The 120,374-nt window shown below is 45.1% G+C and overlaps 2 protein-coding genes and 1 long non-coding RNA gene across 4 annotated transcripts; 2 read left to right on the forward strand and 1 right to left on the reverse strand.

The window, feature by feature from the left end:
• Positions 1-1,703: 1,703 nt before the first annotated feature.
• LOC115469253 (interleukin-1 beta-like) lies at positions 1,704-10,877 on the forward strand. The gene is given in 9 exon segments (XM_030201708.1): positions 1,704-1,796; positions 2,133-2,184; positions 3,692-3,740; positions 4,515-4,728; positions 6,834-6,980; positions 6,983-7,012; positions 8,049-8,188; positions 8,902-9,534; positions 10,514-10,877. Coding segments are annotated over 7 exon segments (855 nt in total). The 5' UTR covers positions 1,704-1,796; positions 2,133-2,140; the 3' UTR covers positions 9,133-9,534; positions 10,514-10,877.
• A 9,112-nt stretch (positions 10,878-19,989) lies between these two features.
• On the forward strand, positions 19,990-115,712 carry CKAP2L (cytoskeleton associated protein 2 like). 2 transcript variants are annotated; one of them, XM_030201706.1, is made up of 9 exons: positions 19,990-20,077; positions 35,142-35,217; positions 43,966-44,032; positions 45,214-46,409; positions 61,931-62,129; positions 77,689-77,844; positions 78,882-78,944; positions 100,291-100,484; positions 114,307-115,712. In XM_030201706.1, the coding sequence occupies exons 1-9, from the start codon at positions 20,041-20,043 to the stop codon at positions 114,527-114,529; spliced, it is 2,211 nt and encodes a 736-aa protein (XP_030057566.1). In that variant the 5' UTR covers positions 19,990-20,040; the 3' UTR covers positions 114,530-115,712. The 2 variants fall into 2 exon arrangements, with proteins under 2 accessions (XP_030057566.1, XP_030057565.1); XM_030201705.1 differs by lacking the exon at positions 114,307-115,712 and having other exon boundaries at positions 100,283-100,438.
• LOC115469254 lies at positions 82,529-99,284 on the reverse strand. Its single transcript, XR_003941977.1, has 3 exons — positions 99,203-99,284; positions 86,011-86,012; positions 82,529-82,541 (listed from the first exon to the last, which is right to left on the reverse strand). It is a non-coding gene; the product is annotated as an uncharacterized LOC115469254 (long non-coding RNA).
• Positions 115,713-120,374: the final 4,662 nt, after the last annotated feature.

Here is a 120,374-nt window from a genome sequence, read left to right on the forward strand (position 1 = left end):
CTTTCGTGCGGCACTTTGTCAAACGCCTTCTGAAAATCCAGATATACAATATCAACCGGCTCCCCATTGTCCACATGTTTGCTTACCCCCTCAAAAAAATGCATTAGATTGGTGAGGCAAGACTTCCCTTCACTAAATCCGTGCTGACTTTGTCTCATCAGTCCATGTTTTTGTATATGCTCTGCAATTTTATTCTTAATAATAGCCTCCACCATCTTGCCCGGCACCGACGTCAGACTCACCGGTCTATAATTTCCCGGATCTCCTCTGGAACCCTTCTTAAAAATCGGAGTAACATTGGCTACCCTCCAGTCTTCCGGTATTACACTCGATTTTAGGGACAGATTGCATATTTCTAACAGTAGCTCCGCAAGTTCATTTTTTAGTTCTATTAATACTCTGGGATGAATACCATCAGGTCCCGGTGATTTACTACTCTTCAGCTTGCTGAACTGACCCATTACATCCTCCAAGGTTACAGAGAATTTGTTTAGTTTCTCCGATTCCCCCGCTTCAAATATTCTTTCCGGCACCGGTGTCCCCCCCAAATCCTCCTCGGTGAAGACCGAAGCAAAGAATTCGTTTAATTTCTCCGCTACGGCTTTGTCCTCCTTGATCGCCCCTTTAACACCATTTTCGTCCAGCGGCCCAACCGACTCTTTGGCCGGTTTCCTGCTTTTAATGTATCTAAAAAAGTTTTTACTATGTATTTTTGCTTCCAACGCTAATTTCTTCTCAAAGTCCTTTTTTGCCCTCCTTATCTCCGCTTTGCATTTGGCTTGGCATTCCTTATGATCTATCCTGTTACTTTCAGTTGGTTCTCTTCTCCACTTTCTGAAGGATTGTTTTTTGGCTCTAATGATTTCCTTTATCTTACTGTTTAGCCACGCCGGCTGACGTTTAGTCTTTTTTCCCTTTTTTCTAATACGTGGAATATATTTGTCCTGAACCTCCAGGATGGCGTTTTTAAACAGCATCCACGCCTGATGCAAGTTTTTTACTCTGCGAGCTGCTCCTTTCAGTCTTTTTTTTCACCATTTTTCTCATTTTGTCGTAATCACCTTTTCTATAGTTAAACGCTAGCGTACTTGATTTCCTAGTTTCACTTCCTTCAATGCCAATATCAAAACCGATCATATTATGATCACTGTTATCAAGCGGCCCTCGTATCGTTACCCCCTGCACTAGATCATGAGCACCACTAAGGACTAAGTCTAGTATTTTTCCTTCTCTTGTCGGCTCCTGAACTAGCTGTTCCATGAAGCAACTTGTAGCAAACTTGTAGCAAAATCAGTGCTAGGCAGATTTCTACGGTCTGTGCCCTGATCGTGACTGAATAGATATAGATTGGCTGGAGTGTAAATTTTAAGGGACTTTGACGTTAACTTCAGAAATTTTAGTATAAGAACAGTGCTGAGCAGACTTCTATGGTCTGTGCCCTGAAAATGGAAAGGACAAATGAAACTCAGGTATACATATAAAGTATCACTCACATACCATGTATAATGAGTTTATCTTGTTGGGCAGTCTGGATGGACCATCTTTATCTACCATCACAGACTACGCTACTATGTCAAATTCTAAAGGGGAAGTGTGACTTTTGTAATTTGAGAGGGTTAGGCAAGCACTTCCGCCCTTACCATAAAGCCCTGGGAAATCCCCCATAACGACATAAGAATATACAGTTATAAAAGTTGGAGAGGATTCAGTGAGTTACAGTTATAAAAGTCGGAGAGGATTCAGTGAGCCTAAAGGAATAAACACTGTAGCAGGGACATAAGAGAAACAAAGAACAGGTTTGTGAACGAGAAGGGTTTTATCTCTCTACAGATAGGAGATTTTAGGATGCTGTGATCTGCCTTTGATTCCTTTTCATGGCTTTACTTTCTGCCTCGGTGGCTTCTCAAAAATGGACATGAGCAGGGGAAGGGAAAGGGCTGCTTCAGATTTTCAAAACTGATGATGTAGAGTTTTCATTTTATTTTGCGCTCCATTAATTAGAATTTTTAAAAGTGGGTTATAAATTGCTTTGCTGGTCTACAAGTTGACCAGCAGTGACAAAACATTGAGAAGTTTCACAAAACTGATGGGGATTATTCACATTAATGTCTTTCTTTCATCATTTGTAACAGGTCCAGCCATGGCATTGGTTCCCAAAATGAACGAGATACCTAACTGCCACAGGTAATTATTTGAAAAGGCTAAAGCAATTTCCTTAGAAATAGGTTATTTGCAGTTATTTTCCAGACTAATTTTATATGCTTACTTTATGCATGCAAATACTTTGATGCAAATTGAACACATGCAGGAGGAATGAGATTCTATCAAATCAATCACTAATAAAGAAATAAGAATGTTCCAAATACATTTTCAAAGTTGTTAAAAGAAACCTGTGCTTTCAGGTGGAGGAGTGGCCTAGTGGTTAGGGTGGTGGACTTTGGTCCTGAGGAACTGAGTTCAATTCCCACTTCAGGCACAGGCAGCTCCTTGTGACTCCGGGCAAGTCACTTAATCCTCCATTGCCACATTGAGCCTGCCATGAGTGGGAAAGCGCAGGGTACAAATGTAACAAAAAAAAAATTAGGTACTTTAAATCTTCCTTTAAAAAGCAGGATAAAGCTTTAAAACAGAAATAGAAACAAATGTGGCTAATTTATTATGATTTATTCATTTAAGATTCACTACTCTTTTTCAAACAAAACAATTTCCATAGCAGCTCCCCTACCCCACATCCTATTCCCCAATCTACTAACAATCTTTTCTAGGGCTAGATTTATACATATTTTCTCTTCTTCGTGGCGCAAAACTTCATGCTTAGAGCGTAAAGTTTAGCATACATTATAGAATAGTGTCAGTTATAACTTAATTCAATAATTATTTGCTAATTGGCATTAATGACATATTGGTTACATTTGGTCTTAATTTGTGCTAATTGGCAGTAATTAACAGTTGTATGCATAACTGCCATTAATCTGTAATCTATAAATTGTGCATTCCAAATTCAAAGCATTCAACTGCAAGGGGGCTTGGACCTGGGCAGGTCAGGGGTATGCCTAGCACTTATGTGCACACAGCAAATCAGAGGAAGCCCATTCAATTCCTATGGGCTTCCTCTCATTTTCTGCAGGGGAATCGCTAGCGTGGCTTTGTAAAAGAAGCCCTTTAGATATGAAATTTAAAAGCATAAATGTTGCTTACACTAGTATTCTATAGTGACAATTGCATGCACACTTGCTTAACACACATCATCCCGGCACCTAACTTTAAGCATTTATTAAGAATTACCCCCCACCCCCCTTTGTGATTCCTAAGCTGTAACATTTAAGATATGCCCGGGATTAAGTAGTAAGTAAATTTTAGGTTTAATAAATGAAAAAATATGTAACAACCAACAATTGTTAATAATATAAATAACTATGATTATTGTGCATTAAATGCATTTAATTTTTTCTTGTGAAACACGAGGCCCATTATAACATAAGGCCCTTTGCTGAAGCTTACCTAGCTTCTACATAAATCCGGCCCTGATTTTTCCATCCTCTTTATCTGTATTAGATAAATTACCTGGTTATAAATGTCCTTATATACACCAGGCTTCAGGGTATCTGTTACAAACTTTAAATGTCTCATGTGGGCTAAGATACATTGTTTTCCGTGGCATGGATTAACTGATTTATTTTATTGTTGCTAGTGATGTGGATGAACTTCTGTATGAAGCAGACTGTCCCTATGACCTTAAGGTAAGACATTTCACTAAACACTTTTAACCAAATTCAACCTATTGCACAATAACACTGTAGCAGACCACACAAAGAGATATAGAATGCCAAAAAATCCTTAGACTTTCTAAGAGGCGGGGAATTAACATGGGCTACTGTTAAGACCGGTTATTTCACTGGTAACCCCAGTTATTAATAATTAGGTCTCACTGCATAAAATGAGACCTGTACTAAAATAGAACAAGTTAGTGATAAAATAATCCATCTTAACAGTAGCCCACATTGATAACTACACCTCTAAATAAATTTTAAGCGTTATCTGCTACAGTGCTGTTTCATCTTTCCTAGCAACACAGTGGCTTTATAGTCGAATATGAAAATTGTAACATCTGAGTGCTGACATTAAGACCCTCAACGCTTTTGACCATCCAGAGGAAAAAAGCAAAAGTTGGTTTACAAACAATTTAATGGAGACAGTCAGTGATTCAAAAAAGATAACAGGCGATTCAAACAGGAAGGGCACTGATACAGCAACTGTGACTACATGTCATGAGCGAACTGACCGTACAGCTCTAGCAGGAGAGGTGGATGCAACACAATCAAGCCTCGGATAAGAGGTCATTTTCAATTCAGGCTGGAAAAACATAAATTCATGTTCTCCGAAAACAAGGAGGAGAGGAGTGTGGTGTTCAGTACGTTCACCTAGTAAAGACTAGGCATTACATCTAGTGTGCCAGTCAGAAACATGTGTTTTGACAGTATATATGTATTTTGACAGTATATTTCTCCGTGCAGAACTCTCTCCATGACCTGGGTTGTTTCACAAATTGCTCTTTGTGCGAGTCGGGCATTCAGCTGAAGATCACTGACCAGAAAATGCCCTCAATGACTTTCAAGAAAGCTGTGGTAATCGTGGTGGCTGTGGAGAAAATGAAAAACATGTTAAGACCTGCAAGATTGTTCAAGGATGAAGACCTGAACGATATCCTGAACAGTATTTTTGTGGAAGGTAGGGGATCTCGCAATAACTATATTTATACTGTCTGTAAATTAAAGGGCATAACCCAGGCACTGTGTCTGAGCAGTTTCACATTACCTCTCATGCTGCAATGCCTTGACTTGCTGCTGGTTCTGCCTCTAGGAGCAGACATGCCACAGATATCAGCATGAGTCTGGGCACAATTTAAATGAGTCATACTTTCATTTCACCTTCTAGATAACTAAGGGGTCCCTCTTACTAAGCTGCGGCAAATGGGTGTTTTTGACGCACGCTGAGGCCGCCTTTTACTGCAGTGGGTAAAAGGCTGTTTAAAAAAAAGAAAGAAAAGAAATGGCCACACAACAAGTGAAGCACTTGCTGCATGGCCATTTCGGGGGGGGGGGGGGGGGGGGGGGGGGAGGAGCACTTACTGCCACCCATTGAGGTGGCAGTAAGGGCTCCTGCACTAACCCAGCAGCATGTGGCACTGCCCAATTACCGCCAGGTAAACACCAGTGCTACAAAAATTAAAATATTTTTGTAGCACTGAAAATGGTCCTCGCTGGGGATGGGAACTACCGCTGGGCTGCTGCAGTAACCCAGCTTACTGCCGCTTAGCAAAAGACCCCCTAAGGTAATCATTTCACATGTAACTTTAATAACCAGAAAATGGATTCCTAAAAAATAATTTTCTTGCCACAAAACTTCTGAACTCACTGGACTACGACAGAGCACAGGCCTTTTCCAAAGCAGATGACTAGATTCAGTAAATGGTATTCAATTCTATTTTAATAGTTCTGAGTGTCGATTTTGTTGCCCATATTTAAGTGCCAGACGTCTAATTCCCAGTGCCCAATTTGGGCACACATCCCCAGTATTCACTGCACACAAATGTTAGGAATGCCCTGACACGCCCATGCACCTCCCATGGCTACACCCCCTTTGGGTTGCACATTAAGAGATTTGGGCACACAGATTTATAGAATAGCACGTATTGAAATGTGCACCCAATTCCAAATTAGAACTCAATTATTAGCACTAATTGGCTTCGTAGCCAATTTAATAAGGTGCACATCTTGGATCAACGCCCAATTTTGAGTGCCATATATAGAATTTGGGGGATAGTACCTGTATGTTCTCTCCATTTATTCCCACATCTCACAGTCACATGGTGTTAATGTGGTCTAAGATTATTTTGAATTCAACTTCTTAACCATGTATCAAGTATTCCCTTGTTTACACATTTCCTTAAAACCCTGGAGTGTAGAGAGACTGTAAAGTGCAGATCACTATGTGGAGGTAATTCTATAATGGGACACCTGACAGGAGCCTATTCTGTAAAGGCCTAATAGCCTAAATACATGCCTAAAAAAGTCAGAGCAGGTGTAACTGAGTGCACCTAAGTTCCAGTGACACGAATGTAAAAGTATTATGTAAGTGAGAGTCCCATCTATGCGCCGCCCAAACTCCACCTATGTGTACAATCATCTGTAAAATATGCACCAAGATGGGTGCATATTTACAAATTAGTGCTTAGGCAGAATTATGGTATTTACTTTATGTGTGCATACATATGTCATTATTCTAATGAGATACATGCGTAATTGGCGCATAACTCTTAGCATGTACTGTTCAGGGACTGGGTGAGAAGCAAGGCTTTTTTTGAGGGTACTGAGTACTGGCACCTTTTCCATTGTTTGATAAAATTGATCCATGGGACCCAAGTTTTAATGAAAGAGTTCAGGCTCTACACACAAATTCTGCCTTGTCGGATTCTGTGACTGGTTGCAGAGAGTCTGGCTACTGTGTGTGTGGGGGGGGGGGGGGGCTGGTTATTGTGGGGTGGGTCCCTCAGTGATCACCCCACCCCTGAAGGGTGGCCTGGCATTTGAGTACCGGCACCTTTTTCGCTAGAAAAAACAACCTGGTGAGAAGACATGGTAAAGTGTGTCTTGTTAGGGTGACAGGGCTGTATGAGGATTGTGCGTGTGTATGTGTGCACGCTTGTGACTATTTGTATGGATTAAAAAGACAGAGGAACAGATGGAGCCTCCACAATAGATGCTATCGCTTGGGCAAAATACACCTAAAAATGACACCATAATCACCATTTTTGTAACTTTGCTATTTTTCAGAAGCCATCCCCTTTGAAGATTTTGACATAACCTATGTGGCTGATTCTGCATACCGATACTTTTCATCCAGTTCATACAAGATTTCTGACACTTCAAACAAGTGTTTTGCCTTACGAGAGTTCCCTGGATCAGCCCAGCTGGTGGCTTTATTTTGCAAGGACTCAATTCCAGACAAGAAGGTAATAAGCCCTTGTAATCTATCAGTTAGCAGTTACCTACCAGAAAAGGGTGAGGTATTAGCTGCATCCTGTACCAAACCTACCAAGTCTAAAGGGAGAACTGGAAAGTCACACATTCCCACATGTTGTGGTAGATAGGCTGGATGTCGAATTTGGAGAAATCTAAGCTTTCCACATAGCAGAAGATTGAGGAGTGATCTAATGGTTAGAATAGTGGTCTGAGATCCAAGAAAGCCAGGGTGCAGATCCCACTAACACTCTCTGTAATCTTGGACAAATCACATTGGGGTATTATACTAAGGTGCACTAGCATGTTTAGCTCACAGTAAACACTGAGACACCCATAGGAATATAATGGACATCTCATTGTTTAGTGCACGCTCCATCTGTACCTGAGGCAATCCTCCATTGCCTCAGGTACAGATTAGATTCTAAGTTCTCTGGGGTCAGGGAAATACCTCCTGTACCTGAATGTAACTCACCTTGAGGTACTACTGGAAAAGATGTCAGCTAAATCCAAACCTGCAAAATCGTTTTGGCTGCTATAGTTTGGATTTTATTTTCCTTTTTAAACAGAAAAGTTGATCACTCTGATTTGGATTACATAATTTTGGTAGGGTAGCACTGCCGCTCTGACTGTACAGTTTGCCAGTATTTATACAGAGCGCAGAGGAAGAAAGCAGCAGACATCCCATAATCGATTATGAAACTCAATACTGACAATAAACAGTACCATCCAAAATGTGAATTCCACACAGTAAGAACACTTCTCACAGATCAACTTGTTACTTTATCCTGAGCCATACTTTTTCTGGATCCTAAAATGATAAAATTCTGTCGTGGTGAGGTGTATTACACCTGCCAAGTCAGTTTTGGTTGATAAGAGATAAATAAAAGTTCATGTCATGTTCCAGTTCACCACTGCATATAACTCCACAGCATCCTTTCATTGAATGTTATAGGAAATCAGAGGCTAGGAGAGATTGCAGTTCATGGTTATTGATTGCCTGCTCCTCTTGTGTTTTTGTTCCTACAGTGAAATTAAACATGGCTTTATACACCTCTCAGCCTTTTAACTCCAGCAACCGCAAAAATCCAGTTGCATTAGGCATCATGGGAAGGAATCTCTATTTGTCATGTGTCATGGTTGGAGGTCATGCAGAGCTGCGGCTGGAAGTAAGTGGGCAATAACTAGTGTTTTAGAATCTGTATTAAAAATGTGACCATTTCTACAGCACAATATGTTATACTGAATATTCATTCTGTGATTTTTCAAATGATCTGTTTTTGAACAGATAGAAGTGGCAGATGCATTTACTTCAGTGGTTCTCAACCCAGTCAGTTGGGTTTTTGGGATATCCTCAAAGAATTATGCATGAAATAGATCTTCATGCACTGCCTCCTTTGTATGCAGATCTATCTCATGCATATTCATTGTGGATAGACAGAAATCCTGACTGGCTAGGTATGCCACAAGGATGTGGTTGAGAACCAGAGATTTACTTATGTGCCGCCTTAAAGTTTTTTTAAATTATTATTCTGAAAGTTGAGAAGATTACAGCAATCAGAAAGATGGTATATTAAGTCTAAGGGGGTCTTTTACAAAGCTGTGCTAGTGTTTTTAGCTCACTCTAAAAATCAGTGTGCTAAACAGTGAGACAACCATAAGAATATAATGGACATCTCAGCATGTAGCACACACTGATTTTTAGGGTGAGCTAAAAATGCTAGCGCTGCTTTGTAAAAGACCCCTAAGACCCTCGATCCTTACAAATATTCACCTGTAGGCATTTTTGCAGCCATAATGCAAAGTGATGCAATTAAAACCCAATTATTTGTAAAATCTTCCTTTCTAACCAAAGCTTTTTCCCCCCCCCCCCCTTATTTAGGAGGTTAATGGCATCATTAGAAACATCAGAGATGATGATTCATTACTGCGCTTCATATTCTTCAAGTCTGACCATGGTTCCTCAGCTGTAACAACCTCCACCTTTGAATCAGCCACCTGTCCCAACTGGTACATTTGCACCTCCCAAAGAGAGAATGAGCCTGTCAGTATGGCACAGTATCAAGAGCAGTCAGCTATCATCGACTTTAAACTTTTTTCAGATAAGCAGTAATTAACTTATGTACATTATTTATACTCGATTTGAGACAACAACCAAGTACTGTAGTGTGTCAAACAGTTTCCTTTTCTTTGTTCCCTGTGTACTATAGTCTTCAGCTTATCTAATACAATTTGACAAGTAGAAAACTATCCCAGTGGGTATAAATGTAAAAAAGTCAATTTTTGAAAAGCACTAGCTCAAGGTAAAAGTATTGGGGCTAAAAAAAATACAGCTATTATATCAGGTTCATTTTGTTAAATTTCTTTTTGAAGCCATGGTTTTGTAACTGACATGATATAATGTGCATGGTTAACTTCATATGCATCCCAAAACATTATGCAGGACTTTCCTCTCACTAAGCCCATTTCTAACACAGCCTTAATTAAGGCATTTTTTTTTATTTTATTTATTCAGGTTTATTTATTTGTTACATTTGCATCCCACATTTTCCCACCTATTTGGAGGCTCAATGCGGCTTACATTGTACCGTAGAGGCGTTCGCCATCTCCGGTAGAGAAACAAATACAAGGAGTTGATGTGGTCGGATAACGTTCATGTGTTATAGACACATTGGGGAATTATAGAGAGAAAGAGTTATGTAGAGTCTGTTACAAGCTTCGGTTTCGTTGTGTTGTGGAGTTTAGGCACTTAAGTTGGGTCGATGGGGTATGCCTTTTTGAACAGGTTGGTTTTTAGTGATTTCCGGAAGTTTAGGTGGTCGTACGTTGTTTTCACGGCTTTTGGTAGTGTGTTCCACAGTTGTGTGCTTATGCAGGAGAAATTGGATCCACAAGTTGATTTGTATTTGAGACCTTTGCAGCTTGGATAGTGGAGATTTAGGTAAGTTCGTGTTGATCCGTTTGCGTTTCTTGTTGGTAGGTCTATGAGGTCTGTCATATGTCCCGGGGCTTCGCCATAGATAATTTTATGGACCAGGGTGCAGATTTTGAAAGCAATAGTCTTTAATTGGTAGCCAGTGTCGTTTTTCTCGGAGGGGCTTGGTGCTTTCAAATCGCGTTTTTCCAAATATAAGCCTGGCTGCTGTGTTTTGGGTGGTCTGAAGTTTCTTTATGAGTTGTTCTTTGCATCCCGGCCAAATTCCATTACAGTAGTCTGCATGGCTTAGTACCATTGATCGTATCAAGCTGCAAAATGTTTCCCTCGGGAAGAATGATTTCACTTAGTTGAGTTTCCACATTGAGTGGAACATTTTCTTAGCTGTAAAGTTAACTTGCCTCTCAAGTGTAAGGTTACGGTCGATAATAACGCCAAGGATTTTCAGGCTGTCTGAGATAGGGAGGATGTAGTCTGGGGTTGTGCGAAAATGTTCATATTTGCGTACATTACCTGAAAAAGTTAAAGCAAGAGCACTTACCACTTTCTCTTTATTCAGTTAGCGCACGATAATGCGAACACCTTAACTGAATAACGCTTCCATGCTTATTCCCCGCCCATGTCATGCCCCCTCCAAAAAATATTTTAAAAAATGTACAGAATGTGTGCTCAAAACACACTAACAGGCAAATTACCACAAAACTCTTTAATGGTTTACGGTAAGCCTTTCAATCACAAAAAAAAATGTCCAAAATATGTTTAAATCTAAGTAAGTCTGCATCAGACAAATGTCCAAAATATGCTTTATTCCAAGTACGTCTGCATCAGACATTTAACACTTTTATTGAGGTTTTAAACCCAGAAAAGACAAATCAAAGTTTATATTATATATTGTTGTGATTTATAATTATTGATCTTTTTGTTTCTGCACAAAACATTATTTAATTATTTATGTTGTCTATTTATAAATAAATATGTATGTGAATGTACACTGCGCTTCTAATTATGTTTAATGATTTATTATTAAATTGATATATTTATAAACTAAACACAAGCTTGTTAAATTTAAGATGATTTGTTTATACTCTTGGTTGGACACCAAGCAGCAGTAAAAGGGGCCCTGTGCACTGGCGTGCATTCTTGCCGCACGCTGATGCCACCTTGTACCACCATTCGGTAAAAGGGAATTTCCGGTCGACGAAGGAAACGGCTGTGTGGTAAGTGAAATACTTGCTGCACGACCATTTCCTGGGGGAGCCCAGCGTTAACCGGCAGCATGTGTTGCTGCCTAATTACCGTCAGGTAAGACCCTGGCACTAAAAAACAATCTGATGCGCTAGAAATGGCGTGCAGTGAGGGTAGGCACTACTGCCAGGCTCCTGCGGTAGCCCGGCAGAAGTGCAGAACTGGCACGTGGCAAGCCCGTGATGTGCTTGCTAAACCTTTGTAAAGGGCTTCTAAATAAGGAAAGTATGTATAATGTGGAACAGCACATCCAGGTCATTTTATAGCTGATGGTGCTAGTATTTCGGAACAGGCTCTGCCAATATACTTGTTCTAAAATACATGAGAAATGGATATTCAAGTGCTGTTGACATCTAGTATGAACATCTATTTACAAAGTCATTATGACAGCATAAGAACATTAGACATCCAAGAAGCATGGAGGAGTAGCCTAATGGTTAGAGCAGTGGGCTAAAAACCAAGGGGATCCTGGTGCAGTACAATTTGAACTCGGGCCTGTATCCAGCTTTATAAATTCAGGATTTAGACATCCATGCGATCCAAATCCTGAATAGAGCTACCAAAATAAGGGCCTACGCAAGCCAAATTGCCATTACTGCCCAGCTTCTGATGCCCTGGGCTGTAATTCTGAATTTGGTTACACCAAAAATGCGCAGTAGAAAATATTTTCTATTTTCTACTGTGTGGCACTTACCTGGTGGTAAACAACAGTGGACGTGAACTGCATGCCTACCGCCCAGGTAGCGTTTGAGACCTTACCGCTAAATCAATGGGTGGGGTAAGGTCTCAGGCCAAAAATTCTGACACAGTCCTTGTCTCCATGACCTCCACCGGGAGGGCATTCCACACATCCACCACCCTTTCCATGAAAGAGTATTTTCTTAGATTCCTCCTAAGACTATTTCTTTTTAACTTCACCATATGCCCCCTCATTCCAGAGTTTTCCTTCATTTGAAAAGGCTCACCTCCTGTATATTGATGCCACTGAGGTATTTAAACATCTCTATCATATCCCCTCTCGCCTGCCTCTCTTCCAGATTATACATATTGAGGTTCATGACCCTGTCCCTATATGTTCTATGACTGAGACAGCTTAACAATTTTGTAGCTGCCTTCTGGACCTACTCCATCCTGTTTATATCTTTCTGTAGGTACGGTCTCCAAAATTGCACACAGCATAGGCGCCGACTCCGTGGGTGCTCGAGCACCCCCAATATTTCACCCGCCGGAACCGGAAATTCCCTTCGCCAGCCTGACCTGTCCAGTGCCCGCCCTCTTCTCCTTCAACAGTCCTCCGCCGGTCTGCCCTCGCCTTCTTGCATGCTGCCCAGAATTTTAAAAGTCATTTTACCTCGGGGTCTCAGCGGCAGCAGTGAAAGGTGAGCAGGCTTGGCACTTCAGCCTTCCCTTCTCTCAGCTCTGGTCCTGCCCTCATTTCGTGTTTCCATAAGGGCAGGACCAGAGCTGAGAGAAAGAGAAGGGAAGGCTGAAGTGCTGAGCCTGCATGCCTTTCACTGCTGCCGCCAGGACCCCGAGGTAAGATGATTTTAAAATTTGGAACTCGGAGGGAGGGAGGGGGCCTGGAAATCGGAGGGAGAGGGGGGCCTGGAACTCGGAGGAAGGGAGGGAGGGGGCCTGGATCTCGGAGGGAGGGAGGGGGCCTGGAGCTCAGAAGAGGGAGAGGAGGGGGAGGTAGGAGAGGGAGAGGGGGAATGCACCACCTGTAAAAAAAAAAAAAAAAAAAATTTCAGCACCCCCAATCGTTTTGAAAAGTTGGCTCCTATGGCACACAGTACTCTAAATGGAGCCTCACCGTAGATTTATACAAGGGCACTATCACCTCTTTTTTCCTGTTGGTCATCCCTCTCTTTATGCAGCCAAGCATCCTTCTGGCTTTGACCGTCACTTTTTCTACCTGTTTGGAGACCTTAAGGTCATCAGACATAATCACTCCCAACTCCCGCTCTTCTTTCGTACACAGAATAAAATACTATTTAACATAGTAACATAGTAGATGACGGCAGAAAAAGACCTGCACGGTCCATCTAGTCTGCCCACGATAAACTCATATGTGTATACTTTACCTTGATTTGTACCTGTCTTTTTCAGGGCACAGACCGTATAAGTCTGTCCAGCAGTATTTCCCGCCTCCCAACCACCAGTCCCGCCTACCATCACCGGCTCTGGCACAGACCCCGTATAAGTCTGCCCTCCCCTATCCTAGCCTCTCAACCACCAACCCCTCTTCCCCCCGCCACCCAATTTCAGCTAAGCTTCTGTGGATCCATTCCTTCTGCACAGGATTCCTTTATGCCTATCCCACGCATGTTTGAATTCCGTTACCGTTTTCATGTCCACCACCTCCCGCGGGAGGGCATTCCAAGCGTTCACCACCCTCTCCGTGAAGAAATACTTCCTGACATCTTTCCTGAGTCTGCCCCCCTTCAATCTCATTTCATGTCCTCTTGTTCTACCGCCTTCCCATCTCCGGAAAAGATTCGTTTGCGGATTAAATACTATTTCTGATGCTGCATAACAGTGTTACATAATTTTGTAACAGAATAGAGCTGCACTGATCAAAAGGTATAAAGTAGTCATATACAATGGAAACATGCTCCTGACACAGTGGCCAGAATGGTAAGAAAAATGTCTTAGTTGGCAACAGACACACGTACATGCTCCTTCCAACTTCAAATATGCTCCATCAGCTATAGATGTAGTCTTGTAGGTGACCGCAAGTTGCAATTAGACCCTAATACTTTAAAATATGGGCATCATCCCATTAATTCGCACAGTTAGGTGCGCAATTGACAGAATACCACCAATTGAGTAACTTAATGACGTAACTGGTAACAACTATCCATAATTGACTTTAACAAGCACTGATTGCTACTAATTTGCACTTACACATGTAATTGCTTTACACCCCTATGCAATAAAATTAGCTCATAAATTCTATAGCATATAGATGCAAAGAGGTGGAATACAGGTGGGTGGGTCATGGGCATTACCAGCAGCTGTAACAAATGGGTTACAGAATGGTGTCATTTACACATCCAGCTGCCAGCATTCAGGTGCACACATTTATGCCTGCTATTGACATGGTGTAAGTGGTTGCACCTAAATGTTGGCATGAAAAGTGTAAAGCGCTTAATTGTCGATATAGTATTAGCGTTCGGTGCCCTATATTTTGCCACCCAAATTTGGATGAATTATATAGAATTGATCCCCATATGTGTTTTTTGTGCACATATCCAGGGGCATTTCTTTCCATCAGTATCAGTACAAAAGGGGCTAAAGAACTAGCTATGAAGCTTTCTCTAGCTGAACTGACAGAGGCAGGTGGCATCATACAGACTAACCAATTCATTGAGGTATGACTTTTTGAGGATCAAAATTCACTTTGCCAGACTGGTCCTCAAAAGCTTATAGCTCAATACATTTGAATTCCAGGGTTGGGAAGAAACAGTTCTCCTGGCAGCAATATCAGCTCCATGAAGGGAAAAAAAAACAGTAAAAAGATATACATTTAAAATGGGGCAAAAGGGTCAAATGGGACTGGGGGGTACACAGAAATACTTTCTCTCTCCTCCCTGCCTCTCAAAAAAGGCACAATTGCTCTTCTATGGAAAAAGGAAGTTTCACTGTAAGTTTCTATGCTACAGAAGCTGGAACACAGCAATTAAGGAATTCCACCTTTTAAACTGTCTCTACCCATTCTCTGCTCTTCCAGACCCCCCAAGCTATACTCACCCCAATAAAATACTCCTTTGCAAAAAATGATCCACCCCCTAAAACTATGCTCTATTACTGTCCCGCCATCCCACAACTGCCCCATCACACAAACTGCTGCCACCATTAAAAACTATGCCAACCCTACCAAGCCCTGCAAATTGCCCCACCCCGTAAATTACCTCCCCACTCCCAAAAGCCCCTGCATGCTGCTCCCTTCAATTACCCCACCCCCATACACCACACACCCTGCACTATCCCACCCTTATAAACCACCCCTTGCAACTATCCCAAGTGTCCAATCAACCTATTAATTGCCGTCACCCCCCAAAACTATGCCACATCCCACAAACTGCCCCATCCCCTAAATACTATCTCTATGCAGCAAGCTGGCCTAACCCCCAATACTAGGGTTACCATACATTCGAATTTCCCTGGACATGTCCTCTTTTTCAGGGGACTGTCAGAGGTCCAGACGTTTTGTTCCAGCCAGCCCGTTTGGGTTTCTGGGCTGGCGGGTTGATGGATGGGCTGGCCTTCTCCCCTCCCCCTCCCAGCGCCTACAATAGCACACCCTGGTGGTCTAGTGGTCTCTTTGGGCAGGAAAGCATTCTACTCTTGTTATGGTATAAGCCAATCATCAGAATTAAATGTGTAGCATGATGTTGTGTTGGATCAGATACATATATATACACCAATATATTTGTGCAGCTTTTAAATATATATATTTGACACTGCAGCAGAGAAAATAGTTTCATTCCAAAAGCCCTCTTCCCTCTCCCTTTGGGGAATATTTACAAGACAAAGGTACTGCTGCAGTGGCAGGGACCTCACCTTGCCTTTTCTCATTCCTTAAACAAAAGAGCTTCCTCTGCCCTCCCACCTAACAAAGGCATGACTAAGGTGGGCACCTGAATACCCCATTGAAAACAAAGAACTCAGAGGAAGCATAAACAGGACATTTGCTTGTCAAAGGTATACCTGCCCCTCCCATCAGCTTTCAGACATGTGCAGAAAGGAAGGACTTGTAATGTGTATCTGCCCCAGAGACTGAGCAGGACATCAAAAGACCATTTGCCAGCAAAATCCAGACAGCAAGTCTCGTGATGTCATAAGACATGAGACCAACTCAGGGGTCGTGTGCAGACATGAGACCAAGATACCACAATGCTTTGCAAATGCCCAAGGGTCGTGTGGAAACCAGGAAATCAGGACAAAGATCCACATGGCATATCCTCCTGCAGCTTGCAAGATATAAAAGGACAAGCTGTTTCCCAAGAGTCAGATTCTCTTCAGCTGCAAGCAACTCAGATCCATTCACTGCAGAAGCCCTCCTGTCCTAACCATGTGCTCATCAATCAGCTGGACCACAGCATGCTTGTAACAAGGACTTGTAAGTTAACCTACCTGCTACTTTGTTCTACTTTATGCACAGATTATCTGTAAAGACCTCTTAAAAACCTACCTCTCGTGTGCAATTGTATATTAAATCAACCTTTTTGAAACTAAAAATACGGTCTCCTTGTGTTCTGAGTATATGGTATCTTTTATATATACTTAATTTATTTAATTTATTGCAATTATCACCTTTGGTGATTGGTGGAGAAATTAATATCCTAAAACTTATAAATACAGCACCTGCTCTTAAATTATAAACAGTGGCGAGTTGCTCTAGAGCTATTTTCCCCAAAATATATAATTTCTTGTAACACTCTCTCCCGCCTGCTACTGCTGACCTCCCTGCTATCGCCACTTCTTGAAAATGGCTGCCAAGGCTTCAAGCAGCAGCCTTGTGAGACTTTGTGGAAGTCTTGTGAGGCCACCACTTGAAGTCTCAGCAGCGGGCAGGAATGATTGTGGTTCTTTCCTGCCCCGAAGAGGCCAGTAAACCACCAGGGCTACAAGGTAGGCCTGGGAGGAGACAAGCTGGTCATGGATGGGAGGGAGAGAAGGGGGCAAGCTGCAGGTGGATGGGAGAAGAGAGGGGGATATGCTGTGCATGGAGGGGAGAGAAGAGAAAATTGAGAAATGCAGCAAATGGATAGAAGAGAATGGAGAGGAGATGGGGACATGCTGCTCATGGATGGGAGGGGAAGGAAAGGGGAACATGCTGCTGATGGATGTTTGCTTTTTTGGAAATGTGCATCTTTTCTAATTTTGTATTTAGACAGTGGTGTACCGAGGGCGGGGCGGTGGGGGGCAGTCTGCCCTGGGTGCACGCTGCTGGAAGGGTGCAGAGAGCAGCCGCGTGGCTGTCGGCTCCGCTGGTTCCCTGCTCCCTCTGCCCCGGAACAGGGTATGGATGAACCTGCAACCAATCCTCACAAAGGAAAGCTCCCACTACTACCATAACTTGAAAAAATGTCCTTGGTGATATGGAAAGCCTGAAAGACATGGTTATAAATTAATAATGTTCTTCTGCAGGAAGGTGCACTGGCAATATGAAAGTACTCTTCCTTGAGATCCAGGATTTGAACTAGAGTCGATATAAACAATCAAGGAGGTTTAATAGACAGGAGATGAAGTGATGTCAAAACGCTGAAACCAATTAGGTTAGTCTGAGTTTTCCCTTCTCCGTACAGCCATCATCCCTGTATACTCAAAACAAAGCAAGCAAACCTATGAGCTACTGCATCTACGTTGTCATTCTTTATTGTGGGTAGTATTTTTATTTATTTATTTAGATTTTGCTCACACCTTTTTCAGTAGTAGCTCAAGGTGAGTTACATTCAGGTACACTAATCTCACTTATATTTTCAAACATGCCAACTTGTGCAGCATACAGATGTACACAGAGGAAGCATAAAAACGGGATCATTTTTCTTAGAGTAGTAATTTGTTATAAATCTTAATCAGTGGTCAATTGGAGGGGCTGGTTACAGGGACACCCTAGCACGTGTTATATTCGTGCAGAGATTTTTTTTCTTCTGGTAACGGTCAGACAACATGTTTTGAGAATCAGGTGCTTAACAATCAGAGTTTCTATTTATTTATTTATGACATTCATATCCCACATTTAACATGTATTAGGTTGAAACCCGGGAGCATTTGACAGTTTTTTTTTTTTTACCCGTGCCTAGATAGTTTGTGGGAACTTGCTCATTCTGTTTTGAAGAATGCAGTGGTATATTATAAAAATGCACTTAATATTGTTTATTACTATTATTTACTACTGGTTGATATACAGCAGAATGCTTTGTAATATAATTTTAATAGCATTTTTCTCAGTCATTACCCAAATATAAATAAAATTATGTTAATTATACGACCATGTCTGCCTCTATGGTAGCTTTTGTTAATTAAAGCCATATCAGAATATTTGCAAGTGTGATTTAATTATGCAGTCAAACAGTACACCACCAAAATACAAAATAGAAAGCAGCACAGTATTAGTCACCAAGTTTAGTTGATTATTTTCAGTGGAAAATGGCTGCCTATTATGGGAATATTCCATCACTGTTTAATTATTGCTACCAAACATTACATATTTAGGGCATATGCCTTAAACATTGTTTACATTTGTTTATCTAGACCTTACATGCACATTATTGCTCATTAAACCCAAAGGCAAAACCAAAGTGTGGTTAAAGAATTTGGTATAAACTATGTTGTTTATGACTTTACTTGTTATGAAATGCTTTGAGTCCTACTGATCTGTGCATCTGTTGTGTTATTTTGGTGGGTGGAAACAGTCAGGTGGGCTTATAGGGAGGGAGGGGAGTACGAGAGGGGAAGGGTTCTTGGGGTAAAAGTAAAATTTTTTTGTGCCATGTTGGATGGTTTACTGTTTTTTCTTGTTCTGTATGAAGCTTATCAACCAACATGTTTTGCTTTCAATAAAGATGATTAAAACATAAAAAAATAAGTTTTGGATGTTACTGAATTCTATTATTCTGTCTCACTGTATTTCCAGTTTTGGCACAGTATGAGCCATCACAAGAACAAAATATAAGAAAACCAGTGGGCTGCATTAGGGGCTTATAACCCATTTAACATAGTAACATAGTAGATGACGGCAGAAAAAGACCTGCACGGTCCACCCAGTCTGCCCAACAAGATAAACTCACATGTGCCATTTTTTGTGTATACCTTACCTTGATTTGTACCTGTCTTTTTCAGGGCACAGACCGTATAAGTCTGCCCAGCACTATCCCTGCCTCCCAACCACCAGCCCCGGCATAGTTATGTTATGATTCCATGTACCCCATTGAAAAGAGAGTTTAATTCAACTTCCATTAATTTCAATATATTCCATCATCTTTAAAACACCATGCTTCCCAAGGCAGATTACAACAACATTTAAGATGAACCCTTCAGGAAATAGGATATTCTCATTGAAATTTGGACATCTGCATTGTATACAGTGTATTTCGTTTTTAGTGTAGAAAAATGAGCACAAAATACACTTTAAAATTGCTATTTCTACCAGCTATAATAATTTTTAAGCTGTTTTAGTGATATTCAATTGTTTTTTTTTTTCATAATATTTATACCTACATATGGGAAGCTTTCAAATAAATTAAAAAGCTGTCCAATAAGTTTAAAAAAACTTTTGTCCTCCACCAAAGCACTGCCTATCCAACTGAAACAGCTTTAGACTTGTTACAGATGGATCAACAATAATAATAATAAAAAAAGACAATGTGGATGCAGCAGCTCATAGGTTTGCTTGCTTTGTTTTGAGTAAACGGGGATGACGGCTGCGTTAGGAAGGGGAATCTCAGACTGTCAGATAGGCTCACTTCCACAGCTGTCTATTAAACCTCCTTGTAAACAATCCCTTACCAACGAAAGAAGAACGACATGCGATACTTTCCAGCGCAAAAAAAAGTGAAACGATCCCATCCCCACATCCTAACTGTTGTGCTTCAAATGCCCGTTGAAGGACACCAAAGGCTTTTTACCTCGAACCACTGATTCAACCCAGTAGTACGCGACAACAAGACGTAATATTAATAATAACTTCCAGGTCTAACGTCTTTTCAGTCTTCCGCGTACGTTCTGATTGGTCAGTTTGAAAAGGATGCGTTGGCCAATGAGAGCTGTCAGGGATTTGAGCGTGAAGTTTGATATGGCAGCTTAAGAGTGTGAAGGCGAATTGAACGTGGAATGGAGTGCGGTACTATGAGAAAAGTAACCGCGGAAGGTGAGTCGCCAGTGGAATAAAAAGAATGATGATATAATAATTTCTAATGAGTTCTCTCGTATAGTGAAAAAGGATGGTAGTAACTTTTTTTCTTGTTTCCTTCTTTCGCTGATATTAGTTACGGGCCTGTGATGTTTTCAATAGAGGGGTGTTTCCCGAGCACTGCTGGTATTTTATTAAAGGTGTCATTTGTTGATAGTGTTCTTACCTTTCGTGTTTTTATCCTAAACAGTTTTTTAAATGTGGTTTTTGTGGTAGGGACTATGGACCGAGCAGCTGGAATATCACTAGTACAGCTGCCAAGTTACTCAGTACTGGAAGAAGACACTTCTTAAGCCAACCCTAGCCTTTTGGCATGGCAAAGCAGTGTGCGGTATTTGTAGTTCTGACTGCTACCAGTTAAAATCAGCACTGAAGTTCCCATAGTGCACTAGGATGAGGTTGTTAGAAACCAGGACCAGCCTAAAATTTCGCTCCCGAGAGCAGGTAACTTTGCAGCTGTGCTTTAGTAACGCCTATACTCTTAGTTAAAATGGTCAAGTTACAAACGATGGTTTTGAAGGGGAAATAATACAGGAAAGCCAGTGAATGAGCAAAGCAAAAGCAATTGACCCTTATCTGTATAGTGAGAGCCAATTAGAAAGCATTCTGTGTGATGTAATTATTATTAGCATTTGTAATTGTATAGCGCTACCAGGACGCTGCGCTGAACACCTGACAGAGACAGTATTGTAATTAACAGCATAGATCCAAATATGATCTCTAAAGGCCTGGCATTTCCTCAAAGTAGATGATGGCAGAAAAAGACCTGCACAGTCCATCCAGTCTGCCCAATAAGAAACTCATATGTGCTTCTTTTTGTGTATATCCTACTTTGATTTGTACCTGTCCTCCAGGGTTGCCAGGTAGAAATTTTTTTTCCAGCCCAATCCGGGCCAGAAACCCGCCCAAACACAAACCCCGCCCCTGACACCCCCACCCCCGCGTCACCGGCCCCGCCCCCGCCGTCATCGGGCCCGCCTCCCACGTCATCGGGCCCGCCTCCCCGTCATCAGCCCCGCCTCCCACGTCATCGGGCCCGCCTCCCTGTCATCGGCCCCGCCTCCCACGTCATCGGCCCCGCCTCCCACGTCATCGGCCCCGCCTCCCACGTCATCGGCCCCGCCTCCCACGTCACTAACCCCGCCCAAAAATGTCACTAACCCCGCCCCCCGCGGCCGAAAAAAATCAAAAAGCCGCCCGGAAGCCTAAAAAACCGCCCAAAAAACCGCAACCCGCCGCGGGCAAAAATTTCCCGCGGCGGGTCGCGGAAAACCGCCCAATTGGGCGGTAAAACCGCCCACCTGGCAACACTGCTGTCCTCTTCAGGGCACAGACCATATAAGTCTGCCCAGCACTATCCCCGCCTCCCAGCCACCAGTCCTGCCTCCCACCACCGGCTCTGGCACAGACCGTATGTCTGCCCAGCACTATCCCCGCCTCCCGACCACCAGCCCCGCCTCCCACCATCTGCTCTGAGATCAAAACTGTGAGTTTGCCTTACCAAATTTTCTACTGTTGCTCAGCTTTTGAAAACAGGTTTATTTTATTTATTTATTAGGCTTTATTTATCACCTTTTTGAAGGAATTCACACAAGGCGGTGTACAGTAAGAATGTAATGTAACCTCTAATTTCCTTATGTATCTGGGCAACTTTCTCTTATTGTGTATTCACCTGATAAAAGGGAGCAATCCAGTCTCTCCAAAGCTTGTCAGAGGTATTTAGGCAGTTAAAAAAAAAGTACCACATATAGTATGTTAATGCTTGCTTCTGAAATCATGTTGCAGTAGCGAAGCCTATTTAAAAAATGATAGGATAAAACGCCATTGCTCCCATTGGAACCCCATTCTTTTGGCAGCTGTTTATGTAGACCCAATGCACCGGATTCTTCTGGATGATGAACAGCTGACTAAAAGGAAAGGTGCTCTGTGTGAGGTCACAGTTAGGATGAATGGGTTGCAGGAATATCAGGAGGAAGAAGTTGATGATGGTGCTGCTTGGATTAAGGAGGCAATTGCTTCTGCATGCATTGTGTAGGGCTGTGTTCCTCCAGAGGCGTTGAAGGCACATTCCACGAGGTTACGGTTCACTTTGTGGGCCAAAACTGGTGTTTTTTTTTTCGCTAAAGGACGTTTATAGAGTTGCTTCTTGAGCCTCGGCATACCTTTTGAAGCATTATCGAGTAGATGTGGCCACTAAATAGGATGCTTCCTTTGGAGCTGTGGTTGTGTCTTGGGGAGCGGCAGTTTCCCGCCCTGCCTAGGGAGAGCTTTGGTACGTCTCACCAGTTCTTGGATTCATTTGCTGCGTAGGCTAAGGAAGGTAAAATTATGCCTTATCTGCTGATAACTCTTTCCTTTAGTAGCAGCAGATGAATCCAAGATCCCGCCCTTTTGTCTGCCACTGTTAGTTTTGTTCATTTCTTTATTCTCTGTGTATGTCTTCTGATTTAAAAAAAATACATTGTAGGAGAAAACAAAAGAGAAGGTCTTTAGATTTCTTTTTGGTTCGTCAACAAGATGGGTTTGTTATATTATGTGAGTGACGAAGGCTCCCTAGTTTTCTCGTCTGATTCTGATTTGTGATGTACATATATTGAGTGAAAGAGGAGCTGATCATCTAGTATCACTGCCTTCAGCTTTGTAATCTTTGTAATCTCTATCTCCACCTGTTGGTAGATAGACACAACCCACCAGTTCTTTATTGGCTGTTACCATCAGCAGGTAAGGCATAATTTTACCATAGGAGATGATGGCAGATAAACACCTGTATAGTCCATCCAGTCTGCCCTGCAAGATAAACTCGTACAATAAGCTATGATGTGATACTACATATGCATACTTGATCTTTATTTGCCTTGCCATTTTCAGGGCGCAGATGTAGAAGTCTGCCCGGCACTTGCCTATTTGGCCAACCCAGGACACAGACTGTGGAAGTATGGCCAGGCCGTGATAGTTGTTATGAAGATATAGGTTACTTTGGGGTCCTTTTACTAAGGTACGCAAAATGGTGGCTTGTGCTACCTTTAGCGCATGGGTTTACCATGCGCTGTGACCACCTTTAATGCACCAGTAAAATGGCTGTGTGTATGTATATAATACATTTTTTTTTTTGTAATGGCCATGTGCTAATTTCCCCATTAAGCGCATGGCCATTACCATGGGAGCCCTTACTTCCACCTATTTAGGAAGTGGTAAGGGCTCCTGCAGAAATGTGTCCGCACTACCCGATTTAACACAGGCATTCCAACTCTGCTAATGGGCACGCCTCCTGCAATGAAAAATAAAAAAAATATTTTCCAGTATGGGATTAGCGCGTGCTGAACGCAGAAAATACCATAGGACACATTAGTGCATCCCACGATAGTTGTACTGTTCTAGGCAAAATATAGTGTAGCTGTAAGAGCCAAGCTTTATCAGCAGCCTCTCTCTTCTTAAGCAAATTGTCTTTATTGTAGTACTCATAATAAAGGAAATCCAACTTACTGTTCTGGTACATGGAAGAGAATTGTTGCCTTCTGCACATAGTCTGTATCTAGCCACCTCAGAGGCAAGGAGATGGCCAGACCTCAGCCATGCTGAAAGCAAGAGCTGTAATACTCACAGGGGTATAAAGGAGGAGTAACTGGGGTGGGGGGATGAATGGGGAATGACTTGGGGAGATGTGAAAAATCTTGATGGAATTACAGTAAATTAAATTAAGATGATTTTGGAACTTCAGGCGTTATCATGCGAGTCTTCTCTTTGTCAGAAGGAGTTACAGTACACACAGTTCCTTCCTTTCACCGGAATTGGCCAATGTTTTTGTTCACTTTTCGGGAAGAGGCTTACCCATGTGATTTTCATTCTCTTCGTCTTCTAGACGTTTTCTGGTTTCTTTGTTACTACTTGAAAGTGACTACGAGTTATGTCGGTTGGATTACTTGTCTGTTCTCACATCTGCAAGGGGGAGGCAGCATTGAAGGCGACTATTGCTTGCTGGGTCAAGGAAGCTATTGCTTCAACTTACTTACCGGAGGGTAAGGTAGTTCCGGACCGTTTTCAAGCTCATTCTACTCGGACAGTTGCAACTTCATGAACACAGGCATACCTACTGTCCTTGAAGGCCATTTGCAGGGCGGCGATGTGGTCGTTGGTCCATACGTTCTCGAGGCATAATCGTTTGGACGTTGTGGTGCGTTCCGATGCTGCCTTTGGGACACCAGTCCTTTCTGCAGAAGCTTCAGGTGCCCACCCTACTTGAGGACTGCTTTGTTACATCCCTCTAGTCTCTGGATTCATCTGCTGCTGATGCTAAGGAATGAAAAATTGTCATACCTGATAATTTTCTTTCCTTTAGTTGCAGCAGATGAATCCAGAGACCCTCCCTTCTCTGTTTGTTCCTGTTTTCCCACCTGGCAGGGGTTGCTGCTGCTTTTTTTTTTTTTTTTTTGGTTGTTGCAGAGTTATTTCAGGGAGTCCTACAATCAACTGGTTGGTCAGAAATGTTATTCCTTTTCCGTTGCTCTTTTCTTATTCTGGTTCCTTCTGCTTTGTGATGCGAATACTTACTGGGCTAGGAGCATGACATCCCATATAGCACTTCAGTTCAGTGCTATCTATGTCCACCTGCTGGACGATGGATACAACACACTAGTCTCTGAATTCATCTTCTGCGACCTAAGGAAAGAAAATTATCAGGTAAGACATAATTTTTCGATATCACTCCACGATATGACTGCATCTGTAATTATTTTGTGCATTTCTGGTCACCACATCTCAGATATAGCAGAATTAGAAAAGGTACAGTAGAAGGGTGACCAAAATGATAAAGGGGATGGGATGATGTCCCTATGAGAAAAGGCTAAAGAGGCTAGGGCTCTTTATCTTGGAGAGGAGACAGCTAAGGGAGGGTAGGATAGAGGTCTATAAAATTCCTAGTGGAGTGAAACTACTACTACTACTACTTATCATTTCTAAAGCGTTACTAGACATACACAGCGCTGTATACTTGAACATGAAGAGACAGGCCCTGCTCGACAGAGCTTACAATCTAATTAGGACAAACAAACAGGACAAACAAGAGATAAGGGAATATTAAAGTAAGGATGATAAAATAAGGGTTCTGAACACGTGAATAAGGGTTAGGAGTTAAAAGCAGCATCGAAAAGGTGGGCTTTTAGCTTAGATTTGAAGACGGCCAGAGATGGAGCTTGATGTACCGGCTCAGGAAGTCTATTCCAGGCATATGGTGCAGCAAGATAAAAGGAACAGAGTCTGGAATTAGCGGTGGAGGAGAAAGGCGCAGATAAGAGTTATTTACCCAGTTTACGGAGTTCCTTGGGAGGAATGTAGGGAGAGTGGAGACGTTCTGAGGAGCTGCAGAGTGAATGCACTTGCAGGTCAATAAGAGGAGTTTGAACTGTATGCGGAAACAGATAGGAAGCCAGTGAAGTGACTTGAGAGGGCTAATATGAACATAACGACACTGGCGGAATATTAGTCGTGCAGCAGAATTTTGAATAGATTGAAGAGGAGAGAGATGGCTAAGTGGGAGACTTGTGAGAAGCAAGTTGCAGTAGTCTAAGCGAGAGGTGATAAGAGTGTGGATGAGGGTTCTGGTAGTGTGCTCAGAAAGGAAAGGGCGAATTTTGGTGATTTAGAGAGAGACGACAGGTTTTAGCAGTCTGCTGAATATGTGCAGAGAGGGAGGAGTCGAAGATGACCCCAAGGTTACGAGCTAATGAGACAGGAAGGATGAGAGTGTTATCCACAGAAATAGAGAATGGGGGGAGGAGGAGAGGTTGGTTTAGGGGGAAAGATAAGAAGCTCAGTCTTGATCATGTTTAGTTTCAGATGGCGGTGAGACATCCAGGCAGGCTGGTACTTTGGCCTGGATTTTGGCTGAGATTCTGGTGTGGAGAGGTAGATCTGGGAGTCATCAGCGTAAAGATGATACTGAAAACTATGGGATGAGATCAGAATACCAAGGGAAGACGTATAGATGGAGAAAAGAAGAGGTACACCAACTGACAGTGGAATAGAAGAAGAGGAGGATCCACTAGAGTATACACTAAAGGTACGCTGGGAGAGATAAGAAAACCAGGAAAGAACAGAGCCCTGAAATCCAAGTGAGGACAGCGTATCAAGGAGTAGGCTGTGATCAACAGTGTTAAAAGCAGCAGATAGATCAAGAAGGATGAGGATAGAGTACAGACCTTTGGATCTGGCCAGGAACAGATCATTGGAGACTTTAGCAAGTGCTGTTAGAGTTGAATGAAGGGGGCGAAAGCCAGATTGAAGTGGATCAAGAATATCTTGAGATGAAAGAAAGTCAAGGCAACGGCGGTGAACAGCACGTTCAAGTATCTTGGATAGGAAAGGGAGGGGAGATGGGGCGATAGTTGGAAGGACAGGTAAGGTCCAATGAGAGTTTTTTTTTTTTTTAAGGAGTGGTGTGACTACGGCATGTTTGAAGGCATTGGGAACAGTCACAGTGGACAGTGAAAGATTGATGATATGACAGATAAAAGGGATGACTGGAGAGATAGTGTTAAATAGATGGGTGGGAATAGGTTTCAGAGGAACAGGTAGTTAGTTTTGAGGAGGAAAGAAGATGTGTAGTTTCCTCTTCAGTGATTTCAGAAAAGGAGGCAGAGGTTGGAGGGTTGAGAGAATGGACTAAGGGAAGGAGAGGTGGAGGTGACCTGGTTAAGAATTCAAGTTTAATCTTATGAACCTTATCATGAAAGAACTCAAACAGAGGCTGGGGGGAAAGTGAAGGGGGGGGGGGGGGGGGGTTGGAGGTGAAGGCACTTTGAGGAGAGAGTTCAGTGTGGCAGAGAGACGTCGAGGGTTTGAGCCAAGAGAATTTGTCAACTGGATGTAGTAGTCCTGTTTGGCAAGTAAAAGAACAGACTGTGGAAGGAGGTTAGCAAGAATTTGATATATATGAAGTCAGCATGGGCACGGGATTTCAGCCAAAGGCATTCGGCAGAGCGGGCACAGGAACGTAGGTAGTGGATTCTAGAGGTCAGCCAAGTCTGGGGTTTGGTACGTTTTACAGAACGGGGAATGGGCCTGGGTGAGAGTATCCAGAGCAGAGGAGAGAATAGTATTATAGGAAGAGACAGCCTCATTGACAGACTTGGATAACATAGTGGTAGAGAAGAGATTTGAAACCCTAGAGGACAGAGTAGAAGGGTCAATAGCCTGAAGATTCCTAAATGTATTGCTTAAGATTGGACGGGACTGGGGGGGGGGGAGGATGTTTAAGTGTGAAAGTTATCAGATGATGGTCAGATAGGGGAAGAGTTGAGGCACAGAAACTGGAGAGTAAGCAGTTTGAGAAGAGGCTAAGATCAAGACAGTGGCCATTCTGGTGAGTGGGGGCAGTGGAGCACAGTTGGAGATTGAAAGAGGATGTTAAAGCAAGAAACTGAGAAGCATAAGAGTCAGAGGGATCATTAGCATGAATGTTAAAATCCCCAAGAATGAGGGAAGGAGATGAAGGTTCAAGAAAGAAGGAAAGCCAAGCATCAAAGTCAGTGAGAAAGGAAGAAAGGGACTTATCAGGGGGTCAATAAATGACTGCTACTCGGAGAGGCAGTGGAGCAAATAGACGGATGGAGTGGACTTCAAAGGAAGAAAAACAGTGAGTCTGAAGTGGAAGAAGAGGTTGAAATCTACAAGAGGGTGAAAGTAGTAGCCTGACACCACCTCCGCGGCCAACTGGGTGAGGAGTATGGGAGAAAAGATAACCTCCATGGCATAGGGCCGCAACTGAAGCAGAGTCTTCAGGGTAAAGCCAAGTTTCAGTTAGGGCAAACAGATGGAGAGTACGAGAGATAAAGAGGTCATGGATGTAGGAAAGTTTGTTACAGACAGAGCGCAAGAGAAAGGCAGGGAAGAAGGGAGGAGGAGAGGAACAGAAATTAGATTGAAGATATCATGGTGTGACCTGCACAAATAGGATGAGAGCTGATGTGGAGGACCAGAATTGGGATTAATGTCCCCAGTGGAGAGAGGGAGCAAGAGAGTATGGAGAAGAGTAGGAGAGGTATGACGACAGCGACGAAGGCGAGATGTACTCAGATAGAAAGGAGATGGATGAATGGAAGGAAGGAAATGTTGAAGATTGAGAGCTGAGAAAAAGGAAGAGGAAAAAAAGAGATGGTGAGATGATGAATACAGAGGGTGGACAATGTGTTCCTGCAGTGTAAAGTGGTTTCAGATGGAGAAACAGATTAGGAAGGGACAGTACCAAGAAGAAAAAGTGTAACTGGGAGAAAAATGTAAAGAGAAAAATGCCCTGACACGTGGCACCTAGAGCGGAGGCCCTGAGTGGATCGGAGTGGACCTGGGAGTCACCCTGGAGAAGGCTGTAAATGATATGCAGATGAGCTGCAAGTCCTCCACAGCACCTGAAAGGAAGCTGGTGGTAGAGCTGGGCACCTCTCAGCCGAGGAAAGGCTTACCAGGGGTTAGGCCGAAGCCAGCATTCTTCCCCCTCAGGGTCGCCTCAGGTGGAGACAGCTAAGGGAAGGTAGGATAGAGGTCTATAAAATCACTAGTAGAGTGGAACAGGTGGATTTAATATTGGAAAGAGTAGATAAGCAATTCACAAAGATTAGAGAGCATGCAATGAAGCTAAGTATTACATTTAATATAAATTGTTGAAAATATTTTTTTGAAATTTTATAAACCACTTAAAATATGGTATTTACCAGGATTTGGTGAGTCATCAAATCATTAACAAACATAACTTGTAATTAAGCTCTGAAGTTTTCTGCCAGAGAATGTGGTAAAAGTAGTTAGAATAGCAGTGTTTATAGTAGGACTATTACTACTTAACATTTCTAAAGCGCTACTAGGGTTACGCAGCGCTGTACAATTTAACATAGAGGGACGGTCCCAGCTCAAGGAGCTTACAATCTAAGAAGGAGCTTACAATCTAAGAGACAATTAAAACATTTTAATCATAATTAATTTCACACTTATCTTGAGTTAACTAGTCTGGCATTGAACCGATATTTCACTTAACACAGCATCGGCAATTAGTGTGGGGGATAGGGCTGGAGGAGGGACAGAGCTAGGGTTGCTAGTACCCCCTGCAGCTATGCACCAGTGCCCCCTCATGGCCCACCACCACTTCTGCCATTGCTGTTGCAGCGTCCTTCCTCCGTTGTGTACTACAGCTTTCCCTTCCCACAGCCTGCCAGCAGCTGTGTCCCACCACTTGTAATGCAACTTTGTTTGTACGAGGGTTGGGACACGGCTGCAGGAAGACTGTGGAGGAAGGCAGGTAATGGTATGTACCACGATGTTGATCCCACAGGAGCTGGGGAAGGAAAGGGAAGGCATAGAGTAGACTGGCACAGCAGCAATGTTGAATCCATGGGAGATATGGAAGGAAACGCAGAGCTGAAAAAGCTAAGTTCCTAAAGTGGATTCGTTGGTGGCAGCACTCACCAAAAGGCCACTCTGTCTGTGGTGGATTACTTATAGTTCAGAGTTGGTTGAATGCTGTTCCTAGTATGGGAGCCAGTGAACAGCATCAGGGCAGTGCACTACGTGTGTTAGGTCCTCTGAAAGGTCTTATTTAGTGTTCTCATATTCTTATATACCTTTCAGTTAGAGAGCTTTTGACTCCCCTCAGTTTTTTCATAGAAGACAGTTACTTAACACCCTGAAAGATTTCCTTACTTCTTTTGTGGAACTTTTTTTGTTACCAGAACTCTCTTTATATTTGCAGTACAGGTATTCCTTTTTTCAGCACCTTTACAGGAGTTTAGAATCAGTGTTGGTGCTGTTGGTTCCATGTCTCTGTGAGCAAAGTTGCTAGATAACAAATTTTTTCCAACTCAATTTGTGGCCAAAAGTAGCCCCAAAATAGCCCCAATATTAATAAGGTAAATATGAATATTGATATTAGCAGCAGCATAATCAGCACAATCATAATTGCCCCCATAACCAGCATAATAATCAGCATTAACATAAGAGGAGTTCTGTATTTTTTATATATATGTGCACAGGTTGCAACTCAGCCCAAAGTAGGTTCATGGATCACGAATCTATGTATACTTACATGCTCATACTTACAGTTCACTTGTAAGTGCGTCTGATCTTGTCAGCATGCATAATTGTGTGCACATATTCAGCACTATTTTATAAGCACAATTTTCTTCACAGATCACAGCTTTATAAAATTATTCCTGAGAGGTTGTAACTTGTCATGTGTTAAGGTCCACTGAGCTCCTCATTTTCTATATGTGTTAAAACCAGTAATACAAACGCTGTAAGTTGTAGCTGTGTCATGCACTAAATTACAGTTTGTGCTTAGAAAGACCTCCTTTACCCATCATAAGTCGCTGGAGTCAGTTTCCACAACCGGATCTTCCCGCTCTTTGTTACCAAGGAGTGGTCTGCATACTGGCGGTGGCTTAGGTTATTACTCCTGTGGCAAGGTAAACCTCCCTGGGAATACTTAGCCTCCACTGCTGCATTTGCCTGTCCCACCAAACAGCAGGAAATTCAAACGGCCATCAGCTGCAACCAAGTCTCTTACCCACACCGAGCACCCTCGCAGTCGGCAGGGCTCCCAACTAACTCCAACGCCTCAGCTCTGAGTGTCAGAAGCAGAAAAGAACTAATTGTTATGACTGTGACCGGGGCTGAGAGCAGCAGAGGATAAACTTTAACCAACCCTCCTGCAGTGCCATACACAGCAATTTGAGGGCCAGGTCCTGCCTCCCTCTGCCTCCAATTTGTCCAATTAGGACCAAAAGGAGGCCAAGCAGTACACAACACTCAACCTATGGCCACGGCCGTGAAAAAGCACCCAACCCTCAACCGTGACCTGCAGGCTTTCAAAAAAATCCCACCCGGGGTGTGTGTGTGTGTGGGGGGGGGGGGGGGGGGGGGGAAGCCGGGGGAACCCGCCCAATTACAGTGGAATTGGCAAATTTGTTTGTGAAAAATGTTGCATATTGAGTTATTTTCTGAAGTTAGTGCATTCCTCCCATATCTCCATGGAACCTCAGGGCTGCAATTGGTGCCATTTTCTCCAGGTGCAGTATTTACATCAAAATAGTTTTATTCTGAAAGGTGACTAGCTTTCAACGTGAAGATCACAGGTTCAAGGCTGGTTTGTGCATCATATTAGAAGCTGTGGAACTCTGCTCCATTTAAATTGGGGCATATTTTATTTCACTCTCCCATATTGCTTGCCTTGACAAGCAGTTCATTGCATTTCTGGGACAGTTAACACTATATGCTACAGTGCTAAAGGTTAGCTGTGTTGTTTTACCTCAGCAACTCTGCTGTCGGATATTGCACACTGACACTGGCCAAAACTACTGCATACCAGCTCCGGCCACTAAAGTCTCAGTGGCACCACTAACTGTATGCTGTAGTGTCTCTAAATTCTTCTGTTGCATGTTTGCACCTTTTCATTGTATGGGACTGCTAGAAATATTACAGAGTTACTTCATTGTAGAGGCATAGCTTAATGGTTAAAGCAGCCATGTTGCTGGTTGAAGTCCCACTGCAGCTGCCATCTATAGTGCACAATGGTACAAAACAGCCATATTCTGCTGCCACACTAGCTAGCTCCAAAGCACAGCTATGCCACCCAGTTCTAGTGCACATCCACACCAGCCAATTCTTAACCCTCCTTGGCAAGAAGATAGCTCTGGCTTAGGCATTGGACAGCTGATGTGGCTTATAAGTCATAAGCTACCTTTTAGAGGTAAACTTCTGTTTTGAAGAAGATCTAGAGAAGCTGGCTAAAGACCAAGGGGACTCCCAAGTCTCAGATTGCCAGAGGTTAAGTCTAAAGATTCTTTTAAATCCTCTCAGCCTTGTCTTACGTTTATTGAGGCCAAGTGCTACAAGCCAGGCAAATCTAACTTTTAAGGTTCCCACTTCAACAAAGACCAGCTTCCTTTCATTCTGACAGAGAGAACTCGGCTTTAAACTCTGTGAACCATTGCCTTCAGCATTGCCCAATGATGGTGTCTCGGTTCACTCCTTGGATTTCATAATAGCAGGACTCATCTCCAGGTTCCTTGAGGAGTAGACCAGAATTGTCTCAGATCAGTGTGTCTTGGAAATACTAAAGCAGGGTTACAAACTGGAGTTCTGCTATTCCACTGCAGATTTTTGTTTCTTGGAATCTCCATGCAGGCTCCAGCCCAAATATCAAGCAATTCAAGCCACCTTGTAAACGATTCTTCCTTTAGGCACAGTCAAGACTGTCGCCAGTTGCAATTAATGGGAAGTTATTTCATATACTTTGTAGTTCCAGAGAAGGGAGCTTCCTTCCACCTGGATTTGGACATCAAAAGTCAACGGCATGTTAAAAGGTTCATTTCACAAAGGGAACATTGCAATCTGTAATAGTTTCAGACCATCAGGGAAAGTTTCTAAAATCTCTGAGTCTCAAGGGAGCATGCTTTCATGTTCCTAATTCATTTTCCTACAGAAGGTTTGTGATTTGCAGTCCTTGGGGAAACATTATCAATTTATGACCATGTCATTTAGCCTTTCCACATCACCAAGGACACTTTTTTTTTTTTTAAAGCTCACTGTAGTAGTAGTTGCAGCCTTCCTTCACAAGGATGGATTGCAGGTTCATCCATACCTTGTGATTTGGCTAATTTGCAACTCTTCCAATCAAGAGAGTCTGCAAGTTTCATCCAAGATAGCTACGCTATTTCAGTCCTTAGAGTTGGTTTCCAATACAAATCTTGGTGTATCTGAGAGTGATATTTGATATAGGCTTAGGGAAGACATTTCTTCCTGTTATTCATCAGCAAAAGATTTCACACCCAAATCGGGTTGTACTTTCCCAACCAGGTCCTGGGGTCTGGGAATATGTGAAGTTCTGGACTCAATGATCTCTTTCTTAGATGTTCTTCCATGGGCCAGATTCCACATCAAACCACTTCAGGGTTTCCTTCTCAGCTGTTGGTCTCCATTTCTCTTGGACCCTCCGGTCACAGCAACAATGCCTCAACTGGTAGATTGAGCGCAGACTTCTGACAATTCAGAATCTCTCTCTCTCAGCTGGGTGCAAGAGATTTCAGATTCCTTCCAGAAGTCTGACGGTCAACCTCCTCCTGAATTGCCAGATGTGGAGATGGAGCTGGCATATTTGACACATTCCTTATTTGGCTAGATTTGGGTGTTGACCAAGCAGTTGGCCGTCACAGCCTGTTGTTTGCTGTAGTTGCGCCAGTGGGCGACAGAAGCCCCCTTTTTAAAGACAAGCTATTTGGTGAGGACTTAGCAAAGTTGGTGAAAGATCTGGGTGACTCAAACACTCAATGTCTAACTTGACGACTTGTCTAAGCTTTCTTTCCTTTCGGGCCAGGCTCGCCCTCATTTTTAAAGATACCGGGTGCTATCGTCCAGGGCAGCCTAGTTTTAATCGGAGATCCAGGTATCGGTCCAAGCAGGATTTTGGAAGTCTAGACTTTGTCCTGTCGAGATCCTCCGGATTTCTCCTGAAGGGGTGAAGGGGCGTACAGTCCCGTCTTTTCTTCCTAAGGTAGCTTTATGCATTTTCATCTCAATCAACCTTTTTGTTCTAGCTTCCTTGACAATTTGCCATGTACTCCTACACTATTTAGAAGTGACCAACGAGTTTCGTTGGTCAGATCATTTGTTTGTGCTTTGCTCGGGATCTCGGAAAGGTAATGCAGCTTCGAAAGCCATGCTAGCTCGCTGGGTCAAGGAGGCTATTGCGTCTACATGTTTACTAGCAGGTAAATCACTTCTGACTGAAGTCGGGGCGCCTTCTACTTGAGCTATCATGACTTACTAGGTGGAAGACCATCTGTTCTCCCTAGAGGAAATATGTAGTGCAGCGACATGGTCTTTCTTGCATACCTTCTCCAGACACTATCGTTTGGATATCTCCACTCGGTCAGATGCATCTTTTGAAGTATCAGTGCTATCCGCAGGAGCTTCTGATTCCCACTCTACTTGAGGATGGTTTGTTACATCCCACAAATCTCTGGATTCATCTGCTACTAAGGAACAAAAATTATTTCTTACCTGATTTTTCTTTCCATTAGTCGCAGCAGATGAATCCAGTAGCACACCCTGTTTTTCTTGCGGTTCCTATTGGTTAGTTCTCTCTGTTGGAACTTGTTGCTGGATTTTTATATTTTAGATGGATTGTTGTTCGGTTTACGTGTTTACAGTTCTTAGATTACCAGAGAGAAATGTTTATAATTCGATTTTTTTTCAACATACAAGGAGCAGTTCAGTTCAGCGTGCTCTATAGATGCTCACAACCCACAAATCTCTGGATTCATCTGCTGTGACTAAAGGAAAGAAAATTATAAGGTAAGAAATAATTTTTTATTAAAGCTGCTGATGAGAAGAGATACAAAAGGAAATTTTTTATTAAAGCTGCTGATGAGAAGAGATACAAAAGGAAATTTTTTATTAAAGCTGCTGATGAGAAGAGATACAAAAGGAAATTTTTTATTAAAGCTGCTGATGAGAAGAGATACAAAAGGAAATTTTTAATTAACAATAACAAATTTTTAGAAAACCAGGATACCAATGTATGGAAAATGACTGCGTGTTTGGAATTTGAAACCAAACCAGAAGAAATGATTGAGGTGGTGGGGTTCATTAGGCCGGGGGTAATTTGGTAGGGGGTAGAGGATATTTAATCCTCTGTTAGGCAATGGTTATTACATCATGTTTCTAATGGAATTGGGTTGTAGAAACTTCTTATCATACAGGTTTGGTTTTCAGTCCTTAACTTGGATCTTAGACCCTTAGCCAAAAAGAGGGCTAATTGGGGTTCAACATGTTTCAGAATGATCTTAAGAGGATTCTCTTTTTCTAGTGATGGAAGAAGTAAAAAAGGCTTTTTAGTTTTTCATTTACTTATATCATTTTTAATAATTTTTACTTTTATATTGAGAGCAATGGACCTTAAGCATATTATTGTTACCTGTTTTTTAAATAAGATCGCTGTATTCAGAACAGCAACTAGTTTGGTATTGTGTTTTCTCTCTTATAGAAGAACGTCGGAAGAAGCTTCTTGAATATTTAGCCGCTAAAGGGAAGCTTAAACCTCAGGACAGCCAAAGCGCAAAGTGAGTCTGAATGGAGAATGTCATCTGTGGTTTTAATCTGAAGACTACCTGGGAAATGGTGCTTATCTCAACAAAGCGTTCTGAAGTTATTTCTTGCTATTCTACTGCTTTCAAAGAAATAATAATTTTAGGTGATTTAAATTTACATTTAGAAGATCCAAATTAGCTGTCTGCTGTCATTTCTTCAATTTTTAAACTCTAAATATTAACTTGCGTCCTACCCTCCCTACACTTATTAAGGGACATACATTGGACTTCATTGCATACTCCTCTAGGCTAGTTAGATCATTTTAAAATGGGAGGCAGTTATATGGTCCAACCACTCGCTACTTAATTTTTATTTGAAAATTCCTAAAGTAACAATCCAGGAAACTTTTGGCCCGATACTCAGACCGCAGGAGATATCCGGGCTGTCTCCCGAGGTTGGCGCTAAACCCGGATGTTCGATGCCGGTCCGTTTCTGGTGACTGGCATTGAATATCCAGTTTAACTTTGGCTGGGCCGATTTTAACCATTCAGCATTGGCTGCTTTAAAGTGAGATCGGCCAAAGTTATTCCACCTATTGCCACTCTTACTTTAAAAATCGGTGGATAGCCGGTTATAACACCCATTATAACCAACTATCTTTAAGCCACTAAGTGGCAATATTCAGTGCTGGAGAGCCAGCTATCTGGCACCGAATATCGGATAGCTGCTTAAATGCCATTTTAGCAGCCATTTTTCTTTGAATATCGTCGGATTATTACTGTGTGTTTGAAGCGTAATAAAATAGTTGATTTTTTTTGCAATGAGTAAGCTCAATGTAGGTTGTTTTTTTGCATTTTGCTGAACTGTTCCTTGTCATTCCCCCCCCCCTCCCCCCACTAATACGTTTCTTGCTCCCTTTCCCCTTCCTCTGAAACCCTCTTTGCTGTACTAGCTAGTTTGGTTGAATGATTATGATGCTTTCCTCTCAACATATTGTAGTTCCTTTTCTCACTTCTTACTATTTTTTTTTTTATTCTATTTTTATAAACATTAACAATAATCAAGAAATTCTTGATATGAAAAAAAGAGATACAAGTGATAGTTTCAAAGCAAAGTAAATTTTATATAAAATTTATTTATATATATATATATATATATATATATATATATACACATATATATATCTATATATGTATATATGTATATGTGTATATATACAGTGGGGGAAATAAGTATTTGATCCCTTGCTGATTTTGTAAGTTTGCCCACTGACAAAGACATGAGCAGCCCATAATTGAAGGGTAGGTTATTGGTAACAGTGAGAGATAGCACATCACAAATTAAATCCGGAAAATCACATTGTGGAAAGTATATGAATTTATTTGCATTCTGCAGAGGGAAATAAGTATTTGATCCCTCTGGCAAACAAGACCTAATACTTGGTGGCAAAACCCTTGTTGGCAAGCACAGCGGTCAGACGTCTTCTGTAGTTGATGATGAGGTTTGCACACATGTCAGGAGGAATTTTGGTCCACTCCTCTTTGCAGATCATCTCTAAATCATTAAGAGTTCTGGGCTGTCGCTTGGCAACTCGCAGCTTCAGCTCCCTCCATAAGTTTTCAATGGGATTAAGGTCTGGTGACTGGCTAGGCCACTCCATGACCCTAATGTGCTTCTTCCTGAGCCACTCCTTTGTTGCCTTGGCTGTATGTTTTGGGTCATTGTCATGCTGGAAGACCCAGCCACGACCCATTTTTAAGGCCCTGGCGGAGGGAAGGAGGTTGTCACTCAGAATTGTACGGTACATGGCTCCATCCATTCTCCCATTGATGCGGTGAAGTAGTCCTGTGCCCTTAGCAGAGAAACACCCCCAAAACATAACATTTCCACCTCCATGCTTGACAGTGGGGACGGTGTTCTTTGGGTCATAGGCAGCATTTCTCTTCCTCCAAACACGGCGAGTTGAGTTCATGCCAAAGAGCTCAATTTTTGTCTCATCTGACCACAGCACCTTCTCCCAATCACTCTCGGCATCATCCAGGTGTTCACTGGCAAACTTCAGACGGGCCGTCACATGTGCCTTCCGGAGCAGGGGGACCTTGCGGGCACTGCAGGATTGCAATCCGTTATGTCGTAATGTGTTACCAATGGTTTTCGTGGTGACAGTGGTCCCAGCTGCCTTGAGATCATTGACAAGTTCCCCCCTTGTAGTTGTAGGCTGATTTCTAACCTTCCTCATGATCAAGGATACCCCACGAGGTGAGATTTTGCGTGGAGCCCCAGATCTTTGTCGATTGACAGTCATTTTGTACTTCTTCCATTTTCTTACTATGGCACCAACAGTTGTCTCCTTCTCGCCCAGCGTCTTACTGATGGTTTTGTAGCCCATTCCAGCCTTGTGCAGGTGTATGATCTTGTCCCTGACATCCTTAGACAGCTCCTTGCTCTTGGCCATTTTGTAGAGGTTAGAGTCTGACTGATTCACTGAGTCTGTGGACAGGTGTCTTTCATACAGGTGACCATTGCCGACAGCTGTCTGTCATGCAGGTAACGAGTTGATTTGGAGCATCTACCTGGTCTGTAGGGGCCAGATCTCTTACTGGTTGGTGGGGGATCAAATACTTATTTCCCTCTGCAGAATGCAAATAAATTCATATACTTTCCACAATGTGATTTTCCGGATTTAATTTGTGATGTGCTATCTCTCACTGTTACCAATAACCTACCCTTCAATTATGGGCTGCTCATGTCTTTGTCAGTGGGCAAACTTACAAAATCAGCAAGGGATCAAATACTTATTTCCCCCACTGTATATATATAAGTTCCTTCTCTTCCTTTACCAGTCCACAACACTTGCAGATAGAGAAACGTGTATTCCACTAATTAAGCTAGGAAATTTGAAGAGAAATATATGTGCCAAATCTGCAATTTACGGAGTAGATGTAGATAACGTTGCTAGTTGTTGATTAGGAGTATTGGCAACCTTGGAATCTAGGAAAACACACACATGAGTTGGGTCATAAAATATATTTCCTTGTCATCAAGCAGATGAAGCCATTACGTATGGGTTGTGTCCATCAACCAGCAGGGGGAGATAGAGAGCACTCAACTTTCACAGTGCCTCATGGCCAGCTAGCTCCACTGCCTCTTCAGTATTCTCTGTCTCCCCAAGCAGGGTGGCTGCAGCTTCTTCGAGCTCCATCAAAAATCTGCCTGGGGGTGGCTCCTGGCTTGCCAGTTGTTAGCCGGGGTGTTAGAGGCTATAGCAGCTTCACTTTGAAGGCACATAGGTCAGCCCTTTCCCTGTCTTACCCATGCCCCCGTGGATGTGGACATATTAGCTTGCTTTTCCCTGTCCTTTCCCACTCAGTGGATGCAGGCACATTGGTTCGCCTTTCCATGCCTTTCCCACTCAACTGAACCTCTGGAGTTCTTATTACCTCTGCTTTCCTCACAGTGTTAAAAAAAAAAAAAAAGTTGCGTCGCGCTTTGGCGCAGCGACGTTGGAACAGAGGTTTTCCTTTGATTCTTCTATGGGACCGGAGCTGTGATACTTGGTCCGGTGAGGTAAGAGTGTTTTCTAACTCCTCCGGGGTGGGCCCGCGATCGGGGCGATTTTGGCGTGAAACCGCCATTTTGAATTTTCCTGCCGTTTTCGGCGATGGCTGCAGTGAATGTAAAGTGCTGTTCCCGGTGTGGCAAGCGCAAATCAGCAGCGGGGCTCTGTAAATCGTGCTGTACAGGTGTAAGAGCCGGCCCGAGCATGGCGAGCGATGATTCTTCCCACTCAGAGCTGGCAGCGGATGCCATTTTGAATTCTCCGCAAGGCGCGGCCTCCGTGGAGACGGAGAGCCCTGAGCCCGGGGGGGGGGGGGGACCTCGAATTGAGGCTATTCAGGGAGCGGCTAGCCCCGGACAGGATCTGGGTGCCCAGGGCGGGTTTTTCTCCCCTGATTTTTGTGTTGTTGTTGCATAAAGCATACATGCTGAAAACAGCTCTCCCTGACGGGTTGTCTGAGGCCCCTTCTATTGCCCCCCCCCCCCCCCCCCGGTGGATTCTGGCTTGGGACTGCCCGCTGAGGCTATTTTCCCTGATAATTGGCATAAAGAAAAGCGTAGAAGGGCTAATTCCCCTTCAGATAGTGGTGCACCTCCTCCCGCCCCCCCGTGGTCGGGCTGTGAGGATTCGGAGAGTTCTGGCAGGCCTTCGTGGTCTGAGCAGCCAGAGTCAGGTGCAGAATTACCACAGAATCTGGATGATCTCTGCGGTGAGGATTTTCCACCGTAATGAGCTGCCAGCGCTTATTTCAGATGCCCTACAGGTCCTTTCTATTGAAGAGCCTGACAGTGGCACGGCCTCCTCTGTGAATCCTAGGATGGCTAGTACCAAAAAGCCTGCTCGAGCCTTTCCTTTGCATGACTCCATCCAAGAGCTTATTTCTGCTCAGTGGGCTGACCCGAGGGACCTTTGAAAGTTTCCAGGGCTACGGGGCAATTATACCCTCTGCGTGAGGAGCATTTGGCTCGCTTTGTAATAGTAGATGCCCTAGTCACTGCGGTGACAAAGAGAACTACCCTCCCTGTGGAAGGAGGAGTTGCCCTGAAGGATATACAAGACCGTAGGCTGGAAGCCGCACTTAAACAGTCCTTTGAAATTGCAGGTCTTAATGTTCGGGCGTCTGCATGCAGTTGTTATGCTGCTAGAGCCTGCCTGGCGTGGTTGCAACAGGCAGTGGAACAGCCCAGAGATGGAGCAGAGCCCTTCTCGGATGTGGCTCCGCGGATGGAGTCGGCCTTGTCCTTTTTGGCTGATGCCCTTTATGATATTGTCAGAGCTTCGGCTAAACAAATGGCAGTAGCAGTGGCGGCTCTTATTTGGCTACGACATTGTACAGCGGACATGGCCTCTAAGCAAAGGTTGGTGAAGTTGCCCTTTCAAAGCCCTCTCCTATTTGGTGAGGAGTTGGAAAAAATTGTTAAAGGCCTGGGAGATCCTAAACCCCAGCGCTTGCCCGAAGATAGGCCGAGGCCTTCCTCCAAGGGCCAGGCGGTCCACTCCTCTTATAGACCTCGCTTCTGGGAAGCTAGAAGGTACCGCCCGGGGCGTTCTGCTGGGTTCACTTCTCGTGCCCGTTTTTCAGCAGAGGAACTCCTTTCGCTCGGACAAGCGTTCCGCAGCCACCGGCCTTAGGCCTGGCGTTCAGGGACGACCCTCTCAATGATGGTGCGCCGGCCCCCTCCTCGCTTCCTGTCATTGGAGGACGTCTTTGCCGAGGAGTGGGCCAATATTTCCTCAGATCAGTGGGTTCTGGACCTGATCAGAGATGGCTACAGAATAGAATTCAACGCCCCAGTAAGAGATGTGTTTGTGGAGTCCCGATGCGGTTCTGCCGCCAAACGGGAGGCGGTACAGGAGACTTTGCAAGGTCTAATTCAGTTAGGGGCCGTGTCCCCGGTACCTCCCGCCGAACACGGCTACGGCCGATATTCCATCTACTTTGTGGTGCTGCGAAAAGGTGTGTCTTTTCGCCCTATTCTGGACTTAAAAGAATTTTAACAAGTCCCTGAGAGTGCGGCATTTCCACATGGAAACCCTGCGCTCCGTCATTGCTGCAGTACAGCCAGGAGAGTTTCTCACGTCTCTAGACCTGAAAGAAGCTTACTTGCACATACCAATTTGGCCCCCGCACCAGAGGTTTCTGAGGTTTGCGGTGTTGGGAAAGCATTTCCAGTTCCGGGCCTCGCCTTTTGGCCTCGCCACAGCTCCCCGAACCTTTTCGAAGGTAATGGTGGTGGTAGTAGCTGCTTTGCTCAGGCGAGAAGGTATCAGTGTTCACCCGTACCTAGACGACTGGCTCATCTGAGCAGACTCTGTAACGGAGAGCTATCGAGCTACAGCCAGAGTGGTCTCAGTACTTCAGTCTCTAGGCTGGGTCGTCAATATAGCCAAAAGTCACCTGACCCCCTCGCAATCTCTAGAATATTTGGGGGCCAGGTTCGACACAGACTCGGGCTATGTATACCTACCCGAGCTAAGGCGGTGCAAGCTTCAGAATCAGGTCCGTCTGCTTCTGAGGATGCCCCGCCCGCGAGCTTGGGATATTGTCCAGCTGCTGGGATCGATGACAGCCACTTTGGAAGTGGTGCCCTGGGCGAGAGTGCACCTGAGACCTCTACAGTGTTCCCTACTTCAAAGATGGTCTCCAGTTTCTCAGGATTATCAATGCAGACTTTCTTGGCTCCCTGCGGCCTGACTCAGCATGGAGTGGTGGCTCTCAGACGGCATGCTGCGGCGAGGCATGCCGCTGGTGCTCCCCGATTGGTGTCTAGTAGTGACAGATGCCAGCCTGAAGGGCTTGGGCGCACATTGCAAGGGGAAGCATGCCCAGGGTCTATGGACACCCGAGGAGTCGGAGTGGTCCATCCACCGCCTGGAGTTGAAAGCGGTGTTTCAGGCGCTTCTGGCCTTTCAAGTGACCCTGGAAGGATTGGCTGTCAGAGTGATGTCGGACAACACGACAGCAGTGGCCTATATAAATCGACAGGGCGGCACTCGGTGCAGAGCACTGGCCGCGCAGGCCGAACAGATTTACTACTGGGCCGAGCTGCATCTTCAGTTTCTGTCTGCAGCTCACATTGCAGGTCAGAGCAAAGTGCAAGCCGATTATCTAAGCAGACATCAGATCGATCCAGCAGAATGGGAACTAGCAGACGAAGTATTCCTGCAGATATGTGCCAAATGGGGCAAGCCTGTGATGGATCTTATGGCGACAAGTTCAAATGCCAAAGTCCCGTGCTTCTTCAGCAGACGGAGAGATCCTCGCTCGGCAGGGTTGGATGCCTTGATTTAGCCCTGGCCTCCGGGCCTACTATATGTGTTCCCTGCGTGGCCCTTGATAGGGCACGTGCTCCTGCGGATTCGGCTGCACCCAGGAGAAGTGGTCCTCATCGCCCCGGATTGGCCCAGGAGGCCTTGGTATGCGGACCTCCGTCAGATGCTAGTGGAGGCTCCCCTTCCTTTACCTCTGGTACCGAACCTGTTGTCACAGGGCCCGGTAGCCATGGAGGACGCCTGCCGCTTTGGTCTTATGGCATGGCGATTGAGAGGGCGCAATTGAGGGACAAAGGCTATTCAAACACAGTCATTTCCACTCTCCTGCAGGCCCGCAAGCGTTCCACTTCTGTGGCTTATGCCAGGATTTGGCGCCAGTTTGAGTCTTGGTGTGCTTCAAAAGCGATCACACCCATGCGGGCTCCTGTCTCTCCGATTCTGGACTTTTTGCAGGATGGTGTACAAAAAGGCTTGGCCTATAATTCCCTGAGGGTGCAAGTGGCAGCGTTGGCCTCCCTTCATGGTAAGGTTGAAGGCGTGTCTCTAGCTGCTCATCCAGATGTGGCACGGTTTCTTAGTGGGGTGCTTCGGCTCCGGCCTCCCGTGCGAGCACCCTGTCCAGCTTGGAACCTGGGGCTAGTTTTGAAGGCCCTGCAGGCTCCTCCTTTTGAGCCGCTTCGGCGAGCATCGGAGAAAGATTTGACACTAAAGGCCGTTTTTCTTGTGGCCATTACTTTGGCGAGACGGGTGTCAGAGCTCCAGGCGCTGTTCTGTAGAGACCCATTTCTGCAATTCTCAGAGTCCGGGGTCACGGTTTGGACCGTGCCTTCCTTCATGCCTAAGGTGGTTTCAGCGTTTTACCTAAACCAGCCTATTTTCTTGCCCTCCTTTGATAAGGAGGAGTTTCCAGAATCTTTTGGGCAGTTGCACCTGTTGGATGTGCGCAGGACTCTGCTGCAGTATCTGCGAATTACTAAGTCTTTCAGGATCTATGATCATCTGTTTGTTTTGCTCTCAGGTCCTCGCAGAGGGTCTCCAGCGTCTAAAGCCACTATTGCCCACAGCTTATCTGCTTGCCGGCCGGTCTCTGCCTGTAGCCTTTAAGGCGCATTCTACCAGAGCGATTTCTTCCTCTTGGGCTGAAACTGGAGCACTCTCTCCTCAAGTGATATGCAGTGCAGCAACATGGGCTTCTAAGCTCTCTTTTGCCTGACATTACAGGCTGGATGTGGCTGCTAGGAGGGATGCGCGTTTTGAAGCACAAGTGCTAGCGCGAGGTGTGACCTGTTCCCACCCTATATAGGGATTGCTTTGTTACATCCCATACGTAATGGCTTCATCTGCTTGATGACAAGGAAGGGATAATTAGGTTCTTACCTTGGAAATTTTCTTTCCTTTAGTCATAGCAGATGAAGCCATGAGCCCTCCCTGTATGATTGTCTGTATGCTGTGAATCTGTTTCAGGTTCTGGTCTTGTTTCCTGAAGTTCCTTCCTTGGGAGAAAGTTGGAAAACAGTCTTCAGGATTCATGTTCACTTATAGGAGGATGAGTACATTCCCTCCAGGAGGTTGCGTGTATCCCCTCCAGTTATACAATAAGGAGGACAAGTTTATTCCCTCCAGGAGGATGTGTTCATTCCCTCCTTTTGAGTTCATGCCCTTGTTATGGGGCCATCGTTCGCTGTGAGGAAAGTTCATGTTATTCCCATTGCGGTTTGCCATACTGCTTTGGAAGCTTCAAATACTGAAGAGGCAGTGGAGCTAGCTGGCCATGAGGCACTGTGAAAAGTTGTGCTCTCTATCTCCCCCTGCTGGTTGATGGACACAACCCATACGTAATGGCTTCATCTGCTATGACTAAAGGAAAGAAAATTACCAAGGTAAGAACCTAATTTTCCCTTCTACAGTTTTATTGAGAAACTCATTCTGTACATTGTGACCTTTCTAGACCCTACCTGAAGGACTGCACTAATCGTCAGAATGTACGACCGCAACCAGTTTCTAAATTTGCACTTGTAAGTATATAAAAATAACCAGAATATTCTCATTGTTATCTTCCTTTCTAGAAGGAAAGATCTTTACCTCCACATTACTTAATATCTTCAGAACTGTTTATCCAATTATCCTGTTTCAGGTGCATACTTACCACAGATAAGAGTGCTTTAGTGACCCTAGTTTGTTTTTTTACATGCCCTCAACAACCTCGATCCTTAAACATCTCATAAGGCACACTTCACTCTATCAATAGAACCTGCTGTGCACAACTGGTCTATGTGCATGAAGTTTAATTTCAGAAGTACATGTGCTTTGGAAATTGTAATCTAATAAAATGAAAGAGGAATGCTGGTGGGGTTTGCAACAGAATAGACCCACACAGTGCTACAGGAAAGACCATCGTACAGGTAGGAGTTCCCAACCCCTGCCAGCAGAAAAGACCTGCAGGTGGAAAAGGGTGAGAAGAGATGGAAGGGAGGCTAAGAGAAGGAGGGTGAGATCAAATAAAGGGGGAGACTGATGGGAATGACTTAAACATCACCCATGCAGCCATTCACTCTGACATTGCAGACCCTGACTGCCTATTTGAGATCTGCACCCACTCCTAAAATGTTTAATTTGTGTACTCAGACTTTGAATAGAGAAACAAGCCTTTTTTTGTGCTTTTCTGCATTCCTATAGAGAAAAGGGCCAATTTGGCTGAAATCTCAGGGAGGTTAAAACATAAATGTGGTGATTTTCATCATCTTGTGCAAGAGATGCTTGGTAATTAAGGCTCATGAATTTAAGTAAGGAAGCTCACAGTAGATCTACTATAACTACTTAATGCTCATTTCACATAGCTGAAAGTGTTCAGATGATGACTGATGTCATTACATTTTGTGAATTGTACATGTAGCTGACTTTTTACATAGCAAATACTTAAGGCTGTATTCATATTAATGGTCTCTTCCTTCTCGTCTGTCATGAACCCTCGCGTACACACTGTCGAGCAGCTCACATCATGGCTGGTGGAGCCCTCAGCAGTCAGGGTCACTGTTTTGATATGGTATGTCCTACCTATGCATAAATGAGTTGATTGTGAGGCTGTATCCCAAAAGCAAGTTATTATCCAACCAGTGATCAGGTTTTCGTTTTCTTTTTAAAATATAAAGTCAGAGATTGCTTTTAATTTTTTTCTGTTTTCTACATTTTCTTTCAGATTGTGAAACAGAAGGATAAAGTTCCTTTAAAACAGGCATGGGATGCAGTCCCTGCTAGAAAGGCAAAGCCTGCAAACACCACTTTTCAGTCTTTATCAAATACTACAACATCTCAGAAACTTCTAGGAAAAGCAGTGCCTTCTGTTCTGTCAAGACCTAGCAGCACTGGCAATTTACCAAGCAGAAAGTGCACCCAGCGGCTGCATATACTGCAACCTGAAACAGATCAAGGGCTGAAGAAAACTACAGTTTCAAGTGAAACACAAGCAGTGAGGACAATAGTAAAGCAGCAGACTATTCGAGTTCCCAGTAATGGTGTACTGAGGGACACTGTAAACCTTCAAAATCGTGGACTGTCCACAGCGGAGAAGTCTTCACTAAAGAATAATCTTTGTGGTAACCGCAATCCCCCAGTGAAGACTGTGACAGCTTCTGAGAAAAAGAGATTAGAAATTAGCAGAACTGCAAAACCCAGGATTGTTTCAAACAATCCAGGAGTTAAGACTAGTTCAGTCCATGGGAAGACTGTGAACCCTGTTACAAAAAACAAGCCTAATCCAAATGGCATTCATAGAATCGTGGCTAGTAAGGCTCAGGTTTCTGCCAAACTGGACAAATTTCAAAAAATATCCCAAAATATCTCAAGACCAGGAGGCAAAACAAATGGACTTGCTATTTCTTCTCGTCAGCTAAGTCAGACATATACCATTTCTAGGTCTCTGCCTTCAGAAAAACCAGTACATCTGCAGAGCAAAACCAGCCTAGTGAAGCAAAGTGTGCAGATTCAGAGGCCAGGTCTGCCATGCAAAACTGTCAATACAATTAAAGCTGAAAGGCCCAACTGGTCAAAAAGCCTTCCACCCAAAAAGCAGTCCTTCACTCCTTATGTCTCTAATAAGCCTAGAGCGCAGACAAACTTGAAATCCAAGGTCACAGCTGATGGTAACACTTCAGTAGCAGCCAAAAGCCAGCAATTGAGCTGCATCATTAAAAAGAACAGGGTACAGGAAGCTACACAGACTGCTCAAGCCAGGACCAGTAAAACTATCCACAGACAGTACTCTAGCATAACACCAAGTACTGCAAGTTTTATAACCCCCAAATCTGTGGTGTCGTATTTCCCAACAAGAAAGGCAGCAACTGAAATCAAAGCTGGCCTAACTACTACAAGCAAGAAAAAGGAGCAAGACCGAAGGTATTTAGACGTATTGCTGATTTTCTGTTCCTGTTCCTTGTGAAATTATATTCTTATTACATTCTCTTTTAAGTTACCTTGTGCGCTTAGTATGGGCTTCCAGTTATTTGGTACCTGCATGTTTTGAAGCCCTAAATTGGGATTAATTGATAGTCCACTCACTGGTCCACCTATAGTTCAGACATAACGTGGATTCTAGTTTTTTCTGTTCAGTTAGTTTTCCTTCTGTTCTTTTGTACATTTCCTGCTGAATCAGACCAAAACCTGGATCTGGTGCCATGGAGCTTCGTTTGCAACTGCCCAAGGATGTCGCAGCAACGGTTGGTGAGGTGGGGGGGGGGGGGGGGGGGGGGGCATGAAGCAGGGCTCCTTGATCCCTGCAACCATTGGCCCTAAATCTAGCTACTAAGTTACCCCAGCAGCTGTGGCTACTGCCTCTGCAGTATCCAGGGAGACAGTCTTCTACATAGCTGGCCCTCCAGTGTCGTTTAATTTTTGGAAAAATAAGAGAAAAAAGCTTTGTCTGCTAGGCTTCTTAGTCAATGTAAAAATGTGGGGCCTGATTCAAAAAGTCAGCATGTGCATAAAATCGAATAAAGCTAACCGAAGGACAGCCTTTCATCATGACCAGACTTATGCACATATATTTTACACGGAGTGAAAAGTTGTCCTGGAACAGCTCCAGCCCTGTTGTATGTGTTACAATTTTGTGTGCATAACTTAAGTACATAAATCTGCTGCTGCCTTCAGTGGCTAAAATTTAAACTTCAGGATCATGTGGCTAACTTTGAAAGTTAACTGTTTAAATCCTTTTGAATATCCAACTACGTGATTTAAATAATATGAATCAAACATAACAATAAAAATGGCAGAGCAGAGGCAGGTATAGAGCTTCATCATTTACAAGGTGATTACTAATAGAATTGCTGCTTTACTGATTCAACACTTTAAACTCTTAACAAGTTAAGTCCGTTTTATCAGAAGACTGCTATATTATTATTAATTTTAACCACTTGACAAGAAAACGTGTGCCAAAGCGTCCAGTTACCACTGGGGGAGACGTGCGCATGTTACTAGCCATGAGGTGCAGAAAGGGGTTGAGCACAGGAATTAATTCCATATCATGCTGATCAATCCATAGACTGGTGGGTTGTGTCCATCTACCAGCAGGTGGAGATAGAGAGCAAAGCTTTTGCCTCCCTATATGTGGTCGTGTGCTGCCGGAAACTCCCCAGTATGTTCTCTATCTCAGCAGGTGGTGGTCACACACAGCAGCAACTCTGGCTAGGTCTCCAAGCCTAATTTTTTGGTTTTGTTGAGTACCTGGGGTTGAGGGCTCTTCTTGAGCAAGTGCAAACCTGGTGGTGCCAGGTCCCTCCTTTTCTCCCCCCTCCCGCTGGCTCCGTTGAAAAAAAAAAAAAAAAAATTTTGGACGTCCTTAAGGGCGTTTATTTCAACGTTTATTGCAGCTACTCACTGGGACACCAGTTCGTTACAGCTCGGAGCGAGAAGCAAGTAATTTTTACCTTTTTGTAGCGGGCAGGGGGTTCCCCGATCGGTCTCCACGTGGCCTATGGCGTCGGAGGGCGAGGGCGCAAAGAATCGCTCCCCGGACCGCGTGTGCGCTTCTAGCGGGGATGCGGGGGTCTTAAAGTCTGATTCGCCCTTGTTGGGTGTCAGTTTGGAGGCCGGTCAGTGTCCCGGTTCTTCCTCCGGTGCGGCGGTTTTTTCCGCCATAAACGCCCATCCCCCGCTGCTCGCCTCCGCCATCTTGGCCGGCCACTCTGCTTGGACGGCTTCTTCTTGGGCTGCCCTTGAGGTGGGAGACGTTAATTCTATGGCTGCCCTTGATTTGGGCGACGGCAAAAGAGCGGCCAAAGTTAAGCGCCGTTCTTCCCGCGCGGCTCCTTCACGGAGTGTCGCGCCGGACGCCATTTTGGATGCGCAGCATGTTTCTCCCCCGCTCTTGCGAGCGCCGGTTGAGGGTGCGTCTAGGGCTGTGGCCCAGGCTGCTAAAGTACATAGGGGCACACTGCATCAGATGTTTCCTTGTCATCAAGCAGATGAAGCCATTACGAATGGGTTGTGTCCATCAACCAGCAGGGGGAGATAGCACTCAACTTTCACAGTGCCTATGGCCAGCTAGCTCCACTGCCTCTTCAGTATTCTCTATCTCCCCCTAGCAGAGTGGCTGCAGCTTCTTCAAGCTCCATCACAAATCTGCCTGGAGGTTGCTCCTGTGCTTTTGCCAGTTGTTAGCAGGGGTGTTGGAGGCTATAGCAGCTTCACTTTGAAGGCACATAGGTTAGCCCTTTCCCTGCCTTACCTATACCTCCGTGGATGTGGACATTGGCTTGCTTTTCCCTGTCCTTTCCCACCATCAGTGGATGCAGGCATATTGGTTCGCCTTTCCCTGGCTTTCCCACTCATCTGAGCCTTCGGAGTTCTTATTACCTCTGCTTTCCTCACAGCGTTAAAAAAAAAAAATAATAAGTTGCGTCGTGCTTTGGCGCAGTGACGCTGGAACAGAGGTTTTTTTCCTGTGATTATTATTTGGGATCGGAGCTGTGATATTCGATCCGGTGAGGTAAGAGTGTTTTCTAACTCCTCCGGAGTGGGCCCGCGATCGGGGCGTTTATGGCGCGAAACCGCCATTTTGAATTTTCCGCCATTTTTCGGCGATGGCTGCAGAGAATGTAAAGCGCTGTTCCCGGTGTGGCAAGCGCAAATTAGCAGCGGGGCTCTGTAAATCGTGCTGTACAGGCGTAAGAGCTGGCCGGAGCATGGCGAGCGATGATTCTTCCCGCTCAGAGCTGGCAGCGGACGCTATTTTGAATTCTCCGCATGGCGCGGCCTCCGCAGAGACGAAGAACCCTGCGCCCGGGGGGGGGGCTCAAATTGAGGTGATTCAGGGAGTAGCTAGCCCCGGACGGGATCTGGGTGCCCAGGGAGAGTTTTCTCCCCTGATTTTGTGTTACTATTGCATAAAGCATACATGCTGAAAAGAGCTCTCCCTCAAGGGTCATCTGAGGCCCCTTCTATTGCCCCCCCCCCCCCCCCCCCCCCCCCCCGGTGGATTCTGGCCTGGGACTGCCCGCTGAGGCTATTTCCACTGATAATTGGCATAAAGAAAAGCGTAGAAGGGCTAATTCCCCTTCAGATTGTGGTGCACCTCCTTCCCCCCCCCCCCCCCCCCCCCCCCCCCCCCCCCCCCCCCCGTGGTCGGGTTGTGAGGATTTGGAGAGTACTGGCAGGCCTTCGTGGTCTGAGGAGCCAGAATCAGGTGCAGAATTACCACAGGATCTGGATGATCCCTCCGCGGTGAGGATTTTCCACCGTGATGAGCTGCAAGCGCTTATTTCAGATGCCCTACAGGTTCTGCCTATTGAACAGCCTGACAGTGGCACGGCCTCCTCTGTGAATCCTAGGATGGCTAGTACCAAGAAGTCTGCTCGAGCCTTTCCTTTGCATTACTTCATCCAAGAGCTTATTTCTGCTCAGTGGGCTGACCCTGAGGGACCTTTGAAAGTTTCCAGGGCTATGGGGCAATTATACTCTCTGCGTGAGGAGCATTTGGCTCGCTTTGCAATGCCTAAAGTAGATGCCCTAGACACTGCGGTGACAAAGAGAACCACCCTCCCGGTAGAAGAAGGAGTTGCCCTGAAGGATATACAAGACCGTAGGCTGGAAGCCGCTCTTAAACGGTCCTTTGAAATTGCAGGTCTTACTGTTCGGGCGTCTGCATGCAGTTGTTATGCTGCTAGAGCCTGCCTGGCGTGGTTGCAACAGGCATTGGAACAGCCCAGAGATGAAGCGGAGCCCTTCTCGGATGTGGCTCCACGGATGGAGTCGGCCTTGTCCTTTTTGGCTGATGCCCTTTATGATATTGTCAGAGCTTCGGCTAAACAAATGGCAGTAGCACTGGCGGCTCGCCGTCTTATTTGGCTACGACATTGGGCAGCGGACATGGCCTCTAAGCAAAGGTTGGTGAAGTTGCCCTTTCAAGGCCTTCTCCTGTTTGGTGAGGAGCTGGAGAAAATTGTTAAAGGCCTGGGTGATCCTAAACCCCAGCGCTTGCCCGAAGATAGGCCGAGACCTTCCTCCAAGGGCCAGGCGGTCCGCTCCTCTTATAGACCTCGCTTCTGTGAAGGTAGAAGGTACCGCCCGGGGCGTTCTGCTGGGTTCACTTCTTGTGCCCGTTTTTAGCAGAGGAACTCCTTTCGCTCGGACAAGCGTTCTGCAGCCACCGGCCTTAGGCCTGGAGTTCAGGGGCGACCCTCTCAATGATGGTGCGCCGGCCCCCTCCTCGCTTCCTGTCATCGAAGGACGTCTTTCCCGCGTTGCCGAGGAGTGGGCCAATATTTCCTCAGATCAGTGGGTTCTGGACCTGATCAGAGATGGATACAGAATAGAATTCAACGCCCCAGTAAGATACGTGCTTGTGGAGTCCCGATGTGGTTCTGCCGCCAAACGGGCGGCGGTACAGGAGACTTTGCAAGGTCTGATTCAGTTAGGGGCCGTGTCCCCGGTACCTCCCGCCGAACACGGCTACGGCCGATACTCCATCTACTTTGTGGTGCCGCGAAAAGGAGGGTCCTTTCGCCCTTTTCTGGACTTAAAAGAATTGAACTAGTCCCTGAGAGTGCGGCATTTCCACATGGAAACCCTGCGCTCCGTCATTGCTGCGGTTCAACCAGGAGAGTTTCTCACGTCTCTAGACCTGAAAGAAGCTTACTTGCACATACCAATTTGGCCCCCGCACCAGAGGTTTCTGAGGTTTGCGGTGTTGGGAAAACATTTCCAGTTCCGGGCCTTGCCTTTTGGCCTCGCCACAGCTCCCCGAACCTTTTAGAAGGTAATGGTGATAGTAGCTGCTTTTCTCAGGCGAGATGGTATCAGGGTTCACCCGTTCCGAGCAGACTCTGTAACAGAGAGCTATCAAGCTACAGCCAGAGCTGATACTTGGTTTTCTTTTTGCCTGCCTATTTGACCTTTTCTCAGCCCCTGTTCTCCAGCCTCTGCTTTCCTAAGCCTTGCCGGCCGCCCGCACTTAGGGGCTCAACCTCTGGGGAACGGCAGTCATTGCAGGTGAAGCCTCAGGGTTGCCCGATTGCCGATCAGAACCCAGGTCCTCTATTATTCCCGGACTCATCAGCATTCTACTTGGTGCAAGAACTCACTAATCTGACTACTACTACTACTATTTATGGATATTGTCTTTCAATGCCTAATACCAGAAATTATGGAGTCTGCATGTTTCAAAAACCTTTCTCTGTTAACCCACCGAGCAATAAAATTCTTAATAAATTACTTACTTACAAGCATGTTGAGCCAGCGTCTCATTCCTTCATTCAACACACTAATCATGGTATCCATGCCACTCAGACGCCAAATTTTAAATAGAACGTATAATGTCATAATACTACGCCCAAATTAACTCTTATTCTCAACCTCAAAATAAGTTGTATAACCAGTAAACTATAATACCCAATCATATTGTGTCTTGAGCTGTTAAATATCATATGCATCCATAATATGTCTGGTGTAATAACACTACTGAATGTTGATGTCAACGAACGATCTTAAAACTAAAAATGTTTTAGCTAATCTATTTTAAATTATCAATTCATAAAACAACTTAAATCTCTTAGTGGGTTGACATTTTTGTCTCTTGTCTTGACCTATTAAAATGAGGGAACTGTCATCCTACTTAAACGTGAATCATTAGGAAACTAAACGAGGACTTGATACTTATCAATTGTGTATTCAAATCTTAACCAATACTAATTATGTATTTTCATGGTGTGCTTTATATATAGTATGATTCTGCAGTACTCTTTTACCGCTATAATACTAAGTTCTAATACATAAAGGTGCCCATTTTCAAAGCACATACTTAACATAGACTTACAAAGTTACATAAGTAAGTTACTTTGAAATGAGCCTCAAAATATTTTACTAACAATTGTGATCACAAAAGTATTCTAAAATGGTGTTAACAGTTCTCTTACTGTAAAGTCACATAATTGAATAGCTGTTCTAAAATACAACCCTGATGTGTCAGCATATGCAGTCCATTCAATGTGATTTTTAAATTCATTAGACACTATTGTTCCTAATAGCTGAATCTACAATTGCTCTCTCTGCCATAATCTCCTATTCCTATCTCCACCTCTGATGTGTGGTGGAGTCTGCTCTATAACAATCTAAGATCCTCAAAATTGTGTTGTTGATGTTTGCAATGTGTTAACCAAGAGGGCCTCAAGTTTTAACACTTTGTTAGACTTATGTTCGTTTATACAAGTGCTTAACGAACTGATGGTTTTTCTTACTTGTCACAACTGCATGTAACTATGTAGATCACGTGACTCGATTTACAAGTGATGGTGTGACATTTATATGCTTGACCGTCTCCAGAATTGACAAAATTCTTTCAATTGTACAATGATGGTAAGTTTGCCAGATGCCACATTTTAAAATGTCCCACAATTTTATTAATTTGGGAAAAATTCATACGTGTGGCTTTTTCTTCCGGTAACAATGCTGGACTGAGTATCTCTTTCAAATTATTGCATCTAGAAAACAGTCCTTAAAGCTTTTGCCCTGAAAACCTGGGTTAGCCTTCACTATGGAGCCCTTTTACTAAGCTGTGTTAAGCATTAACATGTGCTTATCGCAGAATAAAAATGCCCACTGTGAGGCACGCTGAGGTGTCCTGCAGTAGCTTTGGCATGTACACGCTCTAATTTTTTTTTTTTTTTTAGTGCTGGGGAGGGAGAGTGGGTTAATTCGGTACTAATGGGTAGCATGTAGGCATCCCCATCTTTGTCACATCTTTTTCCTAATATACATGATGGTCCCGCTGTTTGAAAAGTATTTGAGAACACAAGTGAAAACATTGTGTGTGAGTCTTGCATGCATATTCATTATTGATATCCTGAAAATCTGGCAGGGCAAAGACTGTTGGATTATTTGTAGTAAATAATTAGCAGATTTTAGTACACACAGCTTCAGCTTTAGAAATGTTAATTTCTTTCTTCATCTCTCTCTCATTCACCCCTGAATAATTCACTGCTGAGTCACTTTAAAGTTGAAGTAACAAAACATCTGTTTACTCACAGTTTGTAGTTAGATTATAATCAGACAGGCTTATATATACATATTACTATACATTTGTATTATCAGCTCCTTCCATGTGCTTAGATGGTAATGGATGCTCACACCACCATAGATCCTCTCAGGTTAGGAGAGATCATGAGCTCCATGTGCTCCATGTGCTGCATGTGCTGCATCTAACCCCCTCAGGAAGTTGCATAGCTGTGTGACCTCTCTAAGTAATTCACATCAGAGGTCACAGAGTAATCACAGAGAAATAATAGGTGACAGGCAATGCATGTAAAAATACAATTACATTCCAACAAACCCCTTCTCATGCATAACTGTCATGCAATTATTTATTCATACAAAGTCCAAGCTTTATACGCAGATTCACAAAATGTTCTCTGGGTAACGGTTTGGTCATGATGTCAGCTGTCATCTCACTGGTGTGACAATAGTGTAGACTGATGACCCCTTCTTTCACCAACTCTCGCACGTTGTGGTATTTCGTTGCGATGTGCTTGGTGCGTGACTGAACCTTGTCATTCTGTGACAGTCGGATGCAGCTCTGATTATCTTCCATTATCTGGATTGGTCTCTGTTCAGCTATTCCGAAATCCAGCATAAGTTTTTCAATCCACATCAGTTCTCTGCACGCTTCCGATACAGCCACATATTCAGCTTCTGTAGAAGACAAACTCACAATACTTTGTTTATGACTGGCCCATGAAATGTGTACATTTCCATACATAAACACATATCCACTTGTGGATTTATAATCAGAATGATCCCCTGCCCAATCTGAATCACAGTAACATATTAGTTTTGGATTACTATTGGCTGAAATCTTTAATTTACAATCAATGGTACCCTTTAAATACCTTACCATCCTTTTAACTGCAGTCCAATCTGATTTGGTAGGTGAGCTGACCCTTCTGCTCAAAATTCCTACTGCATTTGCTATATCAGCCCTGTATGTGGTAGCTAGATATAAAAGCTTACCTATGGCTGATCTATATTGGATGTTATCTGGTAAAGGTTCTCTTACTGTTTCATCCTTCAGAAAATCAGTGATCATGGGAGTGCTTACAACTTGGGCATCTTGCATACCTAAACTTTCAATAAGCTCATTTATTTTCTGCTTCTGGCTTAGAAGATAAGAACCATCATTTTGTTTCTCAATTTCTATACCAAGATAGTATGACACATTACCAAGTTCTTTTATCTCAACATTGTGGTTTAAACACTTTACAATGTCCTTGTACTCTTGCTCACTTTTGCTTGCAATGAGCAGATCATCAACAAAAGCTAAAATGTATGCATATTGTCCATTTGTGCACCTAGTGTACAAGCATTTATCTGCTTCACCTTGCTTAAATCCTAAATTTGTCAATATTTCATGCAATTTATCATTCCAACATTTTGCACTTTGCTTTAATCCATAAAGACCTTTGTTTAATTTACACACTAGCTGTCTTTGTTTTGTATTTATGAAACCTGTTGGCTGTTCCATGTACAAGTCTTCAGTTATATCTCCGTGAAGAAATGCTGTTTTCACATCAATGTGGTTGACTTGCATGCCTTTTGAGACTGCAATGCTCAGAAGTGTTCTGATTGTCGTGTGTTTCACTACAGGTGCAAACACTTCATCAAAATCTTCTCCATAATTTTGAAGATATCCCTTTGCCACTAATCTGGCTTTATACCTTTCCACTTTTCCTTGTGCATTCCTTTTTAACTTGAATACCCATTTGCATCCTATAGCTTTCTTGCCAGGAGGTAATTTTGTAAGAATCCAAGTATTATTTTTATCCAATGCATCAATTTCTTCTTGTGCAGCTTTATGCCATTCAGCAGCTTCTTCTGCTGGCATTTTCTCAATCTCATCCCATGTTAAGGGCTCTTGAGCTTCTGCTGACTTTGTTAGGTAAGACAGTCTTGGGGGTGGAACACCTTTGTTTTCCCTGGATGAGCGTCTGACAACAGGTTGGTCTGACCTTTCCGCATCCTCTAAATCTGAGAGTTCTTCTCCAATTGATTCCCCTTCTCCAACTGTACTGTCTTCTTCAATGATCCTTTCTGTGTCTGCTTCCTCTGCCTGTTCCTCGTTAGATACAGATGAGTTGCTTTCAGACATCTGCCTTGGTATGGCATTTATATACACTGGCATGTCTATTATGGTTCTAGTTTCATATTCTGGATGATAAGGCTCATCTGGGATAATCCAGCCTTTATCAACCCTTTTGTTTTCATCAAAATATGTAACATGTCTTATGCCAACAATGCCAGTTTTCAGATTCAAAATTCTATATCCTTTGTGTCCTGGAGCATAGCCAACTAAAATGCCCCTTTCTGTTGTGGAATCCAGCTTATGCCTTCTTTGCTTTGGTACATGAGCATATGCTGTACTTCCAAATGTTCTTATGTGTGACAGGTTTGGCTTCCTACCATGCCATGTCTCATGTGGTGTGCGCTCAGCGCCTTTAGTTGGCATTCTGTTTTGTAGGTACACTGCTGTGAGAATGGCTTCCCCCCATAGTCTTTTAGGGAGATTGCTATCTGACAGCATACATCTGGTCATTTCCACAAGTGACCTAAATTTTCTCTCTGCAACAGAATTTTGCTCTGGTGTATAAGCTACTGTTGTGATATGCTGAATGCCTTCTTGTTCTAGAAATGTGCGCATGCTTTGTGAAGTGAACTCACCACCATTGTCGGTCTGAAGAACCTTTGGTTTTCTTTCAAATTTATTGCTCACCATGGCTACGTATTTCTTCAGCATGTCTGTGACTTGACTTTTTTCTTTCAGCAAATAGGCCACACAATATCTAGAGAAATCATCCAAGAATATTAGCACAAATCTGTTATTTCCCAATGATGGGATATTAAACGGTCCACATAAGTCACTGTGTATTAAGTCCAGTACTTTATTACTCCTATTTCCTGTGTATGCAGGAAATGAGGGTCTCATACCTTTTTGAGTAACACAGTCTATGCATTTCTCCATTTTACCAGCATCTGCACTTATCTGAATGCCAGTGGCCAGTTGCTTACTGTAAAGATCCTGGATCACCTTAGAATCACGATGTCCCAGGCGGCTGTGCCAGATTTCCAGACTACATTTACCATCATTCTTCCTTACTTGCGCCATATGTGAGGCTTCACCTGAAATGTTCAGCTTATAAACATCATTATGCATAAAAGCTTCAGCATACACTTCATCATTTTTAGAGATTGTGCACTTACTGTTTTCAAAATGAATCACAAATCCCTTCTTATCTAATGTAGATACACTAAGCATATTACAAACTGCTTGGGGAATATACAAGACATCACTTACAGGAATTTCTTTAACTTCATTAGACACTTTGCATTTTAAGAATCCAATACCTTTTGCTTGGATCTTAGCAGTCCCTGCGTTTGCAGTTTTAAGAATACCTTCTTCTGGACACATTTCCATAGTCAAAGATTTTTCTGCCATTAGAAAGCCCTTGTGTTTATCTTTGTCCTTCATACATTTCCTGGTTTGAAAATTCTTTAGTTCCATTGGCTTAGGTGAGCTAGAGGGAGTGTTTTGTGTTTTCTTACACCATTTAGATACATGTCCCTCCTTTCCACATGAGTAGCAAATCAGCTTGCCCTTGGGTGGAGTTTTCCCATAGCTCCGCCTTCCTCTGTTCTTTGCCAAGAAATTTGTTTCATTTCTCTCTGACTTGCTTTGAGAACACATCTCCTCAGAATCATTTATTATGCATTCCTGCCTTAGTTTTGATGTTGCCTGTTCAAAAGATTGCCCTTCAATGGCCTCATTTACAGACCTAAAAACATCAAACTTCTTTGATAGTGAGGTAAAAAGAAATGCTCTTTTCAATGCATCACACATGGGAATTCCAGAAAGTTCTAACTTTTGAAATGAAGACATAAGATGCATAATGTGATCATTACATTTACTTTTATCCCTTAATTTGGTTTCATTCAACTCTGCCAGCCAAATTGGTTGCTGCTTTGCATATGTAGTTGCATACATAGTTCTCAGCTTACATAAAATGTCCTTTGGTGTATCTTTTCCCTCCACTAATATGGCTTGTTTCTCTGAGAGAGCTTCCAAAAGCATGCACTTCACATAATAGTTTGCATTGTCCCATTCAGCCATATTTTCAGCTGTTCTGTCTTGGTCTAAGCATATATTTAATCCTTTTGCTCGAAGGAGACATATGAATCTTAATTCCCACTGCTGATAATTAAACTCAGTTAATCTAGGCACCTTGAGAGAATAGAAAAATAGTGAATTTCTTCCCTCAGCCATTTTCTTAGCCTTCTGTCTGCTGTGTGGGGGGAGAGAGAGACAGACTGAATCTTTCCTTTAAAACTTAAGAGAAAAATGTGGCCTTTTTTTCTGCCTGGTAATATTTCTCTTCTTTTTCAATTCCTGAGCCCTGGGCCCATAACCCTTTTGTTGGATTATTTGTAGTAAATAATTAGCAGATTTTAGTACACACAGCTTCAGCTTTAGAAATGTTAATTTCTTTCTTCATCTCTCTCTCATTCACCCCTGAATAATTCACTGCTGAGTCACTTTAAAGTTGAAGTAACAAAACATCTGTTTACTCACAGTTTGTAGTTAGATTATAATCAGACAGGCTTATATATACATATTACTATACATTTGTATTATCAGCTCCTTCCATGTGCTTAGATGGTAATGGATGCTCACACCACCATAGATCCTCTCAGGTTAGGAGAGATCATGAGCTCCATGTGCTCCATGTGCTGCATGTGCTGCATCTAACCCCCACAGGAAGTTGCATAGCTGTGTGACCTCTCTAAGTAATTCACATCAGAGGTCACAGAGTAATCACAGAGAAATAATAGGTGACAGGCAATGCATGTAAAAATACAATTACATTCCAACAAAGACTAGTGAAAATAACCACACGTTGAACAGAACAGCAACAAGTCCTTTTATTGTATATGAAGCAAAATTCCAAACTTGTCAGACTGCAGACCCAACACTGGCAATGTTTCAGCTATAGAGCCTTTCTTAGAAGTCCTCAAAAATTCAAATGAATAAAACACATGCAACAAATGACTATGTGATATAAAACTGAAAACTAGAATAAAAATTAGAATAATTTAAAAATGAATAATAAAGGATGGATAAAATTTAGATGTGCACGTATCGCAAGTGCTGGAAGTAATGTAAAGATACATGAAGTTTTGTCAAATTTAGTGTGTGGTAAAAGCCTTTATATATTAGTGCAACTGAATAGATAAAAGGGTGTGAGAAATAGGAAAATGAAATTGTGGAGTCAAACCAAATAAAGACCATGTGGATAAAGGAAAAAAATAGAATTGTGTACTGCAAAAGTGTGAGTGGATATCATGCGGTTAAAGTGTGAAAAATACATATGAATGATTTGGTAACAGTGACTAGTGAAGAGGCTGAGCTGGCTCTACACCAGATTTCACACAATGATGGAGACCACACTAGTTCTTTAGCTGAAAATCGGAACCTTTTACTGTTCTTCGATTGATATGGATAGGCTTCAACCATTTCAATACAGATGACCAACTATATACAGTAGATTTCTCCTCTCCTCCAAAAGCACAAAAACTTAAAACAGCTCCTTGTTCTCCACAAACCCACTCACTGGTGTGGTGAGGGCTTGGCTTGCACAATTCACTTGCTGTTACTCTTAAGCAGATGTTAACGGTTATCAAAAGTTAATTAGTAATCATAGGATCCTTGGTATCGGAGATGGACACTGTGGCTCTGCAGCAAGGCTGTTTCAGATGTTAAACAGATATTTTCTCCTCCTGCTTGCTATGGATAGAAGTGCAGGCTGCCTGGATGACACCACAGGTACTCTGAATGAAACCTCTTTCTTCCCTGGATTACATGGGGGGGGAGGGGGGAGGGAAGTTTCTCATATCTTCCCACTAAATCAAGCCACCAACCAGGCTTTGGGTCTGTTACTTGTCCCTTGGTCATTGAATCCTTGCTTCTTTAGCAAGTGCCAATTCGTGGGAGTATGATGGGCTGATTCTGCTTTCAAGATTTCTGCATCAAGCTGGACAGGAGGGATCTCCCTCTTGGCATGGGTCAAAGGCGGGAGATGGAACCCAAGTCAAATTTGGCAGGCGAAGAGAGAATAATATAATACCTAGGGGGGAGGTATCAGCTGCCACCAGACTCTTCTCCAAATTATCATAAACCCTCCTATTCCATCAATTTCCAGGGGCTTCTACCCTCTGGAAACTTCTAGTGTGCACGTGTGATTTCCTGCCAGGTCCTGGAACAGAAAAAAACAGGTGATTACATGCAGGTCTTGGGCTCCATGGCGGCCATGTTCCATGGGCCAGGAGTCATATGAGACCTCTCCAGGTGTCGCTTCTCAGCCAGTGGTCTCTGCTGTTGGGGGATTACTCAGTCCATCTCTCCTGGTCATCCCAGGCACAACTCGGCATGCGTTGGTGGATCCGACTGGAGAATCTCCGCCTGGTTTTGCCCCTGGTGACACCGGACTGGGTGGTAGTGACAACAGATGCCAGCCAGTCGGGCAGGGGAAGCCCATTGCCTAAGCCAGACTGCTCAGGGGATTTGGTCCCCGATGGAGTCATCTTGGATGATCAACTGGCTGGAACTGCGGACAATCCAACTGGTGCTTCAGGAATTTCTGATTAAGGTTCAACCCGTATATGTCCTTTTGGACAATGCTATAATGTTACAGCTGTGGCATGTCAGGCAGGAAGGCACCAAGATTGCTTCTCTTGTGAAGGAGGCATTGCGGCTGTGCCGTAGTGAGTAGCAGCACCTGACCCTCCTCTTGGGAAGCACATTGCGGGATCTTTGAACGTGGAGACAGACTTTCTCAGTTGCCATACACTTGGGTGGAATGGGAACTTTCAAGTCAGGCGTTTGCTCAGATCACGAGGCATTGGTGGATTACGGCAATCAATCTTGTGGTCTGGGAAAATGACAGAAAGGTGCCCTGCTTCTTCAGCAGAGGCAGGGAACCTAGGTCACAGGATGTCGGTACGCTTCTGCAGCCCTGGTCACCGTTGCTCCTCCTCTACGTGTTTCCTCTGTGGCCCACGGTATGGTGGATCATGGGGCACACTGCACAGCATCCAGGGCAGGTTATTCTGGTGCCCTGAATTGGCCCTGGCGACCCTGGTACGTGGAGCTGATCCACCTGCAGGGCGACAGTCCTTTGTGGCTGCCAGCCCAGTGTGGTCTACTGTTGCAGGGGCCTATTGCCATGGAGGATCCTCCCCCCCCCCCTTTGCTCTTACAGTTTGGCTCTTGAGAGGGCATGATTAAGGAAGAAGGGTTACCACAATGCTGCAGACATGGAAGTGTTCTACTTCCGCCTTTTAAAATAAAGAATGTGTTTTGTAGCCAGATGTGCCTACTGTGTGTAGAAAACAGTGAAGTGTTGCAAACCTGTTTGCAAAAATTAGGCTGTAAAAGTATATATTAATATCTGTGTAGAGGAGTGTAACCAAAAATGTAAATGTTCTCATATATGAAGAGGAACCGCTATGAGAACCAATGAGATACAGTAGTAATTCCATGTAAAAGGGAACACTAATATGAAGTGGCTATTAAGAATAATCATAAAGAGCTATTTGTGAAAGGCTCATACTGACTGTATTCTAGCAGGACTAAAATAGCACGGGGAGAGACAGGCAGTATAGATCTCAGAGATAAATAAGATGTAAGACAACAAAAAGGTATGGGGAGTAATGAAAAATGGCAATTGCATATAACAAATGACACACATTATAAACAATTATTTATATACACAGAGTGCAGAGTGAATGGTTAAAATGAATAAGATGAATGATTAGGCAAAACTATAAAATGGACATTTCTTATAAAAACATGTATTACATACAAATGTAAGATGACTGAAAAAAAGGCAAAATTAAAAATGGAGTGCATTTATTATGATAAAACTCAGAATAATGAATGAACAGGTAATATAGCAATAAAAAATATATATAACACAATTATAGAAAAGGTAGGTAATCCACCGGGGTGGAAGAACAACAAAATCCCACGGATATCAGAGTAAAGGTAAATAAGTGGGAAGTGGGCCAATGATTCCAGGGGGCTGTGATGTATGATGAACAATCTTTAATGTAGACTCCACAGTACTGTGCTTCGGCCACAAGCCTGCCTCAGGAGTCTAAACGACATATTAAAAATGCATCAATTAGAACAGGAAAATACATTATATAGATTATGCTAAAGATCTGTATTAATAGGTGCCACCTGCTTCTGCCGATTTTGTTACATCAGACTAACATGGCAACCCCTTTTTAAAGTTAATATTGAATAGTTGTTGATGAATATAAGAAACAGCTTTGTACGATGATCTGTGTTTATAATGTGGCATCATTTTCCATTTCATCAGGAAGAAGCTAGAAGAATGGCTGAGGTCTAAGGGCAAGATATATAAACGTCCACCAATGATGTTAGCCCCCCCAAAAAAACCAGAAAAAGAAAAATGGAACACATCTTTCTGGGATGGGATCGAAGATGATGAGGAGGAGCAGCACCTGACTGATAAAATCCACCACATGCTGGATGAGTGTCTCAAGCTGATAGAACAGGTAAGTGGTAGTGAGAATGACTGACTAGTATTCAGAGCCCATTGATTTTGTGCTTCATCCCCACATGGTGAAGAGTAAAGAAGCAGGATGCAGCCTCTGTTCTTAAGTTCCAAGAAGGATGTACCTCATAATAATCTTCTCTTAATTAGGATGGCCTACAGAGCAATGCAAAAGTATTTGCAGAGAAACTTTAAGGTTTACATTTCTGTAGAAACATGTTTTGTTTGCCATATAGTTCTGTGGGAAAAATTGTGACATTGAAATATTACCCTGGTGGAATTCTGCACTACTGCATGTTACAGAATTCCACATAAGGGCAATTTAAACAGAGACAGCACAGTAGACAGCTTACTCTCCTGTTCACCTCTGACCCTTTTCCCTAATGCACATCCGATACACACATCACATTCTCACCCAGTTCTGCTGATCAGAAGCAGAAAGATGAGGAGAGGGGTTATGCCTCAGGCCACATTCTTTTTTTTATGCTGGAACATTGAACCATGGGGCTCTATAGTGTCTCACATAGTTCAAATTTTGCATTCAGTAGTAGAAGAGTATGGTGCTATCTGCACAACCCCTCTCCTGCTAGGGATCAATGCTGAGCAGGGACTGTCTTGTGTCATAGGGGAGGGGAGCTGTGAAAGGGAGAGAGCTGGATGTCCATTTGCTGAGAAAAGTGGGTGGGGGGGGGGGGAACTGAGGAGATGAGAGATGGAGGGATTCAGTTATAGGGAGTGGTTAAGAGCAAGCTATAGTGAGGGTGATTTGAGTTGGTGATAGAAAGCTATGGGGTGTGTGCTTGGGGGAGGGGGGTTTGGAATTGGAGAGAGGGCTATAGGTGTGCCAGAGGGAGACAGAGCTGCAGGGATGGCAGGAGAACTGGGGAGGGATTCTTGCTGGGAGACAGAAAAACTTGTGGTGGGAGTAGAGAATATTGGGAATTTAACTCGGGGGTCGGGGAAGGCAGATCAAGTCTAGAAGGGGGTTCAAGCTAACTGAGGAGTGAGAATGCTGGGGAGGTTGGAACGTGAGCAGGATGAAAGCTGGGGCACAGAGAAGCCACATCTTTATGATAAAAGAATTCTGCATAAAAATTTAGAAACTTCTGTGCACACTTTTTAAAATTCCGCATGCTATTTGTAACTTTTGTGTGTGTGTCGAATTCCACTGGGACTAAAATATGAAATGCTGCACAGCAAATAGTAGTAGTAGTAGTAACACAAATCCCTTACCATTCTCGTAGCTTTTCTTTGCACTGCTTCAATTCTTTTTACATCCTTTGCAAGGTACAGCCTTGTACAGCACGATTTACAGAGCCCCGCTGCTGATTTGCGCTTGCCACTCACTGCAGCCATCGCCGAAAACGGTGGGAAAATTCAAAATGGCGGTTTCGCGCCAAAAACGCCCCGATCGCGGGCCCACCCCCCGGAGGAGTTAGAAAACACTCTTACCTCACCGGATCGAATATCACAGCTCCGATCCCAAATAATAATCACAGGAAAAAACCTCTGTTCCAGCGTCACTGCGCCAAAGCGCGACGCAACTTTTTTTTTTTTTTTAACGCTGTGAGGAAAGCAGAGGTAATAAGAGCTCTGGAGGCTCAGATGAGTGGGAAAGCCAGGGAAAGGCGAACCAATATGCCTGCATCCACTGATAGTGGGAAAGGACAGGGAAAAGCAAGCCAATATGTCCACATCCACGGAGGTATGGGTAAGGCAGGGAAAGGGCTAACCTATGTGCCTTCAAAGTGAAGCTGCTATAGCCTCCAACACCCCTGCTAACAACTGGCAAAAGCACAGGAGCAACCTCCAGGCAGATTTGTGATGGAGCTGGAAGAAGCTGCAGCCACCCTGCTAGGGGAGATAAAGAATACTGAAGAGGCAGTGGAGCTAGCTGGCCATAGGCACTGTGAAAACTTGAGTGCTCTCTATCTCCCCCTGCTGGTTGATGGACACAACCCATTCGTAATGGCTTCATCTGCTTGATGACAAGGAAAGTAAGATTTAATTACAAGACATATGAGGAGAGACTTGATGACCTGAACATGTATACTCTGGAAGAAAGGAGAAACAGGGGTGATATGATACAGACGTTAAAATATTTGAAAAGTATTAATCCGCAAACGAACCTTTTCCGGAGGTGCGATGGCAGTAGAACGAGAGGACATGAAATGAGATTGAAGGGGGGCAGTCTCAAGAAAAATGTCAGGAAGTATTTTTTCACAGAGAGAGTAGTGGATGCTTGGAATGCCCTCCCGCGGGAGGTGGTGGAAATGAAAACGGTAACGGAATTCAAACACGCGTGGGATAAACATAAAGGAATCCTGTTCAGAAGGAATGGGATCCTAAGGAGCTTAGCCGAGATTGGGTGGCAGAGCTGGTGGCGGGAGGCGGGGATAGTGCTGGGCAGACTTATACGGTCTGTGCCAGAGCCGGTGGTGGGAGGCGGGGATAGTGCTGGGCAGACTTATACGGTCTGTGCCAGAGCCGGTGGTGGGAGGCGGGGCTGGTGGTCGGGAGGCCGGGATAGTGCTGGGCAGACTTACACGGTCTGTGCCCTGAAAAGGACAGGTACAAATCAAGGTAAGGTATACACAAGAAGTAGCACATATGAGTTTATCTTGTTGGGCAGACTGGATGGACCATGCAGGTCTTTTTCTGCCGTCATTTACTATGTTACTATGTAAGAGCCGGCCCGAGCATGGCGAGCGATGATTCTTCCCGCTCAGAGCTGTCAGCGGACGCCATTTTAAATACTCCACATGGCGTGGCCTCCGCAGAGACGGAGAGCCCTGAGCCCGGGGGGGGGGGGGGGGGAGACCTCGAATTGAGGCGATTCAGGTAGCAGCTAGCTCTGGACGGGATCTGGGTGCCCAGGGCGAGTTTTTCTCCCCTGATTTTGTGGTGTTATTGCATAAAGCATACATGCTGAAAAGAGCTCTCCCTCAAGGGTCTTCTGAGGCCCCTTCTATTGCCCCCCACCCCCCCCCCCCCCCCCCCCCCCCCCGGTGGATTCTGGCCTGGGACTGCCCCCCGAGGCTATTTCTACTGATAATTGGCATAAAGAAAAGCGTAGAAGGGCTAATTCCCCTTCAGATTGTGGTGCACCTCCCCCCCCCCTCCCCCGTGGTCGGGTTGTGAGGATTCGGAGAGTTCTGGCAGGCCTTCGTGGTCTGAGGAGCCACAATCCGGTGCAGAATTACCACAGGATCTGGATGATCCCTCCGCGATGAGGATTTTCCACCGTGATGAGCTGCCAGCGCTTATTTCAGATGCCCTACAGGTTCTGTCTATTGAAGAGCCTGACAGTGACACTGCGGTGACAAAGAGAACCACCCTCCCTGCCCTGAAGGGTATACAAGACCATAGGCTGTAAGCCACTCTTAAACGGTCCTTTGTAATTGCAGGTCTTACTGTTCGGGCGTCTGCATGCAGTTGTTATGCTGCTAGAGCCTGCCTGGCGTGGTTGCAACAGGCAGTGGAACAGCCCGGAGATGGAGCGGAGCCCTTCTCGGATGTGGCTCCGCGGATGGAGTCGGCCTTGTCCTTTTTGGCTGATGCCCTTTATGATATTGTCAGAGCTTCGGCTTAACAAATGGCAGTAGCAGTGGCAGCTCGCCGTCTTATTTGGCTACGACATTGGGCAGCGGACATGGCCTCTAAGCAAAGGTTGGTGAAGTTGCCCTTTCAAGGCCTTCTCCTGTTTGGTGAGGAGCTGGAGAAAATTGTTAAAGGCCTGGGTGATCCTAAACCCCAGTGCTTGCCCGAAGATAGGCCGAGGCCTTCCTCCAAGGGCCAGGCGGTCCGCTCCTCTTGTAGACCTCGCTTCTGTGAAGCTAGAAGGTACCGCCCGGGGCATTCTGCTGGGTTCACTTCTCGTGCCCGTTTTTAGCAGAGGAACTCCTTTCGCTCGGACAGTTGTCCTCCGAAGAACCGTGGAGATTGGAGTGTTTTCCGACTCTCATTTCGCAGAACGACGGAGCGCTTCTGCACCCCAACCTTCAGTCTCTGGCTCTCACGGCCTGGATGTTGAGGGCGTAGACTTTGCTTCGTTGGGTCTGTCTGAGGGTGTCTCCCGCGTCTTGCTTGCCTCTAGAAAGGATTCCACTAAAAAGAGTTACTTTTTTAAGTGGAGGAGGTTTGTCGTTTGGTGTGAGAGCAAGGCCCTAGAACCTCGCTCTTGTCCTGCACAGAACCTGCTTGAATACCTTCTGCACTTATCAGAGTCTGGCCTCAAGACCAACTCAGTAAGGAATCACCTTAGTGCGATTAGTGCTTGCCATCTCTGGAGAGCCTTTAGTCTTTCGATTCATAAGAGGCTTGCTTTTGTCAAGGCCCCCTGTCAAGCCTCCTGCAGTGTCATGGGATCTCAACGTGGTCCTCACCCAGCTGATGAAACCTCCTTTTGAGCCACTGAATTCATGCCATCTGAAGTACTTGACCTGGAAGGTCATTTTCTTGGTGGCAGTTACTTCAGCTCGTAGAGTCAGTGAGCTGCAAGCCCTGGTAGCTCATGCTCCTTATACCAAATTTCATCATAACAGAGTAGTACTCCGCACTCACCCTAAGTTCCTGCCGAAGGTGGTGTCGGAGTTCCATCTTAACCAGTCAATTGTCTTGCCAGCATTCTTTCCCAGACCACATACCCGCCCTGCTGACCGTCAGTTGCACACATTGGACTGCAAGCGAGCGTTGGCCTTCTATCTGGAGCGGACACAGCCCCACAGACAGTCCGCCCAATTGTTTATTTCTTTCGACCCCAATAGGAAAGGGGTCGCTGTCGGGAAACGCACCATCTCCAATTGGCTAGCAGATTGCATTTCCTTCACTTACGCCCAGGCTAGCCTGGCTCTTGAGAGTCATGTCACGGCTCATAGTGTTAGAGCCATGGCAGCGTCAGTGGCCCACTTGAAGTCAGCCACTATTATAGAGATTTGCAAGGCTGCGACCTGGTCATCTGTCCACACATTCACATCACATTACTGCCTCCAGCAGGATACCCGCCGCGACAGTCGGTTCGGGCAGTCGGTGCTGCAGAATCTGTTTGGGGTTTGAATCCAACTCCACCCTCCAGGACCCGATTTTATTCTGTTCAGGCTGCACTCTCGCTTAGACTACTGCAATCTGCTTCTTGCTGGCCTCCCACTTAGTCACCTCTCCCCTCTCCAGTCGGTTCAAAACTCTGCTGCCCGTCTCGTCTTCCGCCAGGGTCGCTTTACTCAAACTACTCCTCTCCTCAAGTCCCTTCACTAGCTCCCTATCCGTTTTCACATCCTGTTCAAACTTCTTCTACTAACCTATAAATGTACTCACTCTGCTGCTCCCCAGTATCTCTCCACACTCGTCCTTCCCTATACCCCTTCCCGTGCACTCCGCTCCATGGATAAATCCTTCTTATCTGTTCCCTTCTCCACTACTGCCAACTCCAGACTTCGCGCCTTCTGTCTCGCTGCACCCTACGCCTGGAATAAACTTCATGAGCCCCTACGTCTTGCCCCATCCTTGGCCACCTTTAAATCTAGACTGAAAGCCCACCTCTTTAACATTGCTTTTGACTCGTAACCACTCGCCTCCACCTACCCTCCTCTCTTCCTTCCCGTTCACATTAATTGATTTGATTTGTTTACTTTTTTTTTTTTTTTTGTCTATTAGATTGTAAGCTCTTTGAGCAAGGACTGTCTTTCTTCTATGTTTGTGCAGTGCTGCGTACGCCTTGTAGCGCTATAGAAATGCTAAATAGTAGTAGTAGTAGCACTCTCATTTAGTTGTTCTTCGTAGGTCAATTTCTGTTATGCCCTCGCCGTTGCGAGGTTCAATTGACCTGGGTTCTTGTTTTGAGTGAGCCTGAGAGCTAGGGATACCCCAGTCATGAGAACAAGCAGCCTGCTTGTCCTCGGAGAAATCGAATGATACATACCTGTAGCAGGTGTTCTCCGAGGACAGCAGGCTGATTGTTCTCACCAACCCTCCCTCCTCCCCTTTGGAGTTGCGTTTACTCATTCCTTTGCTTGTCATTTAAGTGAGCGGGAACGGTCGCACACGGGCGGGAAGACGGCCGCGCATGCGCGGTGGTCGTGCCCTGCGTGCGGGACCGCCCGCGAAGTTTTTGTTCCAGTTGGTGGGGTCTGCCGTGGACGTCAACCCAGTCGTGAGAACAATCAGCCTGCTGTCCTCGGAGAACACCTGCTACAGGTATGTATCATTCGCTCTGCTGCAGTATCTGCGAGTTACTAACTCTTTCAGGACCTCTGATCATCTGTTTGTTTTGCTATCAGGTCCTCGCAGAGGGTCTCCAGCGTCTAAAGCCACTATTGCCCGCTGGCTCAAAGAAACTATCTTTTCAGCTTATCTGCTTGCCGGCCGGTCTCCGCCTGTAGCCTTTAAGGCGCATTCTACCAGAGCGATTTCTTCCTCTTGGGCTGAAACTGGAGCACTCTCTCTTTAAGAGATATGCAGTGCAGCAACATGGGCTTCTAAGCTCTCTTTTGCCCATTACAGGCTGGATGTGGCTGCCAGGAGGGATGCGCGTTTTGGAGCACAAGTGCTAGCACGTGGTGTGACCTGTTCCCACCCTATATAGGGATTGCTTTGATACATCCCATTCGTAATGGCTTCATCTGCTTGATGACAAGGAAGAGAAAATTAGGTTCTTACCTTGGTAATTTTCTTTCCTTTAGTCATAGCAGATGAAGCCATGAGCCCTCCCTGTATGATTGTCTGTATGCTTTGAATCTGTTTCAGGTTCTGTTCATGTTTGCTGAAGTTCCTTCCTTGGGAGAAAGTTGGAAAACAGTCTTCAGGATTCATGTTCACTTATAGGAGGATGAGTCCATTCCCTCCAGTTTATGTTTTGGAGGATGAGTTTATTCCCTCCCGTTCATGTTTTGGGAGGATGAGTTTATTCCCTCCAGTTTATGTTTTGGAGGATGAGTTTATTCCCTCCAGGAGGTTGCGTGTATCCCCTCCAGTTATACAATAAGGAGGACGAGTTTATTCCCTCCAGTAGGATGAGTTCATTCCCTCCTTTTGAGTTCATGCCCTTGTTATGGGGCCATCGTTCGCTGTGAAGAAAGCTCATGTTATTCCCATTGCGGTTTGCCATAATACTTTGGAAGCTTCAAATACTGAAGAGGCAGTGGAGCTAGCTGGCAAGGAGGCACTGTGAAAAGTTGAGTGCTCTCTATCTCCCCCTGCTGGTTGATGGACACAACTCATCTGTAAAGGCTTCATCTGCTATGACTAAAGGAAAGAAAATTACCAAGGTAAGAACCTAATTTTCCCTTGTGCAGATACTTTTCACTTTAAAGTATGGCTAAAAAGTAGAAGCCATGAATAACAAGTTCCGCAATTGAAGTGTTACCTTTAGTATCTTACTCCTTAAGGCAAACTAAACAAGTAGTGAAAACATGCAAAGGCATGGCTTCAGGAATGTTTTCTAGTGTTTGTAGAAGAGGTGCGTATAGGGGGTTTTATGGTAGAGGCATGTTTGGAGACAATGGTATTTGTGCTGGGAAAGCCACCAAGCACACACATATACCCTATGTGTAGGATACAGTTTTTAGGGAGCATGTGACTGGGAAGCATTTGGGGTGTGGTTCAAAAGGATGAAGGGGTAGAATGTGTGGAGAAGGGATCTCTCTTTGGAAGTATGTGGGAATTGCTCTGAAGTTGCGTTTTGGTACCATCACCTGCTTCAGTTATTTTTTTCTCTGTCTATGTTGCCACAGGTCAAGGTACTAGAAGGGTAAGTGGGAGGAGACCTTCTATAATATACAGCTCTCAACAAAATCCCACTTTCAGGCTCGCTTCTTTGAAAATGTTGACCTGATAATTTTGGTTTCCAAACATGCAGTTGCATTTTTTTTTTTCCTGTATGCCACATTATTTTCACCCTCTTTTTTTTTTTTTTTTTTTATAGAATTCTTTCAGACATTGCATTTTCTGGAAAGCATAAGAGGAAAGAATGAGATGAGATCATTCACATAAAGCTTTCTAGCTAAGCAGTTTTTTTAATGAACTCATCATTCCCTCTCATCATTTCCCTCTGTATATCATGCCTTGTTAAGTGAGTCAACAACTTAGTGTGTTGTTGAGGTTCCCCTTTTTTTAAGTGACTTGATTAGCTTGTGGCCTTGTAATATTTTTTGAGGGGAATTTATACAGATTATAAATATGCAAATTTTGTGGCACATGAAAAAAAAAACCCTATTTGTGAAAGGAAACTGAAAGGGGTTTTTGCTTCAGTTTAGTCTTAAGATTGCCTTAGTATTTGGGTCTCATACTTATCCACAGATGGTTAAATTTATATATGATTTTTCACCATAAAGAACAGTAATGTGCTCTGCAGTTATATGTAAATAAAAGTAGGCTTGGAACACAGTGTCTGCTTAAGTGATATATTCTTAGGCATTTTCTGAATGGAGAATAACTGTTTGTTTCAAAAGTAGAAATACCCAACATAGCGGCAATAAGATTATCTGCTGCTTGAATACTGTCTTTACCTAAAAGCAATCTGTACTTTCCAAACTTCAGATCTGCTCCTGTAATTGGTGGTAGCTAGTGTTTGTAAAAGACTGATGAGTAGTACCTGCAAGAGTTGACTGTATCATATAAAATTAAATAACAGAGCTTATTTGTAATTACCTTGTGCACAGTACATAAAACCATCAAATACTAAGCTATTTATATTGTAATATGATTGCTCCTAAGGGTGTGTAGTCTTGCCACATGTTGCTTTTGAAATCACAAAGTAAGAAGTGTATAGCTTCCTTTTTAAAGTGAATATTATGACACCTATGGACACTTGCAAGATGCTTCCGAGCATTGCTCAAGCGTCACTTGCACATGTACTCCTATGCTGGCAACCAGCCATCTGGCTCAGCCTCTGGGCAACCCTGCAAGCTATTCCCTGGCGGTTTTCTAAGAACACCAAGACCCTCACAAAACCAAGAAATGACATAATTTCTAGAAACATACATGCAGACCAGGTACTAAAATTAGTGTCATCACTAACCACTGAAACTGAAAAGGGTTTTTGAACAGTGAACAAGACAATTAAAATTTAATTCTGCAAACAATGAGCACAGGTATCGGTATCAAGGCAAATTTATGTACTTGGGCAGTGCCTGGTGAGCTTCTGGATAGCCTGGCCCTCACCAGGATGTATACTATATTGCTGGGGCAAGGTCTTGGCTCATGTGGCTTGGGAACAGAGAGAAAGCTGACAATTGGAGGGTTCTAGTAAAGTCTGAGCTAGTCTAGAGCTGATACTGTACTACTAAAGACAGCCTCGTGATTCAGAATGCTGGCAACCTTAGCAACTTCATTAGGATTATGCTCTTCAAGCCTTATTCTGTTAGTGTTGCAAGACTGCCGTCTGCCCAGAAATTCAAGGATTGCAAGAGAAAGGAAGTCTAGTAGAGAAACAAGGTCTCTCTGCATGTAACTGATTTTCTCCCCCCCCACCAGGTTACCCGTTCTCACAAAATGCCTAGCCACCCGCCTGGAGCTACCCCACAGCCACTTAGAGGGTCTATCCCTAGCACAGCTGAGGTCCACCTGCCGCTTGTGCTCTACACCAGCACTCTCCTCCTACCGACTGGGTCCCAACCGCCCCTGGATGAGTCTCCCGCTCTCAAATTATTACCAGTGATTTTCTAGGTTACTGGGGCCATACTCCCAGTGGTCTCACAGTTCCTGGAAAGCACTTGTAGATGCCACACACAAACCACCAGGATTCTTAGTCCAGACATGCAGAGGCAATAAACTAAAAATGTCATAAAAATATTGAACAGTGAACCATAAAAGCAGATGAAGCAAAACAGCACATAACAGGTAACTGAATATGGATCAATTATAAAACTATCTAAACATTTGTTTACAACCTGAAAAGTGCCTGGAGAGTACAGGTAATATAGTTGCTCACAGGCTATCAAACGTGACTATTCATAGGGTCTCGGCAAAAGAGCTCTTTCTCTCTTTTCTCCCTGGCTAAGACTGGAGAAAAAGCCAGTACATCCTAGCTGAATTTTGAGTTCCTGGGCCAATCTGAGCCCAGAACACTGACCACATCACTGCAGGTTACTTCTTATCTGTGTCAACTACCTGCTGGCCAAACTAGAGAAATACACTTCAAGAAGTAATCAATACAATTTACAGGCTTAAAACCCACTGTTTTGTCACACCCATCATGGGATCGTCCTAGTGGGTTTCGTGGCAGTGTTATACTCCTGCCACTTTAGAAGGTCCGAAGTTAAATCCCAGTTCTGATTAGGACTAGGAGCACTGTAAAGAATGTATTCTCAATTTGACATTAGGATGAGGGTAACACTCGGGAGATATTCAGATTAAGAGCTGCTGTTCTATGTCGGTGCCACAGTGTAAGTTTTGAGCAGATTGGCATTGGAAAAGGACACACATTTTGAAAACTCATGAAGCAATTCTGTGCCCTTTGGATTTCTGGACAGAACTCCATGTTCCTCAGGCTGGAGATGGTATTCCAGAGCTTCTAAATTACCCAGTTCTAGGAAAGAGATATTAGGCCACTCCAGGTTCCTTTCATCTAGCTAGACCAGTCTAAACCAGTGGGTTATATCCACCAACCAGCAACTAGAGAGTTTCCAGTGACATCACTGGTACAGTAGAGAGCACGGCCTGGAGCTAGTCAGTATTTCTTGACCTCTAGCAGATGGTGCAGGTTGGACTGCTGTCTGTTTTTCATACAGCCTGTCTCAGACCCTGGCCATGGCTGGTGTCTTGCTGGCTAGATCTCAAAAGGCCATTTTTCTTCCCAGGGATAGGTCTAAAGACTCTTTACTAGGTGAGCTGGTGGTTTTGTAGCCTCCTTGCCCGTGGTGCCTCTGCCAACATTTGGGCCCTAGTCTCCCCCTCCCCACATCGGAGCCTCAGGGTTGGCAAAAAAAAAAAAAAGACAAGCTGGCCTAAATAAAAGGCAGCCTTATCTGCAGCCCCAATAAAACTGCTTAGAAAAAATAAAGACAAAACAGAAATGGAAGGCTTACAGGAAGTAGAGCTCTGTAGCGGGTTCACAGTCGGGGCCTTGACCTCGGGGCATCTCTGGGGGGAGGCTCCTGTCCTTGGTTAGATAGTCAAGGGGGAGTAACTGGGAGGGGGTAGACAGCATGCCTGCATGGCACTGCGGGACATAGCAGCTGCCAGCTCCATGTGTCCCAATTGCAGGGTGGGGCCATCGGAGAGAACGGCCCAAGGAGGCCACCAGAGCTGCCCTTGTGATCAGGCACGCTGACCATAGAGACAGTTTTTGATGGGAGCATCTCTTGCAGAAGGGCAGGCAGTCTTAGGCTCTAACTTGGGGTTGGCCCACCTAGATCCAACCCTTGAGGGCCCAGGCTTTGATTTTGGGCCCATGCTGGCTATGAAATGGGGAGAGCAGACCTCATGGGCATGGCCCCGGTGGATAATTTCTGCCTCTTCGAGGTTGGGTGGCAGAAACCAATCCCTCCACTGGGACCATTAACACTTGAACAGCACAAGAGCACTCCAGTGCCAAAAGTCAGCTTTTTGGGGGGAGGGAATGAAGAGAGTGGAGGAACCATTGATTTCTCCTATGCTGCCCCCCTCCCCCCCAAGTTGCTTATGGCTGACCCCACCAGGGCCTTTCCTCTTGTCATGCTCTGCCTCTACAGAAGTTACATCAGGAGAAGCAAGGTGCTGCACAAGCAAGATCATCCAGATGTCCGTCTCTGGCAATGTCCTGCATTCTTTCAAAGACCTCACTGGAGACCAGTAAACACTTTAAATAGTAATGAGTGAGAAATGGGAGTGAAGGAACCCTGGCCTAAGTGGTTCATTCCTTTTTTGTTAAAAGGTGTTTGATCTTATGGACTGGGATGCAGAAATAGTGTGAGCTCCATTTTGGGTTTTAATGTTGGAGGGAAATAAACTCCAATGTGGTATAAATATTTACTACTGTTGGCATACAATTATCTTAACTGGAAACAAGTCAGACCTTTTCAGTACTAGTGTAAGTTGATACTTATTGCTACTTCAAATGAAGAATTACCAGAAAGAGCAAATGAGAAAACAATGCTATGCAAGGTCTGGAAGAAATTTTTTTTATTTTGTTTTTATTTTTCCAAATATGACATTCATGAATGGTTTAAACCATAAACACTGTAAGATGCTATAGAGGGGGATAATCGAACGAGGGCACCCATCTCTAAGGACGGCCCTATAAAGGGGTGGGGCAACCCATATTATCGAAACAAGATGGACGTCCATCTTTCGTTTTGGTAATACGGTTGGGGACGCTCAAATCATGAAATTTAGGTCGACCTTAGAGATGGTCGTCCCCGGTTTTTGGTGATAATGGAAACCGAGGACGCCCATCTCAGAAACAACCAAATCCAAGCTATTTGGTTTTGGGAGAAGCCATCATTCGTAGTGCACTGGTCCCACTAACAATGGAAAAAGCCCTTCCCGATTCGGAAAGGAACAGGCATGCATGAAGGAAATTGCATGCAAATGAGCTGCTCGCTGTTAGCTCATTTGCACACGATTTCCTTCCTAAGGAGGGGAAGCGACAGCAGTTGAGGACGTCCAAAACGTGGATGTTTCTGTAAGAAGGACATCCATGCCTTTGCTATGCCTCAGACACCCTCTTTATTTATTTGGATTTTGGATCACAAGTAGCAGCAGTGGGATTTGAACCGGCCACCTCTGGATTGCAAGACCAGTGCTTGAACCACTAGGCCACTCCTCCACTCCACTCCCTTGAAATTTGGCTGTCCCTGTGGGGGGGGGGGGGGGGGCAGTTGAGGACGTCCAAAATGTTTGAAAGAAGGATGTCCACGCCTTCGTTTTGCCTTCGCTGACACACACATACCCCCCTCCCCCTCCCCATACACACACAGGGATGGCCAAATTTCAAGGGAGTGGATTGGAGTGGCCTAGTGGTTCGAGCACTGGTCTTGCAATTCAGAGGTGGCCGGTTCAAATCCCACTGCTGCTACTTGTGATCCAAATAAATAAATAAAGAGGGTGTCGGAGGCATAGCAGAGGCATGGATGTCCTTCTCACAGAAACATCCACATTTTGGATGTCCTCAACTGCCGTCACAGGGATGGAGGCATAGCGAAGGACATACTCTTTAAAAAAAAAAAAAAAAAAAAAAGCTTTTGAAGTGTTTTTTTCAGGGTGGGAGGTGGTTAGTGACCACTGGGGAAGTGTCAGGGGGGGTCATCTCCGATTCACTCCGGTGGTCATCTGGTAAGTTCGGGCACCTTTTTGATGCTTGGTCGTGAAAAAAAATGGACCAAGTAAAGCTGGCCAAATGCTCGTGAGGGACGCCCTTTTTTCCATTATCGGCCGAGGACGCCCATCTGTTAACCCCGTCCCGCCTTCAGTACACTGCCGACACGCCCCCTTGAACTTTGGTCGTCCCTGTGACGGAAAGCAATTGAGGACGCCGGGAAGATGGGCGCCCTTCTCCTTCGAAAATAAGCAGGATTGTGACTAGATAATGGAAGCATATAGAGAAAATGGCTACAGGAAGTTGCTCAGGGGTTGAGTATTTAAAAAAAAAAAAAAAAAAAAAAAAAGGGATATTTCTCCATGAGCAAATTCACCATGTATTACTAAATAAGAGGAGAAAACCAAACATACAAAAAAAAAAAATAGAAACAATTAGTATCCAGTAGCTAAATGGCCCACACAAATTCACAGTCCAAAAAGCAATCTATGGGAGAAGTAGTTCAAAAATGTATAAAGACAAACTGAATAGAAATATCTCTTTATTCAAATATCCAGCCAATTAAGGATCCCTATACGAGTGCCTAGCCTGCCACTTCTTTCCTTAAGAAGAAAAATTTGTGTTTTATGATTCCTCCCAACTAGAGACATTTATTACATCTAGAAGGACAGTTGGATTAACTTCTCCAACTAGTAATAATGTTTGAAATTAGAGTGTAGTATCTAACTTACGTCCGCCTACTCTTTGTAATTGATTTCTTTTTTTGCCTGCTATATCTTCAGCAGTAATTGTATTTTGATCTCCTCAATGTGGACTTATATTGGTTTGAGGAGACTCTTATAAAATAGTATGTTTTTTTTTCCTGATATTGTAACCTCATTTTGCCAATTTTCTCATCAAGTTTGTGTACTTGTAAAATTTGAAATTTAATAAATAAATAATTAATAAGAAGAAAAAACTAATTGAGAGAGATCAAAATACACATGCTCACTATTACCTTATACTTAAAGGAAATCTAGCCCTGAGAGTTAATTGCTTGCTCCTCTCCTGGGTTCATTTACACACAGAAGGAAAAACTGAAGTATTATGTGTCTCAACACTAATGGGCAGATGATCAAAAGCAGTGCAGGGTTTACCGCCCCTATGATCAGAGATAATTGCACGCAATTCTCTTTGATCATAGGGTAGAAGTGCGGGAGGATTGGGCCTGAGTATGTGCTTATGCACAATCCTCCCACACTTGTTTGACAGGTCTGGGCTGTCAAAAGCCCAGACCTGTGAAACACAGGGGCTGGAGATCCACGGGACCACCAGACCCCAACTACCGCCAAGTGAAACGGGGGCTGGAGATCTGGACCCCCCCCCCCCCTCGACACAGTTACTGTTATATGGTGTGAAGCCCCGCCCAGCATATCCCCAGGATGCTCAGGGCAGGAATCCACCATTTTCAAGGTGGCACCGATGGAAGAGGAGGGATGCCACTTCCTCCTCCAACTGAAGGTAGGGGGGGTGGGAAAGGGCCACTAGACCACCAGGTGGGATGGGATTGGCCCACTGGGCCACCAGGACATTTGAGGGATGCTTTTTGGGGGGGGGGTTAGGGGGGGATCGGAGGTCTGCTGGACCTCCAGCCCCTTGTATCTTTTGGGGGGGTCGCATCGGGGGTTCCTGTGGGGGGCTGCTGCTGCATTGGGGGGAATGGGGGCCTGCTAGCATGCAAATGCAAGCCGGACAGGGCTCACCAATCCTCCCCAGTGGTCTGCAAACTCCTGTAGGGTTTGCCATGGCCAACGTGCTGATCTTTGGCACGCTGGTCGCTGATCATTGAGGATGAATAGGTTTAGCATGCATTTGCATGCTACTTCCACTAAGAGCCCTGTTTTGCATGCTAGTTGCATTCAGAGCCCGCGAGTGCATTTCATGCATTCGCTCACTTGAGGGCTCTAATCATGGGGCAGTAGCAAACACAGGCACTAGTATGGTGCCAACAGCCTCTAGCGCCTGTGTTTGCTTCAGATCAGTAGCCCAAGAGTCACCAAAAGTGCCCCACTCTTAGGAGCCTCCTCTCCAGATTTATCAAGTAGCCCTATCAAATTCAGACTGAAGAAGAAAAAATCTCCCCCTGGCTGTTACCTTTTTGATCTTTTTTGTGGGTTTTTTTTTTTTTTTGTGTGTGTGTGTGTTGGTAGTTTGTTTTTTGTGTGTGTGTGTGTGTTGGTAGTTTGTTTTTTTAATTATCAACTGTCAAATAACTTTTATTAAGTGGAGATAAAGAATTCCAATTTCCAGTTTTCAAGTCTTAAAATACATTTTCTTTTTCTCCATGGAGGGATACCCTTCTGAGCAGCTGTCTACTGTCCTGTCCAGGATCCCTGAAAGAGAGAAGTTTGCTAAGTTCTGGATCTGCAAGGCAAAGCTTCAGGAACGTGATGGCCACTTTGATGTGTTTGGGTTATATGAGCTGGCAGTTCGTGCAGGTGCAGAGGTGAGTCTCCAACTTCCAGAATTGGTGCAATCAGTATTTTGCTCTAACAAGAATGTTTGCCCTGTTGTCTGGCGTGTGATATCTGGCTATCTGGTTATGTACGTTGTGTACTGATCCCACTTTGGAATTAGCGGATTGAGGGCCAAGAAGTTTAGTTTAACAATTTTACCATGTGTTATGGTCAACCTGAAAATGTAGAGGAGCTACTTAACACTTGCAGTTAATATATGCAAAGACCAGCATTTGAAATTGCCAGCCACCAACTCATCACTGGCAAGTAAAAAAAATGACATAGCAGCACTAGATAAACAAGTTGGTGTTTAAAGAGTTGGCAGCCACAGCTGAAATCAAAGGAAAGCATGGCTGTGTCTTCCTCCTGCTGCCTGCTCATACTCAGTCCAGCTCTACTGAGCTGCAGAGTGAGAGGAAGATGGGGTAGGGAGGGTGGAGGATATGGGGCACTGTGCCAATAGGGGTGAGAGAAGCTGTGGAGGAGCAGCAGAAGGATGAGATTAGGAAGATATAGTGCTGGTGAGGGAAGCAGAAGAATTGGACAAAACATGTGGGAAAAATTGAAATTGCAGAGCTTTTTCTGAAGTTATTCAACTAGAGTCTTAAGATTAACCAGGAGAAGTCAGAAACCTTGCTGTACACAGTTCGGGAATACTAGCGGTTTGAAACTGTTATCCGTTTTGAAACAAAACAGTGTGAACCGAAGAACTGACTTGTCCTCTACTTTGACCAAGGAATGATGATCCTGCTATTGCCTTGCCAAAAGAGGTAAAACTGTTTTCTTGCAAGGTAGTATTGGAGTGGTATCGCACAAATAGCAATTCAGGAGTCTTTCCCCTACAAGCATTAGTGTTAAAATGACATATACAACATGAACTAAATGTTCGGTGTATGCTAATTATGCCATTCCAGCTTTGAGGAATAACGCATCATGGCATGAAATTGGGATGAATCTCTTCAATACTTAAAGTAGTAATTCAGTGTGTGTTAATCTACATTTCAATCTTTATTTTTCTGTCCCACAGCCAATCCAGGAGTTGAGAGAGGTTGTCTTCAATATTATGGAAAATGCTAGCAAAAGTCCAACGGTAAATTATGCACCATATTATACCATCAGCTAGAGTGGGTCCACTTGGATGAAGAAAGGTGACATTTGCTAGTTTTGCTTCAGGTAGCTCACTGTAGTAAGATACACGCCATCCACTGCTGCTGTTACAAACACTGTACTGGTTGACAGCTCTCTTACGTAGTACAGGGGAAGGCAAAAAAAACCCTGCTTCTATAGCTGGCTCTGCAGGGAAATTTCCTAGAGGCTGACAATTTCACAGCTTCTGATCTGGCACCAAAGCCGATCCAAAATTCAGGTTCAGGTTGTAGCCGAAAATGCCTGAGCATTTTCAGTCTGGACCAAAAACATACCCCTGCCAGCCCATCCCCCCTCCCCAGGCCTATCTTCTAAAGGTCTGGGGTCTAATAGCATCTTTGGAGCAGGAGCATCCTGTGTTGTTGCTCCTCCCCCCCCCCCCCCCCCCCCCCCCCCAGTGGCTCCGTACTCTAAAATGGTGGCCAGAATTTCCCACAGCAGCCTTGGCCACCTTTGGAGTAAGGAGCCACCGGGGGCAGGAGCAACATGTGACTATCCTGCCCCAAAGAAGCCACTAGACCACCAGGGCCTTTAAAAGTTAGGCCCCGGGGGGGGGGGGGGGGGGGGAGGACGGGATGGGTTTTTTGTTTTGTTTTGTTTTTTGTTTTTTCTTGGGGTGGTGGAGGCTAGCAGTGATGTTGCATCCAAGGACCATCGAAGGAGGTGGGGGGCACAGTCACATTTTCGGTTCTGGCTGAAACTGAGTGGTGGATTTCTGCCATGGATTTCGTTTCAGTCGGCCTCTAAAAATTCCTAATCCCAGATATAACCAGTAATCTTATAAAAAGTTGCCTGTGTGAAGGCAAGAAGGGACCCATCTTACAGAGTGCCTATGTGTCTTTATAAATACTTGTCATCTCTGCAAGATTTATACTAGTAAAATGAACCAATGTGCATTTATAAGCAGCTCAAGAGCTGGTGTAAATGTATGCGTGTAAATCACAACTCCCAACCAGAAGATACCTATACCTGTATACCAAAGCTGCATACAAGTACCTATGGGGTAATTTTATAAGAGGCCTTTTACACGTGTATTCTGGCATGTGTGCACAAAAATGCCTTTATAAAAATTACCTTCAAAGCAATTAGATTGCTGGATTAGTGGTTTTCCCTAGTGGTACCAATCTTTTTCGTCTCAAATCTTGCTCTTGAATTTGTCTGAAAAGGTGACAGTATTGCCCGTTTTCTTCATTCTTCCCCAGAATTGATCAAACTGGGCCTTCTAGAGACACAGTGACGGTGCTGGGTTTGATTCCTACTCTGTCGGGCTGGACAAACACTGTTTACAATCTCTTGAGTAAGGGATGGAGGGGAGAGGGTTGTTCATATCCCTATCATCCAAAGGTTGAATTATAAAGCTAGCCTGGCTCCACATGAAGCTACAGTTTTCAACTCCTGACCAAGAATACATACTGTAGTAATAATAGTTAGAAATATGGAAAAAAAACAAATTCATAGGTAGGTGGAAATGAAGGTTTGTGGTGGTACAGCCCAGTAGCGACTGATTCCAAATCTGTTAAGTCCAAAGGACCAGAGGGAAACCTCCACACCAAAATTTCAGGTTAAAAAAATGTTCTTAAAGACCCAGCTTATGCTGCCTTGACAGCAGGGAATTGTATATATTTATCTTTCTCCGAGGACAAGCAGGCTGCTTGTTCTCACGACTGGGTTGACGTCCGCGGCAGCCCCCACCAACCGGAAGAAGCTTCGCGGGACGGTCGGCACGCAGGCCACGCCCACCGCGCATGCGCGGCCGCCTTCCCGCCCGTGCGCGACCGCTCCCGCCAGTTACTTTTTTCCCGCGACTGAGAGAGTGGTGCGTTTGCCTCTCTCTCTGTTCAGCCGCCGGATTTTCGACCGCATTTACGCGGATCGTCGCTTGGACCGTTCGGTTCCCTCTGTTTTTTGTTTGTATTGTTTTTAAAAAAAAAAAAAAAGAAATTTTTTTTTTGCGCGTGTGGAGCACGCGCTCCCCCTTTTCCCTCGCTTTCTAGCGGGGACGCCACGTTGCGGCCTAGTGGCCGCTCGGTCGGTTGATTTTTTCGTGGTGTGATTTTAGCCACCATTGCCGACTTTGACTTCGCCGACGCGATTTTTCCGTCGATGTCCTCGAAGGTCCCGAGTGGATTTAAAAAGTGTGGTCGCTGCGGCCGGCCGATCTCGCAAACCGACACCCACGCTTGGTGCCTCCAGTGCCTCGGGCCGGAGCACAATCTCAAGTCGTGCGCTTTGTGTCTCGGTCTCCGGAAACGGACTCAGGTTGCGAGGCAAGTTCTGCGGGACCGTCTTTTTGGAACTTGCGCCGGCCCCTCGACGTCGACCTCGACGGCATCGGTATCGAAGGCCGGTTCTTCGGTACCGGTATCGATGCCCGAGACATCGGCACCGATGGCAGCGACCCCAGGAGAACAGGTCCCGTTGGCCCGCCGGTCCGCCGGTGAGAGTGGGGTTGAGAGGCCGCGTGGGCAGTCGGCCCCGGTCACTCCCTCAACTCGTGAGCCACGGGACCGAACCCTGTCGGACCCGGTACCTCGAGACCGAGGGGGATCGACCTCCTCCTCCTCCATGCCCTCCAGCACCGGTGACGTGCACCGGAAAAAAGATAAGAAGCGCCGTCACCGGGAGCCCTCGGTGCACCCTGAAGAGGAGTCGACGCCGAAGCGTCATCGCAGAGAGGAGAGATCTCCGTCGGTGGTGGAGGTACCGACGCGTCGGGGTTCCGGCACCTCGGTGCCGTCTCCTGGCCCCCAGCAGCTTCTGGCACCGACACCCTTACCGGCCCCACCGCCTTTCCCGGCAGCGGGCCTGGACGAGTGCCTCAGAGCCATCCTTCCGGGGATCCTGGAAGGGCTGATGCGCCAGGCTGTGCCGGCGTCGGGGGTGCTTGCGCCCCCGGCGCCGATGACTGTGGCGCCGGCGAGCTCTAGCCCGGCGCCGGGGCTGTCGACACCGCCGCCGCTTGCGGTGCCGGTCTCGACCGCCACGCAGGTGGAGTCCCCGTCGACGTCGATGGAGGGAGCTCCGTCCCCGCCGGCGCGGGAGTCCACCGCTCGACGACACCGAGACCTTGGTGCCTCGACGTCGAGCCGGGCCCGGTACCGGACTCAGCTACATGAGCTAATGTCCGATACCGAGGATGAGGACTCGTGGGGGGAAGAGGAGGACCCGAGGTATTTCTCCTCAGAGGAGTCTACGGGCCTTCCCTCGGACCCCACGCCGTCACCGGAGAGGAAGCTCTCACCTCCTGAGAGTCTCTCCTTTGCCTCCTTTGTGCGGGATATGTCTATAAACATTCCCTTTCCCGTGGTCTCTGTGGAAGAGCCGAGGGCCGAGATGCTCGAGGTCCTCGACTATCCATCACCACCTAGAGAGTCCTCCACGGTACCGCTGCACAATGTCCTGAAGGAGACGCTGCTTCGGAACTGGGTGCGACCACTAACTAACCCCACCATTCCCAAGAAAGCAGAGTCCCAGTACAGGATCCACTCTGACCCAGAGCTCATGCGGCCCCAGTTGCCCCATGACTCAGCGGTCGTGGATTCTGCTCTCAAGAGGGCACGGAGTTCGAGGGATACCGCCTCGGCGCCCCCGGGGCGGGAGTCTCGCACTCTGGACTCATTTGGGAGGAAGGCCTACCAATCCTCCATGCTCGTGACCCGCATCCAATCTTACCTGCTCTATATGAGCATCCACATGCGGACCAATGTGCAACAGCTGGCGGACCTGGTCGATAAGCTCCCGCCGGAGCAGTCCAGGCCTTATCAGGAGGTGGTCAGGCAGCTGAAGGCGTGCAGAAAGTTCCTGTCCAGGGGGATTTTTGACACCTGTGACGTGGCATCTCGTGCTGCGGCCCAAGGTATAGTGATGCGCAGGCTCTCATGGCTGCGTGCCTCTGACCTGGACAACCGCACCCAGCAGAGACTGGCTGACGTCCCTTGCCGGGGGGATAATATTTTTGGCGAGAAGGTCGAGCAGATGGTTGACCAACTGCATCAGCGGGAAACCGCTCTCGACAAGCTCTCCCACCGGGCGCCTTCAGCACCCGCCCCCGCGGGCGGGCGTTTTTCCCGGGCCCGGCAGGCTGCACCCTATTCTTTTGCGAAGCGTAGGTACAACCAGCCGGCCCGAAGGCCTCGTCAGGCACAGGGACAGCCCCAGCGCGCTCGTTCCCGTCAACAGCGTGCGCCTAAGCAGCCCCCTGCGCCTCCACAGCAAAAGCCAGGGACGGGCTTTTGACTGGATCCATGGGAACATAGCCGCCCTACAAGTGTCCGTACCGGACGACCTGCCGGTCGGAGGGAGGTTAAAATTCTTTCACCAAAGGTGGCCTCTCATAACCTCCGACCAGTGGGTTCTCCAAATAGTGCGGTACGGATACGCCCTGAATTTGGCCTCCCTGCCTCCAAATTGTCCCCCGGGAGCTCAGTCTTTCAGCTCCCATCACAAGCAGGTACTTGCAGAGGAACTCTCCGCCCTTCTCAGCGCCAATGCGGTCGAGCCCGTACCACCCGGGCAGGAAGGGCAGGGATTCTATTCCAGGTACTTCCTTGTGGAAAAGAAAACAGGGGGGATGCGTCCCATCCTAGACCTGAGAGGCCTGAACAAATTCCTGGTCAAAGAAAAGTTCAGGATGCTTTCCTTGGGCACCCTTCTGCCAATGATTCAGAAAAACGATTGGCTATGTTCCCTGGATTTAAAGGACGCATACACTCACATCCCGATACTGCCAGCTCACAGACAGTATCTCAGATTCCGCCTGGGCGCACGGCACTTTCAGTATTGTGTGCTGCCCTTTGGGCTCGCCTCTGCCCCACGAGTGTTTACAAAGTGCCTCGTGGTGGTAGCGGCCTACCTACGCAAGCTGGGAGTGCACGTGTTCCCATATCTCGACGATTGGCTGGTCAAGAACACCTCGGAGGCCGGAGCCCTCCGGTCCATGCAGTGCACTATTCAACTTCTGGAGCTGCTGGGGTTTGTGATAAATTACCCAAAGTCCCATCTCCAGCCAACTCAGTCTCTGGAATTCATAGGAGCGCTGCTGAATTCCCAGACGGCTCAGGCCTACCTTCCCGAAGCGAGGGCCACCAATCTCTTGGCCCTGGCTTCGCAGACCAGAGCGTCTCAGCAGATCACAGCTCGGCAGATGTTGAGACTTCTGGGTCATATGGCCTCCACAGTTCATGTGACTCCCATGGCTCGTCTTCACATGAGATCTGCTCAATGGACCCTAGCTTCCCAGTGGTTTCAAGCCACCGGGAATCTAGAGGATGTCATCCGCCTCTCCACCAGTTGCCGCACTTCACTGCTCTGGTGGACCATACGGACCAATTTGACCCTGGGACGTCCATTCCAAATTCCGCAGCCCACGAAAGTGCTGACGACGGATGCATCTCGCCTGGGGTGGGGAGCCCATGTCGATGGGCTTCACACCCAGGGTCTGTGGTCCCTCCAGGAAAAGGATCTGCAGATCAACCTCCTGGAGCTCCGAGCGATCTGGAACGCACTGAAGGCTTTCAGAGATCGGCTGTCCTGCCAAATTATCCAAATTCGGACAGACAATCAGGTTGCAATGTATTACGTCAACAAGCAGGGGGGCACCGGATCTCGCCCCCTGTGTCAGGAAGCCGTCGGTATGTGGCGTTGGGCGTGTCGGTTCGGCATGCTTCTCCAAGCCACGTACCTGGCAGGCGTAAACAACAGTCTGGCCGACAGACTGAGCAGAGTCATGCAACCGCACGAGTGGTCGCTCCATTCCAGAGTGGTACGCAAGATCTTCCGAGAGTGGGGCACCCCCTCGGTGGATCTTTTCGCCTCTCAGACCAACCACAAGCTGCCTCTGTTCTGTTCCAGACTTCAGACACACGGCAGGCTAGCGTCAGATGCCTTTCTCCTTCATTGGGGGACCGGCCTCCTGTATGCTTATCCTCCCATACCTTTGGTGGGGAAGACCTTACTGAAGCTCAAGCAAGACCGCGGCACCATGATTCTGATAGCGCCCTTTTGGCCCCGTCAGATCTGGTTCCCTCTTCTTCTGGAGTTGTCCTCCGAAGAACCGTGGAGATTGGAGTGTTTTCCGACTCTCATTTCGCAGAACGACGGAGCGTTGCTGCACCCCAACCTTCAATCCCTGGCTCTCACGGCCTGGATGTTGAGGGCGTAGACTTCGCTGCGTTGGGTCTGTCTGAGGGTGTCTCCCGGGTCTTGCTTGCCTCTAGGAAGGATTCCACTAAAAAGAGTTACTTTTTCAAATGGAGGAGGTTTGTCGTTTGGTGTGAGAGCAAGGCCCTAGAACCTCGTTCTTGCCCTGCACAGAACCTGCTTGAATACCTTCTGCACTTATCAGAGTCTGGCCTCAAGACCAACTCAGTAAGGAATCACCTTAGTGCGATTAGTGCTTACCATTATCGTGTGGAAGGTAAAGCCATCTCTGGAGAGCCTTTAGTCGTTCGATTCATGAGAGGCTTGCTTTTGTCAAAGCCCCCTATAAAGCCTCCTACTGTGTCATGGGATCTCAACGTCGTCCTCACCCAGCTGATGAAACCTCCTTTTGAGACACTGAATACCTGCCATCTGAAGTACTTGACCTGGAAGGTCATTTTCTTGGTGGCAGTTACTTCAGCTCGTAGGGTCAGTGAGCTTCAAGCCCTAGTAGCTCATGCTCCATATACTAAATTTCATCACAACAGAGTAGTGCTCTGCACTCACCCAAAGTTCCTGCCGAAGGTGGTGTCGGAGTTCCATCTTAACCAGTCAATTGTCTTGCCAACATTCTTCCCCAGGCCGCATACCCGCCCTGCTGAACGTCAGTTGCACACATTGGACTGCAAGAGAGCATTGGCCTTCTACTTGGAGCGGACACAGCCCCACAGACAGTCCGCCCAATTGTTTATTTCTTTCGACCCTAACAGGCTAGGGGTCGCTGTCGGGAAACGCACCATCTCCAATTGGCTAGCAGATTGCATTTCCTTCACTTACGCCCAGGCTGGGCTGACTCTTGAGGGTCATGTCACGGCTCATAGTGTCAGAGCCATGGCAGCGTCGGTGGCCCACTTGAAGTCAGCCACTATTGAAGAGATCTGCAAGGCTGCGACGTGGTCATCTGTCCACACATTCACATCTCATTACTGCCTCCAGCAGGATACCCGACGCGACAGTCGGTTCGGGCAGTCGGTGTTGCAGAATCTGTTTGGGGTGTAAATCCAACTCCACCCTCCAGGACCCGAATTTATTCTGGTCAGGCTGCACTCTCAGTTAGTTGTTCTTCGTAGGTCAATTTCTGTTGTACCCTCGCCGTTGCGAGGTTCAATTGACCTGGGTTATTGTTTTGAGTGAGCCTGAGAGCTAGGGATACCCCAGTCGTGAGAACAAGCAGCCTGCTTGTCCTCGGAGAAAGGGTATGATACATACCTGTAGCAGTTGTTCTCCGAGGACAGCAGGCTGATTGTTCTCACCTACCCTCCCTCCTCCCCTTTGGAGTTGTGTGTTTCATATTTTATTGCTTGTCATTCAACTGGCGGGAGCGGTCGCGCACGGGCGGGAAGGCGGCCGCGCATGCGCGGTGGGCGTGGCCTGCGTGCCGACCGTCCCGCGAAGCTTCTTCCGGTTGGTGGGGGCTGCCGCGGACGTCAACCCAGTCGTGAGAACAATCAGCCTGCTGTCCTCGGAGAACAACTGCTACAGGTATGTATCATACCCTGTAATGCATCTGGACCACCTTGATCTGACAGGAGGTTCAAACCTAAGCTTATCACCAAACAAAACTAGGTAGGTTAAGAAGAATGATTTTCCCTACAGCCTTATTGGCTGAAATTATGCCATGTTTCAATGGCTTACCGGTAAATGTTTGAATGATTTGTTTAAATATTAACAAGTAGGTAAAGTATGTAGAGCACACCTCGTGGAATTCTGTCAACCGCTCTGTGTGTGTCTGTGACATGTGGAAAAGAGGGGAAGGGGTGGTTTGAATGAAGTAGTACTCAAAACATTTTGTTGATTTTTGGAAAGAATAGTTAAAACAACAGTTTAGATGATGATGTCAAAAAGATTGCAAAGGATGGATTTTACAGATTAACCACAGGGTGCCACTGTTTCATAGCCAACAAGTATTAGCTGGCAATACACAACCATTAAAATAGCCAAAAGTACATCTATCCCTGATAGCCTGCTTTAGTGATTTCAGATGTGTATTTCATTTTATTTGTTGTAAAGTCTACTGTGAAACTACTGCCTGAACCATAAGCTTTCTCTAATGGCTGCTATGTGTACTACCAACTAATACTTGTTCCTTAACATTCCTCTAGACCAGTCCAAATGTGTGGGTTTGCCTTCTCCTGTCAGCAGATGGAACTGAGAACCACAAACTAGTGACATTGTTTAAGTATCCTATGCATTCCCCCACTAATCAGTATTTTTCAGTCTGTCAGTTAGGTGAGGCATCCTGTGCAGTTAGTGACTGGTCTGCTAGGCCAAGTTGGAGGGACTAAGGCAGGTCCCTCTGACCAGTTCCCCCCCCCCCCCCCCCCCCCCCAATCCTAAAAGGAAAGTCTACTGGTTGGTCAGCTGCATATACTGCGGCCCCTCTCCTCAACTCATGGGAGGGATCCCTTGACTGGGAACAAGATCCAGCTAAAGAAAAACGTACAGTCAAACCAGGTCCTTACTAGTACTGTAGTGTTGTGGAAGCCAAGGCTATATGCTGGCAGCAGTACCCAGAGCCTTTTGGTGACAGTGGGGCAGGGGAGGGGGAGTGAGTGAAGGCTGCAGAATGGCTTTTGAAGCAAAAGTGCTCAATGAGCAGTTGGGCTACGGTGCGCATGCCTGTGCTATGTGTGGCCACCACTAGTCGGGATCTTTGGCAGCTACTGCTGCACATATGCATAGTAGAACTTCAGCTCAGCTCCTTTCAGCAATGTGGTTGACGGCAGACAGCCACAGTGTTGGAGGAAGAATGCGGCTGTCAGTGTGAGGGCTTACTCAAGAATATGGAGGAAACACTTCTATTCAGGACCTGTGGAGGAGGAAGTAGGTCCTCTGATGCTGAGCTGGACTCTGGAACTGGAAGCAAATGTAAGGTACAAATAAGGGCTCTGGTAGTCTTACTGCAGTGCAGACCTGCTCTATGCAGGTTTTTTACCTGAATTTTTCTTGTGCCCAAGACCACCTGTATGAGATGAGGATTGCCTGTGGAGACTCTGGAAAGGACCCAGAGCCTATCAAGGACAGTCCATCTGAGGCCAAGAAATCTCAACTGGTGTTGGAGGATAAATTCATGGAGAGGGAGTCACTAGTGTTGAAAGACTCCTTGTGCCTGGGTGGAGAAGGACAGTTTCAAGAAGATATTTCCTCCAGGGGAGAACACTACAGTTGGTCCTTACTGATTGTCCATGTCCTTTTGGTGTTGAGGATTTTGGACTTGGAGCCAGCAGAGACTACAAAAATAGAGGATCCTCTCCTGGAGGGTATTAAGAAATATCCATAGTCCTTCCCAGTGCATAGAGCAATAAAAGAAATGATAGCAGTGGAATGGGACGCCCCAGTCCTGGGATTGAAGGTACCAAAGTCTGTGGCATGTTTCTATCCCACCGCTGTGGTGGAAAGGGAAGCTTTGTTTCCCAAAGATGGATGAACTGGTATCAGAAGTCACAAAGAAGACTACCATCCTAGACGTTATGGCCCTGAAAGATGTGCTAAGACCATCAGATGGAGACTACTAAAACAGGCATTTGATGTGTCTGCCCTGACCTTGCAGGCAGCCGTCGGTGGATGTCTGGTGGCCAGGCCTATTTTTATTGGAATGAGCAATTACCCGCAAAGCTCTAGAGGGCAGTGAGAATGGAGTGATGGAAGTGGCTTGGCTTGAGATAGGGACAGCCTTTCTGGTGACATACTTATAATCTTATTCAAGCTTCGACCAAGGGTATGACTCTCTTGGTGGCAGTGTGGCAGCCCTTGTGACGTAGAAGCTGGATGGCTGATGTCGCTTTAAAGAACTGTCATAGTAAGTTACCCTTCAAGAGAAAGTTGTTGTTTAGAGAAGACCTGGAGTGATTGGTGAAGAGTTTGGTGTTCTGCAGGAAAAACAAGGGATGGGCCAGTATTCCATATATTTCATCGTGTCTTAAGAAGGAAGAGATATTCTGGCCAGTCTTGGATCCCAAGAGTGAACAGGGCTTTAAGAAATCCAAGGTTCTGTAAGGAAACACTATAGTCTATTATAATATCAGTCTGCTGTGGGGAGTTTCTCACATCGTTGGACCTGACAGAAGCATATTGCATAAGTAATTATGGTAGTGTTGGTGTGGCCATATTAGTTCTGGGGCATGTTAGAAGGGGTAGGCTGGATCTAAAGTGAGACTGGCTGTGGAAGTTGTTGGCTAGCTGGCTGCACACTGTGCTGGCTGGATTGGCTGGAAGTTCTGATGCCAGGCTGGCTGCTGTGAGGAGGTTGCTAGAGGTGAGTGCTGTGTATCTTTGAATTTTGGGATGAATGACAGAGCTCTGCATGTGTGTGTTTATGTGTGTTATATACTGTGTAGAGAGAGGTTGTATTGCAGCCTGCTCACTTGATCACCACAGGCTGTTTACAGAATAAAATACTACAGATTCTTTTGGATTCGTATTGGGTAAATGAAACTCTTTATTAATACTTCAAATGGAGAGTGTATAAGTCATTATTGCTTCAGTCTACACAATGATTAAGAAATATACACACTGAGTCAAATTAGGAGATATGAACACTGTTTAAACCATCTAACTAAAAGAAAGCTATAAAACATATATATATATACACACACACATACACACACCACTGGTTCTGGAATCTCATGCCCTTATCTCATCAGCCGGGAGGTCCGTTAAGCGAAGGCTCAGTCTCCTTAAAACCAGGAACAAATCCTCTGCACAGCATGTCTGCTTACAGATGAACCCCAGAGCTTCACTGCAAGAAGGCCCCCTTTTTATCAAGCTAAAGCTTATTTTCAGAGCCAAGGACATTTACAGAAATGTACTTGAGGTTGCAGTCGCACGCTCTTGGTTCAGGTAAACAAATCACTGGCCAGGTGGCTTATCTCCTGAACTTCGAGCGTACCTTGCCTCCCTCCTGCACAGACTGGTTTCAGAGACATTACAATCTTGTTTTTTGAGATGTGCCATATCTGAGACATTCCAACCTGTTTTTGTATGTACAAGGAAAAAGTTACTTTTGGTCAAAGACAGAAGATTTTAAAGGGTATTATAGGGTATTTTCAATTAAAGTAAAACTGAAAAGCAATTCTTAAACCATCCATCACAGAGGTTTTTATTTGAATTCTGAAGAAATGTAAGGAAATGGATCTTGTGCTGGTGAAACCTGGATCTGGAATGATTTGAGGTCACTGGCTAGGTAAAACAAATGTTTTGGCAGTTGGAAACAGGCTAAAGTAAAGGCTAGATGTGTGCCTGAATTTTGAGCTAATTTAGTGGGAAATTGTGTGAAAGTACATTTTGGGAGGTTTTAATGATTAAGAAGCTGGGATAAGCTAGGGCTGTCTAGAGACAGAAAGCTTTTAAATTCTTTCTGATAAAAAAAAAGTTTGGTTGGTTCTCCGAGGACAAGCAGGCTGCTTGTTCTCACGACTGGGTTGACGTCCGCGGCAGCCCCCACCAACCGGTGAAGCTTAGATTGATGGGAGAGCTGCTTATTTGACATAACCAGGATATCTCAGGAAAACCTGGTTATTGTGGTTTTTTAAAGTAATCTGTGGAATTTATTTTAAACGACTAAAGTGGTCTCTAAGGAAGAATAAATTCTCTCAAGCTGAGTCTGGGGTAGAGAGTTGCACGGAGACAGAAATACAACCCATCCCCATTCATCCCCGTGAGGAATCTTACCCGTCCCCGCAAGAATTTAACCTGTCCTCAGCCAGTCCCACAAAAATTTAATGGTACATAAAAAAAAAAATTGTGTCGGCTCTCTCATTCTCTGGGTTTTGAGCCGCAGCACTGCAGGCAAGGAAGGAACGGAAGTTGGAATACTCTGGTGTACACATGTAAGACTTCTCTGATTCACTGGCACTGTGTGCTAAGAGATCACCACATGCCTGCACCAGTAGGTCAGGTGACATTTGATGCTTGTGCCTATGTCATAGCTGAGGTCTGCGCATCAGCCCGGGAGCAGAGACAATTTATAGTAACACTAGTAAAAAAAAAAAGGCCCGTTTCTGACACAAATGAAATAGGCGCGAGCAAGGTTTTCCTCGGAGTGTGTATGTTTGAGGGAGTGTATGTGAGAGTGACTGTGTGTGAGAGAGAGTGAGTCTGGGTGCGAGTGTGTGTGTGAGAATGAGAGTATGTGCAAGTGCGTATGTGAGACACAATGTGAGAGAGAGTGTGTGTGTTTCACACAGATACAATGTGTGCGAGAGAGAGTGTGTGAGACATAGACTCTTTGTGAGACTGTGAGGGTATGAGATCAAGAGACTGTGTGTGTGACTATGTGACACATAGTGAATGTGATACAGTGTGAGGCATAAGAGTGTGTGAGAGTGAGAGAGAGAAAGACATTGACTGTGAGAGAGAGTGTGTGTCAGAGATACTTCCCCCTCCCTCTCTGGTGTCAGCCCCCCCCCCCTATCTCTCTCTCTGGTGTCAGCCCCCCCCCCCCCCCCCCCCCCATCTCTCTCTCTGGTGTCTGAGCGTTATTACTGTGCAGGACGCTGAGCTCTGGCTGTGCTTCAAGGAACTGACCAATCCTATTTAATAGAATGCAACTCCAACATTCTGAAGTCGGAAGTACATGATGTCAATTCAGGAGATGGATACAGAGAGCAGGAATGCTTCAGCCATGCAGTCAGCTTCAGAATGTTGGAGGTGCGTTTTATTATATAGGATAGTAAATGACAGCAGATAAAAACCGGATCAGTCCATCCAGTCTGCCCAATAGTCACAATCATTATCAATTCATGATTAAATCAACAATGAATGTGATATTATATACTTGATTATGGTCTTTCTGTGGCATTTCTGGGACATAGACCATAGAAGTCCGCCTGGCCCTATCCTTATGTTCCAGCTGTTGGAGTTGCCCTCAAAGCCCACTCCAGCCTATTCATCTTCTCATTTGCGGGACACAGACCATAAAAGTCTGTCCAGCACTGTCCTCATGTTCCAGCCACTAAAGTTCCTGTCTAAACCCTTTCCAACCTATCCTAAACCAGATTGCCATATGAGAGAGACCGTACAGGTCTCCCTGTATCGGCCCTAGTTCATCACAGCCAGAATCACCATCTAAGTGTCACGCAACACATCCACACACATGCAGCCATTTAAGTTTAGGTTTTTTATAACTTCCATTTTCTAATTAGAGATCCTCTGTGTTCATCCCATGCTTTTTTGAATTTCATCACCATTTGTATCTCTACCACCTCCTTAATGGAGACTTTCCACATCTGCTGTTAAAGGAAGGAGGAGGAGACAGCACTCGAAGGGATTGGCACTTGGAAGGTGAGAGGCTGGTGCAAGTGCAGCATACACTTCCACAGAACCCCACAGGAACTGCTGTCCCCACGGGAATCCTGTGAACTCTGTTCCCATGTAGGTTTCTAGTCTGGGTCAAGTCTCTGAGTAAAGGTGTGAAAGGGAAAGGTTTGTTATGAAACATATAAGATTTGTGAAACTTTTAACTGAGTTTCTAGAAAATTGAACTTTGGTAAAAAGATTATTGTTTTAAAAGCAGAGCTGCTTTAGAACTTTGAGACACTTTTTCAGAACTTTGGGAAGCAGTGCTGTACTGCACTGAGGGCGGAGGATTCTAATTAGAGATGAGTCATATTTAACCGGTGCTGCCTGAAAGGGGCACTGAAGAGGAACAAGATTTCTAGAAGTCTGCAAAAGCAGAGCAGAGTGAAATGCAGCCTGCTTATTGAAACTGAACTGAGGTGCTGTACTGGAGGTTAGGGGGCAAATCCAAATGGAGGTGCAACTGAATACTGCCCTTGGAGCTTGAGTGAGGCCGAAAGAGAGAGTGAGCCTGAGCCAATAAAATTGTGGGAGGTTTAGTACAGGGTTTCCAGAATTATCTTTACTTTCAAAAGTAGTTAGAATACATGGCCCCACCTAAAGAAGACCCTGACTATAGTAAGCATACGTCAGGGAGGCATAAGGTTTTGCTTTATTAATTTTATTAAAGAGAGGTCAGTAGGTATTCCTGAGTTCCTGTCTTGGAGAGAGACATCACCTGGTTCCTGGCTGAAGAACATCTGCTAAACGGTACCCAACGCAAGAAAGTAGCGGAGCTGGCGAAGAGGGTTTTGGTTTTTTTAAAGGTTTGCACACTGATTTATTTGGGGGTTTTAATAATTTTGATGCATTGCTTTTAAACACTTAAACACAGACACTGGGACATACTTACCTGGGTTGGAGTATATTCACCAGTAATTAAGGGAAGGTGATCTATAAAAGGGAGGTTGATGTGCAAGCATTGCAGGATGCAGCCTCTTGTGCTAAAAATTTGGTTCCCACCCTAGAAGAGTACTGTTCCTAGAAGAGCTTGTTCCAGTCCATCCGTTCCAGCCCATCTGCCTGAGCCTGTTCCAGTCCATCCGCTCCAACTTGATCCAGGCCATCCGTTCCAGCTTGCTTAGTCCGTCTGTTCCGACTTGCTACAGTCCACCTGCACCTGCTTGTCCAAGTCCGGCTGTTCCTACTTGCCCCAGTACATCTGCACCTGCTTGTCCTAGCGTGTTCCAGTCCTGCAGTGCCGCTGTCTTCTGCTCCAACTTGATCCAGCTTATACCAGCCCATCTGGCCTAGCCTGTTCCAGCTTGTTCCAGCCCGTGTGCCAGCTCGTTCCTGCTCTAATGCTCCAGCTTGTTCCAGCCCATTCCAACCTGATCCAGCCCACTCCAGCTTGTTCCAGTCAATCCCTGCTTGCTCCAGTCAATCCGCCCCAACGTGTTCAAGCTTGTTCCAGTCCTCCTGATCCCAGTTTGTTCCAGTTCGCCTGACCCAGCTTCACCCGCTTGTTCCACTCCATCGGCTCCAGCGTGTTCCAGCCCGCTTGTTCCAGTCCATTGGCTCCAGCGTGTTCCAGCCCGCCTGATCCAGCCAGCGTGTTCCAGCTCGTTCCAGTTCTCCTGAGCCCAGCTTGTTCCAGCCCGCCTGATCCTTCCAGTCTATCGGCTCCAGTGTGTTCCAGTCCGCCTGATTCAGCTTCTTCCGGCTTGCCCCTGTCCACCGGATCCAGCGTGTCCAGCTAGTTTCAGCTGCCGATCCAGCCTTCCCCTTGCTGTCCATCGGCTCCAGTGTGTTTCAGCCTGCCTGACCCAGCCTCTCCTTGCTTACTCCAATTCTTCTGCTCCAGCGTGTTCCACCTCGTTCCAGTCTTCCTGATCCCAGCTCGTTCCAGTCTTCCTGATCCCAGCTTGTCCGTCTGCTCATCCTGACACAGTTCATCTGTTCCTGCTTGTTCCAGCTTGTCCATCTGTACCTGCCTGTTCCGGCTTGTTCCTGCTTGCTTCAGCTTGTTCCGGCTTGCTCCAATCCATCTGACTGTTAACACATCGAGTAACCTGCCTGCCTGCTTGCGAGCCTCTCAGCCATTGACTTACCTACCTGCCTGCTAGCTTATCAGCCATTGACTTATCTAATCGCCAACCCAAAACCTAGCTTCAAGCCCTATCTATCTGCTTAACACCTCAGTCATTACATAGTCACCCATTAACACCTGTTAACTGCTTAACACCTCAGCCACTATATTGTCACCTGTTACACCTCAGTCACCACCTATGGCCCCTGTCCATGTTCTCTTCCTTGCCCTGTCCCTTCCTAATCTCCTTTCCCCCCCACTCCCACTGTCTACCATTAGAACTACTCGCTGCCCTCCCACCCTGCCCGCCACCGCAATACCCTATTCACCTCCATCCCTCACCTTACCATCCCTCTTGTCCCCCTCCTTCCTGGCTCTCAACCTTCGGCACTTCCTTCCTGCCATTAACCCATCCCCTTTCCTCCTCAGTACACCCCGTCTTCGTCGCCTTCGTCGCCCAACCTCCCCCACCCTCCTCCGCACTCTCTTGCTCCTCCTCCTGCTATCCGCGGGAGACATTAACCCTAATCCAGGTCCCCCTCACCTGTCCCCGTCCTATCCTTGCGAACGATCCCGGGATGTCTCCAATCTCGTCTCTATTCCCCTCCTTCCCCCCTCCTCCCTCCCCTTCTCATGCGCCTTGTGGAATGCCCACTCAGTCTGCAACAAACTGCCTCTCACCCACGATCTCTTTATCTCTCGCTCCCTTCAACTGCTCGCCCTAACCGAAACCTGGCTCTCCCCGGAAGACTCTGCCTCCGTTGCAGCCCTCTGCCATGGAGGCTATCTCTTCTCCCACACGCCCCGCCCAATTGGCCGCGGCGGAGGCGTTGGGCTACTACTCTCACCCTCCTGTAGTTTCCAACCCCTCCACCTACCGCAGTCTCACTGCTTCTCATCCTTTGAAGCCCATTCCATCCGGCTATTCTACCCGCTACCACTCAGAGTGGCAGTCATTTACCGCCCCCCTGATAAATCCTTCCCTTCCTTCCTTACCGACTTTGATGCTTGGCTCTCTGTCTTTCTTGACCCCTCATCTCCGTCCCTCATTCTCGGAGACTTTAACGTACATGCTGATGACCTATCCGACCCCCATGCTTCTAAGTTCCTCACCCTAACATCCTCCTTCAACCTCCAGCTGTGCTCCACCACCCCTACTCATCGTGACGGCCATTGTCTTGACCTCGTCCTCTCCTCCTCCAGCTCACCCTCCAATTTCCACGTCTCAGCTCTTCCTCTCTCCGACCATCACCTGATCACATTCACACTTCTTCACCCCCCCCCCTCCACCCCGTCCAACTTTAACCACCACCTCCAGGAACCTCCAGGCTATTGACCCCTCCACCTTATCATCTACTATCTCTAATCTCCTCCCCTCCATCATGTCCTCCGAAACTGTCGACAAAGCGGTCTCCGCCTACAATACCGCTCTCTCCTCTGCTTTGAACACCCTTGCGCCATCCATCTCCCGTCCCACAAAGCGCACCAATCCCCAGCCCTGGCTGACTCCTTGCATCCGTTACCTTCGCTCCTGCACCCGATCCGCTGAGCGCCTCTGGAGGAAATCTCGTACCCTTCCAGACTTCCTCCACTACAAATTCATGCTATCCTCCCTCCACTCCTCCCTATTCCGTGCAAAACAGGACTATTACACCCAATTGACCAATTCTCTCAGCTCCAACCCTCGTCGTCTCTTCACCACCCTTAACTCCCTCCTAAAAGTGCCCCCCGCTCCCACTCCCCCTTCTCTCTCTCCTCAATCACTGGCCGACTATTTCCGCGACAAAGTGCAAAAGATCAACCTTGAGTTCACGACCAAGCCACCACCTCCTCTTCACCCTTTAACCCTCTCCATCAACCAACCTACCCAGGTCTCTTTCTCCTCTTTTCCTGAGATCACCGAGGATGAAACTTCCCGCCTTCTTTCCTCCTCGAAATGCACCACCTGTTCCTCTGATCCCATCCCCACCAACCTACTCAACACCATCTCCCATACTGTCACCCCCGCCATCTGTCGCATCCTCAACCTCTCTTTCTCCACTGCAACTGTCCCTGACACCTTCAAGCACGCCGTTGTCACACCTCTCCTCAAAAAACCTTCACTTGACCCTACCTGCCCCTCCAACTACCGCCCCATCTCTCTTTTACCCTTCCTTTCCAAAATACTTGAGCGCGCTGTTCACAGCCGCTGCCTTGACTTTCTCTCCTCTCATGCCATCCTCGATCCACTTCAATCCGGCTTTCGCCCTCTGCACTCGACAGAAACAGCACTCTCTAAAGTTTGCAACGACCTGCTCCTGGCCAAATCCAGAGGTCACTACTCCATCCTCATCCTCCTCGATCTTTCCGCCGCATTTGACACTGTCAACCATGATTTACTTCTTGCCATGCTGTCCTCTTTTGGGTTCCAAGGCCCTGTCCTCTCCTGGTTCTCCTCTTATCTCTCCCACCGCACCTTCAGGGTACACTCCCATGGATCTTCCTCCACTCCCATCCCACTATCTGTTGGAGTTCCCCAGGGATCTGTCCTTGGACCCCTTCTCTTCTCAATCTACACCTCTTCCCTGGGCTCGCTGATCTCGTCTCATGGTTTTCAGTATCATCTTTATGCTGATGACACCCAGCTATACCTCTCCACACCTGACATCACCGTGGAGACCCAGGCCAAGGTATCGGCCTGTTTATCCGACATTGCGGCATGGATGTCCAACCGCCACCTGAAGCTGAACATGTCCAAGACCGAGCTCCTCGTCTTTCCTCCTAAACCCACTTCTCCTCTTCCTCCACTCTCTATCTCTGTTGATAACACCCTTATCCTCCCTGTCCCATCTGCCCGCAACCTCGGAGTCATTTTCGACTCCTCCCTCTCCTTCTCTGCGCATATCCAACAGACTGCCAAGACCTGTCGCTTCTTCCTCTTCAACATCAGCAAAATTCGCCCTTTCCTCTCTGAGCACACCACCAGAACTCTCGTCCACGCTCTCATTACCTCTCGCCTTGATTACTGCAACTTACTCCTCACCGGCCTCCCACTCAGCCATCTATCCCCCCTTCATTCAGTTCAGAACGCTGCTGCACGTCTTATATTCCGCCAAAACCGATATACTCATATCACCCCTCTCCTCAAATCACTTCACTGGCTTCCGATCAGTTATCGCATACAATTCAAGCTCCTCCTCCTTACCTACAAATGCACTCAGTCTGCGGCTCCTCACTACCTCTCCACCCTCATCTCCCCCTATGTTCCCGCCCGTAACCTCCGCTCACAGGACAAGGCCCTTCTCTCAGTACCCTTCTCCACCACTGCCAACTCCAGACTCCGCCCATTCTGCCTTGCCTCACCCCATGCCTGGAACAATCTTCCTTTACCCATACGCCATGCCCCCTCCCTACCCATCTTCAAATCTCTGCTTAAAACTCACCTCTTCAATGCTGCCTTCGGCGCCTAACCACTCGAGATATATAAAATACCCCAATCTATCCACCCTATCAGACTAACTGTTCACTCGTCCTCTAGATTGTTCACTTGTCTTTAGATTGTTTTCTTGTCTTTTAGATTGTAAGCTCTTTGAGCAGGGACTGTCCTTCTATGTTTAAATTGTACAGCGCTGCGTAACCCTAGTAGCGCTTTAGAAATGCTAGTTAGTAGTAGTAGTGTTTTGGTACGTCACATATGTCTGAAATGGGCTGGAAGGACTCGAAGAGAAATTGTCTTACCTGCTATTTTTCTTTTCTTTAGTCCCTCCAGTGTTTAGTCTGTGTTTCAAAGAAGAGTAACGTTTTAGTAAATAGTACAAAACTGCCATGGCTCAGGGTTGTGTACGGTACCTGGTGGCATGACTTTGGTTTGGTGTTAAGACCTCTGGTTCAATTTAGGTGGTTTCTTGTTCCTAGGCTTTTTGTTGGGAATATTATGTCTTTCACTGCCTTATCAAAATACCAACTAGTGGGGGACTGCACAGGATGCATAAATGATGTCACTAGTTAACGGTTCTCTGTCTTCAGCTGCTGGTAGGAAAAGGCAAGCCCATGTATCTGGATCGGTCTGGAGGTATTAAAGGGAAGAATTAGCAGGTAAGACCTAATTTCTCCTTACTGTGAGACAGTGGTACATTGTGGTTTAAACCAATGTTTCCCAAGCAGTGGCATAGTCAGACCTGACATTTTGGGTGGGCCCAGAGCTAATATGGGTGGGCACTGTGTATAAAGGTATGAGTAATGTTTCTTGCGATACTACAAAATAATGCTTGAGAATGCACTTGATGATGGATTTCTAAGTAGTGTACCCAACAGCTGCTCTGCAGAGCCCATCTCCACCCAGAAACCCACCTACATTAAATTTAAAACTTTTTAAATTTTTACCCGGCACTGCAGACCATCCCCATACAAAAAAAACCCACCATCTGTTTTTAAAATTTAACCTGAACACTATTAAAATTTATTGTTGGTGGGTTTCTGGGTGGGGGTAGGCTGTTCACTGCCTAGGACAAAGGTATATATAATGATTAAATATACTTTTCTTTGCCCTAGGCAGTGAAGAGTTCACCCTCTACCCAGAAGCCCACCACCAGCCAGCATTCATTTTGATTACACTCCATTCATGTTAAAATAAAAAAAAAACCCAAAAACATTTATTTTACCTTGGTAGCTGCTTGCAGATGGTGCAGAGCACTGTTCTACACTCCATGTGTGCACATGCTGGCTCCTGTGCCTGTTGTGGGGCTGCAGGGGTGGGGGGAGGGAATTGATCAATAACAAAAGGCTGATCATAACTTGATCCAGCGAGGACGCCCGTGATCCGGCACAGTGGAGGAGCAGCAACACAGCTGGCAGCCTTTCCCATGTGACACTGCGAAGAGCAACAAGGCAGAGAATCTTACCAAACCGGACGGGAGCTAGGCAGCCTGAAGCCTTTCCTATGCGGCACTGCAGGGAGGAACCAGGCAGAGCAGCTTACAAAGCGGAAATTGGCGCGGGAGTAGCAGCGCTTAATGGTGTACTGAGACTTCCACATTCAGGACCCAACCCGCACCGCACTAAAAAAAAAAAATTAACATTTCAGGCAGGTAGGATGAAGAGGACTGTCTGGGAGAGCTGCCGGCTGCCTAAAAGCAGATGGGACTCGGTGGCCGAGCTGCGGAAGAAAGACTATGCACTTCGGTGCCTAAACTGGGTGGGCCTGAGGCGAGATTGGGTGGGCCTAGGCCCACCCGTAGCTACACCCCTGCTCCCAAGTCCAGTCCTGGAGTACCCCTTCCCAGTCAGGTTTTCAGGATATCCACAATGAATATGCATGAACTTGATTTGCATACACTGCCTCCATTATATGCAGATATCTATCTTACATATTCATTGTAGATATCCTGAAAACCTGACTGAAAAGGGGTACTCCAGGACTGGACTTAAGAAACATTGGTTTAAATCATAAAATCAACCTTTCAAATCTGATGAAGATAGCTTAATTGTTAGATTTTCTTTTTCCATTTTAGATATTTTCTCTCCAAACAATGTCTAGGAGCTGCTCTATTTAAACTGCCCCCTTTTCCTTTCTCCTCCAGGTCACACACACACAGGCAACATGTATGCACACGTAGAATGGAAAGAATTATATGGTTCTGTGCTGCACATGCTTTCTCCACTTATTTGTGAAGGCAATGTCCTGTGATTGCTTGCTTGATTTTTTTTTTTCCAGCAGCTTAAATTGAGTTTCTATCCCACAGCTGTTAAGTTTGAACCTCTTCCTTGTGAGGACATATCTGCTCTCCCTAGCACTGCTATAGCCAGTGAGGGAGCATTTGAAGAGCTTCAACCTTCCTTAAAAGAGAGAGCACAGAATGTGAGGACACCTGGTGTCATCGTTACAAAGGGGTGGACTGGTGAACAAGGCTCATACCTGAAGTTCCAAGTTGGTGAAATTCCTAGGCAAGGAAATCCAAACTCTTATCAGAACACAGCAGGCTCAACTATCCACTAGCTTCTCTCTTTTGCCATTGATAGGGGATGTTGCATTTTCTGCTATGCCATACTCTTAATTGTTGCTAGCTTTTGAGGGGGGGGGGTGCCAGATTTTTCAAACTTTGACTGGCACTACTTCCTGGGTCTAGTTGTATTGTAGCACTATACAGATAATGATGTTTAAATCTCAGGCATAGAAGAAAAATTTACTCATGGAGGAATTCTGCGCAACTGTGCAGTACAGAATTTCCCACCCTTTGCAGAATACACAGGATTCTGTGATGGTACCAGCTTGAGGTGTCTCTCTCTTCCCCATAGCAATCGCTCAGCAGGAGGAGGAGGAAGTAAATCGCTCAACATTGGGTCACTTCCTCCTCCTCTGCCGGCTTAGACAATAGAGTTGCATACCTGTAATGGTTGTTCTCCATGAACAGTGGGATATTTCAGCCACAGAAGTGGTGAGTGCACCGAACTGGAGAGAGATTCAAAGCCGACAGTCTTGAGAGAGACTTTTTTTTTTTTTACCGTATGCGTGAGAAGTCCCACCTAAGGCAGATAATATAAATAGTAGACCCCAGCATGTTCCAGACTCTGTTCATATCAAGCATGTTTCAACTCGGGGAAGGGAAGGTGGAATTGTGTGGCTGAATATCCCACTGTCCACAGAGAAACTTTTACAGGTATGAAACTTAATTCTACCAGGACAGTGGTAATATTTCAGCCAAACAAATAGTGACTCCCAAGCTATATTTTTTAAAAAGGAGAAAAAGCCTCAATTATGAGGGATTACTCCGTCGTTGGTGCACCAACATAAGGGAGGTCCCTCATATCATCATGGGCAAAAAACTCCTTACTTAATCTAAAGCTACTGCTTAAAGCGTCTTCCAGAAAAGTATATATTTGTAAACATACGGCTGCTGCTCAGTTACAAATCCTGTGCACTTATCTTTTAAGTCTTTTGGACACCTTCCACGGCCCGACTTTGGCCCAAGTTTCGAATCCTTCCTCAGGGTCCGTGGTGTCTGACTCTAAAGATCTAAACAAAAACGTATAACAATCGAATCTCTCAGAACATGACTTCATCAAATAAATTTTCTGACTTAGTGGTTCTTACCAGATACTATGTGGTCTATTCTCTCTGACTTCTCAAAATTACCAGTCTATATACAGTTATTCCACAAGAGGAAGCGTTAAATGTATTAGAGGAAGTATTGAATTGGAGAACAGAGCGTAAAGTACCTACAGCATTTATATTGGAATTAGCAACGTTAGCATTAAAAAAATCATTTCTTCCAGTTTGAAGGGAGACTTTTTAAGCAAATAACAGGGGTGGCAATGGGAGTTACTATCGCACCCTCCGTTGCCAACCTGTTTGTAGCTGTTTTGAGGAAAAACATGTGTATGGTACACCTTGGTTTATAAAAGTCAAGCTATGGTTAAGATTTATAGACGATATTTTTTGTCTATGGACTGGAACAAGGACAGAACTGGAAGATTTTGAGAAATATTTGAACCAATGTCACTCATCATTGAAATTTACCATGCAATGTGAAAAACAGATTATCTCCTTTTTAGATGTATCTGTGACTAAGGTAGATACTGGATTTCAGACTACTGTCTTCCGAAAAGAAACAGACAGAAACACATTATTAAAGTATGATACTAGTCATCCAAGAAAGTTAAAAGATAGCTTACCCTTCTCTCAATTTCTGCGCTATAGACGCATATGCTCTGATTTGCCTGAATACAAACGGAAAGCTAAAGAACTTAGTGGCAGACTGAAAGAGAGAGGTTTTCCTAAAAAAGTAATACAACAAGCTTATAGAAGAGCTAAATACAATAATCGAGAATTTCTCTTTACACCAAGACAAATTCAAGCAGAAGATGATCAAGATACACTGACGTGTGTATTACGTTATTCTATGAGAGCAAATGAAATTGCTAATGCTATAAGATCGAACTGGCATGTTATACAAACATTACCAGGTTTTGAACATAGTCGGTTAAGGCTTGCCTACAGTAGAGGTCGAAATCTAAAGGAGATCCTAGCCCCGTCGGCTTTAAGACAAATTTTAACTACACGAGAACAAAATGAAAAGGGACATACCAGTTGTGGAGAATGCAATATGTGTGATATGATGCTTAATATAAAAGAATTCACAGACCCTCAATCAAAGAAAAAATATATTTTACAACATAATACGACTTGCCGATCAGATTGGGTAGTCTATTGTATTATTTGCACTTGCAATGAATTATACATAGGTCAGACGTCATGTAAACTTTCTACAAGATTAATTGAACACAAAAGTGACATCAACATTAAGAAAACTACAGCACCGTTGGCAGCTCACTGCAATAAAGGACATTTATTTGAGAGTCTTAAATGTTTTGTCTTTCAACAACCTAAATGGCATATAGGAGGAGGAGATAGAAAACTCCTTCTACTGAGACAAGAACAACGCTGGATTTTTAAGCTACATACACTATATCCATATGGAATGAACACTAGAATAGAATGGAACAAGTTTTTCTGAACTGGCGTTGTACCTTTAAATTTATGATGACTCCTGTTGATCGACATTATAGAGGGAGGGTCTAAGCTGGAGGCGTCTTACACCAGCTTAGATAAAGCGCGGCCATTTTTTAATTTTGAGAAGTCAGAGAGAATAGACCACATAGTATCTGGTAAGAACCACTAAGTCAGAAAGTTTATTTGATGAAGTCATGTTCTGAGAGATTCGTTTGTTATACGTTTTTGTTTAGATCTTTAGAGTCAGACACCACGGACCCTGAGGAAGGATTTGAAACTTGGGCCAAATTCGGGCCGTGGAAGGTGTCCAAAAGACTTAAAAGATAAGTGCACAGGATTTGTAACTGAGCAGCAGCCGTATGTTTACAAATATATACTTTTCTGGAAGACGCTTTAAGCAGTAGCTTTAGATTAAGTAAGGAGTTTTTTGCCCATGATGATATGAGGGACCTCCCTTATGTTGGTGCACCAACGATGGAGTAATCCCTCATAATTGAGGCTTTTTCTCCTTTTTAAAAAATATTCAAAAAATTTCAATAATATCGTTAGAATCCTAGGATATTGTAGTTTGATGAATTGTCATATGTTAATTGGGTCATATCCTATTGAGCTCTTATTGGACATTCAGATGTATTTGTCTGCTCATAGCAGAAAGAGATAAGTCTGCAATCCAGGATGATAAAGTTCTTATAGAGACTGGATAATTCTTGCACTTCAGATTTATAGAGAAACAGTTGGGATGGTCTGTCAGACTCTGTGTGCAGTAAATAGGTTTGCAAAATTTGTTTGCAGTCTAAAGAATGTAATGACTCCTTTTCAGATTAATGATATGGAAGTGGATAATATATTGGAAATGCTAAAGTCCTACACAGACCTGCCTATCTCTGACTGCTATCTTCATATAGTCTCTCTTATCCTTTCCCTGTGCCTTCTCACTCTTCCTTCCCTCCCATTTCATGTCATGTAATTTCATGTAATTCTATTTGTACACCCTTGTAAGCCACTTTGAGTCTGCATCCCTGTGGAAAAAAGTGGGGTATAAATGTGCAAATAAATAAAGGTTGATTGAGATGAAAATCAGACACCACCTTAGGTAAAAACTTAGGGTGAGTTCTGAGGAGTACTTTATTATCCAGAATTTGGATATATGCCGGATAAAAAAAAAAAAAAACAGGCCTGTATTTCACTAATACGATGAGTGGAAGCAATTGTGAGGGAAATTGTCTTCCAGGTGAGGAATTTTAAGGAAGTCTGATGTAAAGGCTGAAATGGAGGTAACGTGAGACATTTGAGTACTAGATTCAAATCCTAAGCTGGGGTTGGTGGTTTAACAGGAGGTTTTAGATTTGTAGCTTCTTTCATAAATCTTTTAACAATTTAGATTTCTAGTAATGTGTTGATCATTTGAGAAATTGTGGAATACAGGTGAGGTAGATTAATCCTGAATTTGAACGATATAAAAGATAGTCAAGAATGTGAAAATTGACAATGGTAAGGATAAGGATCGTAATGCTTAGAAGTGCACTGTTGTGAAAAATAGGTCTATTTGAAATAAGGTTTTGTGGCTGCTAATAAAACATCCAGAACAGGTGGAGAAAAATTAAACTGTTCTACTCTGGCTGCAGCTGCCATTCTGTGAGAGCTAGTGAGCTCAAATTTGGATGAAGAAGAGTTCCTTGCTTCTGGGTGATGAGATCTGGATCTTAAAGGCTGATTTGAGGTTCAGTTGACATTCACTGTAGGAGAGGATACCAAGGGATGTGGCCAATCTGGCACTATGAGGATCTTGGGTTTGTCTTGCAAGATATTTTGGATAGTTCTGTGGATGAGGTCAAAGGGAGCAAATGCGTAAATTATTGATGCTTCCAGATTATTAAACATTTGTCCGATGCTGATCTGTTTTGTGCTGGAAGTTTGGAGCAGAATTGATCGCATTTTTTTTTTGATTGGTGAAGCAAAGAGATCTATTATTGGGAGTTCCCCATTTGCTGAAAAGGCTGAGTGTAATCAAGCTCTTTAAAACTTCTTGAGTCTCTTGGATCCTGTGGCTCCCTGTTCGTTTATGTAAAATATTGCCACATGATTGTCCGTTTGAGCAAGGACTACCTGATGCTGAAGAAGATTTGGAAAAGTTTGCAGCACATATTGATTGCTTGAAGTTCTAAAAGATTTATGTGATAGGACATACCTTGGAAGGACCATAGCCCTTGAGTTTGGAACTGAGGAAGATGTACTCCCCAACCAGTCTGATGGACAGGATAGATGAAAAATGTGTCGTCCTCATTACATTTTCTTCCTGATGCCACCAAAGAAGAGATCGTTTTATCTCTTGAGACAGATGGATAATGTGTGAAAGAGGTTGTTGATTCCAATTGGATTTGAGATTCCATTGAAGGGTTCTCGTATGAGGTTTGGCCATGGGGACCACTTGAATGGCTGCAGCCATGTGTCCTAAGATGGTCATCAACTGTCTTGCTGTAGCTCGATGATTTTGTAGAAGAGTGGATATCATGGACTGAATGATAGCTTTTCAATCCTGTAAGAGATAACACAGTACTGTTTTTGTTGTCCAAATAATTGGTCCTATAAACTAGCGATTGTGTTGATTTGATTTTTGGGTAGTTGACCAGAAAACCCAGACTGGAAAGAATATCAATCGTCTATTGAAAGGACACAGATAATTCTTGGTGGGATGGAGCTGCTAAAAGTCAGTCATTCAAATATGGGAAGATGAGTACTCCGTCTTCTGAGATATGCGGCCACTGCTGCAACCACCGTGGTGAATACTCTGGGTGCTGAGGATAGGCCGAACAGTAGAACCTTGTATTGATTTTGCTCCATTGAGGAGGAATCTCAAATATTTTCTGTAGTTTGTATGAATTGGGATGTGGAAATATATGTCCTGCAAATCTATCAAAGCAAGCCAACTGTTTTTCAGAATGAGAGAGAATATAATGGGTAAGGAATTTTATTCAAAATTTTTCTTTGACATAGAGGTTGAGACTGCAAAGATCTAGAATTGGTCTCAACTCACCCAATTCCTTGGGTATTAAGGAAATACTTGGAATAAAAGCCCCATTGATGGTTGGGATGATGGTCAAAAAGATGGAATCAGTTTGTTAGGCTGTTGCTGTTGTGCATTCTTTTGCGACTTCCTCTCCCTTGCTTGCCTAAATTGATTTGATTGCCTAGATTGGTGTGTGTTATTTTTTGGTTTTGTTTTATTATAAGAGTACAACCTATTATAGGGTTAATATCTCCTGTAACTGTACCATGATTTCTTGTTGTAATAAGTATTTTGTTTTCTGTTAGACATACTACTTTGTTCAATATCATCTTCTGCTAGAGTGGTTAATGTATTGCAGTTGTCTTTGATAAAGTCAATCATTGACTTTATCACCAAATAAGTTTTGACCTGTGCAGGGTGCATCAGCCACTTTATCATGAACATCTTCTTGTAGCATGGAAGATTTTAGCCAAGCAATGCATCTTGCTGAAATAACTACCAATGCACCTCTCATCGCAGTTTCATAAGAATCATGTGCTGCTCTAATGCATTTTGAGCAGTCTTCAAGATCCTGTAAAAGGTTATGAAACAGTTTCACTGAATCCTTTGACATAGATTCCACCATCAGTTTTAATTTTTCCAGTGTCTTGAACATATATCTGGTTATGCAGAAATAATGTGCTGTAATTCTGGCATTAAGACACAGTACTTTGATACTCTTTCTAGAAGTATACGGAGTATTCTATATATCCTCTTGTAATTCAAGTAATACCTAATGTAAGGGTAATGTTACAATTTCTCTAGGTGTATTAAGATACTGTAAGACATCCATACGCGTTGCTCATGGATCAGGTTTTGACTGTCTCACCAATTGAAGTTCCTTGGCAATTGTTTTTGTAAAAATTTGGAGTAAGACGTATTCTCTGGAAGAGATGTTTTAATCGGCTCTGGAGGAGATGGGTCCGATGGTATTCTGGGTGATCTGGTAGAATGCAATGAAGGATGGTCATGGTGGGGTTGTTAGAAGCTGCAGAAAAAGAAGTCAGTATCCGAAAAAGCTTCTTCTAGTAATGAAGAAGTAGATAAAGATGGTGATGAGATATATCGGCAGAATGTTCAGATTCTTCACCATCAGTATTATTTGGCTGAGGGGTTGACAGCTGCCCCTGTGCCTCAGGAAGGTAAGACATCAAATACCCTTATAGAAAAGGGGGGGGGGGGGAAGTAACATCTGGAGAGCCTTGTATACCAATGCCCATAGTATGGGGAAACAAATTTCTAGATCTAGAGGCTGCAGTGATAGAAACCGACTTGGATTTATTGGCGTCACAAAGTCGTGGTTCACAGAGAGCCATGACCGGGATACAGTTACACCTGGCTATAATCTATTCTCCGAGGACAAGCAGGCTACTTGTTCTCACTGATGGGTGACGTCCACGGCAGCCCCTCCAATCGGAAACTTCACTAGCAAAGTCCTTTGCTAGTCCTCGCGTGCCCATGCGCACCGCGCATGCGTGGCCGTCTTCCCGCCCGAACCGGCTCGTGTTCGTCACTCTTCTTTTGTCCGCGCTCGGTATGGTCCTGTTTTGCGCCGTTCGCGCCCCTTAAGTTGACCCTCACGCGACTTTTTGACTTTTCGCTAAAAAAAAAAAAAAAGGGATTCCGGAGAAGGGCCTTTTGGTCTTTTTCCCTTTCCCTTACTTCTAGTTTTTGGCCCCGTTAAGTTTTCTTTCGTTTTCGGGGTAGGCCCCTTTGAGGCCTCGGGTCGAGTTTTTTTTTTCTCCCCATCTTTTTGGTGCCTTACCACAATTACGAGTTTTGATTTCGCCGGCGTGATTTTTCCACCCATGTCATCGAAGTCTCCCAGCGGCTTCATGAAGTGCACCCAGTGCGCCCGGGTAATCTCGCTCACTGATAGGCACGCGTCGTGTCTTCAGTGTCTGGGGGCTGGGCACCGCCCGCAGGCCTGCAGTCTTTGCGCCCTTTTACAGAAAAGGACTCAGGTAGCGAGATTGGCCCAGTGGAACGTTTTGTTCTCGGGCTCTGCATCGGCACCGGGAGTATCGAGTGCGTCGACGTCGACAGCGTCAACACCTCCGCCCTCGGCCGCGACGGTATCGAGGCATCGAACCTCTGCATCGTCGGGGCCGAGACATCGGAAGTCGGCGTTGGTGGTACCGGGACCTCTGCTTCTGCTGATGTCGTCGGACGGTGGTGCTTCGTCTGGAGTGCAGGTGAGGGCTGTCCATTCCCCTGCTGGTGGCGGTGAGCCTTCGGGTGGGTCTCCCCCTACCCTGAGGGCTCCTGCGGTACAGCCCCCCCCCGAGACCGACCTTCGGCCCCGAGGAAGCGACGGTTGGATTCTACGTCCTCCTCGTCGGTACCGGGAAGCTCCGGTGACATGCTTCGTTTGAAAAAGTCAAAGAAGCATCGACACCGGTCTCCTTCCCGCGTCGGTACCGAGAGCTCTGGGTCGCCGAGGGAGTCGGCACCCAGTAGGCATCGGCACCGGGAGGACCACTCACCCTCTGTTCAGGAGGTGTCGATGCGCTCCACCTTGGACAGCCCGGAACAGCCTCCACGCCCGGAACAGACTCCGACATCGACGCCTGCATCGACTTCCATGTCTTTCTCCACAGCTGCCCTGCACGAGAGTCTCCGGGCCGTTCTCCCAGAGATCCTGGGAGAGCTGTTGCGCCCTTCCCCTCCGGTACCGGGGGTGCTTGCGCCACCAGTACCGTTGAGCGAGGCGCCGGCTGGCCCCTTGCCCGGGGTGAGGTCTCCGACATCGGTGCCGCTTGCGGTACCGACTGCGGTCGCCTCCCAGGAAGGCTCCCCGACGACGTCGGTGGAGGGAGCTTCGCCGGTGCGGGCGAGGGAGTCTACATCTCGACGCTCCCACCGTGGCCGTGGTTCCACGGAATCGAGTCGGGCACAGCTTCAGACACAGGTTCGTGAACTTGTGTCTGATACCGATGGTGAGGTCTCGTGGGAGGAGGAGGAGGACATCAGATATTTCTCTGACGAGGAGTCTGATGGCCTTCCTTCGGATCCCACTCCCTCCCCTGAAAGGCAGCTTTCTCCTCCCGAGAGTCTGTCTTTTGCGGCCTTTGTCCGGGAGATGTCTACGGCCATCCCCTTCCCGGTGGTTGTGGAGGACGAGCCCAGGGCTGAAATGTTTGAGCTCCTGGACTATCCTTCTCCACCTAAGGAAGCGTCCACAGTACCCATGCATCATGTCCTAAAAAGACATTGCTGGCGAACTGGACCAAGCCTTTAACTAATCCCCACATTCCCAAGAAGATCGAGTCCCAGTACCGGATCCATGGGGACCCAGAGCTGATGCGCACTCAGTTGCCTCACGACTCTGGAGTTGTGGATTTGGCCCTAAAGAAGGCTAAGAGTTCTAGGGAGCATGCTTCGGCGCCCCCGGGCAAGGACTCTAAAACCTTAGACTCCTTTGGGAGGAAGGCCTACCATTCCTCTATGCTCGTGGCCAAAATTCAGTCTTACCAGCTCTACACGAGCATACACATGCGGAACAATGTGCGGCAGTTGGCGGGCTTGGTGGACAAGCTCCCTCCTGAGCAAGCCAAGCCATTTCAGGAGGTGGTCAGGCAGCTGAAGGCGTGCAGAAAATTCCTGGCTAGAGGGGTGTATGACACCTTTGATGTTGCGTCCAGGGCCGCTGCTCAAGGTGTGGTGATGCGCAGACTCTCATGGCTGCGTGCCTCCGACCTGGAGAATAGGATCCAGCAGCGGATTGCGGACTCGCCTTGCCGTGCGGATAATATTTTTGGAGAGAAGGTCAAACAGGTGGTAGAGCAGCTCCACCAGCGGGATACCGCTTTCGACAAGTTCTCCCGCCGGCAGCCTTCAGCTTCTACCTCCACAGGTAGACGTTTTTATGGGGGAAGGAAGACTGTTCCCTACTCTTCTGGCAAGCGTAGGTACAATCCTCCTTCTCGACAGCCTGCAGCCCAGGCTAAGCCCCAGCGCGCTCGCTCTCGTCAGCAGCGTGCGCCTCAGCAAGGCCCCTCGGCTCCCCAGCAAAAGCAAGGGACGAGCTTTTGACTGGCTCCAGCAGAGCATAGCCGCCATCCAAGTGTCAGTGCCGGGCGATCTACCGGTCGGAGGAAGGTTGAAAGTTTTTCACCAAAGGTGGCCTCTCATAACCTCCGATCAGTGGGTTCTTCAAATAGTCCGGCAAGGATACACCCTCAATTTTAGCAAAGCTTTTGATACAGTTTCGCACAGGTGACTGATAAATAAACTGAATGCCCTCGATATAGGACTTGTGACTGACTGGGTTAAAAATTGGTTAAATGGAAAGAGACAGAGGGTAGTGGTAAATGGAGCTTGCTCTGAGAAAAGGGATGTTATCAGGGTTTGGTCCTCAGGCCGGCTCTTTTTAACATCGTTGTGAGTGATTTTGCGGAAGGGCTGTTTGGTAAAGTTTGTCTCTCTGCGGATGATACCAAACTCTGTAATAGGGTGGACACCCCAGAGGGTGTGAATGGCATGAGGAAGGATCTAGCAATGCAGGGTCATGCACTTGGGTTACAAGATTCCAGGGAAGTGGTACAATATAGGGGGTGAAGTGCTTCTGTGTATGAAAGAAGAGCGGGACTTGGGGGTGATTGTGTCTGGTGGCCTTAAGGCCTCCAAACAGGTAGAAAAAGTGATGATCAAAGTAAGAAGGATTCTTGGCTGCATAAGGAGAGGAATGACCAGCAGGAAAAAAGAGATGATAATGCCCTTTATATAAGTCTCTGGTGAGGTCCCATATGGAGTACTGTGTGCAATTCTGGAGATCGCACCTTCAGAAGGATATAAACAGGATGGAGTCGGTCCAGAGGTCGGCTACAAAATTGGTAAGCTGTCTCGCTCATAAAACACATAGGGACAGGCTCATGAACCTCAACGTGTATACGCTAGAAGAGAGGCGGGATGGTGGCATTAATGTACAGTAGGTGAGCCTTTTTCAAATGAAGGAAAACTCTGGAAAGAGGGGGTATACAATGAAGTTAAGAGGAGATAGGGTTAGGAGGAATCTATGAAAATACTCTTTCACAGAAAGGGTGGTGGATGTGTAGAATGGCTTCCCGATGGAGGTCGTGGAGATGAGGATTGTGTCAGAATTTAAGAAAGCGTGGGACAGACATGTGGGGTCCCTTAGGAAAGGAAGAGTTAGTGGTTACTGAAGATGAGCAGACTGGATGGGCCTTTTGGCCCTTATCTGCTGTCATATTTCTATCAGTGTAGACCAGTGATGGCGAACCTATGGCACGCGTGCCAGAGAGGGCACGCAGAGCCTGGTCCGCCCATCCTCCCTCCCTCCGAGCACCAGGCCGACCTCCCTCCATCCCACCAAGCACCAGCCCGACCGCCCTCTGAGCACCAGGGCCCGCCCTCCTTCGAAATTTAAAAGGCATACCTGGTCGGGGTTAAGGTGGTGTCTGCAGCGGCAGCGAAAAGTGTGGTGTTTGCTCGGCGCGCCTTCGGTCTTCCCTTCTGTCTCTCAAGCTCTGGTCCCACCCTCACTTCCTGTTTCCACAAGGGTGGGACCAGAGCTTGAGAGACAGATGGGAAGGCCGAAGGCGCGCCGAGCAAACAACACACTTTTTGCTGCCGCTGAGGACGCCACCTCAACCCCGACCAGGTATGCCTTTTAAATTTCGAAGGAGGGGGGGCCCTGGTGCTCGGAGGGAGGGAGGGAGGCCGGGCTGCCTGGTGCTGGGAGGGAGGCCTGCCTGGTGCTGGGAGAGGAGGGTGGCTGGAGGGGAGGGCAGGGGGGAGAGGAGGGTGGCTGGACATGGATGGAGGGCATGAAATGAAGAAGAAAGGAGGAAAGTAAAGAAATATATGGAAAGGAAGCCCTGGAAATGGAGTTAAGAGAAGAGATAGCAGCAGAATCAGACAACAAAGGTAGAAAAAAAATCATTTTATTTTCATTTTAGTGTTTGGAATATGTCCAATTTGAGAATTTACATCTGCTGTCTTATTTTGCACTGGGTATACTGGAGCTGTAACAGCTTACAGAAATGATTTACAATGGAAAAAAAAATCATTTTTTTCTCCTATACTAATATAATATTTTCAATGATGTCTGCCTATATGCACCATGGCTGGTGTAAGGGGTGTGGCTATCATAGGAATGGAGTCGTATGTGGTGACCCCGCCCATAATGAGTACCGGCACCTGTTGGCACTTTGCGATAAATAATTAGATTTTGGGTTGCTGTTTGGGCACTCGGTCTCTGAAAGGTTCGCCATCACTGGTGTAGACTCTCCTCTGCACCATTTAGGAGAAGGGATATCCTTTTGTATAGTCAGAGCAGCAGAGGGAGGGACTGAATGGGAATACTGCACAGATTGGATGATGATGATTCAGCTCTCTCCCTATTTGGCGCTGATGATATGGTAGGCGGAGTTCTGAGCAGTTCATCAGTATGGTGATGTCAGCGCCTAGGAGGAGTTGCTGCCAGTGTTGAGGATTTGTCCTGTGAATGCTTGTCAGCACTTTGGGTCTCGGACACAGATTTAGAAGACAGTTTATCCTTTGTGAGTGTGTGAACTCTCAGCTGAGTGCCTAGAATGTTTTTCTCATGCTTTTCAGAGGCCTTGCATGTTTAGACTTTTGGGCTGTTATTTAAATACTCTCAAGTTTATCTCCCTTATTTTTCTCACTCTGGGAGATACTTGACGGCAAGAAGTGCAAGAGTCTACTGGCTGGAAGGTCCCGTACAACGGATACAGGAGTCATGAATATCCAGAGTTACATTTTATGTGTGCATTTTGAGCAATGCTTGAAACCTGGCTTCTTTGGAGACATTGTAATAACTACTGCCGCAAAGTCATTCTTTTTAAAGGACATAATGAGTGAAGGTGTAAACAAATAGAAAACTTACGTAGTCCTAACTGTTCTGCGGACAAGAAAAACTGAGTCTGGAACGTGCTGGGTCTACTATTTATACTACCTGCCTTAGGTGGGAATTCCCACGCATGCAGTTTTAAGTCTCTCTTGAGGACTGTCAGCTTTCAATCTCTCTCCAGTTTGGTGCCATCACCTGCTGACATCACCACTTCTGTGGCTGAAATATCACCACAGTCCTGGGAGAACCAACTGATTATGTGAACCACACAGGCCTCCCTACAGACTTATGGTTCACATGAGCAGTCGGCCTAAGCCACCAGACGAGGAGGAAGTGACCCGATGTGCAGCGGTTCTCTTCCTCCTGCGCAATCTCTGTGGAGGAGAGAGCAGCTGATGCTAGCTGTGTGGGAGGGGGGAGGGCAGAGCCAGGTGAGTATGTGCCATTGGGTGAGAGGGGAGCAGTTAAAACTTGGCTTTTTCATCAGGCCTATAACACCTGTATGGACTGGAAATAAGTTTTGTCTACTCTGATTTTTGAATGCTTGATTTACTATTGAAAGTTATGAAAGGAGTAGAGCAAGGTGCAAGCATACCCCTATGGTTTGTGGGGAGGGAAGCAGTGGAAGCTGAGAGCATGCCATGGAGATTGGGGGGGGGGGAGCAGAGAAAGCTGAGATTGTGCTGCTGGGGTGCAGGCAGAACAGTGTGCCACTGGTGTGGTAGGAGGTCAAGCTTGAGGGTGTGCCATAGGAAGGAGAAGACTTTGAGGGGGCAGACAGAATAAGGTGTGGCGCGTAGGTCTTGCTGGGAGTTAGAGGGAGAGAGAACTGCAGTTGGTGTGTGAGATGGAAGTGGGAGGTTGGAGCCTGAAGAGGGAAATTCAGGTCTTGTGATGGGAAAATTCTCTACAAAAGCACTACAAATAAATTGTGCAGAAAGTGCATTGGACTTTTTCCACTTGGGTTCAATATAGTAATTTTTCTCTGGGCACTGATCAGTCTATTGTTTTTATGCTGTATAGTGAAGAATAGCTAGAAAGTGTGTGGGTTCTGCAGAAGATGGGTTTGGGTTTATTTTTCTAAATAGTTCACCCTTAGGGTTTGCTGCTGCTTTTGGAGAAGAGATGCTATTAAAACATGATCATTAGCTTGTAGCAAGCACAGTGGTACCATTGCAACCCAGCAGGAAGGCAGGAAAGTTACCATATTGGGCAGGACACTGGTAGAAGGACTGGGAATGTGGCAGAAAATGAAGTATAAGAAGATTGGATCCCTTTCTAGTTGGGTTCTGCATTACTCTTGAAACTGTAGAATATCTCATAGATTGGCACATAGGATGACCTTTACAACCTTGCTTTCTTCCAATGCATGCAGGTTGAAGGGAACACCTGCTCTCCACATGAAGCTATTGACTCCGGTGCGACGTTCTGTACGAATTGAGCATTCAATTTCACACTATCCAGATATCCTGCAGGAACATGACACCGTTGTGGCCTCCCTGAATGAGCTTCTGGACATAGAAGAAACAAGTGCATTTGTATACCGTCAGAATGAGGCCCTGCCAAAGGAGATAGACACTCAGATCCTTGGACTGTAGCTAATATTTAAGAAAATAATAACTTGCTTCTGTGACCACATAGCTAGGCTTCTCAGATTCATGACAGATGTACAACATTGCATTTTGCTTAACAATATTCAGACAGGTGGCAATACTTACACTATTAGAGAAAGCAGTCTATCTTCCACTTAATGCCCATTTGTCAATTGTACAGTGAAGCAGCTGCATGCCTTGAAAAGAGGTTAAAAAGTATAACTTTAACAAGAAAATGATCTGTAAACAGTGCTTTCAATTATTACCCAAGGACCCATGAAATGGCTTATAAATCTTTCTACAATAAAGAGAATGAACATGTCTATCCTTCAAAAACACATTTTAATGTAAATGTATTCTACTTCAGAATTATAATGTTTTAAATGTCAGTTATATATGTATATGTACAGTATCTTGTTTATAATTAAACTGATGTATATGGACTATGTAATGTATGTGTTCTGAAACCTTTTTCCTCTCTGCTCACGGAAATTTCCACACACCATGGGGGGGGGAGAGAGTAAAAAAATCTATACACACAGAAGTGGGGTCATAGGCTGACTTTTTACAAACTAAAATACTTGGTACCACTCTGTCAACATTTAGCTATGTAGTCTAATGATTCAATTCCCTTGCCCACAGTACTCTAACATTTTTAATTTTAATCCTTCCTTGCTCTCAGAATGTTTTGTTATACTTTTTGTAATATGTTTTCGGATGTATTTGTTTCACTTTTGGAATCTGCCTAGAATTTAAGGTAACACAAAATATGAATGCTTATATTGAATTAAATTACATATTTACCCAATTCCTTTCAACCCTGTCCTCAAGACCTATCTAGCCAGTCAGGTTTTTAGGATGCCTACAATGAAGATGCATGAGGCAGATGCGCATACTGTAGAGGTAGTGCGTGCAAATATAACTTGTACAGCTTCATTGTGGATATCCTGAAAACCTGACTGGCTAGATGGGCCCTAAGATGCTGTTCTCTATGGTGTGTGTGTGAATGGTGGAAGAGATTTTAAGATATTGAAGAGAAGGAATCAAATTTCAGTGTATATAGCCTTTGATGTATTCTTGCCTTGTCTCTGGTCCCACAAAAAATAAATAAAATTTCTCCTACAGCCCTCAGAGCCAGTTACTGCCAATGTGTTTGCTACATTTGTATTATTCCTCTAATTATACTTGCTCACAGTACATCATCAATAAAACACATTTTTAAAGAATTTCCATTTAACATTTGTTAAAATTGCTGTGTTTTTTTTTTTTTTGTAAAAGACTAGACTCTCTTTCTCCAGGTGAGCATTGGAAGGCAATAAATTCCACAGACAGGGTGCAGCTATTGAAATGTCTTATCCCAAGTTAGGGCTTGCAATGTTTATAGCAGAGACACAGCAGGTCCAGCAGAACACAACACATGATCACCTACCTGAGGCACAGTTAATTCTTTCAAATAAGGCAGGGACCCACCATGCAAATGCTCTCTACATACTTACTGTTCAATCCAAAAAAGCACATTAACCCTTAATTCAGGCCCATAAGCTTGTTTAAATAGTACCTATTCCGTTCTCTCTTGAAATGCCCCATTTTCTTTAATAATCTCAATTCCAAATGGGATCGCATTCCATAGCTTTGGACCAGCCACATAGAAGGTAGAGGAACAATACTCCTCTAACCTAACACTTTGATACAAGGGAACATCCAACTGTACTGCCAATAGATCTCAAAGCTTGTGGGGGATAATGATGCAAATTAGTAGAGATCAATAGAGATACATTTATCTATAACTTTAACAACCAAAAATGTCACCCTATACTTAATTCCTCTGTTCTACTAATGACCAATGGCGGTTCTTTAAAACCAAAGAACTGTGTGTAAAATAAGAACAACCAGAGAGCATATGTGTAGTGGCATTTTGCGGTACTCTTTGAAATACCAAGCAAAATAAGGAATTATAGTGCTTTAAACCACCATTCTAAAATTAGAATTACTCAACTAATCTTAGTCTCATGATGACAGGCAATAAAAGAATTGCATTCCTACAGTTTTTTAAACTTGGCATTTCATAGTTAACACTCCAATATTACCCCAAGATTCCAAATTTTACACAACACTGGGATAGTAACATCATCCACTGTGAAATGAATTGGAAAATCCTGACAAATACAGGATCTGAGTTTTTGCAACATTCAACTTTAGATGTTTACCTTTCAAATGTTGCAAAGATGTAACATTTCAAAACTATGTTCCACCGTTTTATCAGTGTCTATCAAAAACTCTATCAGTCAGGTATAGGTGGAACTGGAGTCCCACACAATGCAATAATCTGCATAATGGTGAAAGAAAAATGTAAAACAAAAATCGCAGATAACATGAGCCCTGCAGAATTTTTAAAGACACAAAATGTTTTGGGGTTTTTTTTTTAAGTCAAACCAGTCTAATACATCACCTGCCAAGCCCATTGATCTCAATCAATTGATCAAAATTCTATGGTTAATTGTGTCAAAAGCATCTCAGTATCATGTTGACCATGAAATCCAAATTGATAAGGAACAAAAATATTATGTAATTCAAGAAACTTTAATTGCTCATATACTACCTGTTTCTAAAATGTTTTGCAAAAAATGGTGGGGATGATACTGGTCTATAATTGAGGTAGTAGAATCTAGAGAGCAACTCTTAGGGGGTCTTTTATTAATGATTAGCTCGAGTTATCTGCAAAAAAGCCCATTTTATTCCTATGGGCCCTGCTGCAGATAACTTGAGCTAAGCATTTAGTAAAACACCCCCTTAATGAGCAGTTTAACTACTGCTTTCCTTAAAATGTTAGGTACATTACCCTCATCCAGTGATTTATTTACTATGATGCTAAAAAAAATAATAAAAATGTTTTCAAAGATGTAATCACAGATGCGTGAACTAAGTCTAAGTGGAAGAAAGGGGATTTAACAAAGATAATCATTTTACCAATATATTGTTCAGAAACCAGTGGAAAGTGAACCCATAAGCTGTCCTCAACTGGGGGACAGGGCAACTCAATTGGAAGTAGTGTCTGATCAAACTCACAATATTGGAAACGTTTGTTACAAACCAAGCACAAAATCGTCACTAGAGAGATTCACATTATCATCCCAAACTAATTTGGGATCTGCAATCAAATGGCTCACTACTGGAGGAAAAGTCCATAGTCTGCTATTGAGACCAACATGGGGGAGCTGCTGCTTAGTCTAGGACTGGTAGGATGGAATATTGCTAGGTTTCTGTCAGGTACTTCTGACCTGGATTGGCCACTTTGAAACAGGGGGCTGGGCTAGATGGACCATTGGTCTGACCCAGTATGGCTATTCTTAAGTTATTTTGAAGTAGATGGTGCTGACTCAATCACTTTATTATAGTAACTCTTCTCCTGTAAACTAGCTGAATTATAAGCCTGCAACTTGGTTATATAATTCTGTGTAAATCGAGATGGAAACTTCCTCCGTTCTCTCTCTGCAAACCTAAGGCTGCACTTAATTCTTCAGAAAACCGTGGAACACAATTTGATCACACAACTAGCCATTCTTTTATAGAAGCTATAGTATCTGATGCATTTTCTAAAGTAGAATTCCATGCTTCTAAAGCTGTAGTAACTGTCTAAATTAGGTAAATTTGTCAAAATCAATTACTTTAAATCAGATACAATGCACCCTTTTAGAAGGCTAATTAACCACTTTTAAGCTCAGAGAAAAAGAAATCAAGTGATGATGTGACCATGGAATGTCAGATACCTCATCAAACTGAGCTAAAATACTAGCCCTTCTGTTATCTATAAAAATTAAATTATGGGTGTGGCCTTTACTGTGTGTTGATATATTAATGATTCATTTCCATCCAACTATTCTAAAAGCACCAAAAAAAGAATTCCAAACAGTTGCATCCAATATGCAGTTTAAAAATGTGTACATTAAAATTGCCTAAAATGACTGTATTCATTGAGGAAACAATGCAAGTTTGGTGAAAATTTCAATAAAAGGTGAATAGAATTATAAAATCCCAGGCACATGGTAACATATAGCAAAATCATAGTTCTGAAACGTAAGATGGTCATTAAAAACTAAGACTATACCTACCATCCCTTCTGTTCTCATGTGACTGAGAAAATTTTATAGTGAGGGGGACATAACTGATTTAACAACAATGTATCCTCAGTGGAGAGCCAAGTTTCAGTAATACAAAAGCAATTGGGGGGGGGGGGGGGCATTCTCCATAAAATCAAACAGTGATATTTTGTTTTTAACATCTAGCATTAATTAAAATAAAACAAACTTTCAATACAAAGAACAGGATCTGACACAGGTTAATAGAATTTCATGCAATACCCTCACTGAATTAACTTGTCTAATTGAAGGAGCTAAAACCTCATATTGCCCTTGGCCTTGCTCTGTCACTACTGGAATACAACTAGCAGACACATTTAACTAATGTTCATAAACATAAAAGCTACATGACAATAACTACCGATACACAACCTACTATCTTTAATCTATCCAAATTGCTCCCACAATCCTCAAATCTCTATCCCAAGTTTGCCCAAAATGTACCCAAAGTCTGCACAATGGAGCACTCCTTTGTTGCACTCTGTCGGTGTGATGAGGCACAGGGCTTTCCGGCATGCGGTGCTTCCAGTGTCACATTTGTCTAGTTTAAAAAAATTAACACACCTGTGTTGACATCACAAATGGGTGGGACTTAATTGTTACAAGGCCAGGCAATCTCAAGCAGTGTTCCAATTGGGCGGTTTTCCGCGACCCGCCGCAGGAAATTTTTGCCCGCGGCGGGTTGCGTTTTTTGGGCTTGTTTTGTGTCTTTTGGGCGGTTTTTTTAAGCGGTTTTTTTCGGCCGCGGGGGCGGGGTTAGTGACGTTTTGGGCGGGGTTAGTGATGTTCTGGGCGGGGCCAATGACGGGGAGGCGGGGTTGATGACGGCAGGGGCGATGACGCGGGGGTGGGGGTGTCAGGGGTGGGGTTTGAGTTTAGGCGGGTTTTGGGCTGGATTTGGGCTCGTTTGGGTGGAAAAAAATTTCCACCTGGCAACCCTGATCTCAAGTATCCCCACAGAGTTGAGACTCAAACAGGCTGAACAGGAGTTGATGTCAGCTCATCCTAGTGGAGCAAGGCCCAAAAGGTGCTCATAGGAGCTGAGCTGATCAGTATACAGGTGCCTGTATTGTGAATCATCTGTAAAATCCATAGCAAATTTTTAAAAAGGCCCCCAAGTAAGAAATACAATAATCTGTGTGAAGCAGATCAGTGTTTGTAAAAGTGTCTTTAAAATAGTCCCTGTTACATGTTGAGTATCCTAAGAAGAAGATTTGCTTGCTAGAGAAGGACTGCCAGACTGAGCAGCTTCAGGAGAAGAAGTTAACAGAGTTCATCTGTATACTTCTGAGCAGTTACTAGGCTGCAGCACTGGCGAAGGACATCTTCACCACATTTATCAGGTACCAATGCAAGAATAGTTCCAGCAGGGAGTATCTCTAAGAATTCACTTCCAGTTCTGTGATTATAAATTACTGTGTATTGGATTTTGGTTTGTCCTGGATATAATACAAAGGATCTTTGAATTTTTGTCAATTGAACAACATTACTCATCTAATATTTTAGTAAACTCAAGATATCCCAAAAAGAAAACAATTTCAAAGACAATTTTTTGTTTATATATAATTTGTACATGCAAATATATTTACATAGATACAACATTACAAATTAATCAAATGCAAGTCTTCTGCATAAGCCATGGGCCCCCTGTGTAGTTGGAATTCCCCCCCCCCCCCCCCCCCCCCCCCCCCCCGCAGCACCACACACACACAAAA

Source organism: Microcaecilia unicolor, chromosome 4 (assembly GCF_901765095.1).
Source record: "Microcaecilia unicolor chromosome 4, aMicUni1.1, whole genome shotgun sequence".
NCBI classification, from domain to species: Eukaryota; Metazoa; Chordata; class Amphibia; order Gymnophiona; family Siphonopidae; genus Microcaecilia; species Microcaecilia unicolor.

Excerpts from the sequence above, each read along its gene's own strand:
- CKAP2L (XM_030201706.1), top strand. The coding sequence starts at position 20,041 with ATGGAGTGCGGTACTATGAGAAAAGTAACCGCGGAAG. Across the intron at positions 44,033-45,213 it reads CAGTTTCTAAATTTGCACTT|ATTGTGAAACAGAAGGATAA; the intron begins GTAAGTATATAA and ends ATTTTCTTTCAG. Across the intron at positions 62,130-77,688 it reads GTCTCAAGCTGATAGAACAG|GGATACCCTTCTGAGCAGCT; the intron begins GTAAGTGGTAGT and ends TTCTCCATGGAG.